Source organism: Chanos chanos, chromosome 2 (assembly GCF_902362185.1).
Source record: "Chanos chanos chromosome 2, fChaCha1.1, whole genome shotgun sequence".
In the NCBI taxonomy this organism is placed as follows: domain Eukaryota; kingdom Metazoa; phylum Chordata; class Actinopteri; order Gonorynchiformes; family Chanidae; genus Chanos; species Chanos chanos.
Window position 1 is genome coordinate 50700523 of NC_044496.1, and position 136310 is coordinate 50836832.

Below are 136310 nucleotides of genomic sequence, written 5' to 3' on the forward strand. Positions count from 1 at the left end.
GTCTTGAGTTTATGACCGTGCTTTCTTGCTTGTTAGAGAGGCTGGCGACAGTTACCTCTAAGGCAGGTGACTTTAACAGGGTTCAGAGGTCGTCTCTCTGGACCAGTATCTCCCGTATGGATGGAGCGTTTCCTCTTTCCAAGCCCGCATGAATACTTCAGCTCGTCCGTGGTGAAAACAAAACGAATAAGGTATCTTAGCAACCGTCTGCCGTCTTTCTTGGAGGAGTTGACCGCCTCATCCCACTGTTTGTTGGTGATAAACAGAGGGTAGTTCCCCAAAAGCTGCTTACTGCCCTACAGGAGTAGTAATGTAAAGTTGTGGACATACTGAACAAGCAATAAGTCTGTATGCCATCGCTTCAGCATAATCACCTGCTGTCAGTGTACTACTGATATGCTGTTCGAACCAGTGAAGTCAGCTGGTGTTAAAACATAATGCACCAAACAGGACATAAAAACAGTTTAGCAGAACTATGGGTTGTACAAAGTGCACCAAGGCTAAGTGTCTTCCATTCCACCTGCCACTTGTGTACTGACTGTTTGTGACAAACTACCAAGTCCCTTGGGAGCAAGTCACACTCCGTGGTTAAAATACTGAGGTAAACAAATGGTTAACATACCATGATGACAAATAAAATCTACTAAATCTTTTCTTGTCCAAAGTTAGGGGAAATTGGTTGTTTTAGGAGTTTTATGTAACTATGACTCAAAATGACATTTTCATGTTCTTAATTTAGTTGTAAAGTTTCATATAATTTACATCTGAGTTTAAGTTTTGATGTAGCCCTGTTACCTTCTGGTTTTCAGCGTTTTGTTTGACACCAGTAAAAGAAAAACATCTAAACCTCTAAGTCCCTTCAGAGTTGGTGCTGTATCATCTCAAGTAAATATATGCAATTACATTTACTAATGATAAAGTATATTTCATATGTCAAATACAAAAGCGAATCAAAAACACACCTCGTTGCTCTAAATAATTTCAGGCTCTTGAGTCTAACTCAGGTGGCTTTACATCTACTGTGAGCGTTAAGTTCACAAATAAAAACAGGTAAGAAAGTTAAGCACATTCCCAAATTATATTCCTGTTACCTGGTCAATTACATAGTGGTATAACTAGTGTATAATAGTCAATGAGGAGACTTTAATTAATATTTAGTTTACATATATACAAGTATAAAACGAGTGTAATTGTCAATTGTTTGATTTAATAACATATTTAAACAAAAAACAGAGCATAATCAATGTAATCCGTGTAATTCTGAAATAAATAAGCAGATACAAATAAGACAACTTTACATGAAGTTCATACAAAATTCAAGAGTAGTTTTGTCATTAAATACCAAAAGTACCTCACCTCTGTAAGCTGGTCTTCAGATGTAGGTTGGACAAACTGGTTGTGATGCTGGAGGACAGTCTTGAAGAAGTCAAGGACATTCTGATTGGGAGCTGCAGGAGACAGCACATTTGATTACCACTTCAAAACACAAACTTGAATATAGTTTTATTGTGATCAGGGTTTACTTTGTCTCATTCACTTCAAATGTATCCATTATGTGGTGCATTGACCTTGTGAGACAACCCTGAAGTGTTCTCAGAAGATGTAGTCTATTTTCCATGTTAAAGTCTTGTATAAAGCAGTGATGTGTACAGGCACTGTATGTGAGCCCCTTAAACTCAGAATGACTTTTATGGTAGATATTACTCAAATCCAAACCCCCAAAAATGTAAAAGGACACACATCAGGCCACACATGAAGTTTCTAAACCAGATCAAAATGACGATTAGTAAATCTGTTACCTGGTACAGTCTCCAGTTTATGTCTCAACTCTTCATTTTCCTGTTGCAGGGACAATACCTCCTGTTCCAACTCAATACACCGTGGGCAACACCCTTCCTCCTCATCGTCTTCCTCAGGCAGAGTGGACGAGGGGTGGCCGTAGGACTCGGAGGGAGCCGGGGAAGCCCATCCGCCCAGGTTGTGTGTCGGCGACGTAGACGGCACTGGTTCAGGATCCGCCTGGCGGCTGCGCTCACCTTCGGAGCTCTGCTGTCCGACCATCAGGTAATTCTGGAGCGAGTCAGTGAAGATGCGCAGGAAAGCAGAGGTCTGCTGCTGGTTCCACTGGCCACGCTGAGCACTGTCCTTGTCCTCCCGGGCCTGGTCCGAAGACTCGTCCAGCCTTGGTTTATGTCCACCTCCTCCTAGCCCTGGTCTGTCTCCTTCTGCTGCACATCCCTCCTCCTGTTTGATGTGAGAGGTGAGGGAAGAGGTTGGAGGGCCCAGCGTGGGCTGCATGTCCATCAACCTCCCATTGCTATTGAGCAAACTGAGGACACGACTGCACTGCTGAGCAAACGCATCCAGAATGAGACGATTTTCTACAAAGAGAAAGGACACGGACAACCATTATGGATGAAGGCTTTTATACCTGCAGGCTCCTGTGTTTGTTGTTCTACTACAGCTCAGAATCAACAATTAGAATCCTTCAAGTGGTTTCTTTTTCAGAATTCCAAGAATGTAAAATGCCTCGAACAGCATTCCTGTTTCACTAAGGCTTCTACCTTAAATTTCAACGGCATTGAAATATATTTGATGCTTCTTTCAATGACACATGTAATCAGTGCCCTGTTAATCACACAGGATATCTTAGGCTTTGTTCCGTTCCTGTGCTGAACCACTTGAGAATTGCTATTGCAACAATCTCTCACGGTTTTCAATCATCGGTGTAATTGGTTCATTTACTTCATAGATGATAGCTACAAAAGAGAAAAAAAAAAACATTTGGTGCTCTTTATATGCCTACACACAGTTGTTAATTAAAGAGATTTTTGTGCCAGTTACACTTTGTATGGTGTAAGCATACATAAACATTAAGAGCAGCAGTACAATCAGTCAGGAAATAAGACTTTGGCTGCCTCTCTGAAAGTAGTTTTTATTCCATTTAGTTTCCGGTTGTAGAACAGTTATGTCAACGATTTGTTATTTGCTGTACTGTGGTCTCTCTGCAGCATGACTGTGGTTTCCTTTGAGCACCTACTTCTATCTATCTTTAGATTTTTCTTCCTCTTTCTATTCTATCATCCATTGCAACGCTCTCGGGGAGGGGTGGGGGGCAGGGGGGGGGGGGGGGGCGGGTGGGTGTCTCAGGTCTCTTCAGTCAACAAACCTTACATCAAGTCAAAAGATCAACCAGGAGCCTAGGCTCTAACAAACATCCCCCACTGGCCGCCATTCCTCTAACCCTAATGCGAACACAGAAAGACATTACAGTGACACGCAGGCTTGTAATAACGTTACTCCGACCAAAATCCCACCACTGAGAGTGATCTTCTCTCCAAGTCCCCACCCAGATGAGCTGATCTTGCTTGTGCCTCTCACTGGCTGATTATGAATTTGTCACCCTCACACAAAGAGACAAGGCAGGTAATTATCAGCTCATGCTGTTGCCACGGCACCCATGTGACAGGACGGGCTCGTGTCTCGGTAGTCGCTGAGACGTGTCTATCGGGCTGGCGCAGATGTGGCGATTTATTAATATGCGTGCCGTCTCTGTTTACCCCGCCAAGATGTATCTGATATCATTTTCTTTTCTCTCCAACACAGCACACAGAGAGAGAGAGAGAGAGAGAGAGAGAGAAAGAGAGAGAGAGAGAGAGAGAGAGAGAGAGAGAGAGAGAGAATGAGGAGCTTCATGAAATTTCATTAAACACAACATGTGCTGCAGAGAAAATTTTATGAGTCCCATTTATTTTAATCACAATCTCTCTGGAAAAGCTTTTAAATGCAATTTGCTTTATTGTTATGATTTCAACACTATGTCCTTGGGTGTCTGCCCCTGCCTCTGTCTCTAGTTTGTAGGATCACTTGGACAAAGCTGTGGCCACTGCTTGTCTTCCATTAAAAAAATGCTGTCCTATATTCCTGCTGGCAAATACAATTAATTTGTAAAACATATTACAGAATAATAGTTGCACAAATACGTTGTGCACATCTGCATTATTTGATTGGAAACCTTTTACTGTTCACGAGGTGCTTGAATTTGGAAAGAATGAGGTTGATTTGTGAGAGTGTAACAGACATTACAGTCAAAGGAAATTTGTCCTTTTTGACTTTGACAAATAGACCGACAGTGAGATACCACACAGCAACAGAAATGTGCTCGTTTAGACAATCGAAAAAAAAAAAAAACCCAGATCAAATTCAAATCCAGTGCATGAATTCTAACCATGAACCTATGAATACGTCAATCTACAGATCCTTTGTTTTAGAACACATACAGTGCCATTTGTTTACATGGTTTTGACTGGTCTTGATGGTAGGCTTAAGCTAAGCGCATGAATCCACTCCTTTCAAATCAAACTGAGATCTCCTCTATTGCCTCACAGGCTCTTTAGTGACACATCAGCAGATTTTCTTTGTTTCGTGGATTTTGTATATCATGACAAATTTAAAATCTTTTCTATTCTTGTTAAAAATAGTGAGACAACAGCTGCAAGACAGCGATGCTCCAACTCTGACCCTGGCCCTAACTCTGAGACATACACAAACCCACACACATATACATCTCACAATTGTATCTTACACACACACACACACACACACACAAACAGGTACACACATACACACACACATACACAAAACATGAACAGGGGTATATTTTACACTGTCATTGTTGCTGAATTACACTGATAATTTGAAGTGAGATTAGCACAATCGATGAAAGACTATATCCATTCAATAAACCATCTACTAATCCTGTCAACCCAAGGACAGAATGAGAGTTAAGACCCTTCTCAATTATTTTTATGACATCACCTCATCTCAAAGAAAAGAATCATTCTAACATTATAACAAGCTTTAATTAACATAAGGACGTTGCTGATCCCACATTAATAAAGTCTGCAGTGGAAATAAATATGGTCGACAATAGTCTGATAACAGGACTGAGTGGGCGTTGGACTCAAAGCAATTAAAAATTTAGGTTTAATGAGGAACAATCTGTGAAGCGTATTTCAAGTTCTATTCAAGTCTGTTTCACACATGAAACTGTCAAAAGACCCAGTTTTCCACATCATGTCGACCACGTGCATTCAAGTACTAAAGCTGTTTCCAAACGAGTAGTGCAGTTTAGAGAATTGTATCACTTATCTCTAAAAGTTTTTACAATTTAAGTTGCTTTGATACCTGCGCTTATTCCATATGTGCAGTCTGGGGACTCGTGGCAGAGTTCGTTCCGTCCAGCTGAGTACCTGGATTCGTGGCGCAACGGTACACCGCTGCCGACACGTCGCTGGCCAAACGATGCTGCTGCCGCTGTGCTTCCCGCTGATGCTGAGGTGGATGTCGCGACTCCGCTACTGGGCCTGTTTTCGCAAGGGAAACGATGATGCGGCGGCTGGTGGTGGTGCTGAGTGCTGCTGATAGTGACTGAGGTCTGTTGAAGCTGCAGGCGCTGCTGCTGATGTGAATATTGATGATGCTGACTGAGATGATGGTGTTGATGCCCTCCGACGTCTCCTAGCTGCGGGATATCCACCATTGTGGGTCTGTCGTATCTCGTTTTCCCCGCTGTCCGCTTGCTCGGGAAGGTCTTGAGAGTGTGGTAGGGACCTCGCTTCTGTCTGCAGATTTTGGGTGCAGACAGACCCTCGTCCGCTGGTAGCATCTCCTCCTCCATCGCTCTAAGTTTTGTGTCACTCAATTTCTGGATCTTTTCCAGTCGCTTCAGGTGTCCCTCTTCCTCGTTCTCAGTGTGGGTTAGTTTTTCCCCTGTACGTCTCGGTTGCTTGCTCAATGTCTCAACACTTCCAACAGAGTCTCACATACTCAAGGGGTGGGCGAGTTTACTGACAAGTCGACGCTCCAATCCCCTAGCGGAAGCGTCGCGTTTTTGGGTTCACTCTACCAACAGGGGAATACAGCCGAAACTAACACGCGCTGTCTGCGCGCTGTAGGCTACGTGTGTGAGTGTGTGGCATCTACACAGGAGAGGGAGTGTCACACATCTGAGGTACAATATGGTATGGAAACGATGAAATCATGTGTTCATGTGTTCACGAGTCCATTAAACTTAAGTTTTGTCTAACAAAATAACATATTGTTGGTGTTCAAAAGACCAGAGGCGCCGTAAATTTTCAACCGGGGTTACAGGTCGTACCTTGAACTGCACTTTTCAAACAATGCCTGAGAGCAGTATGTGACCTCAATTATCTTCCAGCAGACGGTCAGCAAATAGATTGCCGTCCATTTAACCATGTACAGACTCCGGCCATACAGCTCAAAACGTTACTCAAATAATAAATGTAACGTTGTGACAATGTTGTTTGACTTTATTGGAACCTTTGTTGCGTGGAGAGAGAATTTCAAGGTTTATTTTCTTAAATGGTAAATTCAGGCAAATAGGCCTGAAATATATTTTGGACAAAGAGGTGCAAGTATGAGAGTCAAATTTATTTAACGTATAGATTCTCAGTGACAATATGTAAAACAAAACGTTCTCCTCCTATTGTCATTGAGATGAATTGTCTTTGTTTTTCTCCAATAAGGTAATGTTGTAGATATGTGTACATAAATTTAAGCTTAAATTTAATTTAGACTAAATGCGAGAATTTCTTTTATGTTATTTCTTGAGGACATGAACTGTATGCAAAAATAACGGGTTACTCTTGCGCCGATTATATTTCAGTCTTGCAATAACAATGAGTACCGCAAGAGGGCAATCAGTCAACGCAAAGTCTGCAAGTTGTTCTCGGGTGGTACATGTAGGCTACTACTTATCCAAACTTAAAGGTGATATCATATTTAAGACTCTGGGTTACTCATCATTGTTGTACAATGAAAATTTCCCACACAAAAACGGGCAACAAATAGTTTATTTAAATGAGTTCATGGCCAATTAAGCAAATTGAATGCAACAGCGTAGCCTATACATTTAGTACATGTGAACCAAGTGAATTTTTGAATTTTTTGTTTTTACGGCACATGAACTTCTCAGACGACAGAACACTTTTAAAAATTAGAGAAATAAAACTGCAATAATATAACCTAGATGTTAACTACAGATCTCTAAGTATTGTTTATAATGAATGGCCTGTGTTAAAATAGATTTAAGAAAGCGCTACCACAACACCGTTGCTGTGCTAACTGTTTGAATGATCAAGAATAGGACGCGACAGAAAGAGTGACATGAATGCGCACGTCTGCGCTACCAGCTGCGTGCGCGTCTACGGGCGAACTCACAAAAAGCAACAGATTTGAAATGAGGTAGGAGAGCTGACGAGTGGAGCCACTGGCAGAACAGTGTTCATTTGCTACTAATGTAGGCTGCTATCACGTCTTTGGGCTGGAACAAGACACCGAGGGAGAATACATCGCTTGCTCCCTGGAAACTATAACTTTTAAAAAACTTTTGGGCTTGCGAATATTTTGCGTAGGCATATAGTTTTGAAGGTGATTATAACTGTCACTGTATTTTAACAACTTTTAACTGGGGATAAACCATGGCGTCTTATGGAGTTGATTATCTTCATAACAGTTAGATACTTGCTTTATTACACAGTTCCATAGGTTCTGGATAACCGATGTTGATTTCTGCTCTCAGTCTGTGCACTTTGCGCTTTTTCATTCCAGTAAACTGGAGCTGGATCAAAATAGGACCCAATATGAAAACAAAATCGGTTACGGTTGAATGTTAGCGTGAAGAGTTTCTTCAGAATGTTTGATAAACCAGACATCGTCGTGGACAATTTCATGAAACTACTCAAAGATTTCCATCCCAAAACTTTGTAAACTCGCCTGAGATACTGCAACAGTCTTTGGGTACTTTCTCTTGGGGTGGTCTTGGCAAGTAACGGCATCTCGCCGGCATGGTGCGCCTGCTGAATTGCCTCTTGCTGGGGTACTTTACATGGAATCTTCGGATATCAGATGCCCAGGGAGAGTACTGCCACGGGTGGTTGGACAGCAGCGGAAATTACCACGAAGGTTTTCAGTGTCCCGAGGACTTTGACACCCTGGACGCAACCGTGTGTTGTGGGACCTGTTCGTTGCGGTACTGCTGCGCTGCTGTTGACGCGAGGCTGGACCAAGGAAGCTGCACTAATGACAGGGAACTCGAGAACACCGAATTTGCAGCCCGTAAGATATATTCGGCTTTCCCAGATAAAGCCCAACTATGTGTTCAGTATTATAAAATGTGTCACCCTCATGGCATGTTATTTCTAGTCATTGAATTTAGTAGACTACAAACAATATCTTGCCAGATAGCAGGATTCATTATCCAAGCTTTAGAAAGTCATAATATGTGCTAATCAGCAGAATTTCGCTCAGTATTTCATCGAAGACATTACAGTAACAAATACAGAAACAATAAAAGAAAAGGTGTAAGCCATGTATAATATTCAGATTATTATTTTTGGACTGGCGTTTTGAAATGGTAGCTTTCACCTTCTGAATGCAAAGGTACAGCTGTATTTTTAGACTTATTAGCAATTGTACAAACTTGTGCAAACAAATCACGAGAAACATTATGACAAAATATTAGACTTTCAATTTTATGGTTTAATACGTTGAGTTAAATCAAAGAAAGGAAACAAGGCGCACATGGTTTTTATTTATTTATTTATTTCTGTTTTTACCGACTACAGGACTTTGTAATGGTCATAGCCTTATTCCACAAATATAAAAATCGAAAATTTTATTAATCTGTCATTGCTGTATAACAGTGACTTCTGGCGTTAGTTTTGCCAAGGCAGTTTGTCGTGGTGAAAATAATGTTTAGATGGATAGGAATATCTGCATTACACCTGACATGATATAAACACAACAGGAGGTTCAACAAGCTCAAATTCCCTGCTCACAGACCACCTGCCTTTGTGTTCTAGATTTATCTGAGGTGATGGGAGTCTAATTTTCAGAGAGAGAGAGAGAGAGAGGGAGAGAGAGATCGCACCCACCCGTAACAGGGGTGAACATACAACACACCTGGAGAGTGTCACCAGACACAGAAATTCCTTAGGTGATATGATACGCGCAATAAAAATGAATAAGACACCGAAACTGTAGGGTTACAGATAGCTTATATTGCCGATGACAGCATACCCCGATATTAATTACAGCAATTTAAAGTTTTACTTTTACTTATGTGACTCCTTGAGTGTGTATAATAACTAAAATGTTAAGTACAGTCTTAAAATGAATAATTCTGGTCAATTTGCGTTAATAAGATTTATTCGTATAGTTGGCAAGACCAACAACTCCTAACCTGGTATATTTCCTTTACTTCAAGGTGCCGCTGGCAAAATTGTGACACAGAAACGGTGAAATAGTGATTTTTTTTTCTCCGTCCATTCATATTGATCAAATTATACTACTGGCCTATAACACATAAGCATTCGACTTTTCATTATCAAATAGCTTACCCCAGGTCATTTTAACATTAAATATATTTAACTGCAACCACCTCCCGCTTGTGGGCCTAAATTGCACCTTTGTGGTGAAATTGAACTCGTTACTCTTAATTTTGGATATTTTTCTTTGGACCTCCCGCTTTCGTCCTTAAACACCCGACGATTTGTCAAATTGTGCTGGGCGCTTTGGTGTCGATTGATTAGTTTAAATTATTTTCAGCTTTTCAGCTCCATTGGCACTTTTGTCAAAACTGGACACGAAAATAGAATTGTCAATTAAATGACAAAATCTTGTACTGTGTGGAGTTTTTTGCCCAACTTTCGAAAGAAAAAAACGTGCCATATTGTTTCCATGCTGTGAGGCCATGACAGTGCAATTCCCTGCGCAATCCGATTCTTTACCATAAACAAGCCACGGGGCAAAGACGGAAAATATTTTGCTTGCACTAATCTTTCATGAGTAACACAACACCAAGTGGAGGTCTCACGTCTAAAGCAGCACATTCCTTTAGAACTTAGATGAACAAACAATCAATTCAGACCACTTCCAAATGAGTAATTTAATTTATTAGATCCGTCCAAAATAAATGCACGGACAAATATTACCCAAATGACATTAGAGGGAGTCTCTTAATTGACGAAAAAACGACCCCGTTAAGCCTTCTGTAAGTATATAAATATGTGAGAGTAAAAGAATAATATTGAAGCATTGTAGGTGACCTGATGGAATTGATACTTTTCTTGGCAAATTAATATTTAGATGCTTTGTCTTATGCGGTGTCTGAAACACATTCTTATAGGCCTGTTATAGACCAGCGAAGTAACATTTCAGACACATTATCTTGGGTACAGTGTACATATTGATATGTAAATAAATAATCAAAAAGATGAATGAATCAAATTTAAAACAGAAGTAGTCTATTTCATACAGAAAATATTCTAAATAAGTATTCCTTATTCATTTTCATAATCCTATGAACCCTTTCGTGTGATTTTACAAGACATTCAAGGTAACTGGAGACAAAATGGAGGTGAATAAAAAGGAATTTTTGCAGTGTGTGTGATTTTTACAGATAGTTAAGGAGGCATATAATCATTTCACTGATGATCTTTTCATCTCACACAGTTCCAGTTCTGACTGACACCATTACCTTTTCATCTCCCTTCACAGAACCTATCTACGTACCCTTCCTCATGGTGGGTTCCATCTTCGTGGCTTTTGTGGTGGTGGGTTCTCTGGTGGCTGTTTACTGCTGCACCTGTCTCAGGCCCAAGCAACCAACCCAGCAGCCAATCCGCTTCTCCTTACGCAGCTGCCAGGGTGAGACCATTCCCATGATCCTCACCACGGCTCCGCCCAGCCTCCGCACGCCCTCGCGCCAGTCCAGCACGGCCACCACCAGCTCCAGCTCAGCCGGGGGGAGCAGCTCTGTCCGTCGCTTCTCTCTGGGACGCGCCGACGCCATGCCGGGGCCCCCGTCGTCTGCGGCGACGCCCTCCTCCACACCCGTTTCCCTCGCTCCATCCCAACCGGCGTTGCCGCTGCCGCCGCCGCCCCCTCCTCCCCCTTACACCTCCCCGGCCTGTTTGCAGAGCGCAATCGCCCAGTCGCACCCTCATCCACACCCACATTCCCACACTCAACTTCAGCTCCACCAAGCTCTGCACTCCAACCAGAGTTCCAGTTTCCTCCTGCCTCAGCAGTACTTCTTCCCCCTACAGCCAGAACCCTTCCCTGGAAACAAGGGCTTCGCAGACTTTGGGCAGAGCTGACTGTCTGGGGCCAGATTCCCCCCCCCCCCCCCCCCCCCCCCAAAATCATGACTGCCAAACAATTACTCAAGTACTCACAGCGTAACACGGCAGCAAATGGCCATAATAACTCTGCGGCGAAGGACAGCTCTTCTTATTAATAATCTATTGCTATAGTAACCTTGAAGCAGGAAGAGGACATACAATGATCAGTTTGTCACTGGAGAGCTGCTGAGGAAACATGGGGCCATTATTTTGCTCCGTGTACGCTGGAGGAAAATGAGCTTCGGTACTCTCTGTTTTGAACTCGTGTCGTCACCCGGGAACTTGCTTCGGGAATGAAAAGCGGAGATACTGCTTTGCGGACAGCTGCGGTATGATTCGCGGGTGGGGGGGGGGGGGGGGGGTGTTTCCGCTCAAGCAAAAGCAAAGCCAGCGGAGGCATGGGAAGGATGTTGAAAATGAGCTGGAAGAGAGGATTGTTGTTACAAGCTGTGGATGTTTCTGACCGACACTCAGGTGCAGTGACCCTGGGATCAAAGACGTGCGGCCTGTTGCTGTTTTTTTTTTTTTTTTTCTTCTTCTCTCAGAGTTATGCACTTCTCATACATTTATAATGTAATCAAAACATTACTCTTTGCCTTTGAACTATTGAGCTGGTGTTGCGTTACACAAACGAAATATCATTGTGGGGACACTCTCAAGGAAATGATGAATAGTGAAAGAAAGAAAATGCGTTTTTTTTTTTTTTGTATTTTTACAATATTACTCTGAACATGGAAAAGGACACGAAAACCAGGGATTAAAACAAAACGGAAAGCAAACAAACAAACAAACAAAAAAAGAAACTTTTTTTTTTGACAATCTTGGTCTCTCTAAAAGAGGGACACAATGAATCATGCCATGAGTTCCTTTTGGTAATATGGGGTTTTGGGTAGTACCCTGTAGGGCAGGAGGAGTATCTAAATATTTCTTTTTCCTAGATGGATCAACACAAACAGACCCCCCGCCCCATACAATGTAAACAGACTCCCGCATTTTGCTTAAGTGCGCCACCTACAGTACGTTTAATTTAATCCTCTGCTTGTTTTATTAAAGAATAGCTACTAATACAGTGCAACAACAGTGCCAATCTTCCTTTTGGCTCAACAGTGTCTGTATATCATTTGAATGAAACACAACACTACCTCTGGGGCCTTCCAAGTCTTTTGAAGTTTAGAGCATCTGTCATGTCACGGAGAGAGCTCGTGTTTCCTTTATATACAGATTCATAGTGAACTAAATGGCATCACCTCCCAAACTAAGGTCATATTAATAACCCATTAATACTATTCTATCTGTGAAGCATACTTAACTGTTCATTAAGATTTTTTTAAAAGTCACTGACCAACCATTTTGAAAGTGTGGACACAAGTTGAATCATGCGCAAACACATTGTATGTCATGATTAGGTTTTACCCTGTCCTACAGTGTTTTAAATTAAATTAAACTTTCCTCTTTCAAGTGCCAGATTCTTCTGAATTGGCAATGTTCATTTGTTAAATTTTCTAAACATTTCCCTGTTCTTTTGATTGTTTCAGACAAGCAGAACATAGACTAAAGTATTGCCCTTTGGCAAAATACAGTCACATGTTTTGATAAAGGAAATATGATGATGCAGAAATCACAACGAGATTTGCAGTTTTGGATCCAGAGATGAACTTTCTCAGGAAAGTAAGCCTATTAGAAATGGGACATGTTTATTTATTTGTTCTGTGTTTCATATTGAGGTACAATTTATAATACTGGACATATTTAAAATAATAATAATAATAATAACAATATTAATAAACAAATTCTCGCTGTTGCAAAGACAAGAATTGAAAACAATGGCGGACCGCAGCCGACCAGAGCTTGACCTCAACAAGGGACATCAGCCAAATGACAGCAGAATGAGAAATGGTCATAATAAGGCTGGAATTTGTTTTGTCATGTGTAGACTGAGATGATGGTTTTTAGAGTCTCTTCCCTTCCCTTTCCTGTTTAGATTCCCACTGCTCTGCATGACCACAAGTGTTTCACAGGAAAACAACAACAGCAAAAACAACTACAAAACACCAACACTGGTTGTCCTCTCTTGGGAATTAAATGTACCGCATGTTATTTATTTATGTATTTATTTATCGTTTCACAGAGCCTTTTAGTTCGAAATGGACAGCTACAGTCAGAGAGCATCACGCAAATGAGCAGTCGATTACTGGCTATAACTTAGAACAAAGGGCACATTGTGAAAGTGGAAACGGAGTCCCTGATTCGGACACCTTTATTTCCAATCATTATGGTTAACTTGGACCTGAGATTCAGCCACAAATATCCCAGTTTGCATTTTCAGGTGTTGTGAGGAGCGGTTCTGATAAATGACCAAAAAAAAAAGTTTGATATGCAACACATCACAGGAGCTCAGGAGAATTATCCATCAGTTCTGTATCAGTGATTCAAAACAAGCCCAGAGTGAATGAAATTTTTTTTTATAGATGGGCTTTCAGTAATGTATTAATGAAACACACACCTCTATGTATTATCTGTCCTTATAAAAGATTAATGTGAGTAACCATGGGTAAAGATGAAATCACCAGGAGCTTGAAGGTTATATTGCTTTAGTGGTTTTGCGCATAAGACGAATAGTGAGTAAACAGTGGTCTAGACAGGAAATGAAAATCCTTGAGCCACTCTGCAATAGAAACAGCAAGGGGTCATGTTAAAATATAGATTTGTGCTTGTATCACCATAAAGGTATCAGTGGTTTGATTTGTGGAATTTTAAGGTTTAATTTTCTAATGTGTCCTCAAGGGCTTCTTTTAGCAGGTCTCATGTCACAGAGGATGATATACTGAGTATAGACTTAAATATACACAACACAGATATTTAAAATATACCAGTCTACAGTGGTTCAACATAAAAGAGCTTAAACACTGGAGGAATCAAGAAAGAAAGAGAGAGAGAAAGAAAGAAAGAAAGAAAGAAAGAAAGAAAGAACAAGGAAGGTGTTTTCTTTCTCTGCTTGTTCAAGGACGTAATACTCTGATTTATTTTTAATAAACAAGCAACAACTGAACCCATTGAAACTTCAGGAAATATCAAATATCAGACCATTTCCAGTGGTGTAACAACAAGGACAAAAACAAGGAGAAATTATACTTCCATGTTCAAGTTGTAAAGTTTATTTCAGTAGTCCTTCATGGCAGTAAAAGACAGAACATTTATAATTTTGCAGTCCCAACATGCTAAACAATCATTGAACAAAAAGACATTAAAAAAAAAAAAAAAAAAAAAGTTTAAACAAATTGAAAAAAGTGCATTTTCTGCTTTAAAGTGACCAACACTAGTAGGAGGGGAATCAGTATACAACAAACATTTAAAACTGCGGAACAATTTTATCCACTCATGCAGTCAATCACTTTCACAGATGACAGTATGATAAAGCAACAGTCCAAGTCTTTCACTACAGACACGTCAGAAGACCAATATCCAGTGTTTGAATGTTGTCACTGAGGGTGACAAAACCAACAACGATAACAACAACAACAGCAAAAAAAAAAAAGAAAAACCTCAAACCTTTCAAAAGCGTAGAGCTAGAAAACAACATAGAGTGTTGTACATCCTCACTAAAGCCAGAAGTAAACAGTGTGGATTCCTTATAAAGAAGAGAGAGCAACACTGCCTGAGAGAAACTGAAAGAAAGGAGATCTGAATAGGTACGACCAGATAAATAATACCAGAACCAATAAACAGATAACACCGAAGTCCCACTATTGGAAAGGTAAAGAGGAGTGTATTGCGTAAGATCTCCTGTCAAGCGAGCTCAGTGTTGCAGATGGGACTGCCTCATCCCGCCCGGATCGGATCGGACCGGACCGGACCGCAGTCGCGCTCAGAGAGACAAGCTGGCCACACACACACTTAACGCCATGCAACAGCACACACACCATCATTATACCTGGAGTCGTGCAGACAGAGGAGCGAGCGACACCCTCACGCGCGCGCGTGCGCGTGCACACACACACACACACACACACACACACACATACACGTCTATAATCTCATATGATCTCGCATGCGCACACACGCACACGCACACGCGCGCACATGCACGCTTACACACACAGACACACACACATAACAGGAATATTACTGCATGTGCATACTCATATACTTACACACACTTTCATTCATTTTTACTCATTCTCACGCTTACACCCTCACATGCACTCAGACATAAGATACACACACGCACACACATTTCAACGTTAGGAAACACCGATCAAAATCCTCCTGGCAAAATATCAGCGTTGAACAGACCACTGTCAAGGATTCCATTGTTTGAACTGACCACAGACATGCTAACATACAAAAAACTCGACACACATTATACACCCTCTCACAGTCACTCATGCACACACACATACATACACGCACACACACACGTGTGCACACGCACGCACTTACATGCACATGCAGACAACAAACAATGTGCATACACACAGTTCGAAACCTGGTCTCCCACAGGGAGACTTAAGCAAATGTACACTGTCAACCATAAATTAAAAAAAGCATTAATATTAATTATAAGAACAAGACATTTTAGCTACAAGGAAGTATAAGCTCATTCTCAACTATCATTTCCTGAAAACAAACAAACAAAAAAAAGGGACAACATTTCAATACAAAGCAGGTCAATCCAAAATTCATACATATCCAATATAAAAATACAAATTCACAAAATAACTATAGAGACAAAGTAGTTTCGATATAGTTTGGATTTCCTGGCTAATCTCCATTTTTTTTTTCCCCTTAAGCTAATGGCACTTATGTTTGAGGGATTAACTTTCCATTCTAAGGGAAAGACCATAGTAGAGTAAAAGTTGCCACCATAAGCTTACACAATATACAGCTGAATTTCTTCATTCAGACCCACGCGAGAGAGAGCGGCCCATGTGCACACGACGGAGCCAAGATTCAACATGCATATCATAGCTCTTTACATCTCTGGTCACACTGTAGCTGCACAGTTTACGGAGGAAAAAAACAACGTCATCCTGAAACACGGACTAGCGAGAGAATCTGTGATACTTTCAGACAAGGAGACAAATTCCTGTTAGGCACCTTTGTGATTGTTGCAGCCGTGTAACGCGTGGAATGCAATAAATCGTTAAGAGCCGTCGAAAAAGCGATACAGAATGTCAAAAAAAAAAAAAAAATCGAAAGTTTGAGGGGAATTTTTTTTTTTTTTTTGTTAACAGACGTAATAGTCAGGCACGGTTACCACCGCTCGAGAAAAGAAGAAATGAATGACCGAAGGCAAGAGCAAATGTAAGGCCTTAATACAGTTGAGTGCAAAAAAAAAAAAAAAAGGGAAAAGAAAAAAGATAAAGAAAACACAATTTTGTCAGGTCTGAAGTGGTCAAATCAGCGCAGGGAGATTTAGGAGCATAAATGGAGATGGGATGGGAGAAAAAAAACGGAAAAAAAAAGTCGTAATTTTTCAAATACAGAATTCATGACTGTGTTCTTTGGCGCTCTAAAAATTCAACAGGATTTGGGGGAAGTATGCGAAAATAGCTGTTAGAGACAGACTTTTATTTAGTAAAATCAAAAAGAGGATTATTGTGACCGATGGGGTTCTTTCATGTGCCGTCACCAATTTAGGATTTGCAGTCAAACGCGATCAGACAAAGGTGTCACGTCGACGTCATGTCTTCTTGGCTTTAACACTCGTTTCCATTAAGATGTATGAGGAGAGAGAGACACGCATTGGCACTGATCACCATTCCACAGAGCTGTGACAGAGAGACTTCAGACCACAGGACTGAACAACACACACACACACACACAAAAAAAAACAAATAGGAAAAAAAACAACAAACAAAAACAAAGTACACAAGCAAAGTGTTCATGCCTGCTGAACAAACAACTAGAGCATGGAGAACACTTCAAACAAATTTTTTTTTTTTTTGATCCTTGTTTTTTTTTTCCCTTTTGAAGAACAGAAATCTCTCTTTCCCTCTCCTTCTCTCTCTCTCTCTCTCTCTCTCCCTTTACCCCTCTTTTTCACTCTCTCTTTTAGTCCTCTGGGCTCAGGGCGAAAGTCTCACTGACTGATCTCCCATCAGCCTCAAAATCTTGATTGACAGCTGCGGCTCCTATGGGCCGGACCGAGAGAGCTGGGTCTCACCACTCATTGGTCCGCTGCTTGGTGGTGTCATAGGCCCGGATGACCTCAGACTGGGACAGCACTCCATTCTCATCCTGGGAGAAAGCGTAACCATCTGGAGGCAGAGGACACAGGGCACGGTGATTAGAAAACCATCGGTTTACATGGGTAAGATGTTTGCACACAGCTATGTGGGGGAATCCCAAATGAAATTAAATTGAAAAATCATAACTAAAACAGAATTAAAAAAAAAATGTCCAAAGTGACATTTGAACACAACTAACAAGGCAACTTCTTCTGCCTCTCATTTAAGCTTAAACCACTAATGATCAATTCAACTCATTAAGAGACGGGGAAAAAATGATAAATAAATCAAATAATCCTAAAACCATCAGAATCTCTCATGTTTAAGTGGCTCTACAAAATAAAAAAATAATTTCTATGCACAACTAATGATATTTCTGTCGATTAAAATGGGAGGAGACTATTGTTCAGTCTTAAGTATAGTTAGATAAATATAACTTGATTACCTTCATTCAGAACAAGATGACTAAATAAATGACTAATACTCACATTAAAAAGCCTCTTCACCAGGACAGTGAGGACATGTCTTTTTTTTTTTTTGGTCAGCTATTCAACTAAACTCTATTTACTAATCGCACATTGATCACATACCACCTCATACTGCTACAGTTGCTACTGTACGCCACACTCTGTCTGACCTTCCCTTCCTAACTCACCTTACGTCTGTACTGATTGGCCCTCTACCTGCTGGCCTGGGAAGGCGTGCAAGAGGCCGACGAGAGAGGTGCATTGTGGGAATGACAGTGGAAGATTCAGTGATTAAACAGTGCTCTGTGCACTACTCACTACACAACACAAGCATGAGAGCACACACGCGGGCAGGTGGGAACGGGGGCGGGGGGTCACTCAGGGGACTGGAGTTTTGGATAGAGGGTCATTTTTGAGGAGAGGGTTTTAACGAGGAAAGGCGTGTACTTTTGGTGTAAAAGGGGTGCGAGATATCAGATTATTAACGCCCGTCGCCCATCCCCACCTAAAAACAGACAGAAACAAAAACGAAACAAAAAGAAAAAACAAAAAAAAAAACCAAAAACAAACAATAAAAAATGAAAAGAGTAAGTAAAATGAGTAAAATAAGGAAAAAACAAGTATAAAATATGAACGTAAATATTCCCCCAAACAGAGAAGAAAACAAACCAAAAAAACATGCATCACAGGGTACCCCTGGAGAAGACACGCACTTACGGTCAGACACGGCTTATAAGCCCGTCTGTAGGCTGTCAGGCTCTACATGTAGAATAGGTGCATTAGTGTAGAGGTGTGCATCTAACCACCAGAGACCTGTTTTTTTGGCTATGGGTATTAGGGCAATCAATGGTCGGTTATAAACCGTCACTTTCATTTGGAGGTCATATCTCCATGTGGGTTTGAGCTGTCATACATTACTGTGTCACACTGGCCCAAGGACATCTGTGAGATTTTTACGTTCTGTATGTGTCTTCCAACATGTGTTAATGTACAGGCCTCTGTGTGTGTGTGTGTGTGTGTGTGTGTGTGTGTGTGTGGGCGGGGTGAGGAGCCGGGAGTGTATTACTGCGTGGGAGTGTACGTGTGAGTGTGTGTGTGGTGGAGCAGATGTGAGACGCTGACATACGGAGTAGGTTCTGCTGCATGGAGTCGGAGCGGTACAGGCTGACTGTGCTCTTCTTGAAGACGTTCTTCAGGAGCTGAGCCCTCTCCGTCAAACTGTGGGAGAAACGACAGGCGGTCAGAGCAGGACCCAGCTCATTTGAGACGTTTTTTTTTCCTGAGTCGCTTAACGTCTGAAAAACGACTCAGTGTAAATGTAGAGTGTTTAAGGCAGGTCACATCCAAAAACACCGGCTGCCCAAAAACAACACGAGCGAATGTTTCGCCGCAAGAAAGACGAGACAACAAAGATGCTCTGTATCACTCTGATGTTTTTGGGCTTCATATGAAAAAAATGAAAAGAAATGTTTTTCTTTAGAATAAAGTTTTAGGGGGAAAATTTTATGTAGCTGCTTGTGTATTACCTCTTTCCATGAACCACAGCGCCTGGGTCTTTGGACAAGGCTTCCAGCTCCTGAACCTCATCCACCAAAGTCTTAAAGCAGACCTTCCTCATCCTGACCGACCCAGAGACATGACAGCAGAGTCAGAACATGCCAGAATTTTCCCCAGGCGTGGAGGATTTCCCTCCCCACATTACAAAGAATAAAGGAGGAATTACAGGACACAGTGAGAAATACGGAAAATCTGTCACTATTAACCCAACCCATCTGTTCTTTCACAGATATGTATACGAAAAAAAAAAATCTGCAGCAGTTTTTAACCACAGAGGAATAATACAAATAATACAAAAAAATCCCTGAACATGGGAATGTGGACACACAGTTTAAAGTCAGTGTGTTAGGCGTTGAGACTTCAGACAAGGGCATGAGCAAAGACGAGAAGAAAATGGAACTCACACTTTATAGGCCACGTCGAAGACCAGAGATGTGACAGGGATAAAGAAAAGACCCATCCAGAACACTCCAGAGCTGAACATCATATCCGCCTGAAAATGAACAACAACAACAGCAACAATACTCAACTGAGACTTTGTGAAATTAGGTGCAATAAGAAGAATTTTACAAGAGTAGATAATATTCTAAACAACTGAAAGGTAACAGCAAAAAATACAATAGGAACTGAATCAGCAGCTGGTAATAGCAACTGAAATGCAATTAATGACATAATATTTTCAGTGCTTGAATGCCCCTGTTCGGAAATGAAAACAAACAAACAAACAAAGCAGCTTTTCCCTGAATCTAGGCGATGCCCGTCAGTGCACGCGGGGCGGGAGGGGTTGGGGGGAGGGGGGGTCGTCTGGTTCTGTCAGTCAGAGGACTGTGCTCCAGGAGGCTGTTCTCTAAGTAAGGCAGACAGGTGAGGGGAAACCAGAGCCAGCTGATCTGAGTGTGGCTAATGCTTACGGCAGACAGGCAGGTCCTGGAGGTCGGGTAGAGGGACCGAGCGAACGGGAACCCCTCGAACCCGCCGCCGCCCCCGAGCCTGACACCGGCTAACCTGTGAACTGCCAATTCAAATACGCCTTTAAGGTATTCATCTGATCCGTGTAACCGTGATCCGTGAGAGGGGAAGGGAGATGGTCTGGTGCTGCTGGGGGAAAGCAGGACCAGAAAGAAGAAAAACATGCTTGACGGAAGAGAAATGTTTAAACTGCGCAATCATTTCGACAATTTATCAACTTAATCAGGAGTTGGTCAGGTTGCTTTGGAGACTCGTGAGAAATAATACATGCATGTACACCTCTCTGAGTCAGGCTTTTACGTTTGCCAATCTGTGAGGTGTCTGCAGTAAGCATTATAAGTTAAGGACAACCTTGGCCCCATCATTATTTTTCATCAGAGCATAATAATTATACCAATAACAATGTAATTTAGGTTCACTTACTGAAAATGTTTTAAGTGGATTATCTTAGTATAATGAATGTCTTGTTGAGTCACTGCTGGCAAAGAACAACTTCGCAAATTGGAAATGATAAAGAATTTCAAAAAGATAGCAAGGGTTTCAAGGAAAACAAATTACAGCAGTGATTTCAAAAGCCGGTCCAAAAAACCGACAGTCAATCAGAATATCCGTAAGCCAAAACAAACCTCCGAATAAAATAAACATGGCCTGAAAAGACACTCATATGTTTGGATAAACGCAGACAAAAGATCTGGGAAAAACAGTAATGAAGCTATCAGTCTCACTACCATAAAAGCCCATATTCTTCAGAATTCATCAACCTGAAGTTCATTTTTTTTTTTTTTCTCTCTTCCACTTTCCTGCCTCAATGGCCATACACGGGGAGTAGTCCTGTTCAGGGGAGACTGCAGAAAAACCTGGGTTAAGTGTGTGTGTGTGTGTGTTGGTGTGTAAGGACAGAGAGCTGCGGTTCTTCCAGGGCTGGGTGAGGAGTCAGGCATCCTTTGGCACGTAGTGTCCGACGCAGACGCCTGCGTCGGGCTGTGTTTGCTTTGGCACGGCCGCGTTCAAACGATCTGTCGTTAGCTGTCAAGAAACACAAATCTGCCCCCTTCTCGCGTCGCAATTTGCTCCACACGCTTATGCCACTTGTCCAAACTCGGGGCTCTAGACGACGTCCTTCCTGTAATCCGAACCTGGTCGGACCGGGGCGCGCTGCCTAAAGACACACCCGCACAAACCAATCAGTGTCCAAAATATCAAAGGTTTCAGGTATTCTTCAAAAAAAAAAAAAAAAAAAAGAAAAGAAAAATTGGGTAATGTGTTCGTCATTATGAGCAAACAGACTTTGATGTCTGTCAAAACATGAGGGAAAAGGAAACCCCAAATGACTGGAAATCAAAATGGCTTTCCTCCCTAATGCTTCAAATAAGCCTGAGCGAACTGACGGTTTTCTACGTTGTCAGCGACATCGGGGAAAATTACACCGCAGACGCAACGCGTTTCCACGTCGATGAAATTGCACAGTCCCCGAGGAAACATATAGTTTCTCGCTAATAATGACAGTTTAAATCATTTTCATTTCGGAGTCATTTATCATGTAATCATTGGAGACTATCTGAGGAGAGACTTAAGTTACTTTAAAAACACAGAGTATATGATGGAAGCATGAGATCTTTGTCAGTAAATACTAAAATAAACTCTTGTCTTTGTTTTCAAACAATAAAACTCATAATTTCTCATGCTATTTAAGAAACAAATACTCCCAAAAAGCAAAGTGAAAATGGAAAAAAAAAATTCTTACAGTGATTAATCTTAAAAGAAATGGGCAAAGCCTGAGTCCTTCAATAACTGGACTTTCAAGGCCTCACTTCTTACTAGCAGATTTAACTACTATTTATCTATGGACAGAGTTAAATCCACATTCAGTAAATCTCAGAGCAGGCTGTAGCTTACGGACACTAACGGTGTGTAAATCCTGCAGGTCTGTGGGAGAGTGTCCAGGGTGTGGGGTGTATTTTTAGGACAAACTAATAAACTCGTCTAGGCAGGCAGACAAGGGTGTCCGCAGCGACAGGGCAGACTGTTTTGACAGGACATCAGCTCCCTCAGTGGCCGCTGGAGACACATTCTCAACAAACACACACACACACACACACACACACACACACACACATAAACAGAAGTGCACAATTTCAACAGAGACACATAGATGCGTGCAAACACACACACACACACACACACACAGAACCCCTCACTGTGAGCTAAATAAAGGTAGAGTATATGAAGTAGACCTAAGGAAAAAGAGCATATATGTTGGAATTCAAACCACTATAAGCTCCTGGTGCATTGCTCTTCCCCTGTGTGTACTGAGTGCCAATGAAAACAGAGGCAAACCAGATTAGAGCGGTTTAGTTTGTGCAGCTCAGCAGCTGTAGAGCCTGCCTCTAACCCCTCTTTAATTCACAGCTGAGAGCATTTAGACAGTCAAATTACACAATTGGAGTTGACATCATTATGAGTTCAAGTTGGACAAAAGCTATCTGTTAAAAGAACTGTATCATAACCGAATTCACAAAATATTCCATGATGGATAAATAGAATCCAATGTTCTTTTTATTATTAAATAAAGCTTCTGCCAATTGTACTAAATTTCATTTCCATTATTTATCATTTACTGTGGTCTGTTTGCAGACTATAAGACTGTAAGTGAGTTTATTGGGATGATGAACAGGACAAATGCCCTATGTTTCCCTCCTAAGTCAGTCACGGCTACCATTGTGTGTGTGTGTTTGTTGCAGAGTTCACTGAAGTGACTTTCTCTGTGACTGGAGGCGGTGGATTAATTATGCCTGGATGTACTAATCGGTGGTGCTGTAAGATAGTGGTATTTGATTGCTCATGTCTGGCTGCCCACAGTGATAATGTAAGGCCATGAATGTTAATGCCTCCCATTGTGATGGTAAATGTGAGGGGGGAATAAGACTGGCTATTCACCCCATGCTGAGATGTTAACAAAGCCAATTTCAACTGACAACACACACACACACACACACACACACACACACACACACACAAACATTACTGATGCCATTTGTATGGGATTAGGTTGACATTTATCTCCAATGAAAATACACAAGTCACCTTAAATTGTGAACCAAGTACAGTGACTACTAAGAATGAGGAGAAAAGAGAAAAACAAGCAAAATCCCTGAGGGTCAGATGGTAGTTTCTGTTAGGAAAGAAAGAAAGAAAGAAAGAAAGAAAGAAAGAAAGAAAGAAAGAAACAAAGAAAGAAAAAAAAAGAAAGAAAGAAAGACAGAAGGAAAAAAAAAAGTTCTCGCTCCTTCAGGCTTTGAAAGTCCAACAATTCCCTAATGCAGTCAGTGGGACATGAAAATGAGGAATTCACAAAGTCTGTGACCCTCTCATAGCTTTCCCCGCTGGAAAACAAACAGCCGTTTTCTTTCTCCACTCCATCATCCGCTCCCTGCCCGCAGCATGCAGCCACATCATAAGCCCAGACAAACGAAGGAGAAGAAAAAAAAAAAAGAAACATTATGCAAAAACACGAATAACTCAATAAACTAACTACGCTATATGCTCTGGAAGTAATTACTAACTCTCTCAGTGAAAAAAAATAACCAAATCTTACAGCAGTTGTCATATGGACACAAGATCATACACAAGAACTCTTCAGTATTTAACTTTAGGGCCGACGCACGTTACCGGCCGTTCACGGGCAGACGCAGGGTCCTGCTGTTACAGGCAGAAAAATTCCTTTGTCACTGTAGTAGCTAAGAACCAAAAATGAGTCGACATCTCTAATCATCGCACGTGAAGCGTCACAGCGCGAATGGTGCCCTGGTTTCAGACGGGAAATCGCCAAATCCGCAGAGGCTAAAACCTCCTGACCGGGGAGTTTAACGACTGCCCCGAGACGCCTGACACAGGGCACACGAGAGACGATTAAAGTGGGATTTAAGTATTTCAGAAACATTAAGAGGGAACATAAACATCGAAGGAAAGAAAAAGAAAATATGTAACCGTTAACACGGAGGCTTCCGCAACATAAGGGTTAAACTCCTCGCTCTCTTTAATGGGATGACAGATGTACAAACTGGTCCCCATACAGCACTGGAGTTTCAGGGAGTTTCCCTGAGTACTGACTGAGCTATCTGCCTTGGTGAGAGACCACACTGAGGAAGAGTAATCAGTCCACAGTAACTTGTCATTGACCTTAACATAAATGGGGCTCTGCTCCTTACAATAGCAGAGTGCTTCCAGTGGACTTTATGGGGCAGTTCATATGAGCTAGTTTGACTGACAGACAAAAGCCATTCACGTGTACCATCGCACATACTGTATATCCAAAGATATTCCATACACACACACAGGCAAACACATGGTGTTGAGTGTGTGCAGGCGGCAGAGTGTGGTTGTGTTGAGTTGCTGGGTGACGGTAAAGAGGCTGATTTATCTGGGAACAGATATAGGGGCTCAGTAAAAGACTGCTCTAATGGAAATGCTTCCAGATCAAAGACAGTGAGGCTTGATGGGCTGACTTACACACACACACACACACACACACACAGGTGTGTCCGAATGAATTAACCTTACAGAAAATCACGTCTGGTTAAACTGCAGAAAGGTACACAGCAGTTGTTCAGAGTTAACAGAAAGCCAATGATATTCAAAACCATTACCCATTTCTAATCTATTTCCACATCTTCTCTCTCTTTTTCTCTCTGTCACTCTCGATTGTCTGATCTGTATCTTGTTTTCCTGTCACTCAGTAATCCCTGAATGATGGGGTTTTTTTGAGGTGGGACTTGATGCATGCCTGGTGAATATATGTGCTGATGACAAGATCCACTGTATGCATGTGTGTGTGTGAGTGTGCAGAGTTCAGGTGTGGGAGAAGGAAGCAGTATTTCTGGTGACAACAGTGCTGACGGCATACTAAAAACTAAAAAAACATAATTCAGCACAATTATTTATGGAACGATCTCTCATGTTTCTCCTGATGTCCACTCATAAACTGGTCAGATAGCTGACGTACTTTAACCCGACCCGGAAGCACGACTCCCGCCTAATTCAACCAGGAGTTACAGCAAATCTCTTTGAATTTCTCCACAGCCATCTGGGCGTTAGTCATCGGACATAAAAGTCGAATCATTCAACATCAGACCAAAACTGCCAAACACAGTCCACACCTCCTCTGACAGAGGAACACAAAGCAGGCCACGGACACACAGGGATGAAGTAACGGGAGGAGAAGCCCAGATAACTCTGTCCCTCAGGCAGGAGCAGGCACCGCTGCACAGACCTTAGCCTGTAAGGGTTTGCAGCACTCTCTGATGCCCTCTCAGGTATCAGGCTCTCTACCTGACTGATGTACGGGCGTGAAACGCTGGGGACCAGGGTTAGGTTACCGGGCGCCCGGAGAAAGTCATTTATTTCACCTCTCTACAAGCTAACGGAGAGACGGGATGAAAGGGAGCACTTGATTTGGCACAAAGGCAGGGCGTGTACGGTACACGTGAGCAAGGCTCGGGCGATGCCGCAACATCGCAAACTCTCGCCCCGATCCCGAGGGAACGTTTCTATCGCAAACTAACCGGGAAAAAAAAAAGGAAGGCGGTATCGGAAATCTCAAAACGTACAACGGGAAAGACGTTCGGAATTGCGACACCTCTGGTGCTTGCGAGGTAGAATCAGCCGCTGAAATACTGTCCGCGGATCCGATAATACAAACCATGGATTCAGGAATGATCTAATATGACCAAACTATTCAAAATGTTGGCCAGTCCTGCAACATTAACAAAACACTGTCAATATTGCTCTTACTGTTATAAATAACTGCTATGGTTATATCTGACACAGGAGGAAATATTTATTCCAAATATTCTGATAAATGATTACAAACGCTGTTGTGGTATGAAGAGTAAGAGAGCATTTCTGGATTTGTAACATGAGTGTATGAAACATAGATTTTGAGCTGTGGCCAAAAACTTTAAATTCCCACTTTATCAAGTTGTGCAATTTAAAATTCAAGCAGACTGAATGTCTTCACCCTTAATTCAGTAGTGAATGTGGCCATGTCATATTGCAATGTAAAGGGAGTACACAGTCAAAGATAACACAACCCCCCCGAAATGCAACTATATCTTTTTTTTTTTTTTTTTTAATTTTGGCTCCTGTTTATTACAGCTCCCACCTGTCTACACAGAGAGACAAGATTACCTGCCTTAATCCATGTGGAATGTGGAGACGTTACAGATGCGTCTCAAAGTGTACACACTCACAGGTGATACTAATGGAGTCTAATTAGCTCCATTAAATGATTACTGAGGCGAGATTGAACAGAAAGATTCCTGCAGTCACCCCCCAGGCCTTCCAGTTTGTAACAGTGGTGTAAGGTTGCCAAAAAGACCTCCTGTTAACCCAAAAAGGTATGAGAAATATCTATAACGATGAGATTTTGGCAAAGATAGTGTAGTGCCAAGGGGGGAGAGAGCTGGTAATCTGGATGAATGTTTGTTTACGTGTGTATGGGTCTTACCTCTCCTGACATGTCTGGAGCCAGTGGAACAAGGGGCCAGAGTGAGGAATAGATGCCGAAGAACACTACCCATAATCCAATGCTGCCCCAGATGGCGATGTGACTAAACTATGAGCAGAGATGGAAAAAAAAAAAAAAAAAACCCAACAACTTAACACAACTTAATACCTCTTCAGCATAAAGTAAAGAAAACAGAAATTTCATTGTCTACACAGTGTGGGAATTTGCCTTAGGCTTCAACCCCTCCATGATACCGCTCTGTTTCATGTTACTGAGCTACACTATATTACAATCACATGAAGAAGTTATCAAGATGACCTTCACTTGCTTCTTATGCCATATACCTGGATTTGTCATGCACTTAAAACACTGCATTAAAGAGTTGGGAAAATTATTGGACCCCACGATGAATGCTTCTTCTGGAAACTAATTTTGAATTGCACCATCTTTTGACAGAGCATGACGTCATCATCTCTCAAACATACAGAGGACAGAGGGAGCAGGAGAAGGACAGGAGAGAGTGTTTACAGGGACAGAAGGACAATGAGGAGAAAAGAAATGGGTGGACGGTGACATTGGAGACAATGAGAAAAGAGGCCAATCCCAAGCCTACCATGGTCCACGATGAGGTCTCCAGCCCAGCCTTCAGGCACACGGTGATTACCACAAACTGGAACACAAAACAAATAAACGCCATCAAAAGTCTTCCCATCACACTCCCACGACGTAAAGAGATCAGCTAACAATCACACAAACTTCAAGACTACAGAAAAAAAACAGACTTTATCAGGTTAACCTCTCCCCTCACATTAATTTAGGGCATCTGATACATTCTCTTCAGAGAAAATAAAGATGACTTTGCCATTTCTTAAGCATTCACTGAGCACAAAAAAATCAATGGAAAGCACAAAAAAACAACAAAAAAAACCCCCAAAACCCAAAACGCTTCAGTAAAGGGAACATTTCACAGCAAGAAGCTGAGAACATTGATAAGACGTAAAGTGGACAGAGAAATGCTTTGTGCTCTGGGACCCAGGCTTCTCCATGCAAAGCAAACACAAAGACAATGAAGAATCTGAGGGCCTTACACATCCCAAACCACTTACTGTATAAACCATGTTCCCTAGGAGCAGATAGTCTGGAGTCTTTCCGTTCCCAAAGACCGTATCTGCGAAAAGAGTCAACATGAAAGCTTTTAGGGTGAGATAGCGCACACTTTTTCTGTTAAGATCAGAAAGACAGTTGAACACAAGGCTCCATTAAGACACTAAGTTAAAAAGGGTTGACTTCAGTTCTGGTGTAAACAGCCCAAAGAACAGGGCTGTACTATAGGCTGCAATGCCCCATTAGCAAAGCAGTGAGATGTAACACTACTCACTGAGTAAAACACTTTGGCCTGAACGAGAGAGAGAGAGAGAGAGAGAGAGAGAGAGAGAGAGAGGAGGGGGGGGGACAGTCATTTACTTCCATTACTGTCATTTCATTGGCACCATAGTGCAATTCTGTCTAAAAAGTGATTAAGGAAGGAGGTTGGCTGAACCTTGTTTGCAGTTCATTGATAAAGAAACAAAGAGCTCGGTTTGATCTGAGACAGAGAATATTCATTCATTACGAATAATGAGCCAAGATGTTTCTAGAAAAAAAAAAACAACCCCTCTAGACTTGTTTTAATGGAGGGATGACTGCATGAGAGTTAAGAAAGGAAAAACACCCCTCCGTAGATCTCCTACCCCTTCTTTCTGGATGGTCACATGCATGTGTGTGTGTGTGTGTGTGTGTGTGTGTGTGGTTGACAGGCTGTCAGTCAGAAAGAGGGCTTTCTCTGCTTTGTTTAGAGTGCATGCCTGTGCCTGTGTGGTCCTTCAGTCATCCAGCCAAACTTCCAACTCAAGAGCTCCATTCCTGAACACCACAGCTTGGACTTAGCACTGAGCATGGTATGTCTGCTTTTTCAATGTTTGTGTGTGTGTGTGTGTGTGTGCGCGCATGTGTGTACGTGTATGTGTGTGTGTGCAAGGGAGAGAGAGAGGGAGGGAGAGAGAGAGAGACAGAGAGAGAGAGAGAGGGAGGGAGAGAGAGAGAGAGAGAGAAAGAGAGAGAGAGAGAGAGTACAGGTTCACTGGTGTGTGTCTGAATATGTATGCATGAGCAAATGTTTGCGGTGGCAGTGTGTGTACACACTTACGTACTGATATTACCGAAGTCTGCGGTAAATGAAAAAGAAATTAAACTACGCAAAGTGCACTGCCGCTGCTTTTCATTTTGAACAGTGTTTTTCCCCCATAAACAAACAGCAGTTGGGGAGGCTGGTTAACACCCAGAGAGCGCAGAGGCTTACCGTGCTGGAAGGCTTTGAGAGGGAACCAGAAGAGGATGACGGAGTGAAACAGGCCATTCAGACAATGGGCCCAGAAGACCTGCGTGATAGAGAGATGGAGAAAAGGGAGGGGCGGGCAGAGAGAGGGAGAGAAAGAGAGAGTGGAAGAGAGGAGAGAAGCATGAGAAACCTGGTGGCCACCCTAACCCTCCCAGCGACCCCTGACCCCGGGCCTTTGTCTAAGCTCCGAACAGGGCTAAGTGGCGGTTTTGTCGGGCCCCTGCACTGAATAGCCACCCCGTTGACAGACACTTTGTAAATCCCGCGTGCAGAGCAGGGGAGAGCAGGCTCTCCATGAGTAAAAGGAGCAAAGGACATAAGGGAGTGGTGTGCAGTGAGTTAGAGCCATTTCTCTCTCTCTCTCTCTCTCTTCTCATCTCGCTCTGGTTCTCCTTTCTCTTCTGTCTTTTCTCTGATCAAATGCCATCAGTTTTTCTTCAACAAATTTAAAAGTTTGTGGAAACAAACAAACAAACCCCCAAAAAAAATACAGTCATATTTTTTAAAAAAAGCTGAGACCAGCTTAAATAAACAGCTAACCTTTAGGAAAAAAGGACAGATTAACTTGACAGCGCACTGCAATTTTAACAGGGGAGAGAGACAGATACATTCACGAGTTAGTTCACAAAGTGTGAAGGTGTCTGTGTGTGTCTGTAAGTGCGGACTTTAAATAAATATTCCAGCTCCAAAACCACCTTGTTTCGAATGTAACATTATGCACGGACGCGGCCAAACAAAACACTAATGAGCGATGTACCATGAAACACCCGTGAAATCAACTCTTCCAAAAAGTCCCCTTTCCAACCAACCCTCCCCTCTTTTCCGAAGCCTGCCCCTCTTCACCCCTGAGCTATTCCTTAAATTATTTAAAATTACAACGCTATAACATTTATCACTATCAACTGGTATGAACATGCACTGTTTGAAAAGAAGCAGTGTCTGTATTCTTTCTTTCTTTGTAGTTCTACAGGGTGCAGTCTGACTGTTTGCAGGCACTTAGACTTTGGTTTATATTAATGTAGTCTTTCTTAGTGAGAGGGATGCTTGGTTAATGTAGGAAAATAACTAATAGTATGATAATAATATTAAATCTGCTCATGACAGGTTTACATAAAATGGAGTAATGTTTTACAGCTCTGAGGTGTGTTTGGGCACATGATATGACCAACTGTGCTTTCATATTGTGACCGCACAGTGGCTGTTGAACCCTTGTGGGGGCAGGGGACAGAGAGAGAGAGAGAGAGAGAGAGAGAGAGAGAGTTAGAGAAAGGAGCATGGAGAGATTGTCTTATTCCGTGTTGTTTCACGGAGTCTCTCTGTGTTACCTTGCCCTTTTCGGCCTGACCCTCTCACCTTTGCTATCGCCTTAACAAAACAGAACTCAGTGCTCTGGGTCAGAGGCACCACTTTGTCCCACACCCACCCAGTCAGGGCAGTGGCCCCCACACTGGGCTAACACAACCCTCTGCTGCCCCCTCCCTATGCCTCATGTGTGATAAATTATCAGCAATGCTACAATTACACATTCAATCCAATTAGCCTCCCACTGAGTAGAACAACTCCTCCATGCCTACAACACACTCCCTTACACAATCTCTCTCTCTCTCTCGCTCTCTCTCTCACACAAATACTTGATGTAGAACAACAACAGCCCCCCCACCACACACACACACACACACACACACACACACACACACACACACACTAGTACTATGCTGAGCTTTAAATGAATGTTTTTATGAGGTAGAGACAATACAACATGTGGAGACAGACATTGCTGAATGAAAATCAAGGATTTTAAAAGAATTTGTCCGGCATCCGCATTCCATTTTAAAGGACAACACAAGTATTTCTTCTAGGTGTTTGCTACTGTTGTAGCACAAAAAGGCAAATTCTTAGTTAACTCTGACTTGCACTTACTGAATGAATGGAGGACGACGCATGTAACATCACAGGTTTTTCTGGCCCATTTCCCCCTTGTTACAATGGCATTTTCAAAAAAATGTGTGATATTTCAAGAAAAATCTAAAATGCAAGATTTTTGAGAATACTGTTGTAATATTTTAGAAAGCTGTAACATTGCGAGAATAAGGTAGTAACATTTTGAAGAAAAAAGTCATAATATTTTAATAATATAGCTGTAATATTACAAGAAAAAACTATGAGAAAATGGTCTTAATTATGGGTATACGTTAGCGCTGCGCAGATGGCAATTAAAGCCAGGGTGACTACCAGGGTCACCCACAACACAGTGCCGAGAGAGAGAGAGAGAGAGAGAGAGAGAGAGAGAGAGAGAGAGAGAGAGAGAGATGAACATAAAGAGAAAGGGGTAGAGGGAATAGGAGAACTATATGGATAGGATGACATTTAGCCATGGAAAATTTGTTTAAGCTAGGCCTGTTTACTCAACACAAGCTGATAATACTACAACTTCATTCTTGCAATATTACAACTTCTTATCTCAAAATCTCCTTCTTTTTTTTTTTTTAAAGCACTATCCCAAATACACCATCGTACCTTTTTGCCCCAATTTAGCACTGCCCAATTTCACTATGTCCTCTGTTCCCCTTTCCTCGCACAACCCCCCACGTGTCCCCTCCGTTACATGTTGAGTACTCGGCCACGGAGAACTTCTCCAGGAAGCCGTAACGCCCGTGAAGGTTGACGCCATGCTCCCTAGATCCGTCCAGTAAAACCCTGGCTCCTCTCACCAATCGGTGGAAGTTGCTGTGGTAACGTAGGGATGAGGCAGTGCTGGTTTCACACGAGCTAACATAGCTATCGCGTTCGCAAATAGAGTATTCGTGTGGACGCTTGACCAAGCCGGGAATCAAACCCAGATCTCTGTGATGGGTAGCTCAGCGTGTTTTCTGCTGCGCATACATAGCTCTACTCAATGCAATGCTCTTGTCTAACGGCACAGGACAAAACATTTTGTCATATTCTGTCACAAAAATAGGCTGGTGAATTACTGCAATTAACTAAGGTTAAGGACTTTCAAGCAGTTTTCCACAAAAGAGGCTGATTTTCCAGGTAATCCAGTATTGAAATTTCAGTTCTCAGGTACTTAAAGCACTTCAGGGCCTTGATTTGAGAACCTTGATACAGTACCTAAAATTCTTGTCACAATTTGTCTTGTTATTTTTTTTTTCTTTCACCCGAGGATACATCTTTTACAAATAAGACAGAATGAAGCCTGTGCTCTACATAGGTGTCCTCCAATTCGCTGATCATGAATGAAATGAATGCACTTCCTTTTTTACCTTTCTTAATTTTTCTCTCTGCATTTTCTGAGTTTAAAGTAGCCAATTTTCAAACGTATCAACTGTTAAGATGATCCATTCTAAGATTCTGCTTTCATCTCTCCCAGCATGTCACAGATTTTATTCACCAGTCACTGTTGTTAACCATATTACATTCAGTCACATTAAAAACATTTTAATGTGTGTATGTTACTATGACACAAATACATTCACTGAGTATTTTTAATTATTCAAAAATTGCACAGAGCCATGCATGGCTCACACACACACACACAAACACACTAACACACACACACACACACACACCTCAATAACGAATGCTAATGAAATCAATAAATGTTCATCATCATTTGTCACAGCAACCCCTCCCTTTCTGTCTCTGACAGGTTGCTAGGCCTCTGAGCTTGAATGCGTATCTGTCCGAGCCCAGGCTAAAGATCTGGTCTTTTGTACGATGGCTAAATTGCTTAAAAAAGCATGAAAGGATGTACTTTATATTGGACTGCATATTTCTCCCCCTAGTAGTTCTTCCTCGACCTCCCTCTTCAGTCATGTCCAACCAAACAATACAAAGACAGAGAGAGAGAGCGGGAAAGAGAGAGAGAGAGAGAGAGAGAGAGAGAGAGAGAGAGAGAGAGAGAGAGAGAGGGGCAGGAGAGTGGAGGGGAAGTCACAGGGCTGAATGGTGAAGACCGTGTGTAATAACTGACACTTAGGGGCCAGTATGAGGGGCTGGGGTTTATTAGAGCCATGTAAGTGTCAGCAGTACGTCATTACAATCGAAACAGAGACACAGTAGGCAAAACCCTAAACATTTCACCCTCTCCCTCAGCGTACAGTGCAAAAAAAAGGCAGTTTTAGAGAATTTCAGTTGAATGTTTAATGCTAAATCTCAACTGAAGCAGCAAACAAAACATAACAGGACAAAAGGAACAGGAGAAATGACCTTAATACAGAAAAAAAAAAAATCAATATCGATGTCTTTAGAGAGTCAAAAAAAAAAGTAACAAAGAAGGCAAAGACTTTACACTTTCAATTTTGCTGAGGCAAGTTTTAACTCCGAGACTGAAAGAGCATCACCTAAAAAAAAAAAAAAAAGACAGAAAAAAAAAAAAAAAAAAAAAAAAGAAACCACCCCCCAAAATTCTCAGGAGAGTAATTTAATCCTTGCCCATATTAAACCCCCTCCAGCACATACACAAATAAAAGAGAGGAGAGGACAAGCCCTCTTGGTGTATCACTCCACCCTGATGTCAGAGGGGCGCCCAGGCAAAGCCCCTCCAGGCTCAGGCCAGTCAACACTGCACTCCTATTAACACCAGTCAGGGCTGGGAAGGCTTGTGTTGAGTAAACAGGCCTAGCTTAAACAAATTTTCCATGGTAAATGGAAAATGATTTTCCACGGTAAATGCCATCGTATCCATATAGCTTTCCTATCCCCTCCACCCCTTTCTTCCCTTTCTCTTTATGTTCATCTTTCCCTCTCTCCCTCTCTCTCTCTCACTCTCATGGCCTCGTGTTGCAGATGACCCTGTTGGTCACACTGGCTTTAAAGGGCGTCTGTGGAGTGCTAACTGGGTCTCCACGCCTGTGAAGCAGGTCCACAGGGTGACAGGGCCCCGAAAGAAGACATCTTTATTAACAGCAGGGCCAAACTAACGCTAATAGACAGCTCACAGACACCCAGAGAGAGAGAGAGAGAGAGAGAGAGAGAGAGAGAGAGAGAGACATAGAGAGATGCCTCAATGCTTAAATGCTCACAGCTACATTACTCATGTCTCACGTGACAGACACATGGCGTTGAAAGATAAAAAGCTACAAGTTATTGCGAAAAATGAATGAAGATACAGCTGTAGAATACAATATGTACTAATATAAATTGATGGGTTTGAAGCATGTTGGTTCAGAATGAAAGAAAAAAACATCAAGAAGTCACAATGTTTTCCAACTATTTTCTCAAAGTTTTCCAAACTTTGTGCAGGCCAGATCTGAGTAATTCTGAATGGGTTACCAGTCCTCTAATACTCACAGCAGATAGGCCCACAGATATTACATGTTTTCCCAGAGAATGGAACCCAACAATGATGTGGATATTATCCATAAATTGATATTAGAAGGTCCCCGTAATTTAAATTAGACATATAAATTAAGATGGCAAAATATATCTCAATGTTGTCAAATCAGAACTAGGTTTATTGACTGACAGCTCCCTTTTGTGCTTACCTTGGTGTTGAAACCCATTGCATTCTGGGATGTCTTATAGAGTTCAGGGTACTTCAGCATATTTTCTTTCCTGCAAGACCGCTCAAAAATTCCCAGAGTCAAAGGGGGCAGAGCTGTGAAGATCTAATAAACAAACAAATAAACAAACAACATTACAACATTACCACAATATACAAACCTGAGAGTGAAGATGGACTGATTTCCACAAGAAGAACAATGACTATATTTGGGAAAGGAAAAAGATTGTTTAAGTCCTACTGATGCATTTAAAATCGGTATCACAGTGTTTCTACACTGTTCTGTTTATAGGAATCGGTGGAGCGTGTTGTTTGGAACTAGCCGTTATTAGCCTTCCCACCTTTATTACAAATCTAAAGCTCCCTCCTTCTCTCATTGGCTGGTCTCAGAGCACATAGACTGTGTGGGCATTAACCCTCCCCTGTTTGTCACAGCCGACTGAGCATGTAACTTTCTGGCATTCAACTTATTTTGATACAGTCAGTCCATATGCAAAAGTTAACAGAACATCTGCCATGCCCCTCAGCTTGTTAGCAGATACTCGGTAGGGTTTAATTTTTAGCTGGTGCTGTAATGTTTCTCTCCGCAGCAGCTGCTGAGAGAGAGAAAAGTTATTATGGTCCAATGGGGCGTAGGGTCAGGCGTGTGAGTTTCACACTAGCCCATCTGGAGCTTTTGCTGGCTTTGGCCGGTGGGCCAGAGGACATGCTCCACTGGGCTCCATTCTCTGAGAGAGAGGGGGACCACCATTCATTGGGTGGTTTCGGCCCAGTGCATCCAACAGACCCCCACAGAGGCTGTGGAATTCCTTCTCTTCAGATAAAGAGAAAACGCGCCGCTCACACCATCGTTACTTCACAACACATTACGAGAGACAAACGTTCAAATTTCTTTGGTTTGGACACGAAAATACTCACGCTGGGGGCATGGAATGGTGAAACAGCATCTTAAATTAATTTTTAAAAAGTGTAGATGGGCGGTGCTTGTCAATTTTCAAATTTCATATGGCAAACAAGAAACATTAATTACATTTAACAAGTCCCTAGCACTTACCCTTGAGGAACGCTGGTCAGTGTAAGTGTATCTAAACCATTCTCTTTGTCTCTGGATTCAACCCGTTCTTTTATCATCCACCACTGGCTGTTTTAACGGATCTCTTTTGGGCAGGCACCGCTGTTGCTCTAACACATTCAGGACATAGCTCTGAGCACAAGGGGAATATGGACTTGACAACAGGCCATAAATAAAAGTGAGATTTTTCAGGATGTTGATGACACGGCCCCGCAAAATCGGAGGCGTCTGGGGGTTCCGCGGCTAATGAGTTTCTTGACTAAGGACGACAAGGGAGACTTTTTAATGCATTCTGCACCCCCTCCCCCTCCCCTCCCATCCCGTCCCGAGTAATGGAGAGAGTCGAGTAAATCACAGACATACTCACCACATTGTAAAGACCGATGCACCAACGCTCAAACAGAATCTGGCCAGAAAAGCCGTTCACAAAAGCAAACCAAATCTGCCAGACAAGAGAGAGGCAAAGAGAAAGAAAAAAAAAAATAAAGACAGGCACACCAAATTTCTTAAGAACCACTGAATAGAAAGTTTTAAAGCAACAAATATCATCACAATGAACATGAAATACATGAGTTACATCTCACAGAATATCTCACAGAATAATGATTCAAATAAACAGTTTTGTGATTTTTAGAGATATCAAACTCAAAGCATCTGAGTGAGGGTAGAATTCTGTCTGCGTGAGAATGAGGGATCTGTGGCGTAAGCTGAAGGAGCAAAAGATGAAATGACCTCTCCTCCTCCTCTGCCTCCTTACTTAGCCTCATGCTTTCCATCACTGATACTGGGAGACAGTGGCTTAGCGTCAGATTAGCATCAAAGAGTTAGGCGCTGCATCTGATGTGTCTCACCACATGGCTCCTATAAGGCCCACACTGTTACACTGTGTGGTTGCCCCCCCCACCCCAGTTACACTTCACTACACCACACCCCAACACCTCAAATTTCCAATAAATACAGAAATATTTCAAGATGGCATTTTGAATTAGCATTATTATCAATATCATTTTCATTTTCATGATAGCTGAGTGAACAGTACTTAGAAACTAGTTCATAGTCGTTTTTTACTGCAGTTCATGAAATACAAAGCAAATATTCAAAAAAATAAAATGAAAAGATGCGTCTCCGTATCTGCAGCTGTTTGAAGCTCTGACCTGTGATCAACACATCATTGTTTTTTGATGGCAGGCTTTTTCAGGATCAGGTGGGGGGGTAATGGCAGGGGAGGCAGGGTGTAGTACGGGCCAAATGAAGGCAAGAAAGTGGGAGTGGGAGCTCCGGGGAAGACTGCAGACTCTTCGTCCATAGCATATTTCTTATGACTCAGGGTGAGGATTAGACCAGTACATATTTCAGAGCTGTCCTTTCCCGCCTTGATCCGCCCAACAACATCCTTGAGTACGCTTATGACAGCCGAGCACGGACTTCTGACGGGCCAGAGCAAAGTCGGGAGACAGAAGAATGAGGTGGCAGATCAAGAGGGCCTTGGATATGCTCCGGGGGGAGTGGAGCAAGAGAAAGATAAGGGATATTTAAACCATATGCCATGAAGATGGGGGCTTATCACCTCATATCTCGATTAGTTTGACTGGTCTTACCATAGATTTGCCTGTCAGCCAAACTAGAAACAGCCCTTTCTCGTGAAGAGATTCAGCTGGATTTAACGCTCCTAATGAGTTTTTTTAAACAACAACTTACGTTATCTATATGCATCATATATTATGTGCATTTATGAATGCTGTAGAGGAACTATGCAATGTAATATTTATTAGAGTTTAGCTCGAGTGATTTATGTACTTTTATGTAAGACTTCATCCAGCTGTGCCCGGTTATACAGTTTTCAGTTATTTTTCGTGTTTAGTATGAAACAGCGTTAACTTTCAGTCTACAGGGTGTCCTGTTGTTGAGGAATAGACAGGACAGGCAAACTGTTGATAAGACAAGGCTGTTGAAGAGACAGCAGGGTGCTGTGCAGTACCATGGCCAGGCGAACATATTCTCGCTTCATTTAACTTCATTATGAAAGCGTGAATTGCTACAAATTCTTCGTTTTGACAAAACCCCTGACCGAGGCCCCACCAGCCACCAGCTTCTCTCTTCACCCTCTGCACATCCACACTAGTCTCTCTCATTCAATCGTGCGAGCGAGTGCGTTAAAGTGTTCCCAAAACAAATGTCCGTAGCCCCTCCTTTCTGCTCCCTCGGGCAAGGGAAAGACGGAGCAAGCAACCCCCCCCCCCCAAACCCCCCCCCCGCCACCCGGCCCCCGTCACCGCCCACCCATTCCAACTCCCACTTTCCACAACATCAGGTGCATTCTACCGTGATATTGTTTTTAAGGGGAGCTGCTGCTTCTCAATCCCTATTTCATGAACACACACACACACACACACACACACAAAAAAACAGACACATGTGACTCAGGGAATCACTGCGCTCCCTCCACACGGTAATCACATGGTAGGCATATATATATATAAATTCAGCTTCTGAAAATAAGGGTGTTTCAGTCAGACCTGCGTCCTCGTTAAAACACACACACACACACACACACACACGCACGCACGCACACACATGGCCCTGTTGCTAATAGTTACAACACAACCCAAAGCCACGGGGAAGGTTAAATCGGCGCCATCAGTGGCGTGTTTGTAGCGAGTGGCTGGCAGGCGGGTCAAAGTGCTGAATTAATTACAGACCTTCTCACTGACAGTCTCCAGGCTGCTATATTGTTGTGCTAAGTAAAAAAAATCCTATTCATAGAGACCAGTAAATGCATATGCGTGAGTACTTTGCCCTAGTCCTTGGGGTCCTGCAAGAACCTCTCTCTCTCTCTCTCTTTCCTGAAACAGATGCATTGATTTGCTCATTAGGACAAGGGCAGGGGCTGGGAGGTTTTTCTTCTGTCTGTCTTTCTTTTTTTTTTCTGCTTTTCTTTCTTTCTTTCTCTTCTCATTGAGCGGTGCTCAGCAGAGGGGTGTGGCCGGTGTCTTCCCCCACTGCACATTCTGAAAAAGTGCAGGGCACGAGGGGGAAGGGGTGAGGCCCACACATAAGACCCAACCAGAGAGACTCTCTGCATATTCATCCCCAAATCAAAAATCAATGATTGGCCATCTCACGGCTTCACAAAAATCTGCATGGGAGGGAGACGGAAGACAGAGAGCGAGTGAGAGAGAGAGAGAGCGAAAGAGGAAAGAAGAGGGGGAGTGACATTCACCCACAACCACTGACAGCCCCCTTTGCTGTGTCTTCAAAATGCAAGTAGGGTCCTTATGCCCCCACCCCTCATGGAAAAAGATGAAAAAAGAGACAGAGACAGAGAGAGAGAGAGAGAGAGAGAGAAAGAGAGAGAGAGAGCAGGACAAGGGGTCTAGCAAACAGAAAAGACTGGTAAATATGCTAGAGTCAGAGAAGAAGGCCAGAGACTTATATTGATAGTAGCAGCAGGCTGTTGTTCCCTTGGCCTCCTCTGGCATTCTGAGTGTGCCTCAATGAGCTTCTTATAATTACCTCATAAATGCCACTTGTCCATCAGGCTCCCTGGAGCCTGGTGACGACACGTCAATCAAGCGCTTAAGTGCAAAGCTGGACCATTGAGCTGAGGTAAAGAGCTACAACTCAACAATTGTGAAAAGTCTGTTTTGTTTAAATGCAGTTAATCCGGCCAATTTAGGGCAAGCGTTTTTGTTCGTGGTTGTAACCTTCAAGAGGCGGTGAGATATGGTAATAAGTAAAATACATTAGTCCAGCTTCAAGAATAGAGGTGAAACGTTTTTAGCTGTGAATAAAACAAACTATAAAAATCACACATCAGCAATATTACACTGATGAATTAAGGTGAACTCCCAAGTCAAGTGTCATGTCATTTCCCCAGACAGGCAGTACATGGGTTTAAAGTTAAAAAAGAAAAAAGGGGGGGAAAAAAAAAAAACCAAACAGTTGGAGTTTAAATCTGTAGACTTGTGACTGGAAAGCAGTGCAAACAATTAGAGTCCAATTTCTAAAAATCCCATCTTACTCTCAAAAGCTGCTTTATTCCACACAGCAACGCAGTGTTGGAGAGGGCTTCGAAAATTCCTCTCAGACATCGCTGCCCGCCAAACTAAGGCTAAAGAAAACAGCGCAGCGAATGAAAACAAACTACGCGCTGAGCCTGAGTCCGCGGCCACAGTAGCCATGGTGTCGGCTTTACCGGCTAAAGCTATGGGACACACACACACTGTAACACAATGCTCCTGCAGCAGAGCTAAGGTTAAAAATTCACATTAACATCCTCATTTCATGTCTTCCAGGTTACAGCCTGGGAAATAAGAGGGAGAGAGAAAAAAAAAAAAAATCCCAAATGCGCTGAAAAGTAAACCTATTAGCGAAACAAATGTATCTCTTTAGCCACCCTCTGGGAAGCAAGTGTCTTGCATGTCACGCTCTTACAAAACAGAGGTGTTTGATACTTAGTGAGCCAAGGAAACAGTGAAGCAATGCCCTATTATGCACTGAAACCCCTGAAGGGGTGGAGGTAGAGGGTTTGTGTGTGTGTGTGTGTGTGTGTGTGTGTGGGGTGGGGGTACATTTTCAGAGTAACAAAAGGTGTGTTGAGGAGGGGATCGCCTTGCGCAGGGAGCTGCGAGGCACTAGACACTTTTCAGTGTGTCTGATATTCAAAGAAAGTTTGAGGTTATTGTTGCAAAGAGAGGGAAAAAAAATAGTCAAAGGCAGTTGGGTAGGAACGAACATTTCAGATAGTTACTGCTGTTTCATTATTCACTTCCACAACATTTTTTTTTTTCAAAACCTGGTGGATTACAACCTGAAACTGATCATGTTGCACCGTTTGTGTTTAGAGAATAACATTCACGGCAATAAACAAAAATGTCTCAAGGCAAAAACGCTGACAATATGAAAGATATCCTACAACCACAAGTTGTTAAAATATCAGATTTTCTGGGTGATATAACCTAAAGCAGTTCAGTTCTTGTAAGTTATTATTATTATCGCCTCTGTAACAAAATTCCCAGAATGTTTTCCACTGCAAAACTTTGTCTTTGTCTAATATTTAATACAGCTTCATAAATGAAAAAGGAGAGTTCTTGGAAAAAAAAAAAAAACAAAACAAAAAAAAAACTATTTTGTACGCATTAGAAAGATAAAAATCATCTTTATGACATAGGCAGAGTGAACTCACAGAGTTTCATTTCAACAGAGCAACGTTACAGATCAAGCCGCTTGGTCATTTCATGATTCATTTTTGAACTTTATTTTCACAGTCTGGGCCAGTCAGGGTCTGCAGACAGCCTGAAATCTATGGAGCTTTTCAGAGATTTATCACTGCACATAAACCAAGATCAGGATGGGGAAAAAAAAAAGAGAGAGAGTTCAAAGTTCAAGTGGCACAGAAGAGCAAGAGGGAGAGAAAAAATGAATTTCTGAAGAGCTCATGTTTCCCTCTGGGTCGCGCAGCCATCGAAATGCCGCCCTTCGTCTGACAAAAGCGTCGGGGCGTTTGTCAGAGGAGATGCTCTCAGGACATCTGGCGGAACCTTCTAGGCCTTAGATCCTCGGTGCTGGAGCCTCCTAAAGCAACTCAGTGCTCCAGAAGGAGGACAACAGTGTGACGTCTCACTCCGGGAAAGAAAACTAGCGTGTAATTCACTGTGTCTGTACTTCTCACTCCCATGAGTAGATGCTTTCAAACTCAGGAATGCCACGGGAGGCCTGACATGGACAACCCTTCTGCCTCAGTGCTTTTGAAAGGGGCCGATTCATATGGCCCTCGTGAGCGGCCATATGAATCATCATTTATCACAATTATAATTATAGATGGAAACATGAGAACTATATACCACTGAGATGAAGACTTTAGCTCTTTTGTAGTGGCCCTGTTTTCAAATAATCTGCAGACTTGTGAGGTTACTTTTTTTTTTTTTTTCCTGTGTCAGTCTTCCAAAGAGTTTTTTGGGATCATTTCCCTCTTTCTGCTGTCACGGGGTAAAAACGTTACACCCTTCCGAGGTGCAACCTCCCTTGACCAAGTGTGTTCCGTAGCAGATCAAAACGCCCAGCCACGCCATGATAAAGCTGGTGCTGATAGCAGCCCTTTAAACATGTCAGGTCACTCTTGGTCAAGCCTGTGAACCCGCTATCACCGCACTGCTCTGGCTTCTGTCAAATGCCATTACAGACAGATGGCCTCTGGGCTCCAAACCTGAATGGATGGCATTTCGACTGCTATGCTTACCATTCAAACGGTCAGGCATGTACTTACCATCAAAGAGAGAAGTTACATAATACAATATCCTTTAACACTGACATTTATGGTTAACGTAATAAGTAGAATTCATAAAATATTATTGTATTATTGCCTGTAATCAGGGGAGGACAGAAAACATACTGACCCTTTACGCTACTTACTTCTGGTACCCTGCACAAAAGATCTTCACTATTATCTTGAACGTCAGTTAAATAATTCATTATTAAGCACAAACATGTTTAAAGTTCAGTTTCTGAAAATACTGTACCTCTGACTCCACACCCTATTGAGTCACAACGAGGAAGTAATGAGTTTTTTGGTGGGGGAGTTTAAAGTGTTTTGGGAACAAGAGATCAATATTTTAAAACCGTTTACTTTAAGTAGGAGTATAAGAACTAAAAAAAAAAAAAAGATAAAATACGAGTAGCACAAAAATACACTTAATTAAAAAATACTGTTTTTTATTTTAATGATGTCCAGCCTAGTTTGTGTCCAGGCTATTACACTGTGGAGGTTAGTGCTTGAATGGGGGTTGTCTTACCTCTATGATATACAGGACAATGTTCTTATAGAAACAGTAGAGAATGCACTTGGCAACACGGTTGTAATTCCATGCACCGTGGACCAGTAACAGATTCTTCAAGTACTTGAACTGTGTGGGAAAGAAAAGAAAGGAGAAGAGAAAGAGATAAGTGAATGATGATGGGGGCTAACAGCACAGTTCAGCACATAGCAAACAAAACAAGTGATACCGCACTACTGCTACACTGCCAACATGAACTACACGTTTCAGATTTAAAGGAAAAAAAAAGAAGAAGAAGAAGAAGAAGAAGAAGAAGAGGGCCGAACAATCTTATCACCACTTGACAGCAGGAAGCCGAAATCTGCGGGAGGAGGAGAGGACTAGGCCTTTCCGGAAACATTCTTGGCATTTTCTGTCACACTCAGATTTTGCAAGGCTTCATCTGGGGTTTGAGTTGTTGAAAAGTAATGCAATACTAGAAAGATTTTATTACCCTCCTCAGGGTAAACAGGACAGTAAAACGGGTATTTTTTTATGGGCGTGATGATCCTGGTGTTTGTGGAAAGCAACACATTGTATCTTTTAGTTTACGATATGCTGATAGCTGTGAGGGGCCAGTACAGGTGCAGCGGGTTTAGCGGCGATTAGCAAGACAAGTGACCCCGGCTTCACATTCAAAAACAAATGCAGAGCATGTGACAAAACAGTCGTCCGGTCAAACGTAAGCAGGAACAAAGACATCAGTCATTCGCCTTCAGCGAGAGGGACAAAGATTCTTCTTTTTTTTTTTCCCTCGTTTTTATCAATCGCAACTTAAATGTCACTCTCTCGTAAACATCCGTCACGCTAAGCAAAGAGAAGGTCAGTTGCACAGGGGCCGCAGTCAGAGGGAGAGGATGTGCAGAGGAGAAATAAAAACCGTTTTGGGAGCTCGCGGCTGGTTGACCTGTGGAACTCTGGGAGACAGAGTCGTTGACAGACAGACAGCAGTGGTGCCTCAGCGTGGAGGCACCCGTGCTTCAAATTCTGCTGATCTAAGAAAACGTCTCTGTAGGGCCCAATCACAACACTCCTCACATACAGAACTCACATACCTTCACTTCAGACCCCAGAATTCTCTGAGTCCTTATAGCCTTTCATCTGAAGCCTTCATCTTCACGAAACCCACGGGCGGAGGGTGTTAAAAACGGCAACGCGGCTTGATTTAAGCAAGAACAAGAAGCAGACCCAAACACTCACCGAACAACAGAAAGCAGCCCCCCCCCCCCCCCCCCCCCCCCCCCCCCGAAACGACAATCTTTCCGGGGTATCTGGACTAAGGTGTTCAGATAACTACAAGAGGAAAAAAAAAATCGGGGAAAAATCCAAGAGCGAGACATGCCAGCATGACTTCAATATGAGATAAGGGATGAGAGACCATTAAAAGGTATGTTATGGGGTGTATTATACAGTGTTGCTAGGTTTCACCCTGCACATTTCATGCCTTGTGATCCAGTAGCTCAGGGGGCAGGTTAGATGAGTTTTATGATCCTGTCTCTTTTCACTAGAGCCCAGATTTACCTCTGCAATACCATGTGGGCTGCAGTGGCACTTTGGAAAAGACAGGATCCTTGTTCAGGTAATCCGATGCATCAGGCCTTAGAACAGAAGGCTCTGTTTAGCCTGTGGCAGTGTGAGCAGAGTGTGAAAGGGGAAAATGTGAACAAAAAAAAAAAAAGACAAAAGAAAAGCCTGAGTGATGGAGAACGGTGTTGACGGAGATTCGTCCATGATATGATAGACCCTTGACTTTTGTTCCAAGCACAATGCTGCTTATGTAGTGTCAAACTGCGACAAGAATTAGAAAAACCTCCGCTTAATTAAGTTTACATAAGAATGTGGGGATCAGTTTCACCTCCTGTGGAAATTTAGATAATAGGGAAATGATTGCGTAAACTAACCCAGCTGACCTTAACAACGTCCCAGATTCAACAGACTCACTCACCTGTTGGTTTCTGGTTCACCAACTACGCCTTTCATGACTCCCCCGTCAATCATACAGGTGACCTTTCACCCTGGCTTACCTGCGCGATGGAGTAGTCCGAGGAGTTAGCAGCCTGGAGACCCTCGTTGCCGGAGATGCCGACGCCCACGTGTGCCGTCTGGATCATGCCCACGTCGTTGGCACCATCCCCGATGGCCAGCGTTATCACTCGCACCTGCTTCTTCACCATTTCCACCACTTCTGACTTCTGCAGCGGGGAAACCCTTGGGGAGAACACAAATTATGACGGTCGTGAAACCGAGGTCGTGAAACGGAGGAAATGTAGTAATACACTCCCAGATTTGTGAGGGCGACTCAAACAGAGACGGAGCTGAACTCTCCACACTCCGGCGAAGACAGAGACTAGACCGTACATCACTTTAAGATCGGAAGCAATTTTTCTTGTTGCTAGGATAAGTCCATGATGACAGCCATTTTCCTTTCCCCCCCCCCCCCCCCCCCCCTCGTTGCTGTTCTCCAGAGAGCTGGCTGACCTCTGCAACTGAGGTTATGTGTGACCTAATGTGTTTGTCACATCCTGTTGAAGGCCTTTAAGAGTTCACTAACTTTTCCACAACTCTAATGACTGTGATGACAATTCTACCTAAGACTCTCACAACATACTCTTAACTGGACTGACGTAATTTACAGTGACTTTGATGAGGAGCGTTTTTTTTTTGTAGTGAATGGGATGTTGTTGCTGTTTTGGTTAAGACCTCAGATCGGAGTCAATCCATCTTCCAGGACGGCTGACGTTCTACGGTAACGTGAGGACTGGGCTCAGGCAGATGAGAGAGATTACGTCATGCGCTCTGAGAGCTTAATGACACCTGTGGTTTGCTGTCTTTGCTGGAAAATGAAGCCAATTTCTGTTGTCAAGGATACCATCAAGGTCATTTAGGCACCTGCGAACCTCCCTTTTGTACTGGTGTGTCTTAGCTAATACCTATCTACACAAACAGCCATAAAACTCCATCTGCATCTGATGGTTACTGTGACCACACTAACTTACTATTGTTTAGAAAAGAAAAAGAGGAAGAAGAAGAAGAAGAAGAAAAAAAAAAAAAAACTCATTGCCAAATTACTACTTTGAGAGTTAGCGTAATTATGTTTATTGTAAGGGTTCTGACCTACAGCAAAAGTAATTTGTTCTTTAAATACTGGGCCAACGTTTCTCTCAAATTGTCTGCCAGTCACTCGCTGTTTTTTCAGTCTGGAGTAATAAGTAGAAATGCTGTCAGCTCTCCGGCTCTCCGCGGACCAATAAAGCTTATGACAACACACAGTTCTGTTTAGCCTCACCTGTGGCTCATTAGCCTTAAAGCTGTCATGGGTAATTTTGTCAGAAAATCTGATTCTGCTGTTTAGATTGACTGTCTATTAACAAAAAATCCCAGTGCAATGGATACAGTCTCAGAGGTCATCAAAGTATCACAAAATATGTACAGAGTTCATTTAGAGGAAAGAAAGGGGGTGGGGGGGGGGGGGGGGGGTGGGGGGGGGTGGGAGAAAAAAAAAAACACAACACTTAGAGCCAGAATCTCCCACGATAGCTTTAACAAACACTTCCTTTTCAAATGTTACTCCGACTCTTGAAATGAGAATGATTTAGATGACAAAGTCCACAGCATTAAATAAACAAATGCAGATACACGCACAGATTGGCTGTCAAATCATATTTCGTTATGATTTCAGATTTCACCATACCTGCAGCAAATCACAGCCTTGCAGGACAGAGCCAGGTCCAGAAAGTACTGCCGTGCCCCAAAGGTGAGAGCGTATTTAAGCGTCTTTCCATCAATTATGAGGGCAAAGTCATTCTCCTTATGAAGAGCATCTCCCAGCATGCCACAGTGGTGGCTTAGAGTCTCCCTGGTGCCCTGTCAAAGGACACACAATCATGGTGCTTCTGTGAGAAATGCAGGCATATTTTTTTATACGCAGCCCAATGTAATTACACGTCAGGATTACACGTTGTCATACGATACATTGTGGAGATACAACAAAGTGCTCTTGTAACACTGTAATATTGTTCTAAGCCAATTTACTCACAAGACAAAAAAAAAAACAAAAACAAACTAATGAGGCAGGAGGCAGAAATGACATTTACTTTTTTTCCCTGGTAAATTGTAATGCAGTCAAATCGCAAAAATAATCAAATAAAAGAGCTATAAAATACATTTAAAATCAAATAAAAGAGAAACCTTTTCCATCCTTCATCATGTTATCCCATTATGTTTACAATCTTCCTTCTGTCACAAGACTGATCTGACAATGACTGACTTAATGTCTGTTGCATTTCTTACAGCGCAAGAGAGCAACAATAGCATTGTGTCTCCAGTTTGATTAGACATGAATTGAGAGGGGGTGGGGGGGGGTGGTGTTTACTGTCACTGGCAAACCTCACCTTTAAAGTAGCCACAAAGAAACTTTACAGGGGATTAACTTTAGTGTGTTTTTTCCAGACAAACATAACCATATCAAAGGAAATCATTACTGTAAAATTGTTTCCAATGTCGCTAAACCATATCTACTCTTACTTCAGATTTATTTCCGATGATTGTTGCCACAATTATCATCAAAGCATGTGCCTGTTGCAGAATTCATCCAAACATACATATGATGCGCTTCATTACTAAAAGCGCAGTTCTGGGCTCTGGTGTGATGGCTCATTTGAAAGGGAAGTGTTTAGCATGGCGAGGACCAGAAATAACAATAGCATGGGAATTTACTCTCATCTATTGCATAGCTGAACATCCCCCCCCCCAATTCACATTATCCTCGAGCCTGTGCATCTGGATATACGGCTTATTTTTCTGGAATGTCCTCAGACAGCTGAAATGGCTCAAAAGCGAGAGCCAGGAATATTTCCGTGCACTGATTAAACCTGGAAGATTTTAATCAACACTGACGTGCTGAAGAAAAATACGAATACTCAACTTGACCTGTGTTGCTTTTTTTTTTTTTTTTTTTTTTTATAATATGGAAAATGATTCCTTCAGCTGAAAGTACGTCTTGTGGTGGGTTGTGTTATTGAAGGGGCTGAGGCGTGGAGCGGGAAGATGGCTCGTGTTTGGGTTGGGGAATGCACTGCACTCCATATAATTCCCCATAAAAAAAAAAAAGTCATGTGACTCCTCACCTCATGTGCTGGAAGGGCGGACTGCTTGTAAAAAAACACACGGTTCCCGTGAGGAAGGGGGACACGCTAGAGAAATTACCACGTACTGTACCCTCAGTGTTTCAGAGAGAGAGAGAGAGAGGGCGAGAGAGAGAGAGAGAGAGAGAGAGAGAGAGAGCGAGAGAGAAGTGACCGGGTCATTGAGAGGATTCCTCAGTTTAGCGTTTCAGCAGGTCTGGGACAGCATTACAGCGCTCCAGATCACATTCAAACCTGTGTGAGAATTATGAACGACTCAGCAGAGGGGCTACAAATCCATCCATACCCCAGGAAGGTACAGATGCACATACACACCACAGTCTCCCTCTCTCTCTCTCTGCTTCTCGATTATACACATCTCTCATATCACTTTCTCATTCAAACTGTAAACCTCTCAGAAGGAGCAGCTATCCCGTGTGACAACAGGTACTGCTATGAGGACCCACTCCATGTTGTCACACCAAGAAACTTTTTTCATATGCTTGAATATTCTTGTCATTGTCATAAGAGTATAGGATAAGAGTACCTGTCGGTGTGTAACTTCATTGTCCTTTCCTCGACTTCAAAGAGAAGGTGAAAATTCCCAACAATCGCAGTACTGGAAACTAGCTGTTGCTGGTCACGTTTTCCATTAAAATGTAATGGAAGGAGACTCGACAGACACAACATTCCACAACACGCAGTTCGATCATAACAGAGCAGTCACTCAGTAAAGTGAAGGACTGACAAACGCTTGGGACTGTTCTAATTTCCAACAGGGCTCTAAGACAACAATGCACTTGTCTCATAAGGACAGAAAAAGAGATGGAATATCTGTTGTGTGAACATTCTATTTATTTTCATACCAGTAGGTTACATTACAGGCCATACCATATAGCCACCATGCAGTTGAAGCTACACCCTTAACTAATATTGATGGTTGTTTTCGATGAGGAGGCATTTTTGCGTGGCGTGTTTTGTCTCTGTGGATGTTCATTAATCAAACCAGAGAGGCTCACACTACAGTAACCTCTCTGGAGTACAGAGACAGGCTGGATCCTCTGCGACTAAAGCCGTTGGGAACCTACTGAGTAAATCACTAGCGCAAACCCTGGAGAGACCCTTTAGCAGACGCTCAACCAGAGGCGAGCAGAGAGGGTGAAACAGAAGGGTAATATCCCACACAGGTTAAGGAGGATGTGGGTTTGGGAGAAGGTGTGTACACATGTGTGATAATGCATCCCGTGAGTTTTTTTTTTTTTAGGTCTAGCTGGGCCTATAAAAGCCCCCACCACTGCCAGGAACAACACAGCTCCTGACGGTTTCAGCAGACGTCTTCTGCTCCAGGCGTGACCAACGACCCTGCAGCCGTGAATAAGACTAGAGGGAGATGGTGGGGAGGGGCTGGGTGTTCGGGACAGATGCCGAAGGGTAGTGAGATTGCACCTATGGGACCCTCTAATACTCCCCTGGCATAACAAAGCTCTGTAACCCAACCTCAAAGGAAATATTTGGGCAGAGGGGCCTCAGGTTTCACTGAGAGAGAAGACAGAGAGAGAGAGAGAGAGAGAGCAATTGAAAGAGAGACAGAGAGAGAGAGAGAGAGAGAGCGAGAGCGAGAGAGACAGAGATGATTGAGTAAAAACGGTTTCAGTGAGAAGTGCAGCTGTGAAGACTTCTCCACATGAGAGTGGCAATCCCTGATGAGGGCAATAAAAAAGCTTGCGGGCTAAAGAGAGCAAAGCGTGTGTCAGTGTGTGTCAGTGTGTGTGTGTGTGTGTGCGCGCGTGCGAGAGTGAATACCCAAGTGCAAATTTTATCAACAAAGTCTGAGAATTTTGGATACAGTACAAGATGAAGGAAGATAAGGTCTCACTGATGAGAGATTAATGAAGAGATTGTAGAATAAATCCATTTTCGTGAGAGCTGTCTCTACTTTTTTCTCCCCTTCCATATACCCACTTAAGACTATCAGTGTTAATACATGTCCTCGCCCCGCAAGGCATTAATATTATGGCTATGTTTGCCAGTTAGGTCAATGCAACTCAACAGTGTTTAGTTTATGAATGGGCAGAAGGCGTCTGTTAGATTATACAGTGGTGATTACATCCGTTAGGCATTATACATTATAGAGGTCACTGTCCATCAGATAACTGCTGGCACAGATCACCAGGGTAATACATCATCAGAAGCCACCCCGCTATTGGACATGAGTACTTGACGGCCATGCCCGGTTTCAAGAGTAAGAAATATGTCAGCGTAAACACTAGGGCTAAAGACAGCCAAACATATGACTAAAGTAGATATGCCCACACACAGTCACTGAAAGAGAAAGAGAGAGAGAGAGAGCAGGAAGACGCAAGTATATCTCACACAGGTGCACACACTCACGGAACCCTACACACACACACACACGCACGCACACACACACACGCACGCACGCACATGTACACAGACACACGTACACAAGCACATACGCACACACAGACACAAAGAGACAGAGAGAGAGAGAGAGAGACAGAGAGAAAGAGAGAGAGAGAGACAGAAAGTCAGAAATAAAGTGCTGACAGTGTGTAGCTAGGACAGTGTGTGTGTCTTTCCTCATGATCAGCGCTTCTGCATGACAGCCTTAAATGTCACATTGCATTACACAAAAAGAATCAGGATTTCTACAGGAGATAACAACAACCTGTGAGGAAGAAAAACCAAAAAACCAAAGGATTGCTTCTCAGTGTTATCCACTTCCCTTCATTCTGTCAGACCTCCGCAAGGCTAAAACCTACCACAATCCTTTTCTTACCAGTCCTTTAAACCAGACAGTTAGCAATGACTGAACAACACATTTAGAACGAGATCTCCTGTAGCTAATTTAATTTCTCTGTAACCGCGTGATGACACTTCACACAGATCTGATTCACACATATTTAATAATTAGCATAATGAACCTTGCTGCGTGCTAGTGGGAACAGGGAAGGCTTGAACTCATTTCTGAAGGTGAATGAGTGTCGTTTTGATACCGTTTAAATTTGTCATCCATTTCTTAGCTGACATTAATCACAGGGGATAGAAAAACGAGTGCTAGCCGTAGTTCGATTGTTTGCTCATGCAACGTGAGATTTCTCTAATTCCCAGAACCGCTGGACTTTCATTCGCTGAACGTCGTGGAGAGAATTCCTCTGTGTTTTTACAAACACGGTTATATAAGCATCTACATATGCACTGGAGAATGCCAGACGACATTTCAAAGCTGCCTGGACATTTTATGGGCCAGGCCACAGTTTTCCCTCCACTTCATTTATCATCCTAAATGGCTGTTTGACAGGCTAAGAGCGGTCCGTCATCACCTTAGCCCCGCCTCCCTGGTGATGCGACGCACTCCTCGCGGTAAGGAGTTCCACCATATGTGTGCGAGCATTCGTGTGTTTGATATGGTTACCTCCCTTAGAGCAGTGGACTCTCTCTTGACACAGACAACAGACAAGAACCTCTCTGCAGGAGATGTTTGACCTGTGGTTTGTGGTGTTGGTGCTGGTTAAGTCAAGCTACCAAGCACCCCCCCCCCCACCCACCCCCCGGTTCCCTGAACATGGCTAGCCACTCCATCTTACACAGCACCATGCTGAGCTGGCTATGTAGCCATATCCCCTTCCTATCCCACATGCCTTATCTGTCGGACTTAACTCAGGACACCCCTACTGAGAGGACGATAGTTCTCATTTTCTGTCTCTTTCTTTTTCCCGCTCTTTCTCTCTCAGCACATCTCAATATGGCAATATACAGTAACTGTATGTTTTTAATGGAAACCGCACAATAGTGGACATGACAGACTGGTTAGTGAGGGAAGAAAGAGAGAGAGAGAGAGAGAGAGAAACAATAGAACACATGCTTCGGGAAGAAAACCAACAGAACAGAGCAGCTCACTGTCTTGAAATTGGCTTGCAAATAAAGTCATACCACCCGGATCTGCAGGATCCTTAATAACATCTCTGTCAAAATATGATGCTTAGTAAACGTCCTGGCTTTACATACTTACATCAAGACTTTCTTCATTGATTACCAGCAGGCCCATGTTCTTTGTAAGCAATTTACAGGAATGTCCTAGAGAAAGAAGAGTAAAGCATATTTTAGCCATTACCAGGGTGTTCCTAAACTCTGACAGATGTAGTCGACATGATGATTGGCTTTGTGACAATGAGCGAATAACTCAAGTCTTGCCGCAATTATGAGATTTTGAAATGAAAGATATGCGGGTTAGCATTTTGTCATAATGACAACACCGTGGAAAAAAAAATTTAATTAATTTGTCCGTCTTGCTTTAGCACATGTGCTCTTGGGTGATGTCCAAAGCAGGGGGAAGGTAACAGAGGGATTAACACACAGCAGGTCTGACTTTGGGAGAGATTGTATGTCCTCCTCTCATTTCTCTACGGCCAATTCCTACTTTTGTCTTAACTCTTCCCGTTGCTTGGATGAGAATAACAGATCACCATGAGAAGGTGAAAAACAAGAGCTATTCTTTGGTTCATCTAGGCCTGAGCATCCATCAGGATCTGGATTAGAAGATGAATGAGATTGGTTACACGTCCGTTTCCTGTTTTCTAGGGGCATTCACACCTTTGTTTGTGGAGTGACAGGTCCCAGGGGAGGTTGCAGAGTGACACAAACAACAAAGGTCATCAAATGGCCCGAGACAGGCTCCTTAAACTATTCAAACAAGAAATGGGATACCCCATACCCCCCTAAAAAAACCCTCTCCTTCTGTGTATACTGTGTACTATCTCAGTAAAAACGATCAAATTTCAAACACATACATACAATTTGAATGATTAATATAGATTAGCAATTCGGTTATTACTCATATAAAAAATATGTAGATATGCAAATGATAAACTGTATGTGCACGTCATGCCAATATTCCACTGCAAAGTTATTCAGGAGACTTAATACGATGTAGGTACACCATTTCAGATATTGCAGGTCAAAAACACTTCGACTACATATTAGGATAAACACCTCCACAAGTAAAGACGCAAACCGTTAATTGTTTTGTGTAATCCTCCATTTCAGTAAACAAATGTGAGCTTTTGGATGGTGTTTGTACGTGTTTGAGACAGCGAAACACAGAGAGAGGGTTTGTGTGAGTGAGGAGGAAAGATATTTTATTATTTGCAGCTCAGATTAACACCAAGCGGCGTTGTTTTTCTGTGCCAACTCACAAATTGACCAAAATTAGCTAATGTGTAGCAAACACAAGCTCTCCTGTCCTCGTGGCGACCCCAGAACCACTTAAATTCTAAACGTGTTTATCCACTAGCGTGAGCTAACTCACCCTCCTCCTTATTTTACCTCAGAAAGTCAATCTTTCCCTCTCTCTTTTTTTTTTCCTCACTTGGTGAGGAACTGAACTGAACATTGCCCTTGAAAGAACCGGGGAAATTTATATAGTAGCACGAGCATGACACAGCACATACCCTTGAGATACCGTAAGCCCGAGAAGGGAAACAGGAGCTGTAATTAGGGTTACACACATAACAGCGGTCACATTACCCACTCGGGGTGGGCACGGTAACAGAGGGCACCACTCAGGGTAATGGTTGTGGGTGGGAGTGGCAGAGAACCTCTGTTTGCGTTGGCACATTAGGGTTTGTTTGCCCTTTCATGTCCCTGTCTCAGGGAATATCACGGCATCCAAGCCAAGACCAACAGAGCACCGTTTGCTTCCCCATCCACACACTAATGCTCTGCTGAGGACTACATAAAGGAGCAGTCAGTGGGTGTTTATTGAGGCCTTCAAAAGTGCTATCCTCTTTAGTAGTCTGGCTCTGGTCATATCCAGCCAGGCCATTGTTCTCAGTAATTACAATGAGTCGGCCCAAATCTCCTCTTTTCTTTGGTCACGTCGAATCAACACAGTGGACTGGAAAAAAACAAGAAATGCGTTTCCTTTAAGTTGCAGACCATTTGAAGCGAACTGAGCGCAAACCGCATTGTTTTTCAGTCCTGGGTCTCGGTGCTGGGAGCCTGAGGGGTCAAACCAAAACCCGAGTCTTTTGTGTGAAATGGACCTTGACTGGAACAGATATATTCTGTAACTTTGTCACATCGGAATTTTTCATGCCGAAAAGTTCAGGCAGGAGTAAAGGATTTTGGGTAACCGAGCCAGAAGACCTACCGTCTCCACGCGCTCAAAAGGTGCACCGACGACCTTGGCACGCAGGGTTTTTTTTTTTTTTTTTTCAGAGAGGAAAACGGTAAAAAACAAAATAAATATTCAAACTCCCTTTTTTCCTTAAAGACCAACTGAGTGAAGCGGAGGTCCTGTAAAAACATCTCCCACTGGAGCGTGTACGTTTTCAAGCTCAGCACAGCTGGGTGTGAGACACAAAGACCTGATTCAGGACTGGGTGGTAGGTGGCCACATACGCAGGTCTGTTAATATCTATTTTTCCGGTCTGTCTTTAATGTGAGCTCTGTTTGAAACAGACACGTTTTAACAGCTCAGTGTTTAGGCTAATGTGAATAGCCACATCAGAAGCCTGAGGGACCTGCTGCACTCTGAGGATAACTGAGGCCCAACAGAGGCCTCGTGCATTGCGTCAGCTCTCTAGAGATCTGACAGCACTGGCAATATTACACCTCATTCCTGAGTGCAGAATGTGTGTGTGTGTGTGTGTGTGTGTGTGTATTATGTGTCCCTGCTAGAGAGTATGCGTGCAGTTGTTTGGTAGTGTCTGGGTATGTGCGTGTATGAGAAAGAGAAAGACACAGAAGGAATGTGTGTGTGTGTGTGTGTGTGTGTGTGTGTCTATCAGAGAAAGAGAGGGAGGGAGAGAGGGAATGAGCAGAAGGAAGGGCTGGATAGTGAGGGAAAGAGAGAGCTCTCACCTATGTTAATAGCTGTCTCCTGTTTGTCTCCCGTGAGGATCCAGATCTTGATGTCGGCCTTCATTAGTGTTTCTATGGTCTCTGGCACCTTGTCCTGGAGCTTGTCTTCAATAGCTGTGGCTCCAAGCAGCTGCAAGTTCTACATGAGAAAACACAGGCAATGTCATCAGATGTGAAACAGTAAACAATATATAGCCAAGCATCATATGACAGACTGTAAGCACAGAATTAATGGCCATCTCTCAGGGCACCATACACTTATATCTCTTTGAATAACACTCTTCCAATAAGGCATGGCTGAAAAAAAAACAACAGCATATTTCAGTCAAGCGGAATAAAGAGAAATACAGTAACAGTGGGGGTTTTATTACGTCTGTCTTCGGGATGGCGATGAGCGTGGAATATTATTAAGTATTACAGCACTGGTCCTGTCTCAGTCAGCTGCCCCTGTTTACTCCTTAAAGAGAAGAGTGGATGTGGTTTTAGACATGCCTGTTTAAGAGAACGATATTCGTGTTTAGCCACAAAGGCATGGTTGTGTGTGTGTGTGTGCGCGCGTGTGTGTGTTTGTCTGTGGGTGGGTCGGATTGGTCACAAGCGAGGAGGCGCGTGCTCTCTTAATGTGTTTTTCCTCAGGAAGGCTAGCCCCCGTCCTCCAGTTTTTAACCTGGCCTGATTTCATGTGGAGCTGCCAGGATCCTGACAGCACGGTCAGTCCACAGGCTACAGGTGAGACGGGGCTTTATAAAAGATCTCCACTGATGGTGCCATGACCTGGACCTTGGAATTCATGTCTGTCACACAGAACTAAATCATTTTGTACCTATGTGATCAGTACCTGTGATCACTGAACACTTTTGTAATGTCGATATAAAATGATCTATATTTTCAGTAGACAACAGACAGGCTACTCAAAACAATCATTAAAGTTCATTTGTGCTCTAATTTAAAACCTCTAGATTCCTACACGCTCTACAAATTTATTTGACCTTGTAAGTGCAGCTCTGTCTTATTTAGACAGTCAGATGTAATTACAGCACTTCCTCTGAGCTGTGATGCTCTTTTGCTTAGAAAAAGACACAGTGTGAACACATTAGCGCTGCCACCTGGTGGCTTGAGTTATATAACTTTTTTTTCTTTTTTTTTGTTTTTTCCAGTGGGAAGGTTTTCTGCTTTTGATTGATTGAGCCCATTTGGTTTGGGCAGCTCGGAGATGCTGGCAGCCAAAGCTCAGAGGATGATTAATGTACTTGGTCAGCCATGTTTGCCCTGCACTTCCACCGGCCAGTTTTCCACAGGGTTCAGACCGTTCCTTCCGATTCCGAATCGTTCCCGAATCCCCTCCCTTAAGATGCCAGGTTCACGTACGGGCTCCAGCTCACATTAATCAGGCCGGAGAAGTAAATGCCTCCAGTGCCGAGTCAAAACCCGGTGAACTCGGTGACCCTGAACCGATGAGAGGAAGGTTTTAGACCGTGCTGCATAATGTAGCGTCTGTCCTCAGGTCTCCCTCGTACACACAGGTACATAAAAAAAAGCCACCGGGGTCACGCAGGGCGGAAGACCCTCTCTGCACATTCCGGTCATATTCTCTGACTGATGCACGGGCATAAACTCATAAACAGACAGACACCTGGGGGCTGCGGACAAATGGGGAAGTAGAGATAACGGTTTCAGACAAAACCAGTTTGAGAACATTTTGTTTTTCCACATCAGAGTTACGTTTTCAGAGTTTCTTTTTAAAGCGTTACAATCACCTGCCAGAGGGGTGCTGTTCTCTATTTTTTTTTTTTTTGCCGTGGCCGCATTCACTCTCATGTGTTGATTTACGTTAACGCTGAGGACGCGTTCCTATAATTCACACTCACAGGAGTGGATGATACTCTGAACTCTTGTAGGCCTGGTGAGTGTGCTGTGTATCACTGTCTGTCCAGGAAGCACTGCGTCGCCAGACCCGTCTACGGCACCGTCAGAGTCAGACCATGCACAGTCATCGCACTACATGACTCACTTCTGCTTCCTGTCGCTACAGCTGTTGCAACACCAGGGGGTATATTCAGCATGTCAGAATCCATGTAGTAGTATTTGTTTGGATTAAGAGGCGAAAAAAAACCAATCGTGTTTACTCTCATATTTGATAAACAGAGCACATTTTAGTCAAACAGATGAACGATTAACTCACTGTGATGCGCTGCAGGCAGAATAATTCTTGTGGATTTTAAACTGTTTCCCCGAGTCTCTGGCTTTATAACTGAGTTGTAATGAATCCAGGGGGATGAGTGTGAGATTCACTGACCTTTTCAATAAGCTCATAGCTCTCTTCCAGTTTCAGAGCTCTGTTCTGCAGAGAGGTGGACGCACGCTGGTACACTTCCTGCCACTGCTGGTACAAGGACTCTGAGATGTCTGCTACTGCAAAACACAGAGTACGCAGCCCTGCAGAAGCACACACAAATCCACATTGTGTTTAATCATAATCACTCAAGCACTTCATGTTAGATTACAGAGGAAGAGAGCAGATAAATATTAGTTTAGTAAATTTTAGATTTACCCCATAAAGGGCTTGATTAGGTTTATGAAATTCAGTCAGATAACACCTTAAGTCTTACAGGTAGGTACACAACTTAAAAGCGAATGAAAATGAGGAATAAACTATTCATTTAAACTTAGCTCCCACAAAAGATACACAGAGCAGAAACCCTCATGTGTAGGGCTACATCCTTATGGAAGTTTTACAATAACGCAATGGTTCAGGTGTCCTGCAATAGCATCACTACTCCACCAGGGGGCAGACAACTCACAGAAACTGAAGAAAAGAGGGCATCTCACAAACGACTGCAACTCTGCAGTTTATTCAATCACTTGCTGAAATGAGAGCCCACTATTGGGATTCACCAACTGTTCCTTGTGGCTAAACGCTCATTTAATACACTACCTCTCCCTGGGAGCAAATTCCGCCAATATCCATCTCAACTTCTAACGCTCTCCACAAACAGCTTCCCTCTCAACTCTGAGGTTCCGAGGGACATTTTGGCTCTAGCCAAGACAATGAGACCTAATTACACAGTCAGTCATTACTGATTATAAGAATTACAAGTGGGTTATGAATGGTTTAATTTTGTAGCTTAATAGAACACAGCGTTCCCCAGGGTCTGAGCGTAAGAGTTGCAGCGGAGTCAAATCGAGTATGTTTCTATGGAAGTTACTGAGGTGTACAGCTTTATTTACGCAGCACTTTAAAAATTCAGAAACGATACTTCACGCGGTGATACACCAGCCTTTGTCATTAGTGAGTGTTTAGCCTCACGACCCCACGCCTTCACTTACCCTCTGTAGCAAACTGTTCCAAATGCTTCAGCGTGATCTCCTTATATCTGGAGCTGTCTGCCAGACGCTCGTAGATGACTGTGTCCTGGCGGAGGAAAAAAAAAATAATAATGTTTTTTTAATCAGCCTAAATGCATCAAGATCTTATTATGATGTCTTGCTGTCATGTCAAGTTAAGAACTCTTCAATCACTGCTAAATTATTAGTGCAATATTGAGTAGCTTGTAAAACAACCCTGTTATGATTGTTTTGAATAAACAACAACGCATAATGAGTGTCTAAAGTCATTTGTGTTATCAAAAGGGACTCTTATCAAAAGGGACAGTTGTGTAAGTGAGACTTTCTACCAATGGATGGGGTGGGGGGGGGCTCATTTACCTTTAATGTTTGGGTTTTAAACGTACAGTCATAGTGAAGTACGGCGCATTTTCACTAAGCGTTAAAAAAAATCATCTTGCCGTCAGCACTTGGTAAATGACAACCTGTACACTTGACCAGTGGTTAACCTACACACGTTCTACGTGGAATTTCCAATTCAATGTTTCAAACGTCACCAGACTGGCACCTCAGGACAGCCACAGGGTAAACACAGGGTGTCAGTCCAGGGCCAGAGAGAGATTCTCTGCTCATCATAGTCTGTGCTTTACAGAGACACTGCAGAGTTTCTCTCTGCTTCAACGTGTGCTACTCTGCTGCGCTATAATCAAGCTGTGACTGCAGCCGCTGCATTAAGGATGGTCCGTTCGCCCCCCCGCCCCCCCCCCCCCCCCCCCCCCCCCCCCCGAGACCAGAAACATTTCCTGTGCTCATTTAAAACACCAGACAGGAGAGAAACTATGCGCATCCTCCACTTATAAGTTGGACTATTTTCGTCCAATTTCATTCAGCCTTAAACAAAAAAAAAGGTCCACAGGAAGAGCAAAGGCCAAGGGAGAGGGCTTTGGGGCTGGTGGAGTCTATGGTGTTGACAGATTGGCTTCAGCGCATCTGAGTAAAGGTGACACAGACTAGAGAGAGAGAAAGCACTCGAGACTAGCACAAGCGTCTGTCAGTGGTTGCCATGGAGACAGACACTTACAGCTCCTTTGCAATAGAGGCGGATCCTGCCGGATGGCGTGCGCATGATGACTGACATCCGCTTTCTGGTGCTGAAAGAAAAAAAAAAAAAGAAGAAAGAAATGATCATCAACCTCAAGCCCAAACATCATCATCATCATCATCATCAGCAGCAGCAGCAGCAGCAGCAGCAGCATCAGCATCATCATCAGCATCATTATCAGCATCATCATTATCAGCATCATCAGCATCATCTCAAATGGTAGCTCCATAAATAAAAATAAATGAATAAAAGATGTCCTTGTAAGGCATGTGCTGCTCTGTTCTATGTAATTTTCTCCAATAAAAAGAAAGAAAGAAAGAAAGAAAAAGTGTTGCACAACAACTACACAAGAGGGCTCTTAATTGAGAGGGTACCGCTGAAATTAAATTCAATTAAGTTTAATTTCATTAGGCATAAAATTGAGGTTAATGTACCTTGTGAACTCCAACACATGAAGCAGTTCATACTTCTCCTCCTGTCCAAGCTGAGTGATATAAAAGGGAAAGAGAGAGAGAGAGAGAGAGAAAGAGAGAGAGAGTGAGAGAGAGAGAGAGAGAGAGAGAGAGAGAGAGAGAGTGAGAGAGAGAGTGAGGACAACCTGAGAATCCTCTTGTGAGGGACAGCAGTAAGAAGCCACTGTTTAAAGTCACTAATGAAAGGTCACTTCATTCTTCATTCACTTATCTCATTTAGAACACTTAAATGAGAGCCTTAGTGAACGGACCTGAAGAGTATTGACACATTGAATGAGACGCTCAAGTTTTAATTAGTTTTTCTGCTTGACAAATCACCAGAGTCAAAGCGTTCCACGGGGCCAGGCTTCTTTAAAGTTTGATAAAGGTGAAGGCATTCGATGGATGTTTTTTTTGTGTGTGAAAAAATGACTAAAATTAGAAAGCTGTCTGGACTCCTCCCATCGCTGACATCGGGTTAACCAATTACAGACGCACTGTGTGTCCGTGTGTGTGTGTTAGTGCGTGTGTATGTGTGTATGCACCAATATCTGCAGCCCAGAGAACACAGATGCTGTTCTGTCCCAGTAATTCAATTGAGCAGAATGTGAAGGTGGTTATTTTCCACTGTGAGGGTCTGCATGGGACATTGTCTGCAGCATATTGGTTTGATCTTTCCCTCCCTCACTCACAGACATTTAATTACCATGTTTAACTTTGCTGAAGACTCCTCTATATTGCTTTGCAATAATCACATGAAGCATATAACCCCTTAATTGAAACAGTGGATACTGAAACCACAGGTTTTGGATGCTACTGGGGTCTTTGCACAGAATGGAATTACTGTGTGTCCACAGTATCTCATAATTAAATTATTACTATAGCATCTGCACTATTAAGCAGTATTGACGTGTTGAAAAAGGACTCAAAATAAAAGAACTGGCTGAGGTGAAATTGCGCTGAGACAAACATCTCAAGCCATACAAGGCCTTTTATTTTCCATAGGAAATAAAACTACATATACAGGAACACATAGGATGCTAAGGTTTGGGGCGTGTACTCACTGACTCCACGATGACACAGTCTGGTGTCCTCCCCGAAAACACGAAGCCTAGATTTCGCGCCGCTCTCACCAGTGCACCTTCATCTGTGGGACAAGGAGAGGTCAGTCATGAATCCAAAATTCTTAACTCACTAACTAATGGCACCACCAGTCCAGCATTATCACTGCACATGTAATTCAAGGTTTAGGAGAGTTGACTGCGGAAGGGACTGTTTGATCCCCAATACTTCAAGGGTCGCACCTCCCTAGTGACGCCGCTCATGGATTATAACTCTACATAGATGCCAAAATAACTGGGTTTGGGTATTTCCCGGAGTGAGAAAATGCCATGCATAAGCCATTAATTAATGAATATGCAATTCAAGTGAAAAAAAAAAAAGCACATAGTTTATATTTTTCCTCGTCTCAAGTGTTAATTAACATCTGTGAGTATTTGTCTCATTCATAACGAGTTTAGAAGTTCCGCTGTTTCTCAGCTGTAATGAGTTTTTCTATTTGTTGAGGGGATATGACCCAACATCCAGTCTTATTCTGTATCTCAGCGCTGTGCTGATGTCTGGGAAAGATACCGGTATGTCTGGCTAGGGAACCAGCCATTTGATACGTGCAGGAAATGAAAGCACCAATTCAAAAATCAAAAAGAGAATACAAAAGATTACACCTTTCATTCCATCCCAAAAAAAAAAAAAAAAAGCCAAAGTTTACCAGAACTTTCTGCTGAGACTGTCTGACATGATGTCTTTTGATGGTAGCTTTCCAAATTATTTGACTTAATTTGTTGATTAGCTGATTGAGTGTTCAGTCGATTTGCCGGTTTGACAGAACGTTAAATGAATTAGCCTTCAGGCTGACTGACTGATTTTATGAGAAGTACATTGGCCTGAGAGGATGAAGACATGGCTGGTGAGACGTCATGGAGAAGGGCACTGACCGGGTGAGGCAGCTTGGTATATGATCTTGTCGTCGGTTCGTTCAGGGACAGCAGTGTGACATATGGCCATCATGGTCATGAATTCCATAATGACCGGAGCAGTGGGCTGCACGGGAGAGAGAGACAGAGAGAGAGAGAGAGAGAGAGAGAGAGAGAGCAGGTCATTCAGAGGATTCATTCAGTATTTCAGTAAGTCTGGGATAACATTACAGAAGTTTGGGAACCACCAACACTGGTTCTAAGAACCATATTTATACCAGTGAACAAAGTGGAACAAATTGGATGTGATGTCCGCATGAAAAAGAGAGAGTAATGCTCAATACATAGCTTTTTATTCCTCTGACTGCTATTAAACTGGCATTGACGACTACTATTTCACATAAGTACTATTTCAGATCAAAGTAAGCTGCTGACTTATCACTTCAGAAAGGGAAAATCAAAGTTATGTGTAGGCTGTACAGAACAGGACAAATCAATATCACAGAAAAAAAACACTCTCTTTGTGTCTTGTCTGGGACAATTCTGCAACAACGTAGTTCTTTATTCTTTCATAGACCTGAAAAAACAATGGCTGGTCTTCATTCATATTCAAAGGAAGCGTCTCGTTTGAATGTATGAAAACCAAAGTGTTCAATATCAATTAGGTTGGAAACCGTCTTGTGCGAGGCTCTTAATGAAGGGCCCGAGATTTCGTTTTGAACCTTTCCGAATCTGATTACAGTCTCTTTCATCAGTACCGTTCTCGTGCTGCCTCGTTGATGAGGTCTCCCGTAGAAGAACAAAGGCACTGAGAGATGGCGAAATCACAGTCTCTCTGAGGGAGAGAACGCAGAGCCTGTATCAGCCAGGTTATGGTCGACACTCACGCACACAAACACATACTGGGCCCACTTTGAACCACAGGATGGAGGCAAAGGGGCCCTGGTCACCCTAAACGCCCAGAGGAGACCACAGCCCTCCTGATTACACTGATTCACAGTGACAGCTCATAGGAAGACCCCCAAACTATATCTATCTGGCAACCGTTCCTTCTGTTGGACATGTTACGGCTCTGTGACTGACACTTGTGATTTAAGGCGTGGGCAGGGTGATGTGTTTAAGGACCCCCCCCCCCCCCCCCCCCCCCTACCACCACCACCTACACGCAAAAACAGCTGCAGACACACACAAAACGTGTTCCACTGACAAGCACATCGCAGTTGACTTGGAAAAACGCGAAAAACTCACAAGATCCACAGCAAAAAGCACTGAGAGCCTCTACCCACACGGCTATCATCCGGAGTCAACCAAACGCAATCATTAATTCATGAAAAATAGACATACCCTAACCCTTAAATCTCTTTTAGACTTCAGCGAAGTGAGAGAAATCACAAACTATTATTACAAGGTTGACTTGTCCCCTCGCTGAGAGAGAAGAATACAGACATAGGCTAAACATGGTGACTGTAATTAAACAGATCTGGCCCAACTGGAGTCTGCGCTGACAGTGACGCTGTCATAACAGGGAATCCATCTCAGTGGGACGAATTCAGCCCCTCAAAGCTTCAGAGCTGCACAGACTGTAATTAAAGATGACGTGCCAGAGCCGAAACGCTGCACGGCCACCCTCTTCTTCCACTGTGCAATCAATCAAGCTAACGCTCCATTCCCCTCCCCCCCAACCCCCCCAACCCTTCCACAATGCACCAGGTGGCCGCCCTCCACGGCGGCCTTTTACACCTGACCAAAACACGATACGCTCCGCGCCGGCAGGGAGCCGCGGGAGAAGAACACTAAAAGGCCCTGAAGCAAAGTGATTAAAAAAAAAAAAAAAAGGGGCAAATGCGTGTGAGATCAACGCCGCTTGGCGAATACCAAGCTGTACGTGGAAGAATTACGTTTGTCGCGTCATCAAACACAAAGTGTAAGCGTTTCACGCCGCGATATTAAAATGCGCAGCCGATTACGTGCGACCGTAAAGCTTTTCCTGGACCGCCAGTCGACCCTTTTAATATTCCATACACATCAATAAAAACCGTACGATTATCTTTCTTCAAAGTTAGCAGGGAAGAAGAAGACACAGTGTCAAGACATTAGGCCTGGACTCCCGTGAGCAGGCTTAAACGCTGGGTTTTTGGCAGGACGTGTAAACTTCAGACTCACTGGGCATGCTTAAGTAGCCGTGCTGTTCTTTACAGTACTTACGTGATTACTTTGGAGGTTTTCCAGTAAACTTGGGTCATTAAATCCTGCCTCCTCTGACGACTGAGAACTGTGCCTGCAGAGAGCCAAGAGAATAGGTTTTTAAAAAGATAAAACCACATTAACAGGTTTTCAAGGTAAAACCACATTAAAGAATACAGGAAATGAGAAAAAAAACAACCCCAATTGTGGTAAACATTCTTACAAAGCATCTTCAAGTCCAAAACTATAATGGAAATGCGTATTATCTGATGAGTGCATGTCGGTTGTAAAGTTATCCTGTACTGTGGGGATTTTTCCCTTTCAGAGTTTTCTGTTCTGTGACATTTTCAAAAGTTTTTACTACTTGTGACAGAAATGTCGATTAGTTTCTCAGCAGATGGGTTTCTCTGCTTTCATTGTACCATGGCAATAAAAGATTCTAAAAGGAAATACATAACCTAGTATACATCTAAATACAAAATACAATCTAACTTCTACAAGTGAGCAGAGTCATTTTTACAAGCAACAACTGAGGACTCAATTGAGCCATTTTTAATGTATACTTCACCAGTAACGACAGTCCTGGAAAGAATCGATCACTGGTTCAGTGATAAACATCAAACCGTATATCAGATCTGTAGAACAGTTAACTGTTGCCCAGTGCTGAACAAGACGTTTTAGGGTGCCATATAAGTACTCGATATATATCTCTTTCCATTACGTCTATGGGAAATGATTTTTGTCTAATAAAAAGAACTTGCTGATATCCACTGGAAATAAGCGCTGCGACAGACAGGACAATGTGAACATCTCCCAGATGCAGTGGCTGTCGGAAACCGCGAAGGACAAGGACACGGGTGTGAAAACCAAATCTATCACACTCAGGGGGTGACAATATGCTACAGCACATGGCCACCAGAATCCAGTCTCATGCCAGCATACATTCCTCTTAACAGACACACACACACACACACACACACACGCACGCACACGCACACACGCACACACACACACACACGCACACGCACATCGAGACACGTGTGTGCTCACATATGCACACGCACATACACACACACACTCACTCACATACACATGCACGCACACAGACACGCACACGCACACACACACACAGATGCATGCACGCGCACATCCAGACACGTGTGTGCTCACATATGCACACGCGCACACACACACACACGCACACACATGCACACGCAGGCACACGATTCTCAAATTCACCTTGTCCAGCATCCTGAAAACCAATAATATCTGTTGGTTTTCTGGTTTCAATCATGTAGTCATGTTAGTCATGTATTAGTTATCTGTGACACTAATATTAATTTCAAAGCTTTAACATACAGAGAGCAACAGATCATGCATTCACAGTACATTCACTTTTCGGCCGTGCAGATTAAGCACATCCAGCTCATATTGCACGTTCAACCATGAGCGCAGAAACTCAAAATCAACAGCAGATCACACAAGATTCAAGCAGGAAACCACACGTTAATCTCAGAAAATGCTCTGGCAGCAACCTCCCGCATTAGAAACCGGATCTCTTCCATACTCCTTTTGGAGGGCTCTCCGTATCTTTGACATTTGAGAGCTATGAGCCATTACTTGACCACCGTGTGACCCCTTTATTGATGATCCGCAACAACCCGTGTTGGGCAACCATCGCCATAGCAACGGAACTCGCTCGTTATTGTTACACAACCTTGATGGCCTTGCCTGCGACAACCGCACGACAAAGTTCTGTCTCCGTAGCCAAATCCAAAGCAACAGCCCTCTACACAGCAGTCATACTCTTTAGACATAAACCACATAAGCCCAAAGTGAATGACAAGACAGTGTGTTCCATTGTATTTCATTGAGGGTATAGTGTTTCCCATGCGGTTGAAATGCATTGTTCGAGTTTTCTATGTTTGACAAGGATAAGTGGATGAAAAGCTGTAAAACCGTGACCCGAGCGCAACTGCAGGTCCCCGAGGGGTGCGTTTTTCCACCGCGGAATGGAGTTCCACATTTACAACTCAAATGAATAAGTAACAATTGTCAGCTTCGTGACTCCACAATAGACAGAGAACAAAGACGTCTACGGCACTCTCTGAATTATTTAACGTTCTAATAAAACGATACCTCTGCGCTCTGTGCCTTTAAGCCAGACCACTCTTTTTCGTAATAATGTGAATAATGAGCACTGGTTTAAGGTAAGTTGGTGGCACTGCGGGAGATTTTCAGGAGGGCTGAGGCAGCCACAGAACCGAAGGCGTCTCCAGAGGAAACACGGCCCTTTAGGAACAACCAGGAAAAAGAACACGCGTAACTTGTGCCCTTCTTTTATCACACTCCATACAAATCTTTTTACGTAACGCACGTACAAAGGAGGTTTCAAAGCTTTCTCGGTTATTTGAATGAGGTTAATGCCGCACGTCATTCATAAAATCTCTTTGAAAATATCACACAGGACCAAAGTGTTTATGAATGAATTTTTTAACTGCAGAGCTGTGACGTTAGTTCGCCAACTCGAAGCAGCCAAATGCGTAAGACCGAACATCTCTCAGGGACTGAGTCTGCTTAAAGATAGCTTACAAATGACGCTTCTGGATAGTATGACGGGAACAAAGTCAGAGTTTGAAATTTTAGGGTGCAAAATCAAAGGCAATACAAATCTCTGCTTCTCCGGCAGACATGAGAGAGCTTCGTTTGGGAAGTTTAGGGAGATTTTAAAGAGAGTTTGTGAACTGGTAGGAGAAAGGCAAAGTTTTTTTTTTGTTTTTTTTTTTTCTTTTTCTGGGTTGCTGATATTCATTATGCATGAATGCCGTCTGGAGGGGGAACAACTTGCAATAAAATATAACTCTGTGTTTAGTTACTGCTCTTGTGACTCTGTGTGTGTGTGTGTGTGCGTGTGTATATGTGTGTGTGTGTGTGCGCGTGTGTGTATATGTGTGTGTGTGTATGTGTGTGTGTGTGTGTGTGTGTGTGTGTGCGTGTTGCTTCAATGAACCATATTAACAATGTCAGGCTGCGTGAACAGAGTGTCTACACTGAAACTTTCCCTCACAGTCTGTAAGCTAAAAAATAATAAAATGAGTCTGTGACAGCCAGGGGGAAACTCATTCTTTTATCTCCACAGCTAAAACCCCCTCGCCTGGCAGTAACAAACAACTCTCTCCAATCCTTCCATACACACTCCATGTACAGGCTTCCCTAGACCTTCAGCTTACGACGCCGATATAGTTCAGAAACACGAAAGGGAAGAGAATGTGAGGTTCGCTGTCTGGATGCAAATCCCAAAGCTTAAAGTAAGTGGCAGACCAAAAAAAGCGCTGTGATGTTAAGTGTTCGTTTGACGCTGCACAGATGGACACAAGAGAGAACGCAGCATCGAAAGTCTTTTCGTTTAGCGCAACACAACATCGCTTGTGATGTGACGACCAAAGTATTTATTGAGTGACCTATAAAAGAGGACCAAAGGGGAGGAAAAATGATCTTTCATCATTTTTAGATGCTTCACATTGCTGTCAGACTTTTTCCACGTTACCCTTTGATGAAGCTTTTTGGAAAATAAAATTCTCGGTCGATTTTTGAGCAGCGTCTTTGTATGAAACCATGCTGACACAAGTTCACTGAACAGAGTTACGACACAAGCACTGGGTCTTTGGACGGTTCCCACAATGCATCACGGCAATACACACCACAGAAGCGAAAGCACACGACTATGGCGGTCTTACCAGTCCTCCTCTGCAAAACTACCATCCTCAGGTTCAGGAGTATGACTGTTGAGTGAAGTGAAAAGAGTCACAAGCAAAAAATAAACAAACAAACAAACAAACAAGCAAAAACCCCAACAACAACAACAAAAAAGATTAGTTAACACCTTATATAGTCATTTACATGGAAAACATACAGAAGAAACATGGTTTCCCAAATTTCTTGACTCAAGGTTTCAGAGGGATAATACTGAATAATGTCGGGAATCTCTGGACCTCTATAAAGGGGGTTGGAGGGAGGGTATTAGTGTGGGAGGATAATTAGCCTTCAGCGACTGCACACAGAGAGAGGCAATGAAGGTATTGTGGCCTGTTCCTGGAGTCATCTCAGGTCGAGGCAAATGAACGGGGCAGCGGATTCCAGTCATTCGCTTTTTTTTCTCTCCCACATTCTTTTCCCATCCAGCAGATTAAAGATGCGGTCATCTTCTAAGGAACCGACAGTAACCAAATTACCTTCACATCGTCATTCTCATCTCTTTTTAGACTGCGTGTTGGACTGAACCTGTAGTGGTAGAATTCACCATAAGGCAAACTGCTGGTCTCATGCATGTGTCAGTATTCAGAGTTACAACACTATTGTACTGAGCTGAACATCTTCCCTCAGCTCTGTAGTCTTTCTTGAAAAGTAAGTGAGTTTGTTTATCTTTTGAAGAATTCTACTTACAGGAATCTGTACGTAAATTGTGCTAACATCACTGACCAAAACATACACTCTAATTTGGGCTAAAGAGAACAAGCAGGTGGGTTTTATCTCTGTGGGATGAAACACGATGTCTTTTAAGGGGGGGGGGGGGGGATCTGAGAAAAAAAAAAGAAAAGTGGTTTAAACTCTGTGATCTGTGAAGCTGATATAATGTAAACACATGAACTGTGCGGAGAGTATTTGTTTAGATTCGACGTGGAGCGAAAAGTGAGAGAGTTCATTCCGTGCGAGCAAACTGAAGGCGAGAATCAATCCAAACACAACGTCTCGACAGCGAAGAGAATAAATACCGGGTCGCACATTAGGAAGACTGAGAACAACAGCGAGAAGCACGATGCCTTTCACTCTCTCGTCCTCAGGATACCCCTTACCATTTAGATTTGAAAATGAGGCACAATGCTTTGTTCACTAAATTATGAAAAGTGTTTTTCTGTTTCTGCAAATTCTTCCGTGATAATATAGGGCAACACGAGTCCTACAGGCATGAGTCAGATACATCTTGTTTCTTCACAAAAAAAAAAAATATGTTTGGGAGGTGTATTCTGGCTTTTAAAACAGAAAGAGAACCCTGATCTCGGATTCAAGAGAACCCCGCGCGTATCCGTCAAAGACGACACGCGAAAACACAGAAATCTGAGGCAAAAGAAAGAAGGAAGACAAACAAAAAGATGAGGGGGGTGGGTCGTTACGTAAGGTACGTAGGTGCAGAACTAAAAATGAAAATTACAGAAGTTCACCGAGGAACAGACACACACACACACACACACACACACACACACACACACTCATACGTACGAATTAGGACTCTGAATATGAAAACACACAGGTGTACAGATGAAACCGACGAAAACTAAACACACAGAATTATACAATAAGTTACAAGCGAATATCCGCTAAAAAGGGAAAACGTGAGAAGGACGGGAAAAGGGTATAACATCAGGTTGTTTCCTTCCCTTTCGACATGTGTCTAGTATGTGTGCTGCCACCCCTGGAAAAACATGGGAGGGGCACACCCCGGCTGTGCTTTCAGAAACAGCCGAGCCGAGACCAGGGACATGAGAGCCCAGAACAACGCTTGGACAGTGATGACGGAGTGATCTGCTCTCTTCTCTCTTTTCTGTCGACGGCCAATCCACTCACCTCTGTCGTTCAGTTTACCCCGCGTCTTCCTTCTTTCATTAATCAGACGCTAGAATTTTCTCTCTCTGAGCTGTCGTGTTCCTTTGGGTATTGGCACACAACCAAAGGTTCTCTCTCTCTGTCTCTCTTTCTCTGTCTCTCTCTCTCACACACACACACACACACCGGAGTTTGACGGGGCGAATTAAGTGGGACACAGGGTACAAATGATAGAGTATTCGGGATCATGTGCCAAGTTAGGGCAAGACCATACGTACTAATGTGTTTCCAATTAGTAAAAACCTAATGGACCAAGGAAGAGGTCATGTTTCATAGCCAATAAAAAAAAGCTTTATGATATATCAGTATTTGGCACAAAGAAGACTCCTGACAACCATCCAAAACGAAAAAGCGTATGTCCACCTTTTGTTTGCAGCTTAAACATAATGACATACACACTCATTCAATAAAATAATGTATTCATGGCATCGCACGGGGAAAAGAATATGATCCTACAAAAATATGTGGATAGATTAACAATGAAACCTATGAGGTGAAAACTCATTAAAGCTGATATCCATATGATTACACTGAAAAATGGAAATGATCTTCTCAGATGCATAATCACTCTACAGCTTCATATGGAAAGGCGTTCTCAGCTCAGGTCATTTCTCAAGCCTGCCAGCTGAAACACACACACACACACACACACACACACACACACACACATACACACTAGGTCATAAGGCCTCAACCTCCGACGTCTCTGGGAGAGCGCCCATGTCACATCCAGTCCAATTAATTAACATTTTCACCCAGAGGGATTTTACATTAATTACTGCTCCACTTAATTAGCTTTATGTGGTAAGACAGAGAGAGAAATCGGGGGATGGGGGGGGGATGCATCACGTCACTTCCTTTCGTCACATAGCACTTGGCATCTCGACCCTGTTGAGTGGGGCGCTCCGGAGGTTAACACGCGACGCTCACTGTTAATCTCTCGAGCTGGGCGGAGGAGTGGAGGACAGATTGTGGATAAGGACAGAGCGCCGAGAAAAACCAAAGCTAGTACTTTACCCCATCCTAAAATCAGAATGGTGCTCAGTTTGCTTAGTTTTTGTTTTTTTTTTTATTTTGTTTTTTTTTATGACGACTGATGATGTCACGATTAGTTTTGTGTTTAACTTTAATTACCGTGGATGTTACGCTACAGCTGGAGAAGTCTGTGGAGGCAAAATAACATTTTTATTTTATTTTATGTTGAGTACTGCATGCTTGCGTCAACGGAAAGAAGAATGCTCTGAAAAATAAACGAGTTAAGACACTTAACAACAGAAAACAAGCAGACAAAAGTGACAAAAACCTAGCTATTAAAATAAAGCAACATCCAGTGAAAATGTAATGTTTTAATTGTGTTTCCTCCGCATTTTACACACCCCTCTTTCTTTTTTTTTTTTTCCATTTCATTCTTAAAAAAAAAACTGTTCATCAAAGGGATAACTGCCGTTAACCCGCCTCTCCTCTAAGAGACGGACGAAACCTAGAGGAAGCGGGAAGTCGAGGGAGCGGAGACTTGGGATTCCAGCATCAAAAGAGACTACGTTCATTTGAAGCCCATAAAAAGTGCCATCCATATTTATGAGCGGCGGCAGAGGCGGCGTGTGTCCTGGTTCTGACGGCTTGCAGGAAATACATTTGTGAGGGATTAAAGAAGGGCGTCTGACCAAGCTCTGCTTTGACATCTGTAAGATCCCCCCCCCCCCCGCGTGCGTGTGGACACGGAGAGGGAAGATGCGATTGCCATCGCGCTCACGAAAAGCAAATGCGACCTTACTATTCAGCCTGGCGTAAAGGTCACGGCCTAAGATTATGGAGCTGTTGCTGGGGGGAGATTATGAGTGGCACACGGCAAAATGAAGAAACTGTTTAGAGAGAATGTGTGCGCACGCACAAACACTTGCACACGCACACGCACGCACGCACACGCACACACATACACACACACATACACACACACATACACACACACATACACACACCGTCACACACACACAATCTTCCTTTCATCATCTACTCCAGCCTGAAACATTTCCCTGCCTGTAAAAATGTGTATAAAAAATTTATATTGCACAAGGACATTACCTCTTAATCAGATTTCAGGCCCATCATTTAAATATCTACACACAAGGTGAAGGACACGGGAGTGGAACGTGTTCCTTTCATTTCCATTTATTGTGGGTATTCAAATAAAGTTTCATCCCAATCGCTCGTCATTGGACTCCGCTGAAATGTCCGCAGGTCACAGTCGTGTGGCAGTAACGCTCAGGTTAGTTAGAGCTGGATCATTGTTCTGTACTGTTCTGCACACAGACAGTAACATACACAGCCAGGCTACAGAGAGACTGTGCCTCCCAGCAGTTCTCAAACTATAAAGCAATGTCTCCTCAAAGCAGCAGCAGCAACAGCATGACAGAACACCATTAATCCCATTATGTGTTAATTAGAACAGCAGCGATATGAAGAGCTGAGTTGAAAACTTCTGTAGCATCCACTCTGAAGCATCAGAGTCAGCGTAGCTATGCGCTGTTAAAATCTATGGATGGCTGTAGGCTGAATAGATAAACTTAGCCATATGACATGGACATTGTGTGTGTGTTTATCTACCATTTCACTCAGTTATATATTCCATTAGCGTTTATCCAGACACAAAGTTATGGCAGGCAACACATATAACACACACACACTCACACATGCGTGCACGGGCACACACACACACACACACACGCATAAGCATGCATTCACACGCACACACAGAGAGACACACGGCTAGGTCATAACCTTTTATCAACACACTGCACTGAGTGTCTTTGTAGCGTATCGCGCGATGCTCTGTAGAGACAGTGGCATCCACAAAAGGAGAGGAGAAAAAAAGGCTGACGGTTTCTCGAAGAAAACACACTGCTTTCAAAAACCCGTTAAAAACCAAAATAAAATAAAAATAATAAAAAAGGAAACTGCCTCTGTGTGCAGGAACCGAGTGTCTTCGTTATTTATAGCACAGTGCGGGGGAACGCACTGATGCAGCTGCTAACAAGCGGAGGTGGGGGTGGGGGTGGGGGGGGGGTAAAGGGAGCGCCAGATGTACACTCGTCCTTTAATGAGGGTGCGGAGAGGTGGAGTAAATAAACACACAAACTCACCCATAGGCCACGCCAGCGATGGTGCATTTCTTAAACTGCATGACGTTACAGGTCAAAGTCCCCGTTTTGTCCGAGAAGATGTACTTCACCTTTGTTTTGTCGCCAAGAAACGCAAGAAACACAAGACAGCCAATCAGTAAAGAAATATCCATTTAAAGAATGCTCTGGAAAATAACTGTTATTTCTATTACTCTTATGAGGTCAATCCAGTAACAGAAATAAATGGGATGAATGGTATATTAAGATGTAATTACAATCAGCGTCAGGATCTACTTTTAAAGTCCACCCACTAATATTGCACCATTAGTTACAATATGGTGTATTTCTGCATGCGCACTGGGAAGCTGCTTTTTTTTTATTACCTGACCGAGCTCTTCGTTCAGGTTGGAGGTTCGAGCCATAGCTGGTGTGTTGGTGGCCTCATACAGCATATCAGTGTCCTAATGGGGTACACAGTCTCTTAAGCATTAAAAAAAAAAAAAACAGCAGCATAGCTTTTGAATGCAATCCAATCTTTTTGGAATCCTGGCCAGAAAAAAAAAAAAAGTTAATGGCTGAGCCCGCTGTCTGGTCTGCTCTTATCCCTCACTGATTAAAGCACAGGAACATTTTAATAAAAAAAAAAAAAAAAAAACCCAAAAAAACAACTGAAGTTCCAATATTCCTCGCCTCCTAAAAACGGCTAAAAACGTGACACTCGGAATAAAACTCGAGCGCAAACACACTGCGTGTGAGTACTCTGTGTGCCGACGGGGCTTTGCCCCAAATCCAATTTTGTCATCTTCAAATGGGTTATTTTGATAAAGCTTCCCTTTTATTTCTGACCTGAAGCTTCTCTCTGCCTGGTTCTCTCAAGCTCCTCTAAGGCTTTTATAAGAACTCTCACACTGGCCACCGATTCATCTTTGTGGCAGACGCCGAACACTCTGCAGGTCTCCTGACTCCACTCACCCAGTTGATGAAGAATGCCTGGACGAACTTGATGACCTCAAGAGTCACCAGTAGACTGATGGGAATCAAATTGTTGAAGAGGATGATGAAGGTGAGGAAGTTCAAGCCAAAGTTGGCTGCTCCGCCATCTGAGCAACAAAACAAAGGGGAGATTTTGGACAAAAGAGGGGGAGTAAGGGAGAAGGGACAGTCAGTTTGAGTAGTTAAATAGGTTTTTTTTTGGGGGGGGGGGAGGAAAGGAAAAGAAAAAGCAACAATGCCAAAAAAGCTGATCTCATCTAATGTGAACAACGTTTTCACAACGTTTTCACAACGCTTCAGTTGCGCTGCGGCAATGCTGTGCAAACGCCATTAGCTGAGATTACACATCTCTTCCACCCCACCTCTCTCATCAGCCTCCAACCACTGAATTTAGATTCACTTCAATTAATGCACCCATAATTCATTTCACCGAACTGGGGCAGACTTCCAAAGAGAGTCATTATCGTCATAGCAGCAGCCTTGGCAACGAGCATCATTCAAGCAATGAGCTCCACAAAGCACTGTGTGAACAACCACGACTTCCCCAAGTCCAAATGAAAAGAGAGAAAACAGAAAAAAAAAAGAAAAATAGAAAACCATTATCACCAAACATTATCTTACCAAAAAAAACCCACGAGGAATGCATATTACCTGTCCTCAGTTTGCTGCGGTTCACGACCCAAAGTGACCTACTACAGCAGTAAGGAGAGGAAATCCTTTCCCAGTGTAAAAGCAAGAGGGGTAATGAGGGCAAAATGGAGACTACTGCTATTGACAAGACTCAGACCACACAGAGGAGAGAGGGATTTCTAGTGGTGGGAGGGAAGATCATCGGTTTGAATGTTTTAATGCAAAGGAGGGGGAATCAGTCCAAAGCACATTCCCAACCATATCTAAAAGAGAGTGGCATCATTTTTCCTCAAATAAACAGTGACGTTTAATCTCTGTCTTTTCAGCACGGGAGATCTAGTGAATGCAATCTCACCTAAAGTGATAAAAATGGATGCTACTCCCAGGAGTCATCTGCTAACTACACCATTAATATTTGGTAGGACCCATGTCTAACTACACCAATAAGGAACAATATCATCGAGGAGAGTGAAGGCGTGTATAACTAACTGACTAATTGAATGCCCAAAGTCAACGTCTAACACATTTTCTAACGTATTGGCGAGTGTGAAAAGAATAGCTGGCACAGGACATGCACACACATGTTAACGTAGCATCCGGCTCCATTTAGCCAAAATACCGCACTCTAAAGTGAAAGACACGGCCAACTGTCGTAAGGCCAGTGAAACACTCAGCACAATGCGAAACGCTGGGTCAGCATTTTCTTTAAGAAATCAGTCAGCAGAAAAGCCTGGACTACCTGTTACTCAGTGGTCCTAACGTTCACTTACAGGGTAGCTGGAGGTGGAGATGAATGTATAACAAATGACTGCTTCTCCATCTCTAACCTCATCTGCATAAATGTCATGTTGTTAGCATACGGACCAGGATCAAAGCCAGTAAAGAATAATGACAATATAAAAAAAAAAAAAAAAAAAAAGCAGAGGTCAAAGTCAAATGAATTATGTATGATGCATAATTGCTTACCTCACTAACTTGTGGGGAACTCGCTGATATTTGACACAGGTCTGCTTTTTTTTTTTTTTGTGTCATGTTCATAAATTATTCTGAAAAAGTCTACTGGCTTAAATCTAGCTTTAGCTCTTAAGTCTTAATGGGCCAAATTGTAGTATGACTCCTGTCCTAATATACTCAGTGGCATCACGGGATGCCACTGGACAGCTATATGCTAACACAACAAATCTGTGTTAGGTGTTAGCAACAGCTATAAACACATAAAAGGAATAAAACAAACAACTGCTGTATTACGATAACTACCAGTAATCTTACTCTAAAACGTAGACTTGGACCTCGCAGATTCCTTTACAATAGGGACTTCCCTGTTTACACTCCTGAGCAAGATAAAGAGATCAGTGCTGAACAACCTCATAACTCACAAAGACCTGCAAAAGTTTATGCAACCAAAAATGGTATATGACAGTCATTAAGCTTGACCAGATAAATCAGTGCCATTGCTCTCTTTTTGGTAAGGTTTAGGAAAACAATCTGCAGTAGACTGAGTCTCACCCCCTTATAATTCAACAGTCAATCTCCAGATGAATAGCTGCTGTATGACTCCACTGTTCCCTTAGATATTGTCTACATCTCCATGTCCTTTCTGGACCTTTCTGTCTAATGTACACTACGCTTGAGCGCTGAGATAGATCGCAGCACCCTACTGAGTGACAATCTGAAATTGTGTGCAACACACACAGACACACACAAACAGACACAGACACACACACGCACGCGCACACACACACATACACACACAGACTAAAAGTCTATTGAGAGGGAACAGTGTGGGCCATAAAACAAGCTTGAATCGATTTTGACACAAACAACTTTTCCTATACAAGCCTATTTAAATAAAGAGTAATGGCCATGGTGACACATTAATCTAATTGCAAGGGACTGTCAGCCCGGATCCAAAGAGTTCTTGCTATTCCAATCAGAATGCATGTTGCATTGTAAGTGAGTATGGATGTCTTATGTGGGTTCTTTTGTCACTAACATAGCCTCTAACAGCGTTTAGAATTGTTGATTTGTTCAAACATTGTTTTAAAGTTAACGTCAATCCACAATCTTATTTCTGCATCGTAGCAAAACTCCATTAGCATAGATTAGCTTATCTAGCGCTTAGCCAAGCCAGTGCTGCCATGTCTGTCTACACCAGTAAACTAAACACACGCACAACAAAACGAGGCAGAGGATGCATTTAGAAAATGTCACTGGTTGCCCTCAGGGCTATTCTGTTTCTATGTAAAGCAGCAAACGTGTATCAGGCCTCTGTTCTGAAAGGGTCCGCGAGTGGCATCTCATCTCTCTTTCCCCAGCACGGAGGAGAGAGAGAGAGTGATGTGTCGTGCCTCATTTGCAGTGAAAAGGCAAAAGGGCCAAGTCAGAGGCTGGCTCTTGCAAAAAGGCTTAATGAGTCACCCAAAATGGAGGAAGGGGAGAGATTTAAAAAGAAAAAAAAAAAGCATTGTTCAGATCGGGCACTAAGAAGGTTCTAGACAGTGTAAGGGGGAAAAACTGGAAGGGGGAATAGGGGGAAACCCATCGTTACATCCCGGGTGTTTGCAGATGTTGGCAGTTTACCCTTGACAAACTAGGAAAATCACAAAAAGGGGAGGGGCTTCATTTGCTTAGCAAAGGCAGGGCTTCGATTAGGGATTAGAAAGGAAGAGTCATTCACAGATGGCCAAGGCTTTTAAATGGTTGTTACCTGGAGCTGTTAAAAGAACGACAACGAAAACAAAGGGAAAAAAAAAGAACACAAAACAAACATCAAACAGAAAGTTAGAAGGAAACCCAAAAAAAAAGAAATAAATAAAATACAGCAGCGTTGTGATATTCAACCATTTCATTCACATCACATGTCTATGCATGTCAACGACTTCTTTTACAGGGAAGAGCAATCTTTTCCCTTGTGTCAAGTAATCATTTCTGTTGCAATGCATATTTCTTATACAGAGGGAGCACAACAAACACTGACTTCAACAGAGATAAATAAACAAATAAATAAAATCCAACCAACCAACCAACCAATCAAACGAACAAACAAAATGAATAAGCACGTCATGGATGAGTGAGCGACGTAAAGGATCTCATACAATGGCTCTTACAGTTCAGGTCCATGTACCAGGCGTCATTGCCGTACTGGTATTTCCAGATGCTCTGACCGACGGAGCAGAATAAAGATATGGCCAGCAGGCAGCCAAACAGCACCAGGATCTGAAAGTTGGTGATGCGCTCGACGTTAGACAGCTTCAGAGGGGGCCTGGTAGAGTTCTGCGAAGGAATTAAAAAAGTAAATTTGGGTGGTTAGCTTAGGAAGGCCCGGACAAGATTAAATTAACAAAAAAAAAAAAAAAACAAAAAACCCTGTAGACATGTAGGCTAGACAGCTAAGATATCTATATCAAAGAAATTACCACAACATATTCTTACTGAATAACTGACATTGAAATCATCTAAACACGGAAACTAGATAGATAGATAGATAGATAGATAGATAGATAGATAGATAGATAGATAGATAGATACTTTTGCAAGGAAATTTGTTTTCACAGTTTGTACAGAGCCTAACACATGATGACATAAACATGACACACCCCACAAAAACATGATATACACCCAACATAAACGTAACATGAATTAATTTACATGAATATACAATGTACGATATACAATATTTTCACATACAAAATATCTCAGAATTAAAAACAAAGTCCCAAAAAGCTCAGCTCACGGTTTGTGAAGCGGGAGATTAGTGAGAGAGTAGAGAGCTCACCTGCATTAGTTTGGTATCATGTCCCGTGTAGACCACAATGCCATGCACCCACTGTGTGTTTCTCAGCTGGGCCCCTCTAAGCAAGATCTGGTCTGGTCCCAGAGGAACCGTACTGGTGAAGGAACACTGAGGGTTTTTACAGTGTCTCAATCCTTCAATATTATAACAATACTCATTAACACTATTTAAATAAATCATCTGATACGGAGGTGTCTTCGTTCAGGTCAGAACAGGATTAAATACAGAGCCACAACTCGGTCTATTTTGACTTACATGCTCAAATTAACTCGCACAAATGATACAAAGAGATTTTTCATTACGCATTTTGAGGTCTGAACAGAGTGCTGGAAATGGTCCCTGTGGCAACTTGGAGTAATTACAGAGGGAAAAAATCTGAGGACTGAGGCCAGTGGTTTGTATGATGGGAGGGGACACTTGTTGTTATTGTACCCCTGGGCCGGAGTCCCAACTTCATTGCATAGGCACGCGGTCACACAAGCCAGAGTTTCGCATTATGTCAGCGCAGGCATGCTTGTTATGAACGTCACAACCGCATGTGGTATTTTAAGCACACACAACAGGGGTTGCTTCTGTTTACTGGGACAGTAAATCATAATTTATGTAACTACATTAAGAGACTGGTTTCCAATTCGCAGCAGGCATCCGACAGGGAATACGGAGCGATAGTAGTGCCAGAAAAAAAGCTCTACAGCCACATGGGCAGGGACAATCCATGGCGGATTCCTGGAATTCCTCATTCCAAACAAGCGCGTATGCATACAGAAAACAGGTGTAATCGGGAAGAGAAACTGAACTGAGGGACATGTGAAAGGCAGTGTTAAGTCTCTAAATTTGAACCGCGCTGTTGCCTTTAAAAGAGACTGTCTTGTCCTCATCAATATTTCAGAGCCTTGAAATACTCAGCTGATCTTCAGTCAGTCATTGCTCATCACCAGAAAAGGGGATCACAGCTGCTTGTCCAATTCTCTCACCTGTGTCCGTCCAGACGAATGTTCCCCACAAACTCATACAAATGCCTGTTAGGGTTTTCACATTCCATACGCCCAGAAAGACGCATGAGACTGTCAATGTCCTTTATTTCTGATGTGGTCTGGAGTGCCTGCATAAAAGAAAACACATTCATCTGAATTTAATCGGAGTGATGTGACATACTGTTAGGGATCACGCCACTGCCGTACGGTGATGTATGTTCGAAGTGAGGAATAAACACACTCACCTGTCTGATTTTAAGGTTTGTTTCTCCGTCAAGATTGGACGTCTCGATGTAACACATCCCTTGAGGTTCACTGATGTAAAGGAGAAGGTACATTTATGGAGGAAATGGTGTGAGCTACAGTCTATGCTTCTGAAGGGATATATATATATAAAATCCTAGTCAAACTTAGCTTTAAGCATATGGGTATAGTATTATGCAATATGTCATTTGTAGCAGTCCAGCTTTACGCTGAGAGGACTTTAGCCAGTATCTTAACATGCAAAATAACTTGCACAAGTAAACTTTACACTGTGATACTTCTGAAGTATATTAAGAGAACACCTATGACCTAATGTATGTATTATGTTAGTGTCAGCCATGGTGTAAATTCACAGGGGTTATCCAAATATTAATAGAAACATGACAGCATTACAGCATAAACAGCAGTGTATCTGCCCTCTACACAGTTATGGGGGTAATTTTTAAAGCAATCATGATGGAAAAGTGGGTTAGACAGACAACTAAACCCAGGCTTCACAACCAAAAAAAAAAAAAAGTCAAATTTTCTCTCTAGACTTCTCTTAATATAAACATAATGTAAATCAAAATTAAACTCCATAATGCATTTAACAATTGTACATTAATCATAACTTCCCTGTGCAAATATTTTAAATTTGCTTTTCATCCAAAACTCATTTTATTTGTTTCTCATTAAAAAAAAAGTCCTCTAAAATTCACTTATAGTCATCAGTAGTGACATGTCTTTTTGTGTGAAAAGCCTGGAGTTCAGTTGTCTTCAGAGCACAGTTACAGCACATGCAACAGAGGTGGAATGCAGCACACCAACTCAGACAAATGGACACTGTGACAATCAATGGCATCTTCTACAGTGGGAGGGATCTTGCGGAAACGCCAGCCAATAGCCTTTAATTCAAAGCCGTTACATGATGTGTCTTGCCTTCCATTACAAAAGAAGACACATAAATGGTATTCTCCAAGGTGATTACACTCACTTCTCTTTGGATCAACTTTTCTGAGTCACCAGAGTCACCCTGACTAAAGAACAACAACAACAACCGCACTAAAACTGTGTGTGGATTTGTGGGATTAGAAGAGCAGATTGGTCAGCGTAAACAGTTATTTATTCAACAAGACAGACAAGCCTCTTTGTAGCGCTTGTGGAGTATCTATGTTTCTGAGTATGTCACAACAACAACAACAACAAAAGAGATTAAAAAAAAAAAAAAACTCCAGAGATACAATGTGAGCATTGTTGACCTCAGCACAGTAGTTTACATTGTGATCAGCCAAGGATGTGAGCTCATGCAATACGTCACATCAGAAACGCTGCTGCGGTTAAGGCCATGCATTGTCTATGCGGCATGAAAACACCATCTGAACCCCAGTCTGTGGGGCTGTTCTCTGTCGGTAACAGAGAAGTGTTTTGTTTCAAAGAAGCTTCAATACAAACACACACAAACAAGACCCCCGTTAGCATCCTACTGTACACTCCATTTCATTTTCAATTATGAAAACCGTGAAATGGAACTGACTGGTTGAAACATGACTTGATAGCACAATATTTTAATTAAAACAACAAAAAAAAAAACCAACAACCCTCCTTAAAGTTAAATTTAGAGCCTTATATTCAGGATGTCATATGATTTGCCAAGTGACAAAAATTTCCATCTCAAACGGAACGCGGAATGACAGCAGGGGTATCTGCGAAATTGCAGGAAATTCTCGTATTCATGGACCCTGTTTGACGGTCTGAATCAGAGGGGAGACAGAGCACAGCTAGCTCAAAACAAAAACATAATCGGCTGTGACGTCAGCGGCAGACAACTACGAGAAGCGCCCTGTCCTGCAAAAAGCATGTGTCCACCTATAACCCTCCACACACTCGCATGCACACATCACTGCTGGTCCTGACCTGGACGACAGAATGACGAGGTCGGCCGGGAGGTGATCCCCGTTGGCGGCTCTGACTACCTCCCCTACTGCCACCTTAAATTACCCAGGATGCACCAGCAGAGGTGAGACAGAGCGTGGTAGTGTTGATCGCACACAGAAGGAGGGGGAGAAGGGTGATGGGTGGAGATGAGAAGAGGAGGAGGAGGAGGAGGAGGAGGAGGAAAGAGGAAAAAAAGAAGGAGCACACAGAATGAGACAGAAGAGAGAGACAAATGCTTTAGTTCTACTGAGAGGAGAAAGAGACGGAGCACAATGTCGTCCCTCCTGAATCAGTTCTCAAAAGCCATTTGCACCATGTCAGACAAAAAAAAAACCCAGCCAATTATAATGTATAACAGCTGTTACGAGTGACTCTGATAAGATGAATCACTAACGCTAATGAGCTAGCACTTAGACTTGCTGAGAGATTGTGAGAGTCCAGAGGAGAATCGAGACCCATAACCGCTACAACCATTAGCAAACAAACAGCTTATTTTTAGACCTGGCAGGCAAATGGAATGTGAGAATGAAAGGATAAACGCATAACACAAACTAGTTTTGTCAGGGCTAATCAATGAGAGAAATTTCCCCTCAGAAGGAAGTGATGATTCAAATAATACCGTACGTGTCCTTGTTTATCTCAATTATATACATAAATAGAACACAAAGGTAATTTAATTAAATAACATGAGGAAATCAAAACATTTTTTGCTCTAACTGCTCAGACGTGGAACAATTTTTAAGCGTTTTATTTCTCTTTTCGTGCACGAGTCATCACTTCCTTGGAGGAGCTGAGTGAGAGAGAGATCGGGAGAGTTTGTGGAGGGGGTTTCCTTGTAGACTCTGGTTGGAAGATGAACTCCTCTACCTGGATGACAGCAGTATAGCATCTGCAGGTATGTAATCTTTGCCATTTACTCTAACTATATCCCCAACCACTACCTGTAAGAAACAAACTAGTTATTATTCCACCGCACTGGAGACCAGAGTATGAAATAAATATGACAGGTCATGTCAATTCACCAAGAAAGAAAGAACAAAACAACAATATCATTAAATTAGTAAGAAATAAAGAAACGACATACATTTTTTATCTGCATTTTAGAGTTACTATATGCAAGGACTAATATGCATATGCACACACATCATTTGATCTGAGACTACAATTTAGATGAGACAGTTTCATAAGACCACATGCCACAGCTGAGTAAAACTGTTTTTTTTGTAAGCATTTGCATTATTAATCATTCTATTTAACCTAGTTTAGAAAAGAAAAACAGCATGTAGTGGAAAGGACTACACAGTAACATTAGAGTAGATCAAAAAGAGAACCTTTCAGTTACATGTGAGGTGACATAAAAAAAAAAACATGCATTATTTACACATTACAATACCATGAGCTTTACTATGCGTTGTAATGGGTGAACGCATAATGAGGTTTTCTCCGTGACATGCAGGATATTAACACTGCAGTTGAAATATTAATAAACCTGGGGTAAAAGTGAAGACAGATACAAGATGGGTAAATAAAGTTGCTCCTTTCCTATCTCTGGTCTTCGGTTATGAAAGACAGTAGAACGGGCTATAGGCTGTGTAGTGACTACACTGCTATCTAGTCTCTCTGCGCATCATTAGCTAACAATGGCTCCGGTCTTTTTCTTTTGCACCTTATTATTACAAGCACACATTTCTGACACAGTAATTAGCTCAGTGCTTCATTAACACAGATAAAAAGCTGCTCTCTGTCCAGCTACATTAGCGTCTCACCATCCACGCAGTAGTGGACTCATTACAGGCCAGCGCCTACTTCACCGGTTCAGGATGAGTGGACATGTCACGGGGGGTGGGGGGGGGGTTCCCCTCTTAATGTAAAATCGCCTAAAGGATGCATTCGCACATCTAAAGGCATAACCGCGGCGAGCAAGCGCATCCTTGGACAGCAATGCACTGTGAGCCAAAGCCTTACACTGAGTTTGAAGAACTAGAACATTCCTTTTGGCGCTTCTGTCTAGCTGTACTATGTCTTTAATCTATGACGTTTTTGTGCAGTTTCTCATTCTATTCTCCCTCTGTTCCTGGTGCACTAATCCTTCTAAGTAAAGAATTTCTGGTTTTTCATCTCTGGCCAGCAGTTTTCTTTCCCTCATCGCAATACATGGAGTAGCGGCAGCTAGTTGACTGACACCATCTGGTAATGTACCTTCTCCCAGTGCACAATCTCCCAGGCACCATTTCTCAGAACTGTGAAGAAAAAAAAAAGACAGAAATAGAGGGAGGAAGGGAGGGAGGGGGAGAGAGAGGGAGAGAGAGAGTGAGGGAGAGAGAACAAGAGAGAGAGAGGAAAAGAAAAGAGAGAGAGAACTTTAACATGGTTGATGTATCACCACTGTCAGTTTGCTTCATGGTCTCATTTATTTAAAACTTTACTCCAAACACACTCTATGCCCTTGTGATGGACAACCAGAAGACTGTTCGTGAAGTATTTTGCTGCTGCCCACTCTCTCCACATATGCCTTTAAGCTCGGAGAGAATGAATGAGTTTAAACGGAGCAGCTTTACAACTAACAGAAGAAATGATTGTTTAAAAAAAAAAAAAAAACATAAACCGATCCAAAGCCTCTACCTTGGGTTTCTTTCTTGTTGACAACGCTGTCAGCATTATGACGTTTCTGGAAAAATAAACAGAAGTCATGCATTATAACAACACCACGGTTAGATAGAGCAAAGTGACATGATCGATGAAGCCAGGCTTAAGCGTGAGGATGCAGAAGCGTGTCGGACACAGACACACGTTTCTGTCCTGGATTACAGTGTTTCCTTTGATCTTTCTTGAACGGGAAAAGCGTCTGAGACGGAACAGACCATACGTTAGTGGCGAGCAGAGCGGGGTGACTGCAGCCTCTAGACGCTAAGGAAACGCCGCGTGTACATTTAAAGGCCCGTGGACTGCTCCCTGATTAGCCTGTTGCGCTCCTGGCAAAACTGGGCAAATGTTAGTGCCTCTTTTCACCTCAGATAGAATAAGGTCTGTTTGTCGGAGACAAATGAGAAGAAAAGAAAAAAAAAAAAGAGAGAGACTGACTGAAACAGACAGCTTAGGATTATGTCCTGACAGCACTGAAGGCGGTAGTGCATAGATAACGGAAGATAATATCAGTGCTTTGGAGCTATTCATTTGATCACTTCTCCCTGTCAAATGCTGTTGATGGTTGATTTAATTAAGTTGATTCAGTTTATGGTAATCTAGAGTGAACAGGGTGCTAGCCGGCAGGTTTCAAGCTATTGGGGAATTTTTTATGGATGATTCTGCCAGGAGACTGTTCCGTTTGGCTTTTCTGATTTCACCTCAAAGAACCCTCTTATTCTAACGGGCAATTTAGAAGAAGTTAGACTTTTAGAAGAATTAAAATCAGAAGTTTATTGTTCCTTATTGCAAAACCAGAAATTTAAACTAAAGCAGATATTAGAGTTTGATATTATCTAGGCCCTCTGCACTACACGGTGCACGCAGGCATTGCATTGCACTTTTTCAAGGTCTGAAGGTTTTCTAAAATCATAACTGGTTGCCATGGGAGACATTCAGAAACTAATCTTACCCCGGGTGCAATCCTCTAAAAACTCTTCAGTAATATTTTTGACACGACCACTACGCTTACATCTCACAGCAGCGCACGATGAACTGGCCACATATCACACGGCACACTCACTGACTACACCGCACCAGGAAAAAAAACAAACAAAAAAAAGTTCATGTCTTCAAACGTCCGTTTATTTTCATATCACTGTGCAGCGTAGGGTACTTCATTCTCTTTTCCTTTCACTTCACTCCCCCAACCCCCTTCTGCAAACGTCTGTCCTCTTCCTTTTGAGGTGAGGTGATTATTAGATTATGTGTTTAATCACTGTGCCTGAGGCAGGAGAGAGAGAGAGCGAGCGAGTGAGCGAGTGAGTGAGAGAGACGGAGAGTGAGTAGATGACAGGGGAGAGAGAGCGTTAGACTGCAGAGCGCTACTGTGCCGCTCTGGGTATCGCACTGGGGATGAAAATAGAAAAAAAAAAAAAGAGAGAGAGAGAGAGAGAGAGAGAGAGGGAGAGGGGGATGGACTGTGTGATTTATCAGGCTGGTGGGTTTTGGCGCCAACTCTCTGTTAGAGGATTACAGCAGCGTGGGCCACAGATAAAGAGACTATGGTAAAAGGTAGAACGTCATCTCTTTATTAGAGGTGAGCGGCGGGATTGTGACAACCAGACTGAACCCTGGAAGATTTTGATCAGTTACGAAACTGAGGGCACAGACATAGAGTTATATCTCTGACTGACACCCACCTTAAAATTCAGAGAATACAGACCGAGAGAGGAGTCAACACGTAAATATTTTTCACCACGAAGCTAAAGACAGAGGGACGTCGATGAGAACTGAGTAGCAAGTAGCAAGTAAAGAGAGGTCAATGACCTCATAGCATGACTTCATAGTGTGGGGCATCTTGAGTGGTAGCTATGGAGACGACCTTCACTCGCAGAGTCAACATTCTTTCCTCAGACCCTTAAAGATCACAGGGGGCCGCTATAAAACGCTGCGCTAGCCCATTTTCAACGCAGGATGTCGAGGAGCGTGATCGGGTAGCCGTCCGCAGAGACCCAGAGAGAGGATCTTATTTCAGGGCCGCAGCACTACAGCGAATCAACCTGGTTGGCATTTTTCAAATGGCCTCTCTTGACCATGTAAATTTCATGAGGGCTTTGAATGAATGCGCGGTCCAAAAAAAAAAAAAAGAAAAGAAAAAAAAAAAAAAAAAGGCTTGTCAGAAGCGACCTCACTGAATGTCCTTGGTTGATAATGTCCCTGATATAAACTTCAGGTGCAGCATGTGAAACACATGCTGTAACTGGACACTCTTCAAACTTTACCCATAACCAGACAATACCTCTCGATAGAGAGGCAGAAAACGGTACGGTGTCCATCAGCGGCTAAACATTGTGAATACAGTCTTTAATCTGCATCGACAATAGGGAATTGTCTCCAGATGGCACAACGTTCTATAAACACATACGCGCTTAACGTGCTTTTCATCTCATTGGCTTTCATTAATGAAACAGTTCACAAACAACAGCACATGAAAGAACCGAAGGCTGACAAAGGCTAAAGTGAATTTTGCTGCAAACTCAGAAGCTTACTGATGTACCTAAAGCTGAAGTAGTTATTTCAGCTTGCTCCAGAATTATGTATTTACTTTCACAGCTGTACATTATGTTGGTTTTAAATTGTTTATGAAATGGACTCATACGTGCATTTTCTACTATTACCAAGAATAATCAGCTGTATAAAGATCTAAAGTTTAGGACCAACCAATGTGAGATGTGAGATTTCGTGAGACATTTTTTTGGTTTAGACGGCAAAAATTGCAATCTCACCAAATCTTCAATGATCTCCTTCACCGCTGCAACAACCAGGATGAAGAGCAAGGGCACCAGAGTGGTCCATCTGCCAGTGGGAGAAACATCTGGAATTTGCTAGAAAAAAAAAGAAGAGAGAGAGAAGAAAAACGAGCTCTAAGGAAAAATGTTTTTATTTCCATTTAAAAACCAAGGGCAAAAACAAAGATAGCTCTAACCACTAATAAATCAAGCTTGTATGGATGATCTCCAGAAATATGGCTGTCCCTTGTGCTCTTCTCCTGTCTCCCCCAGGGAATTATGAGGCACTCTGGACGTAGCCAAGGGTGTCACCCCCGCCCCCCCCCTTGGTTCTCCTTGAGTAATGTCATGTGCCATTTGTCAAGAAGAGGTCAGAGGAGTGACCCCTTGGGGGGTCCATAACAATAACACTGACAGCAGGAGGGGTCATGTGTGCCGAAGTCCACTCACAGGTGCACTTGGCATTGGTTAGGATTACGCTGCTTTTACGGCAACGGTGGAGAATATATCCAAGAACAGTGACGTGGACCTGATGCAACCTGACCGCATATTGACAGTCGGTAATGAGTATACCTTCGGAAAATTAAACTCACGCCTTAATATTCTACACACATGTAACAAATCCTCTGTTTATCTTGTGACTTATTCAAATATTCCTTCATCGGTGACAGTGTTGCACTTCATCTAAGTCATCAAACTAGTCAACACTCGCGTGGAAAAAGTTAAACATTACGCCAATTCAACGGTATCCATCTTGTGTGCTTACGCACCTTCAAATTTTTGCAAAAACAATATTAGCACCTTGTCTTGCTTAATTTGTAAGTTTGTAAACCTCTGTTGACTATAACCCACCCAGGTGTGGCAAACAAACTGTTAACACCAGTCGAGAGCTGAGCCGGCAGCGCCGCGTGTGTCACGGATATGATATGCGGCAGGAGTAAAAGGAATAAAATCCCTTGTGGCTACGCGGTGCTTCCATTATCTTCCTTAATTCCTCATACCGCGTGGATCTGGGCACCACACTAAACCTGTTCCTTGCAAATTTTCTCTCCTTCCTCCCGTTTTCTCATCAGCATAGTGGTGGCTGTTTACTCAAGGTCAATGCATTGACAGCTGGGGAATGAAGCTTCAGACCACCTGCGCTTCAAAAGCCTGTTCTGCAAGGTCACTGGCTCAGACCAGCACGCAGTCAAAGCTCTCATTAGGCACGTGTTTATTCAGCAAAACCTGAACGCTACCTGAATCTTTTACCACCTGAATCCAGTAACGACTCTGTTCAATACAACTTCATACATTTCAGGTCTAAGTGTTGTCCCAGAAAGACTTAAAATGTTAAAAAAAAAAAAAAAAAAAGCTTGTGACAATGGTGTTATGTTCATGTAGATTTATACTAATGGCATAACATCAAAAGGACAAAGGCAAGTTTGCGGGGGGGGATGGCTTGACTTTTTAGATGAGTAGAATATTATACACATTGAAAAACTCATTGACACCAGTTGCCATAACAAAAGTCATGGACTTGGTTTGCTATTTTCTTCTCCAAAAAGGAAAGACTAGGTTCTCACGCACCGCTGAGTCTGGCAGTAAAAGTCACCAAACCAGTCAAACCAATAATGATAACGTCAGCAAACTTTTTCTTTTTTTTCAAATATGCAGGGGACATAAAGTCTTCAGCTGCTATGCCAAAAATGTGGCACTATTTCCATTTGTGTGCCGTTATGAGTGCTTCTTGGTTTTGCGTTAGAAGCATGTGAATTAGACACAGCTGCATTAGTTTTATCTTCCCCTGGTAGTGCGTCTCAAGGCAATGAGAGTGGAGACTTACCTGCAGCAGAGCGATGAAGAGAAAGAAGGAGTTGGCGGCTCTCCTGAACTGAGAATAGAGGAATCTCGGCAGGAACGTGAGCACATTGTACTTTGCAGTGCTGGAGGGCAACAGACAAAAAAAAATAGAAGCATGAATAACGAGAGAGAGAGAGAGAGAGAGAGAGTGAGAGAGAGAGAGAGAGAGAGAGAGAGAGAGTGAGAGTGAGATGGAGAGAGAGTACGGAGGAAAGAAAAGGGATAAGTTATTGATTAACAAATGAACTTGCAGGACCGCTGTCTTCTGAATGTTAACGATGTTATCAATGAACAGTCCCCCAAGCCAGACGATATTCTTCCATCTGCCATAAAATCCTCTTTGGATCCACACAGCTAAGGATCCTCTGTGCACAATCAAGAAAATGGCCAGCAAAAACCACCACCACTACCATACATCAACCCTTTCTCCCGAGCTCACCATCTCCTGCCGTGTTAGTGGCTGTTGGTGTGTGTGTGTGTGTGTGTGTGTGTGTGTGCGTGCGTGCGTGTGCATAGCATGGCACACAGGTACTGAAACAAACAGTGAGTGATGTATGGGAGAAGAGTGGAGTAAATGACCATAAACCATAATTAGGGGGGTGCGGGAGTACTGGCAAGGGGGTCGTAAAGTGCCTGGGGCAGACGTGAGCTATGGCAGCAAGCTGGCATTGCTTCCAGGCCTGGGTCTCTCACTCTGATTTACAGATACATTAGGAAGCACGCAACCACACTACTTTGGAATGAGATATATGTTCCGATCTACAGCCACTCCCCCAACCAACAGGCCTGTTTGTTCACACTCACTACCTGAGCGAGAAAACCCATCCAAGCATCAGACAGCATTATCTCAATCACAGCTATCATGAGCAGGGTTTAAGTGGTAAATACCAAAGTCGCCGTTCGCATAGAGCTAAGCCCTAAAAATACAGCACTTATCTTAACAACAGCCCTACGCTCTGTGTACTACGGCAATGCGCCGATTACCACTGCATTCGTATTTATGCGCAGCACAGAGTCATTAATCTGTATATTGTTCCAGACACACATGTTTCTCTGTGGTATTGTCATAACTGGTAGTAATATCATTAAACACAAGAGAAGATAATACTCATTGTGGTAAAAATGCATGCTTCATAAGGCACACAGGCACACAGTGAGATGGAGGGGGGGGGGGGGGGGGGGAGAGTGAGTGTAAGAGAGGACAGAAACACTCAGCAGTGCAGAGGCTGGCACACAGACAGTGAAAGGCAATAGTGCTTCATTCATTGTCTCTGTGGCTCACTGATACTGCCTATCACACAGATCGCTATCAGACAGTAACGCACCATTCACCCCACACCGGGCTACAATACCAGACAAATTAGCAGGACGACAGAGACAGAGAGTTGTGACGGGACCTGCCTTGCCTTAGTGTTTTTCCCCGTAATGTTCTGCCTCTGAACAAAACGCTTAGGCTGTTTTACATGCTGTTCCAGTATTGCTACAGCTCTCTGTCGCTTTCTTTTGCTTTCTCACTCGCTCACTCACTCACTCTCTCCCTTTTTCGCTTTCTCTCATACACACACTCACACTCTCCCTCTTTCTTTTTCCCTCTCTCCCTCTCTCATACACATACACATTCTCTCTCTCTCTCTGTCTCTCTCTCTCTCATACACGATTACTTTCTCTCTCTCTCTCTCTCTGTCTCTCTCTCATAAACACACACTCTCTCTCTCTCTCTCTCTCCCTCTAAAACTGCAAAGCACATTCTTGATTTTTCCTTCCTTCCCACACACGATTAAATTTCATCAAGCAGGGCCTCCAGATAGGAAGGAGCTTTCACAGTGCCGTTAATGGTGATTACAGACCCGCCTCTTCTTTCATTTCCTGTCGGCGGCCTGGCCACCGTAACCAGATGAGCTGGCTACACTGCAACGGAGTCACAACCTCAGTCCACCTGTGAAAACTGAGAGGCCGAAGGAGGACACTCTTAATCAGAATTCTCGTCGCTTTCATAATGCATTGAATCTCAGAGTACAATATCATAGCACGGTGGGGGGGGGGGGCATTAATACTGATGATGTCATAGCACTGGGAGACATTAATACTGATGATGTCATAGCACTGGGAGACATTAATACTGATGATGTCATAGCACAGGGAGACATTAATACTAATGATGTCATGTCAGGGCAACATGGTTAAAACACGTGAAAGACTACGCGTGTGTATTTTGATCATGTTAAAGCCGTTTCAAAAAGCATCCTTACTCATCCACGCCCATCCCTGTTTTGGAGAGCAGCTGTTCTACCCTGTAGAGTCTTTACTCCAGAGCGTTTACTCTTGGCTGTGGCCGAAAACTACTTTGTAACGTTATAATTCATTTGACTCCATTTCCATTTAAAGGCCAGTGGCCGCGACTGTCCTCGTTACTGATCAATATACATCGACTTTGTTTACTTACAAGCTTTAAATTATTTAAGACCAAAAAGGTTGCGGCTGGATTAGGCTTTTGGACTGTTTTTCACACACATACATTTATATTCACACACATACACTGCATCTTCTTTCTTATTCTTTCTCCATCCCCGTGTAAAAGTTTGCTGTGTATTTTGGGGTGGGGGGTGGGGGGCACAGACATGTCCTTATCTACAGCAGGTCTGGCTGAAACCTCATAAAGGGAAGACCAGCTTGGCTTGTCTGGTCAGTGATTTTATTAAAAGGTACAGGTCCTGAATGGCTCACCACCTCCCCTCGTCACATTACAAGTTCAACATGATCTGTTCTGACATCTGCAGCTGACCACACAGAACACAGCATGCAATCAGAGGATGGGGTTGCCATACACAACCAATAACAGCCTCATTCTTTAAATTACAGCTATAAAAGCACGGTATCACCATGGATATATATTTTACAAGCGCAAGCAACCCTGCGAAGGAGACAAATTTTCATATTTACATAGTGCATGTTGACATTAAAAAATGACAAGCATGTAGTTCAGGTTGATCTTGCTTATTAAAACGGTCAACATGTGCACTATTTGAACATGAAAATGATTAGACGGTTTCACTTCTACTTGTTTTTCATTCTGCTTCCAAACCCTCTTAAAAATAAACATCAGTTTACTTCTTTATTTTATTCACTGTGGATCATTTAAAAGGATCTGAAACCTAAGCAGCTTGGCTGACGGCTTTCGTATGATGTCTCTAAACTAGCACATCGCCTAAAGCGAGAAAAAATAAATAAATAAATAAATAAATAAATGAGATGACAGAGCATAGGTCAGCTCGTTCTGTGTAACTCCATCTATTTTGACGACAGATCTTGCAATAAGAAAACAAACAACAGAAAAATAAATAAATAAATAAATAAATAAATAAATAAACTCGCAGTCCTCCCCGGCCTCTCATGCAGCAGGAATGCTAACGCTGACATCCCCTGACACGGGACGCCTACCCAGACCCAACCTTTTAATTCAGTTTCTTCATCTCTAACGAGGGCAAAAAAAACAAAAACAAAAAAAACCACACTGGCCAGCTTAAAACCACCATGAGCAACATCCCAGCTAACAATGTGGCACAACACAGCAAGCACCGCTACCAAAGTGGGCCAAAGGGACCAGAGCAGAGTAGAGGACAGTGATGTCACAGAGGAACAAACTGAGCTTCACAAAGAACCCAAAAAGAACATTCCATTTCACTGAAATCAGTATTCACCTCCCAAATCTACGTCTACATTCTAAGGAACTTTGGAACTTCCTGATCTCTAGATGCCTTGTTCTTATGTACGGATGTCTATTGTTCTCAAGCAAATCTCATCATCTCTTTTCTCTAAATTTTTGACATTGGTGCTGTGAGAAAACCTAAAAGTGAGAGTTCAGACAATACCACTGATCAAGCAGAGCACTCCCAGGGTGCACGGTTTAGTCAAAGCGAAAATGAAAACAGATCTAAGGTACGCGGGGTGTGTGCTGACACCAGAGCTCAAAAGGCTGACTACACATCATTAACACTCTGATAATCCAAACATCTGCACCTGCGACTTCGATAACCCAATCAAATTAAGGTCACAAGGGAGTGTTTTATTCCCTCTTGACTACATTTTGATTTTATAGTACTAAGCAACACATCTCAATGCACCCAAATCACCCCTATGCACCACCGCTGCCTCTAATCATCAGTACCCTAAAATAAACGCGCTCAATCAACTGCACTTGACTGCTGCATTCAGGATAGTGTGTCATTTATTTGAGCATAACTGGACACCCTCTGAAGGGGGCAGTGATGCAGTCCTATGGATGAGGTGCGAGGCTCTGGTGCTTTCTGCTGTCAAAGGCTAGGTCCTCCCCTCTCCTTGTCATTCATCACTATAAGCCAATATTTGACTTGGACACATTGATGTTCTGCAGTGGCTTGAACTTAGCTGCCATCTCAGCAGCAATTCCTCTGCTGTGTCAAGCGGCAACTCGGTTGTCATAGAACGTCTTGCTTCTTCTCTTTTCACACCCCACCCCCGCCTAACACCCCCAACCCCCACCCCCATCCCCCCATCCCACCTCCCCCACCCCTTTCTATGTCTCTCTCTCTCTCTCTCTCTCTCTGTTTTTCTCTGTGTGTAACAGGCCAGGTGGAGGGGGATCTGCACTGCGACTGTATATTCATCTTCAGATGGTGTTTGGTGGTGAAGACACAGAATGACTGTCCTAGAGGCTATTTCACACTTTTGAGTTGACACACAATGCAACCAGACAAGCAGATGAAATCTCAAAATGACTCCCACATGTAACTGTGTTTAGACTCACCTAACGCGATTGGTGCAAAACTTGGTGAATTGTGGCTGATTGATGAATATTAGTCGAGCATCCTCTTGGTCAGCTAAAGAGGTCTTCTCTGAGGTGTCCTCTGTCTTCTCGTAACCTGAACGGAAAGACAAAAACGACAGTTTTACAGTCTGAGTAAAATAAAGAATGAGAATGGAAAGACATAAAAAGATATACGCAGGATCATTTATGATCCGGTCATATAAACCACTGCATCGTTTCAAAAAATGTCTTTTACCTTACACTGTAGTTATTTGTAAATTGTACAGTAAGTAATCATTTGTGCACATACAGTGTAATGTATGAAGTTAGGTTCTCGTTACTGAGTGTAACCACATCCTAATTAGGTATTGTTTTGACACAAACTCAGATGTCTTTCAGAAGCAAAGGAAAAAAAAAAAGTCCCTGAGATGAAGGTCTTTATCAGACGTACTTTGACTACGTGCTTTGTGTCCCTCACAATGGCCTTAATGATATCACGTTTCCTATTGTACATTATCTGAATAGCGTACTTGCATCACGAAGGCCTACTTGGAAAAACAAACATGCCGGAACAACCCTTCAGGTCTATAAAAGTTAATCCCAAAACAGGCTCTCCTCTCAAAACGCTTCATAACTTCTCCAGTAAGTCAACATCGCTGTCAGAACTACGGGAGAAAGTGGAAGGTCACCGGGACAGAGGGATTATGGTGGCAAACAGAATCCCTGCAGACAACCAGTCCCAGAGGGAGGATCACTCCATACACCTCCACAACACGGCTCAGATAATACCGGCTCCTGCTATTATAGGCTACACTTTAAACAGGCTTGAGCTAATACTTCAGACTTCAGCTAATTTTGGCCCAACTTAAGCTAAAGAGAAGTCCTGCATGCTCCTTAAACCAAGAGGATCACATTCGTCCGCTCTTGATACAGGAGTTTAGTGCATACGAACGTTAAGTTCTGTAAATATTGTGATGGGCGCAACTTTTTCTCCTTAAGCTTTTCACTGTGCTGAAACAGACAGTATGGAAAATAAATCAAATCCAAAGTAAACAAAACCCAGGTAAAAAAAAAAAAAAAAAAAAAAAAGTTCATTTCTAAGCTCATGGAGGATGGACAAATTATAAATGGAAGGAAATATCAACAGATATTATTATGATCTCTGATGAGAATGATATGCGGGATATTAAGAAATGCTCACTTTTCACCTAAATCTAATAGCTGCTTGAAAGGCTTACGCTCCGGCACGCAGGGTTTGTAGGATTCACTTCCCTTCGTGGAGTCTCATTACATTTAAAGTGTGTCATTTCCTGGCAGGACCCGGCAACCTCTGCTGGGAATGGCATGTAAACCGCACTGATACACAAACTCATCTTTATATCAGATAGGCTACAAAGAGGAGTCGATCTGGGGTGTGACTGTGTCTGAGGCCAGTGTGACAAACTAGGCTCAGACACAGTTTGACTTCATCGTAGGTGAGCAACCTGTGTGTTTCAGTGAAAGGCCATCTCTCTAAGAAGACAATAGATCTTTTGCAGGATAACGGCGGCTAAATAATAGATGGAAGGATCAATAAATAATGTGGCCCGACTGATTCAACGGTAGGCAGAGAATGAACAGACTTCTTCTCAATACTGTAGTTCCTGCATCCGTAACCAGGCCAGTGGAGGTGACAACCCCATCAGTAACAAGAGCCAGGCCGAAATGTCACATGCTGACATATAACAGCCAGACTCTCACTGCCTTTCTCAACCTCATTTAATCTCACCCAACCACAGCCATGTTGCCGGTCATTTTACGGTTGGAAAACTGAGGCAGAGGCCCTCAGACTCGACGTGTTAGATAACTTAAGTAAAAGCACATGACACTGAGTCTTAAAGTTTAGATCGGTGCTTTCAAATGAGGGATAATTAGCCCCTAATTTAATTTACAAGCTTGTTTTCAAACACTGAGGGATGAGATGTGATGAGCACGTGCCAGGCAGCTGAGAGCAATTGAAGACAGAGTTCAGTTGTTCTTATTGGCATCCTTCTACAGAGAGACTTACTGGTGGTCATTTGCAAAGCATTATAAAACAACAAATCTTATCCACAATTTCACATGACTCATTAAAATTTATCTTCGCCAAAGAGTTCGACAGTAAAATGGACTTTGTATTCATATGGTGCCCTAAATAAGGAAAAGGCTTTGTTAACCTTTAGGAGAAAAAAAAAACTATGCAGGTAATAAAGGTTAATAATCTGTAATTTCCGGATTTGAGTTTTAGTTTAAGGTCAAAGGCTTAAAGGAGAAAAAAAAACTCTGAATGTATTCCATCAATCTTTGCAATTTGAGCTGCTTGTTTTTGTAACACCACACACATATACACACACACACACACACACACACACACACACACACACACACACACACACTTTTTCAGAGATTACAGCCAAACAGTTGAGAGGCAGAGACAATGACTTGTTGCAGAAGGTAGGAGCAAACCAACATGCAGTGCAAATGAAGAGACTATCCCTACAGATGATCAGTCTGGAGCCAGACCGCAGAGAGGCCAAAAAAAAAAAAGGGCTCTCTCTAGCACTACAATATTTTGAATAGTTCAAATAACAAGTTACATATTGAACCACCCTCTTCAGACCTGTGAATGTGGTAGTCAATGTCTAAAGCAATTAAAGTCATAATTGGATGTTGTCATCACCTGATCCCGGATGGGGAACCCTACAGTTGTCTCCTTGACCTCTAAAGTTTCGGACAGACAGTCCCATCTAAAAGTGAAATCCAGGGCCTTAAACTACATGGAGGAATAACGTATCACTGTTAATATAGGACTGGGACAAACCACCTGCATTGATCTGAAAAAACCCCGGCTCCCTCGGCCAGACTCCAAATTTGGAGCAGCATTGATTGATCGCAAGATCATTAAGACTGGCGCCATCTCTAGAGTTACAAAGGCACTTAATCAAGCTTTTGGACCGGAGCATTCTCCATAAACGACACCAGTGGTTCGGAACTAAAACAGGCCTGCGACGCACGCTTCCACTCAGAACCGCTGATAAAACACAACGGTGCAGATTGGGAATACGTACACGAGCATCGTTACGGCGTAGTGAGACGTGTTGATTATTTGCTCGTTTCTAATCCAAACAAGCACAGATGGGCGAGTAGGAGCGTGTTGAGAGAAACATGGCCCGTGCTCTGAGTCCATCTGACAGGCTGGCTGATCTGATCAAATCTTTAAACCCTGTGGTCTGCCGTCGCAGATCTCCGCTTACACCCCGCTGTCCTTGGTGTAAGAGCCTTTAATGCTGACTAAAGCTGAGGCTGTCCATCGAAGAACAGTTAACGCAACAGGGTACAGAGCTTGGGGAAAACGAGGCAAACGGGTCTCACCTGTAAAAAGAACGTGCAAGGGAACTCTGCGTGTTCAGTGATGGTCCTCGATGTCATCTTATAAGACCATTCAAATTCGCTCTAAAACCTCTCCATCCCCAGATTACTGACATTAGCAATGACAGAAAACCCATCAGCAATAACAGAAAAACAAAATATTAATGATGTCCCGGAGAGCTGTAATTCCAAATATGTCTAATGGTGTGTCTCGACTGATGAAGTCGTGAGGGAAGGTTTTAGTGCCAAAGCTTGTCCAAAAAAAGTATCCATTTAATTATGCTTTAGGGATTACCAGCTTTCTAAAAAAACATTTTGAATTGAAAGACTAGTCCAGTGAACAGCGGGGGAGGGGGGGGGCATGAGAGGGGTTCCCCGGCGAGAGGGCTTCCCAGTCGGACAGCGGGCAGTGAGGTGGAAGGGACAAAAAGTAGGGGAGACGGCCAAACTACCGCATGACAAAGTGGAACACTATGAGAAAGAACGATCCGGAATTGCAATGGCATAAGTGTGCTCCAGTGGGTCGCAAAACAGCCTGGGGACTGGAGGCTCTGAACACCCCTATCTCAGGTGGAAAGACAGCAGTGATAGTGCCCGTCAGAAAACTCTCACCTAAGTCGCATCAGATAGCACCCTCTCATTGACTGCACATGCCTGTGTTAAAGTCTTCATCTATACAGTTCTCCTGAAATTATCAGACATTTTTACGCCTTAAATTCACCTGAGACTAGCCACATTTCTGAATAAGTGATTAGTTACTTGAAAACAAAAGGTCATCGATAATTTGAAAGCTTACAGTTAAGAGGAAGAGGACGGACAAGGGCGTGAACTTGTGTAATGATTGGGCAGCACTGGTAAGATCAGATTGATTGTAACATGTGGGATTAGCTGTTGCAAGATCCTATGTCAAAGCCAAAAAAAGGACCTGCTTAACTCATAAATTCTAGCATTTGATATAGCTTAAGAGTACAATATCTGTGTCAGCTGGGAGATGTACTGCATCTTGCCAACAGTCGAAAGGCCTAATAACACATTCCATATTCCGTTGCTCTCATGTTGCAGAGTTTTTTGGTACTAAGCATCCTAGATCATCTTCCAAATCTGTTTGCTAAAGGAAGACACAGCCCGCACCAGCAAGCAAAGTTATGAATGGAATTACGGAGATTAAAATGAACAAAAGGATGTGCCTCTCTAAAACGGGACATAAATCTGGCCAGAAAATTAAAGTACAACATGATATGAAATGTAAAAACAACAGCGACAACAACATCAACAAAATGCATCGTCACGAAAGGAAACTGGAGCTCTTTATAGAAATACTCCGGCTTACCCACCTCCTCCCCTCCCTTTTCTTGGCTGTGTCACCAAAGAGGAAAGCCTGACACAGATCTAAAAACTATCTGCCCCCTCTCTTCTTTCCCACCCACTCACTACAAAGTAGAGTGGTGGTAACTCCCACCCAACAACAACAACCTCCCCCCCCCCAAGCCCGCCAACTGGGCCTGATTTATGTCATGCAAAGCCACGTACATTTTTGTCTTTCTTTTTTTTTTTTTGACTTCCTGTTTGTATGCGCCTTTCTCAGTATTTGCAAATAGGAAAAGCTAATGCTTGACACCCCTCTCTCTCTCTCTCTCTCTCTCTAAATATAGATGACCCCTGGCAGTGCTATAATCATCGAGTTAGTACAGGCTAGGGTGCATTCCATGCCTTGGCCTCCCCAGGCTGGTTATGCAATGAGAAGGCTGGATGAGAAGCTTATTGGATTCCCTCAGAGACAGGAGGAAAATTCCCGTGGCTCAGGGCTTATAGGTGGCCCAGCTGGGACACTGTCACAACAACTTCATCTGCCACGATACCGGTGATAATCCACCGGGAAGTTTGGGCGGAGCCGGTTTCATTGCTTGATTGGACACCAGACAGCGGCAGGTCCAAATGTCAACACTGTTGAATAAGTGTATGAGTTGTACTAGAGGAGTGAAACGATCTTACTGATATTTAAAGCTCACTGCAAAAATAGACACTATGATGATTACAGCGTTGGTCACTGATGTAGTCAAACTGCCAGTTAATTTAAAATGACATTCCATTTCTGGCATTTCAAATTGATATGTTATATCAGTGTCTCCTTAGAGAGAGACCACAGCAAATCTCTTGGACTCCAGCACTGAGATGATCACCATTAAGAGCACCATTAAGCAAGTTTAAATTCAACAACAAAATGCAAATGGAGGTGCCTTTGCATCATTCAGTGGTCATTTGTTACTGTAACAGAGTGGTTTTTCATCAGCTGAAGTGAAACATGTTTGTTTTAAATCATTCATTTCTTGCTATAGTTATGGACTGCCAGAACCTACAGAGAGACCCCCAGCCAGCACAGAGTGGCATTAGGAGAAACGTCACCGGTCCACATCCAAAATCAGACCACGCTGTCCTTTTAGCACTCAAATGGGAGTAGACACATGAAATGGTAAAACGAAGTCCATGCTAAGTACAAGAGACTGATCAAGAAAGGAAATACAGCCACATACCTACGTCAAGTCGATTCACATGTTCATCAGAACCGGTCTGCATCTTTCCAAGATCAGTGTACCGTTACCCGTTACTGTACGACAGACCAGCATGGTGGCTTTTAAGGGATAAGATGCTTAAATAACTGGCTTCGCTATGGCTGGACAGAACACATGGAATAGGTTCTTAGCCAATAGGATTTAAAAGAGCACAGTGAAAAAGCCAGGATCCTAGAAGTCCCACCACTCTGAGAATGGAACATGCCACAGAACCAAGACTCTAAAAAGGCAAGGGAATCAACAGCTGGGCCCATTTGATTTATACAATTAGAAGAATGTCAGTTGGATCACTAAGCTTTCTTCACCCGGTCTATCTAATCCACTGCTCCCTGACACATTAGGGAGAGGAACTTGCATAATTAATTACTGCAGCAGGAGCTCCATACATCTCTCTATGGTGAGTGGCCCTACAGAGCATGTGCGGTGTACAAGCTTGGTGGTGCGCGGGCCACTGTAAGCGACAGAAGGTTTTGAAGTAGAGCATGCAGGAAATTGCGATACAGTGCCACAATAACTGGAAAGTACTGTATTTCAGGATAAAGCAATCACATTGCATACTGTGCTTCCCTTAAAAGAAAAGTTTCAAGAACATTTTGACAAGGTAAAAAGAGATACAGTGAGTCTGCCAGACTTTCAATTCACCCTGAGAATATGACATTTTCCTTCACGATGAAATCAACTTTGAAATTAACTGACATGTAGTTGCCCCGCTCAGCTAGCCGTTTAAGTCCCCGAACAGTCCGGAGGGAGTTTTCCATTATCGAAAAACTGCCCTTGCCCACCTACCCGGAGAGAGGCTTTTAGTGAATTCTGCTCTTCGGATATCCATTTCACATCCTTCCATCCTTCCACAGACACAGAGTGGGAGATAAAGGGCTCAGAGGCTGACACACATTTCTCAGCGTGAGCTGCTCTTAGTATTCCCCCATGGACTCGTTGCTTCCGCTCTGCACTAATTTCATTAACCGCAGGCTAGTCACGCCTCAACTATCCAGACGCCAATAAACACAGAACCAGAAACAGGCTCTCAGCTGCCTGCCTGTTTCAAAACTGCAGCCTTACTTGTCTGCGTCCTCAACATCCAGGTCAGCTGAGGAAGCTGAGCCTATGGATTCACTGAATATAACTGGAGGGGGATGAATGAGCACAACTCATGGTACTCCAAAGGGGAGAGAGATGGAAAAAGAGGGAGAGCACTTGCGAGAGAGAGGGAGAGAGAGAGAGAGAGAGAGAGAGAGAGAGAGAGGAGCAGAGCAATACCAAAAGGGAAGCCTCAGGAGGTGGGATCAATAGCGTCAAGTGGCGTAATGAGTTTGGACCCGGGCCAGATGTCAGGATTATTGCTTGTGCCAGCCAACAGACGAGCAGGCAGAACAATGGCGCAAGGGGGCACGGATTCCGTAGGGGTGCCCACCAGAGAGAGAGAATGAGTTGCGTTGGCCTAGCTGGCACAAATAAACATTCCCCCTTTCTCTCGCTGAGAGCGAACACGGAGTACACTCTCTTATTCAAGTGCTCTGACTCAGGATGGTAGCAAACAACAATACCCCTGATACTGCCTTCCAGGACAAAAACAAGCAGTGCTACCTGTACTTTTGTAAATATATTGCAAAAATCAATTTGGGACATCTGCAAATTAAAGAACAGTGAATCATCAAGCGGACAAAAAAAAAAAATCATTTCGTTCAACACTGCTAGCAGGTGTTTCTATATAGCATTTCACATACAGTTATAGTCTGGGTTAATATCAACGTTCCCTCCCTTTTTTGTGATTTATGGGAGGAGCCGCAAAAGGGCAGTCATGCCCCGGCCTCTCTACAGCATGAGAGAGGGGTCGAGTTCGGAGATTGGTGCTGCGTGGCTGTCAACACCAGCAAGATTAAATGGAATCGGTGGCAGCATGACAGGAACAATAGAAGTGATACCAAAAGACATTACCATACAAGCCCAGCCCTGATATCGGTATCACTCAATGGGCTAAAAGAAATATCATGTCATACCAGAGAGCTGACAGGCTGGAAAAGAGATCTGTGCAACTGAATAACATGAGCCAATCTTGACTCTACCCATAAACACATTGTCACAAGAGGGGAGGGAAAAAAAACATAATAAGATATCGCCTCTGATAGTTTCATCAGGAAGCCTGTCCATATTGATGCCAGTCCTCTAGGCACAGACGTCGAAATCACTGCTTTCCATCAGACAGAGGTTTCAATGCTCTGCTCTTCAAATTGAGCCATTGCAAACATTCCCGGGAGACTGCATTTAATAGCCTTTCCCGTAGATGACCACAATACCTATGATTGTAGTCACCTGATACTTGAACCATCAAAATGACAACAGGGATATATGAAACCACAAGGGAACAGGAACCATAATCAACTTGGCTGAAAAGCTTTAACCAGCGTAAGTGTTGTGACTCTTTGCACACGCCTGGGGGATCGAATGAGAATGAGGGGTAATGAAGCCACAAGGCTCGTTGGCAAGTCGATGGTGCCGTCCGAAAGAGGTAGCCTTTGAGGTTATAGTGGAGTCAAAGCCTGACTGGCCAATCAACAGGCAAAAACAGCTCCAAGGCGAATGTCATCGATCTCAAAATGACCGGCTTGGGCAATGATTACACAAATATAACCCATCTAAAGTGCAGTTCAATAACAGACACACCGGCGTAAATGCAAAACTCCAATTAAATATGTTCTTGGCAAAAGCTCTGTTAAACATCAAATGCCAGCGTAAATCTTCGACTCCACTTAAACTTGTGTCTGTCTAATACTCAACTTAATGGAAGGCACTAGCATGAATGCTAAACTTCATTTAGCCTCAAGTCTTTATGTGGCATTTTATTGGGATAAAGTAAGAAAAAAAAAAACGGCAGCATAATGAATGATTTTAGCCTCTCAGTGTTCGACCAATGATATGGACGGTGAGCATAAGGATCTAATTTACTCAGATCTGTTAAGTCTGTCAGGGGAGTTGATGGGAGTATCCTATATGACCATCAATAAATCTGTTTGTCCTGATTCTATAAAGCTTATCACAACCAAGCTATGATATGAATGATTCATTTATGGTGGATTAATATTTCAACAGGCAGAATCTAATATGTATTCATGAGGTCCTAGGCCCTCTGAGGGGGTTTAACTCTTTCACAGACCACGTGAAGGTGCCCGACAGCAGAGAGTGATTACCGATTACCAATACCATGCATTCTGTTTAACCCGAGACAACATGATCCATGGATGAAAACATAAATATTCAACCTTTGACCATGGCCCACGCCAACAACGACGTCAGGGAATTCAGATCCAAATGCCCACCCCCACTGGAAACAAAACTGGACTAAACAGAGATTCTAAGCAGCCTGGGGTTGGCAGTTACATGCAGTGGGTGGAGACATCAGAGGATTAATTCCGGCATCAGCACACAGAGAGATAAATAGATAAACAGAGTGTGTGCGTGTGTGTGTGTGTACATGCACACGTGTGTGTGTGTTTGCGTTAGTGTTGATGTGGGTTGAGGGGGGGTGGGGGGGTCATGAATGATGGAGAGAACATATGGCACGTGCCTAACTCTTTCATAAAGAAGAGACAATAGAAACAGACCAGTACCAACGCATCCGCAAGACACAGCCGCTCTCTGATTCACAAATAATCCTGAACGCTGTGTTGTCTTTTCATTCAGTCATCTCTTCAAAAGGAAAATCTGTGTTTCCTTCCATCCTTGTTCATTTTAAGCAACATCGCAAAAACAAACACTTGATTTAAAAAAATAATTTAAAAAAAAAACCCAGTATTATAATGTACATCAAAGGACATATTGTCATCATGTTCTATTTTTTTTTTTTTTTTTGCAAATTGGGAAATTTAGCAGTTTTGTGTTTTAGATATCATCATTCCTCTTCCTCCTCCTCTTATCATTATTATGATTTTTTCTTCATGCCAATACTGACTTGTACGTGCGAGTGAGCTCTCTTTCAAATATTATTTTAAGGTCTACACCTGGCAACTTGTTGTCAGGTTCTGGCTGTCAGATCTGATGTCTCAGTCTTCACACATCTGAATGTCAAAAGGGGCCGTCTGCGACAGACAAATTGTCTGCCACGAAACTACAACATAACCTGCTGCATCAAATGGCCTCGCTCTTACAGGCTGCTGGAGAGAGGAAGAGCTAGAGAAATAAATATATCTTTTAGGCTTGGATCCAAAAGCCCATTTGCAGACAAATACACATTTCAAGAGCTTTTAAAATACTCATAGACATCTTGAGACTGCTAAGAGAGATGATGTATTCTCTCAGTATCGACATACTGATGAGATGTAGGTGTCAGACAAATAAACACCTTCAATTAAAGGCAAGGAGTCTACACACCGCACCGCTACAGCGGCTCAGCTGCAATAAGGTCGACAGTCGCACAAGCCTCAAGGCCAAGGGTAACATTCGTTTTCGGCTTCTTTTCCACTGATGTTGTCGCTTTTTGCTCAAGTGCCGGCCGTCGCCTTTCATCCTGACCTTGCAGTCCGGCTGCGATTCGATGGCATCGACAGGCTGCGAGCACGTGTGTGCTCTGCGGCCAGCTGTCAGGTCTAGGAAATCATTGGAGCCAGTCATTTCCCTAAAACACCGCAGTGAACAGGATTTTAAGGAAAACAAAAAAATCCTTCCCAGGATTACAACTTTTTTGAAAATAAACCCGCCGTTGTCGCACCGCCAATATGGATCCCTGGGGTTAAGATCATCGGTGACTGTGGGATCGAGATGAGTTGATTGAAATGGGGATGATATATTTGAGGTCAGTTACAGGATCCTGACCAAGTGACCTAAGACAGCTTGGTTATAAATGTTTGGATTTTTTTTTTTTAACCAAAAAATTAACTTGCAAAAGAGGCTTTGGAACTTAGATGTCAGCCTCTGCAGTTCCTCACATAGCACGCATGTCCGGGCAGACCAAGAGAACAACAAGACATACTCAATAATCATGACTACAAGAGCAATCAATGAATCGATTCCCTTCCACATGTATAGTCTAAATGGGGTGTGTCTGTGTCAGAGAGAGAGAGATTAAGCAAGTGAGAGGGAGGATGGGTGTGTGTGAGAGAGAGAAATAGAGAGAGAGAGAGAGAGAGAGAGAGAGCATGTAATCCTGTGTGCAGAGGTTACTTGATTGTAAAGATGCTACACTCAGTCGGGCTTTACTGACAGGGAGAGTGAGAGAGGAGGACAGAGACAGCAGACATCAGCTGGAGGGCAGTGTGGATACTGAGAGCTGTGGAGTGTAAAAGCAGATATCCTGTGGAGACCTGGGAGGCTTCAGGGAAACCAGCAGGACGACGAGACACGCTCCCGGTCCTGGCCAAGGGATTTACTAGTGAGCTCGGCTTTTGCACAGCAATGACATCAACTAAGCACGAGGGCTGCCCTCGTATCTGCCAGCGGGAACAACCTGTTACGCCCAGCCCACGCCCACAGAGCATGCAGCTTAATCCGGTGGTTTCAAAAAAAAAAAAAAAAAAAAAAAAAAAAAAGGAAAAGTCAAAAAGAAAACATTTGGCATGAGGGACTGAAACTATGACTCAACACAACAGCCGACTTGTTGACTAAAGAGCGCTGAACCAAGATTAATATCTCTCTTCAAACATGGACATGTATGCGTGATTACAATTTAAGTTTTCACGCCTTAAACATGCCATCTTTAGCATTAAGCCAGTATAGTAAATGTTCGTCAATATTTGATTGTTTGAAAGGAAACGGTGTTCGAATAATGGTTCAAAAAGAGCTTAATCAGAATGATCGTTCGTGTTATTATGCATGCAAAGAAGGCCTAACTCATGTAGGATGGAACAGTTATAGTTATTCATGTTTTGCAAATATGGATATTGAGGATGTGCGGTCAAATTGTAAAACCAGGTGGTACAGTACTACATGCTCAGACCAGACAGGCGTCGCAAATAGAGCAATGACTCTAAGAAAAGTTCTGCCTGCATCAAACAGGCCACTGCTTGCATTTACATATTTACTTGATCCATGAGTTATTTCTTGCTGCATCTGATCCACCCTTTTAAACGCTTAAAAGAACAGCTGATTTAAACTGTTGAATCTCAGCTGTAAAACAGCTTTACCGCCTTTCTCAAGAGAGAGTCACGACTGCAGTGCGGATACTGAGGGGGCCAGACCATAAAAAAAAAAAAAAAATCTCCGAGACCTTCTTGTATTTTGCGAAACAGCTTGGGTGGCACATAAAAACCCAATCTCCTCCTCTTGCCTCCGCAGCCTTGTCATCATCTCGGTGGACTTTCCACCGAGCGCTCGATGATATCCTTCACAAAGACCGAAATCCCACGCCACCTACACTGAGAGTTACCGAGATAAGGCTGTTTTGGCAACAATCCCTGGCTGGGTCTCATTAGAGAGCCAATGTTTCCTAAGCAGAGAGGAAAGCACGTGGTAACGGGGAAAGAGATGGGTGGGTGAGGAGGAGAGGGGAAAGGTGATGGACAGAGCACAGGCTGGATTAGGCTGTAAGCCTGCCAGGGTCCTGTCCTCCTCCGATGAACGTGCGCCCGATGTGCTGCAGTGATTAATAAACACTCAGGCAAGGGGGGTTTATCGAGAGATTCGGTTAAAAGAGCCAGACGAGCACTAAATAATGTAAAAAAAAAAAAGAAAGCACCCTCTAATGGGGCGAGGTAGGTCACAGTTTTGTCCGACATGTGAGGGTTATCGATTCTTATGTTCTGAAAAGTGCTTGCACAGGCAAACAGGATACTTTTCAGAAACAGCAGGGGTTGAGCCTGCAGTCTCCTATGCGGGCTGAGAATGAATTGTTTGCTCTTTAGGATGGAGTGTAGAGTAGGGTCGTATATGGGGACTGGGATGATAGCACACACACCAATGAATTATTGATACCTGTGAACTTCTGACTGCAGCGGTCAACATTTCTTCTTATGAGACTATGCTTTCATGAATTATTCAGATATAAGTTACAGTCATCCAATTCTTTATATCAAGGCTATCAAAAACATTCCGATACCAGTCTGGGGGATTAATCACTGTTCTACCAAATAATATTAATATTTTTCCTCTATGATAATTCATAAAACTGGCCAATGAGCAGTGATTCATAAATAAAAACAAACTCATTCTAAAGATTGTGCCATAAACGGAAATGTACTTTATTTACAGAGCATTTGGATGTTCAGAGGAGAATGGATAGGTCGGTCATCTCGAGCATGGTATTTCATCTGGGGTGCAGGCAAATGGAGAGAACTGTATCGATCGATCGATCGATCGATACAAATCAAACCGACTGCTTGTCGTCCTGAGCAGATGTTTAAACTTTCAACGCTGCATCATCCTCCTATCAAATGATCTCATGACACGCCACGAGCCTTCTCGTTAATGAAACAAAGTAAATTAACGAGGGAGACAACACCATTCACAAACGTCGGTTATGTATGGATGAATGTTGACATAAGCAAACTGCGGAGTTCCTCGATTGGAGAAAGAGAACAGCTGTTTGGTAATTCAAATGACTTCATCTTGGATGTAGCAAAAATGATGCATGTTTCCAATTCAACAAATCGATCTGAGGCACTGAGGTATAGGAAACGACCTTAAGGGGTTCTCACAAACACAAGCATACAATTTTCGCTTTTCAAAATGAAACCAAGAATCTGAATTTTTCAGCATGAGCAGTTTAAAAGAACGTAGACCAGTAGTAAATACTGTTTCATATACTGACTTCTTCAATCGAGTTAAATCAACATTTATGATATGTTTATAATGTTTATGAACAACAAAGAATGACTTAATAGCTAGCTGACATTAATTAGTTTTGAGATGACAGCCACTGCCCACTCTAGCACAGGTAATTACAGTGTCATGTGAGGGGTCCAGTGATGATGCCTATCTGACAGTTATACTGTTACCAAGTTAAAGAAATCTCTGCACTTTCTTCGTTGACTAATAAGGCCTGTTTGGACAGTGATCAGAAGATTACTGTCGCATTTTCATAATATAATGGTACCATTTAACCATAAACCTTGGAAGCAGTCTTACTGAACTCTTTTCTCTTCCTGGAAACCTGTCGCAAGCCAGAAATAATCACGTCACGAGTATGATCTACGAACTTAGATTTTAAATAGATCTCACTTATAAATTCAAAAACGCTCTGTTGACAAATGTTACTATTTAAAAGCGTTAGATATATTTTTCCTCAGGTAAAAGTGACAAATATCTACACGCTAGCTATCTGCACTATAATAACGGTACTGCTTTTATTTAGCCTGTGTTCCGACAAGCAAATGTAATATTATGTGTAACAACCAGAATCCACATCTAGCAAGTCTATCAACAATTTATTGCACATGGAGCTTCAGGCAACAAGACCTTGTACGACACAAACCATGTTAGTCCGCGGCTTCTCGCAACAGTTAGTAAAGCAGTAGAGCGCTGATGACACATGTGGTTTAAACAGTTGCCATTTACAAATAATTGGAAGTCGTCAGAATTGCAGCAAGTGAACACCCAAGCGAGCCTCTTACCTTCGGCGCGTGAGCGAAGATCTGAAACAGTTCTTTGAACAGGCGGCATTTCTCCCTATTTGAACTGAGCCGGGCAACAGCACCTGTCAAATGCAGCTTGTGCTCCCTACGTTTCTCCTCACCCTCACCAGTCTTGGAATTTCAGAGCCAGGCGTCGTCAACAAAGTAGCGTCACTCATGCGGTCCGTGATCATTTATTTTTGGTGACTGTTCATTGTTTGCTAGCGGCTGGAGTTATTCCTCCTTTTTCAACTGATTCCAACATTTGTGACCAATATTCACAGCGAATCTGTTCACACGTACGTAAGAATTGATAAAGACTCTGCAAACTGTATAGTGAGAGAGCTATACCCCTTCACAAGTTGGAACATACCATATTACACGCTGAGGGGGGGACAAATGAAATAGGGACTTCGGATTGACCACTTTGACTTTGAAATCGCTATTTATCCATTAGCAAACCAATCTAAATTTTAAATATCATATCCTTAAAATTTTCGCCCAAAAAATGTTTGAAATGCCGATCGGCAAGAAGTGTGCGGCATCAATTATCACCTAACACTGGAAATGTGTTTACAGTTCCTCAGGAGATTCCCCGCCGCAGTTACTCATTGTTGCGAGAGGGGGTTTGCAGAGAGACAATGACTGACCGTTATTTCTTGATTTCAAGGCCCCGGGGCCGTCACGACTGTGCCATTTTATTTCTTGATTGCTCTTTAGATAGATAATGTTGAGGTTACTTTAATATTCTCGTGGTTGAATGAAATAAGGGATGTTTGGGATTGGTGGTTTAGACGTTTGAAAATATTTGTCACAGTGGCAGTGACTGGACTTGTTCACAAAGAGGAAGTGATCGACTCTTTCTCAGTTTCTCAGTCTGGTTTAGAGGCTTATTTGAGGGGGGGAAAAAAACACCTTCATACGTTATCAAAGGGAATTCAAACGCTTACTGTTTGACTTTCCAGCGCCTACAACATTTGAGAAAAAAATAAACTGGCAACATCTAGAGACCATCTGACATGAAATATTATTGCATTGTTTGTCTTTCTTCTTCTTCTTCTTCCTCTTCTTTTTTTCTTAAATTTCCAATAAATCATGTAAATCTCTCAGTGTTGTCTTTGAACACAGAATGAATGAACATTAGTACAATGACTCAAGTAAACATGAAAAGATCTTAGAGGTGATATCCTCTAATAACTACTGTCTTTAATCATAGTGTATGTCAATATTTAGATTAGATTTCGTTTTTGCTGTTATTTCAGCCTGAAGGTGTATGCTGCTGTATTATAACAGAGCAGGCATGAAATGTGTGATTCCCTTCACTGATTAACACTCTCCAGACAAATTGTATATGTTCTATGACACTTGCACTAGATTAATTTTTATTAGAAATGTAATTTTAAGGGCTTTTCGCATAAATTGCTTTAACATTATCTCTTAGCTCATTTCTGAGAGTACGAAGTACACAGAGAATATTACCACCAGTAAATCAACACAAGCATTCCGTGCAATATTAATGTATTTGATTATACCTCTCAAGGAGTCCAGCATGGATGGATAATTTTCAATGATTTCTCTTCTCTTTCTCCTGCCTAAGTACGGAAGCACAGGGATTTGGGTCTATGGCTCCTGAGGTTGCTTAGCAACAGTGGCAAGAAGCCTGCCTCTTTGATTATGTGTGTGGTGGTTTTATGTTTGGGCTTGTATTAGTCTAAATAATGACTCACCCTTTAAAGCCCCCCCCCCCCCCCCCCCCCCCAAAAAGAAATGAAAACACAGCATGGATGTACACAAACACCACCAGATACTTTCACCCTCACACTTAAAGTATAGTCATGGGATAATAAGAGACGTATAAAAAACACAGTGTTTCATTTTGCTGTCCAAGGTAGGTAATGGTTAAGTAACATTTAATAAAATCGCCTGTCAGATCATGCCTTTTTCAGGGGAGCTTTGAAGCTAAAGCTAACCAAAATACTCCTTAACCTGTAACATGTTTCACCATAAATGACCCTTTTTATGTAAAATCAGAAATGACTGAATTCCAAAAATATTTGTGAAATTACTGAGAATCGTGCATCATTACATGAATATACGTAAATGTAAGACAGCGCTGTGATGGCTTCACCTTAGGAGATCCATTGCATTTGAATAGACAAGAGCTTCTAGGGTTTGCACAGTGAATCATTGATTTTACACTTCAGTAGCCACAAGGCTGCTTAGAGAAGGTTAGTATTGGCAGTTTGAGGGCTTCTTTCCAGAGACAAAATTGTGAGTGACAGCTCAACAAACCATAGATTAGTGGTGTTGCATCGCTGAATTCATTAGTCTCATTAATTTGTAATATTGTGAGTGATTGTTGTGAGTGAGAGTCTGTATATATGTAATGTTTCTTTGTTGTTCTGTTTGTTTTTGCAATAACTACAAGTTTGTTCATTGGCTTATGTTCTGTTGTTGTCCTGTTCACTGGCTTATGCTCTGTTGTTATCCACTTGAGTGTACTACCACACTCTCCGTCAGGAAAGTTCCCTGTCCCTTTCATAAAAGCTGAGTTCTTCTCCACTCAGAGAAATTATCAGGGATCATCAGTTTGATAAATCAGCAGGCCAGCTCTTGACCTCAGGCTAACAGAGCCCTGACTCCACTGATGATACAGGAAATGATCAACCTGCAAGACAGAATCCTATTTCCTTGATACAAGACCAACTATGGTTGATGTGTTTTATTAGATTTAGGTGACTCTGTGTTTGTGTGTGTGTGTGTGTGTGTGTGTGTGTGTGTACATGTATGTGATGTTCTTACATATTTCTGGATCACAGGGACTGTCAGTGTTTTATTTTATTGATAGCTTAGTAAATGTGTGTCTGTAACACTGTTTTCAATCACCAAAAGATGAAAATATGAGGTGAGGGATATCCTGATGAATGTACAATGTTACAGAATAAAAAGAGGTCTATTTCTCTGCTCTTTTCAAAATTCTGGCTGATTTCAAACATCCTATTGAGAATTCAGCGTAAAATGCACACCTGTCTGCAAACAGTCTTGGTTTGCAAGCTGTTTTTGTCAATAATGAGAACCCTTCAGACAGTAGAATCAGCGGAGCCTATAGCAATTTAAAAAGCAGCTATATATTTACAATGAATTCAAACAGGGAGTGTTAGAGAGCCACTGTGCTTTATTGTTACTGATCCATGAATTTAATGAAAAAACAGACGGTCTGTTAGTCAACCAATTTTTCCCTGTGGTCATCAACAACAACAACAAAAACAACAACAAGGCATCTGGGGGGTATTTCAGAAAGCAGGTTTAGTGAAAACTCAGAATTAGTTAACTTAGAGTGAGTTGTAAACCTCCTAATAGAAGAGTCCTGTGGCTTCATTTTCCTAGCACAACAAAGCTATAGGGCTCTTCTATTAGGAGGTTTACTACTTTCTCTAAGTTAACTAACTCTGAGTTTTCACTAAACCTGCTTTCTGAAACACCCCCCTGCTTTGAGTTTTTGAGAGGACAGGAAGTTGTCAGTGTTTACACTGATGATATCTAATATAAGCTCTGCCCACTTCACCCTGTAGAGATGACGGCTGATTTCAACTACCAGTGAAATTAAAGTCTGCCCTCTGGTGGACTAAACTCTCCTGTTAGTTTTCTAAAGTCTTTTGGACCTGCTGAGTGCTTGAATTCTAATCAAAACAATCCAGGTTTCATGCAGACTGTCTGCACATGTATTGTTCATGTGGCAAACTTAAAGTGGTCCCTGACATCTGTGAGGTATGTCATTTAGCCATAGCTGACACTTTAATGAAGGTGTAGTGTCACCCATTATATTCTTATGAAATCATTGACTGTGAAACTCAACATAATATTGCATTGACATCTGAATAAATCAATATTGCTTTAAAAATGTTTGTTTATGAACTTAAATATATTGGGGAAAGGGGTATGTTTATCTTATTAAATGTCTCTTATGTAAATGCCATTTTAAATAGAAAACACAGTCTTGAAAGCATATTTGATTAAACTTCCTCATTATTTATCTAATAATGCATCAGATAATTAATGCTTTAGACTTAAAGGATTTAAGGAAATTAATCTTTTTATATTAATTTAGATTCCGTACTATAATTCTTTTAATTATATCCTTCTATAATTATTTATTGTAAACGTATAACACTCTTATGCCTTTATTGAAACTGAGCATAGTATCAACTATCTGCCAGTCATTTTTATAACATGTGACACTGTGAATAAATCACCAGTCAATCATTTAGTGCCCTCCAAAGATTTGCCTGCACAATCACGTCCCAAAATGACACGTGCCTTAAAATACATAACAGCATGAAAAAATTGGAGTGGACATAAGTTGCATGACTACGTATTATAATGATGATCATAATGAAGCAAATGAATGGAGCAATGACACTGACATTATAGGGACGGAACATGCCAGAAAATTCTGAAATGAGGGTGAGGGGGATTCTTGTTCTGATTCTCCATGGTGAAGTGAAATGGTTTCAGATAGTGGATTTGCTTCTCGATACATTTTCATGGGATGAAACTGTTGAGAAGGGAGTCAGCAAGTGGTACTGTCTGAATTTTAGGCCATGCTCCTGAGAGTTCCCAACTCAGCTCAGGGCATGTCTCTGATTCAAATGCACGATAAGTTTAACTTGTGCTTCATTCACAGGCTGTTTGGGCCATTCAGGGTATGTCAGGAAATAGCTCAGTGTTGTGGTTGACTCAGATAAGTCTATGAAGAGTCTTTAAGTACAGATACTCCCCTCTGAATGAGATAGATATATGTGTGCACTGAGGCAGCTGGAGTTTGTCAAAACATGTCCCATCCACATGGTTTAGAGGCCATTTTGTGCAGCAGAGACAGTATAAACTTTCCACAGAAAGCTCTGTTTGATGACTACTACTCACTAGACCTCCTGTTCCTCTTGTCCTTGTCCTTGCGACTAAAGTTAGTGCATAATTGAAATTGTCTTCCTTGTTCTTTTTTCTTTTTTTCTTTTTTTAAACTGTCTGTCCTTCTGAGTGAATCATCCTCAGTTCTCATAATGTGAGACGAATATGCAAATAAGTTATGCAAAAATATTCTGGAACACACTGTCTTCCCTTCTATCTCTTTTGAACACACATGCATAAACAGAGAAAGAGAGAGAGAGAGAGGGGTGGGGGGAGTGAGACAGAGCAAGAGAGACAGAGCACAGACAGGGAGTTTAACAGTCAATGATTTTCTCCAAAAAAAACAGCTTGACTAAGCAACATGTGTGTGTGTCAGCGTAACAGCCAATGTATCACATAACCTCAGGGCCATTTCATCACCTCTCAAAAAAAAAAAAAAAAAAAAAAGAAGAAGTGTACGTATTAAATGGCCTGTATACACAATATGGTGTAGTCCACTTCTGCCTGGGTGGGCTAGACAGTGAACATCTGCAGCCTTATCCTGTGCTGCCGCAGCAGTTCTTTTGCAATGCAAAAGGAGGGAAATACCAGCCAATAGGAAGACGCCTCTTCCTCCCCATATGTCATTCATTCATTCATCTATGGCAGGTGTGTGCATGTTGGCACCCCATAATACACTACCCACAACATCCTGCTCTAGTGCGACAGGTAAGGTATAAATATACAAATCTTTCCCTGGGTATGGCTTGCAGTTAAACTTTTTGATGGAGAAATAAAAAATAAACTCACGACCTCTTGAACTCAGACTGGATCAGCACTTCTGAAGTATGTTTGTCATAAATCAATATTTCCAATCACTTTTTTTTCCCATATATTACTCTAAACATACAATGCTTCAGAAAAAAGTGAAAGATGTAGAAGCTCCTTGATTCACTTTCATGTAAAAAATAGAGTAGTTTTGTGAATTTCAAAGCTGCTGAATAAAAAACACTAAAGAATGATACATAATTGAAGAGGACTATCCTGTTTCTTCATGGCTGGTCTTCTCAGTAACCATGGCGCAGGGACATGTATTATTCACCAGTTCAGTAACACTGGCAGTGAGGCTGATAATGTCCTTCAATCTTTCTCAGAAGTCCATCTCACTCTGGGGCACATACACGCTACGTTGACAGTTTTTCTGGGAATCAGATGAACCTGTGATGGAGGATACTGCTCACTCACCGATGAAACCAAGGGATTAAAGCAGTACAAACAGTGGACCATGTAATCTGTCCGTTGTGTTTGCCATGGAGGGGAGGATGTTGAAACCAGAGGGTGAAAAACCCCAGAAGAGGGTGAGGTTCCGTGTGGCGTCGGGGAACAGCGGCAGGGTTATCAAGGAGATGTTTAAAGATGAAGGCCCGTCAGACTCCCTGGATTCAGACTGCACCAGCAGTTCAGAAGCGGACCGGGCCAGCACTCCATCGACCAGCGGAGACCTCAATGGACACCTTTGCGGATATCTCGGCTCTGAGCTTGACGACAGTGAGAGTGAGCCCGATGACCTCCTCGTGTTTGCCGGCGGCGCCGGGGACAGAACCTTCAGCACCAAACGAGTGAACATTCTCAGTAAAAACGGGACCGTCCGTGGAGTAAAGCACAAAGTCAGTGCGGGCCAAGTGCTTTTTGACAACCTCTCTAAAGTCAATATGGTGAGTAATCAGAGAAAGTGCTTTTTGACAGTCTCTCTAAAGTCAGTATGGTGAGTAATCAGAGAAAGTGATTAGAGGAAAGATACTAGCAGATGTTTTACTGGCAGTTACCAGCCTCATTTTTCCTAATGATTATTTCCATTGCTAGATGAGTCATATGACTCATTTCAAAACTAGAGTTGAGACAGTGCAGCACACGTGACCCAAATGTATGTTCTATATTTAACATCCCTGATGGATGAATGTGTTTGAGAGCTTTCCGTCCGTTAGAACAATTCTGTCAGAAGCGAGGGAGGGTATTCCGATTGGATGCTGGCATTCTTTCTCTTTTCTCCCAGGCTCGTGTCTGAGAAGTGAGCTCACTAAGAGGACAAGGTCACCGTGTAATTAATGATTAATGATGCATTTCTTTAAGTGTTTTGGAGAAGCTAATCAGGTTAATGAATTCTCGAGACTTCCACTTTCTAAACATTCAGTACACACAGACCCCACCTGTTGTTTGATGAAAAACTGTGGTCTATAGTGTTTTTGTTTTTTTTTCAACAGCTTAAAAAATTTAAGGGCACACTGAGTCACTGTTGCTACCCCACAGTACAATTTTAAGACTGATGAGTCAAGTACATTCTTTCATTTGTTTATATAATGTATGCAATGTTATATCAGACATGTAAAATAAATTTACAGTTTCCTGAAAACATATCTTGAACTATGAAAGTCTAACGTAAGCTAATCTGCTTATAATTACTACAGCCAATCACCCAGTGAGGGGTAGCATACCAAATGGGTCACATTTGCCTCTGTGTGTAGTTTGTTAGACATCACATGCTAGAAAAACAATTTGGTCTCTAAGAGTTTCAGCCTTGCGAGAGACTTGAAGAAAAGTGCTTGACAAGAACTGTTAACATAAATTTCATATCAGAAACACTTTCATTACCCTGCCTGACTAAAGCTGTCATCACAAAGTATTAAATGTATTTTGACTATAGGTGTTTAAGACAGTTCACGTTTATGTGAACATGCATACAGTGTGAACCACTTTAATTAATGAGGCATGACACAAAATATTCTAGGAATAAGTACAAATTCTTCCAAATTTTACTTCATGATATGGAGTAGTGAATTGCTATAACTGACCTCTACACCAAATATGAGAATATTAAGATTAGAAATTTGTGATAATTAAATCATTGATTGTTAACTTAGATTATTGTTAACTATAATTGCCAAGATCACCATTGCAGATTTTAATTATTGTATGTATGATAGGTGCCCTTTAAACTGGTTTTCAAAACCTACTACTCAGTGGGCAGTGTGTTATATATACCACCATGAAAATGGATCAATCCTACAGTCCTACAGACATGGCTCATGGCTGTAGATCACCATCTAAAGCATGTATATAAACATCGAGGCATCAGGTTCCAGTTCGACTGAATGTTTGTATGGCCAGAACAGGTGATTTAAGAGAGTGTGATACAACTGTTGGTCACAGGTACACTGTGCACTGGTTCCAGTATCTAAAGCCCACCCTCCTGGGTTTTTCATGTGGACCAATATGTAGAGTTTACAGAGAGAAAGTAGCTCCAGTGAGCAGATGATTGCCAGCACTGGACAGCTGCCAGGTGGTTCCACAAATCCTGGTTCCTGCTGTTTTGCGCTAATGGCAGAATCAAGATTTGATGAAAGCGTGAGATAGACCATTGGCCCATCCTGCCTGGCAGAAGCGGCACGTACGACTGGTGTTAGCGGTGTAATGTTTTCCCCCTATGCCCACCTGAGCAAGCTCTATCTGAACAGCCTATCTGAACACTGCTGCTGCTGCTGTTCAGGTGTGTCCCTTTGTGGCTACAGTTTACCCTCTATCACATGAACACCTCCACCAGGATGCTGCACCATGTCTCATAGCATGCTCAAAATGGTTTCAGGAATATAACACTTAATTTGAGGGGCTTGTGCAGCAACTGCATGAAACCACAGCATTAGCATGAACCAACATCCCACCAGGGATGCAATGAGGGGTCTGACTTGGTGCTACACAGCTCTGTCTAATACACTGGCCACTGAGTGTATGTTAGGTGCATCACAATCTAAACATGAAAAGGGTTTACGATGGATGGGTACACTTAAAATAAATCTCTTACATTTCAATTTTGGCTTTAAGAATAGATAAATAAAAATAGATGAAAGTGTCAACTCACTGTTAAGGAAAAAAAAAAAAAGCTTGAAAGTATAAATAATCTGCACTTACGTCTTGTAGCAGGTGCATTTCTGATATATATTTCACACTTTTGCAGAAATGTGATAAGAATATACTTCTGCTTCCTAGCCTCATATTCACAGTTTCACAGCCTTCCTGTCACTGAGGTGACAAGTTGCTGAATGCAATCAAATGAAACCAGCACAGGGTCATTCTCCAAATGTGTCTCGCAGCCTCTTGGTTACGGCATGAATCTAAATGATGTTACTTTTTCAGTGAAACTGTAATATGTTGAACTGGTTGGAATGAATGAGTCCTTTTTAATACTTTAATAGCGTTGTTTCATGTGCCATGACAGAATTAAAACATATATGTTTTGCAGTCCACATAGTCCTCTGGTAAGTAATAAATTACAACAGAACATACCATACGAGCAAATCTTTTGAAACACTAGCAGGTAAATTAGAAAGTGCAAAAGGTGTCTGATGACATCATCACCGATTGTAAGAGAAATCATTACATCACTGACCATCTCCCTCATTGTCCCTGTTTCCCATAGCCAGAGTTCGCGCTGGAGTTTGGACGGATCGTGATCTATACTACCAGTTTCCGGGTAGTACGGACAACGTTCGAACGGTGCGAGCTGGTGCGGAAGATTTTCCAGAACCACAGGGTAAAGTTTGTGGAGAAGAACATTGCCTTGGACAGTGAATATGGCAAAGAACTGGAAGGACGATGTAAACGAGTGGGAGAACCTCCGTCACTCCCTGTGGTCTTCATTGATGGACACTACCTTGGGGTCAGTGCAGTCCATCATTATCTTCTGTCTATTCATATATCTGTATGTAGCCCGAGTAATACTAATCAGTTTTACAATTGGGAATCTAGTCACGTCAACGAAATGGGAGCTCAATTTACAATTGTTAGAGGAACCAGGCGTTTAGTAGAAGCATTCACTACAAACCCTGGATTTTCTGATGACTAACCTATTTATTACTGCCAAAGCATCCTTGACGGCTACTGGATCACCATTAAAAGCCTTTGGCATAACTTAAACATCAGTGAAACTATGTTTTTTCCTGTTAATAATGAGTAACATAAGGTCTTATATTCACTGTGTAGGGCGCAGAGAAAATACTGAGTATGAATGAATCAGGGGAACTTCAGGATCTCCTCACCAAAATAGAGGTATTCAGAAGTTTACACACACTCAATGATCATATGGTCATACTGAGCGACCGACAAAAATCCAATACAGCCAAAGAACATTTTACATCCAATTTATTTTGTCTCGTTCCAGAATGAAACATTTCATTTTTTGTTATTTCATTCTTTTCATTGTAAATCTTTAAATATATATCAGAATACTACCTTATTTGCTGTCTAAAATGAGAGCCATGCTGTGGAGGATAACTTTGACCAAGAATGCATATTGAACAAACGCTTTGTAACATTCACTCAAACTGACATTCAAAGTTTGACTGTGTAATATCCAACACACACTTGAAAACTACAACACATTTATGTTTAGATTAGCCATATTTTTATTTGCCCTTAACATATCTTTGAAAAGATAACCTTGTGGCATGTTGACAGAAAAATTAGCATTATGTTTTGTTTTGGCATAAGAAGACAACATAAGTTTCCTTAGGTGCCCTTGATATCTTTCAGAGACTGCATTCACCTCATTCAGTGTTTCTAATGATAGAAATGAAAGGTCAGGTTTGTCATGCCCTGATCCAACAGTATCCTGACTGGAAAGTGTAAATGCTGAGATGTGGTACTAATACAGTATGAATTATACATCAGTAAACCTCCATCAATAATAGATACACATCAATAAATGCCCATGAATAATAAATGATAGCAACATTGTTTCTGTGTATGAACAAATTTGCCCACACACATTAGTGAAAAAAACATTTCACAACAGTGACCTGAAATTGAGACTTCTTCCTCACAGAGCAGGTTTTTTACTCAAGGTTTGGACTTTCTGTTACCAAATCAAACTCTCTTTTCTGTAAAACTGTGCCAACGCACACAAAAATGATTCTCAAGTGAAAATACCAAGTATGGTGCCAATGTACTATTTGTTCTTAAAGCTAATACCGACAGGTCAGATACTTTATTTATGAGTTCAGTCAATCGAGACCTGTCTCACTTCAAATACTTTCTCTTGTCTTTGGATTTGCAGAGGGTTCAGCACCCCCAAACGTGCCAGACTTGTGGGGGGTTTGCCTTCATCCCATGCCCAATGTGCCATGGCAGTAAGATGTCCGTGTTCCGGAACTGCTTCACAGACTCTTTCAAAGCCCTAAAGTGCACCGCCTGCAATGAGAACGGCTTGCAGCCCTGCTCCAGCTGCTCTCCGTGAGGTCCTCTCCTAGTGCCAGCACCCAGAACAAGCCTCTCTTCCTCCCCCTCCCCCTCCTCTTCCATCCCTGCTGGCCATGCAAGGGGCTGAATTAGAAATAAAAGGACTTGGGTTTTTTTTTTTTTCCCCCCCATGAGAATTGTCAATAAATTGTTTTTGAGAAAACAATGTGATTGGTCAATGACTAAATTTTTTTTTTACTGACATTTGTTAGAGTAAGTAAAGTATAACTGGTGCCAGAATTGTGTGTGTGTGTGTGTGTGTGTGTGTGTGTAACTGCCCATTTTCCACATTTCCCACAACAACATATACCATCTTATATGTATTTTGTGATTTTCATGGTCTATATTTTATGAATTACTTTAAATACTTGTGTGATTCCAAGTTATTTTAAATACCTGAACATCTCTTCACTCTCTCCTTTCAACCCTGTTATGATTTAAAACATGTTAAGTAGACTGTTCAACAGACTGTATTTTGAATAAGTAACTTATTATATTGTCACAAAATAGTTCAAACATGCAAACTGGAAACAGTTTTCTCTGCTGTGCAATACATCAAACCTCACTGTTAAGACTTACATTTCTGGACCCCATTATCAGTGGCTAATTGTCTCAATATTTGTTCTGATCATGTTTCACAGTAGCTACCTACAAATAATCAAATCGTTAAATCCAGGAACTCAAGTACTGAAAATTGTTATTAGTACCAGCACTGTAGCTAGGAGTCAAGATTAAACAAAAGACTTTCCTGTTTCATAAGTCTGCTGTGGATCAGTGCCACTAGGATTTAGGTAAATTATTCAAACCATGTAAACGGTTTAAACTGATCATTTACAAGGAGGACCAGAGTTATATTTAGCCCTGTAATTTCCCTTTCTAACCACGACAATACTCAAGTGCTCTATTTCCACAGCTCCCTTGATGCCTTTGAAAGACAAACCAGAAAAGGTGCTAAACATATAATAAGTCCAGATACACAACGGTTTGCTACTGTCAAAAGTCGCTCACTCCCTGTTACTCATGTTGCCCAGTGCGTCTCACATCGTGCGTCTGTATGGGTGATGTCAACTGCCTGTTGAGGAATTGCATTGAGGAAAGTCTCTACGCTGTCATAGCCCTGTACAATGCTGCTTGATACTGATTCCACAAGGCAGCATTGTAAAGAGGCTAAAAGCAAAGAGCATAACACAAAAGATATTTTCTTGTCCATGTTTAGAACATTTATAGCTTACACGAGGGAAAGTACACGATTACAGTGAACTATATGTAACTGACTACCTTGCGTGTTGGTATTCCTTGGAATTCACACCCTACACGGTGATTAATGATGAGGGATACGGCCATCAAGTGATGGACAATTGCGCCCCCTTGGTATAAAGGCTTGGAATTAAATAGCAGTGATACGCACAATGAGAACAAATACATTCAGAAGATATGAGTATCATACCTGCTGTCGATACAGTTATTCAAACATTACAGAATAAATGAACAATGGCTGATAGTATAAACAGTTTTAATGTAATCGGTTATACCGTAACTGCTCACTGTACTTCACACTTTCCTCGCCGAGGTAGCCAACCGATGATTACTGAGATAAGGTTTCACGCTGCCTGTTAAGTAACAATCTACTATATGTAGGCAAAGAATATTTCCACAGTCCATAGCGAACACCTGCGTAAACCCGAGCGACATTATGGGGAACGACATGCGACCGCGACTCGCGCTTCAGTCACAAGACGTCCCCGATGCCTCCACATAACTGAACGTGTTGGTAGGAAACATTTTATTGCGTATTGCATTACACCTACAGTGCCGAATGTCCCCTCGTTAACCATGGCAGGAAAAACGCTGTATCGTCGCACTGGCTCCATCCGTGGCGCTTCCTTTCATGGTGACCAGCACTGCGTTGGAGCTTAAGATGCGCGACACATTTCCGACGTCTCTTCTGCCCGAATCTTTTGAAATTGACTATTCCCCCTGGTAACTGATTAAACGCTCGTGAAAATGCACCTTGCATGAAGCACAGGTCCTTTTCAGCCTTGCTGTTTCGGAATTTCAAAATATCTTTAGCTAACAATGCAATCCACATGGAATCTTACCATTCGGAGAGCGTGAATTCTAGCTCTAGGTTGGAGCATCTCCGATGATGTTTTTATGGAGAGCTATCTGAGCCAATCCCAATGTAAGTCAGGTCTATTGATGATTCAGCTGACCAATGGTTTTAATGCCTTTGGAGGGAGGCATGTAGGCACTGTATGTCAGATCGGTTGATTTCACCAATATTATGCTCAAAATCATACATTCATCCTGTGTCTAAGCATTGTTCTTCTTTTCACTCACAAAACTTGTTAAAATTCAAATTTCAAACAGTATTTGCTCAGGTCTGAAAAGGCTTTCGGTAAGTGGCATGCCTGCATCTTCATTAGGACTCAGCAATGAACAGAGAGAAGAAAAAGGAATTCAAAATACACTTTAATAAATTAATTGCAATTTATTAAATCACCTTCCAAAGACCTTACTAACCAAAGAGCAATCATACATCGTCAATAAACATATTTTAAAAATATATATAGCCTATAATATCCCCTCTCAAAAAGAAACAACGCTCACCCATCAGACAGCAGACTCCACTCTCCAGCTAAGCTTGCAGATACCCACCCAACCAGCATTGTTTATGGAGGATCATGTGACATATAGTGTTTGTCTGACCATTGGTGCACACATACGGTAATTAAGCTATGGTTTAAAGTCCAGTCAGGACTACAATTAACTGTATACCAGATCCTTCCTAACAGATGATACTGGGATAGTCTGTTGGACTTCAACACAAGACATCACAATCAACTATGAGTTGTCTGAGCATGTCTACACCACAGATCATTAATGACCAGGGAAAAGCACAGTATGCTTTGGGATGTTTTAACTGCGTTTACAGATTTATACCTGTTTGGTGTTAATCTACATTTTTACATCTAAGCCAACTGAGAATCTGCCATTGAGTCTCTCCCATGAATTCTATGGTTATTTACAATGGTGCGAGGGACATTTGCTCCGTCTTTGGATTCAGGTGGTCATATACAATCTCGCTGTCTATTCAGGACTTGCCTCAATAGCCAACACTTGAACAGTTTCAATTACATCCTATGGCATCTTCATATCAGCATGTCAAGTACTGTATTAGTATAATTAGTGGAGGAGCCTGAAGTGGTGAAATCCTCACCATTCAGCTTAATGAAAAGTTTTATACACTGTTGTACAACAGTGTAAAATGGATTGTGGGAAATTGTACATCTGGCTTCATATTTATTGAACTAGCAGGGGTAAGTAAATGCAATCTTTGGCATTTTATCAATTTCCAAATGCTAATTTTGCCAACTGAATTGGGAAGAATTGGGAGGAAAGCCATTTTGGAAAGAGAGGAATGCGATCGATTTTTTGTTGAAGGTTTCAAATATGGCTTTGATTTTCTATAAGTGCTTCAGATGAACGGTTAACATCATTTTTTTTTTCTGGTCAACATACTCATCAAATTTTACACCTGTCAGCATTCAGAAATGTACTGTCATTACTGAAATACACTATTATTATCACATGACATCCTCATTGTTATAAACCCTAATTATCATCACTAATGAACCTATTAATTTACTTCATTCTATAAACTGGTGCGTGTGGAACACACCATCAAATCTTTACATCACTTATTTCCACCGTAAGAAGGAACATTTATAATTTCTCATATACTTTTAAATGAGTGCTTTTGGAAAGCAAGTTGCCTTCAAACGTCACAGTTTTGTACTGTCATGAATCCTTGTATGTTGTATTATAACGTGAGTGCTTGAGGAATAAGAGTGTTTTCACTGAAGAATGTTTAACTGGTAACCTTTAAATGACACTGGTCCTTTCAACAGAGCAGCCTATTGGACATCGTTTTAAAATCACCCATCATGCATTGTGTCAGCTAATCAAAAGCCAAAGATTGAATCAGCGTTGATGGTTCACTGATGGGGCTGAATGGTGATGACAAGGTGCAAAGCACCATCAGTTCAGACATGCAAGAGCTCTGGATAGACAGACTGCGGTTTCAGCAGAATTCCTGAATCAAATCTGACTGGTGTTCTTCTGACCTTTGTAACACTGATTGCGGGAAAGGTAGTTTTCAAGACTAACCAAAAAAAAAAAAAAAAAAAAAAAAGAAAAAGAAACTAGCAATAACCTAGAGCTCAAATGCTGAGGGACTGTTGAAAAGTAAGACTTCATCAGATGAGTTGGTTTTGGAGAGAACAGACCGAAACGAGGCTTGGCTTGTTTTCCCTCTACTTCCCTCCTGTTTGCCGCTGTTAAAATGACTTTGCTCCTGTTCTTCACCGCGTTATAGGATCTCCAGATCCACATGCCGTACCTCTGGATTACGTTGCTGTGTATGAAAGAGAGAGGGAGTTACTTTGTGGGGGAAAAAAAAGTAAGAATACCAGAAATATGCAAATTGTGTAATTAAAAGCCATAATATGCGATTTAAAAAAAAGATGAGAAATGGGTCTCATGAAATGCCAAAGAACCTCATTACAGATTCCACTAAAATGCAGTAAAACATCTGTAGGCAAGTAGGCTCTGTGTTAAATCAAGCCTTGTTTCCTTTCAAAATACAGCATGGATAGAACAAGTTTAATTCGAGTTTATTTGGAGAGATTAAATGACACGACCAAATCAGCTCCTTTTGGTATGCGCTCCATACGTGAGTTTGGTATCTGTTTAATGTAAAGTTTAATTTGCTCTGACAGCACAGGTTAATCCAACGTTCAGGGAGGGAATGCATGACTCACGTCCAACAGCGGGAGGAAAGAGGAAAGACCGTGAGGGGGGGGGGGGGGGGGGGGGTGGAGAGAGATTAAAAAAAATCTTGGGGGTGGGGGGGTGGAGAGAGATCTACCTTAAGCTCTTTCTCCAAGCGGTCCACCTCAGCTCCCAGGGTGTCTATGATGTTCTCACCATGTTTCAGCATAAAGTTCTCCAGCTCCTCTGGGGTCTTCACCTGCTGAATGTCCTGCACGCAAAAGCACAAAAAAAAAACATACAGAAAAACTTGAGGCTATTCACAGCCTTCAGTACAAATAAAGCAGGGAAGAAAAAAAAAAGGATGAATCAGGTGGTCAGAACGAAATATTTGTTGAAGGGCAATACAGCAGAATCATCTCCCGCTGGGATTAGAATCAGCAGAGTTCTATTTCTGAACCTCTTAACATCTGCTTCTAACACCAGGAACTGCAAGTAATGCCCACCCTAACAAAGTTCTTGATCCTAATAAAACCCCTCTGTTCAATGACTAAGGATTTTAGCAGATCACAGAGTATTTCTGTGGAGTATACTGTTGTCTTCCTGAAAGAGGCTGAGCAGAAAATAGACAGTGGTTCCAAATGCAGAGTAAACCACACAAATTCAAGTTTAATTACATTCTTCTGCACATACATTGAGGATCTGTTCTATGTCCTGTTTCTCCAGGTATGAACGAGTGACCACTCTCCCGTCAAAGTCCACCTCAGCTTTGAAGCGCACTTTACTCAGTCCCATGTCTGTGGCCTTCACATCGTGGATGGCCCTGGAGAAAAAAAACAAAAACAGAGAAGATTCAGGGTTACCAATGATGTTAATGCTGCTCAACTGCTCTATGTCCTCTCACAGGACATGTAACAACACCATTTGAAAACTATGAAAAAAATACATATTTACATTCATATATGCACAACTAGGTCACAGGCGAATAAAACGTGTTAACCTATGGACATGTACAAGTCTACATGAGACAACAGCAGTGGACGTGAGATATCCAGAGCTATTTTAAGCAGGGTAGTGGCCCTCTCGCCCAAATGTATAGAATAACATCACGTAAATGGATGCCATATACGGCCAGGCTGTGTTGGTAAGGACACTGGGGAGGGAGAGAGAGGGAGAACAGGCGTGTGTGTGTATATACGTGGTGTGTGTCTGACCTGACGGCAGGGTCACTTTCCAGGAACTCGGTGAGTTTCTGTACGTGCTCGGCCTGGATGGATCGACCCAGCAGAGCCTCTGTGTTTGTGTAGATGAGGAAGGCAGAAACCGTGCCCAACAAAGTGCCCACGCCCAGAGAACCCAAACTGTCATAATATGGGTTACCTGAAGCAGAGACAATGTCCAGTTTAGTCTTTGCTTCTGTGACAATATGTTGTACCAGAATGACCTCTAGTGGTGATCACAAATACAGTCCATCTCAAATGCGTCTTAACAGCACATCATATTGTTTATATGCTATAACTACAGCAAAACCTTCTCGACAAACGTTAACAAAGACTTACAAAGATTCATTAATCGCAAACAAACACATAAACAAGGTAATCAAAACCATCATAAAAACAGACTGCAGGGATTTGACAACACCACCTGTTAATGAGACAGTAATAGTGTCACACCTGAAAAGGGGATTAATCAGTAAGTATCCCTGGGTCTCCAAGTAACAATGTGTGCACAATGCCTGTTTGTTTGTTTGTGTGTGTGTGTGTGTGTGTACCTGTGAGAGAAGTGAGCCCCATACACCCAGCAGCCAACACAACACCCAGTACAGCAGCAGCGTCCTCCAGGAGGACCACGTTAGTGCTGGGATCACGACTCTGCATGACTGAAAGAGATCCAATTTTGAGGAACGCACTCACACAAAACCTTTCACAACCGCAGTGCCGTTTTATGATCGAGGAGAATCAACAATTATCTCAATCCCGGAGGTGTCACCTACCATACTCATAGAAGGAGATTCCCTGCTGGTGTGCACTCTTTTTAATTTCATTAATGGCCACGAGCAGTGTGGCTGAAAGGAGAATGAAATATGAAGACTATCAGAAAAACGTATAATCCTCTTTATCTTTGATTTTGCTTTATGTTTTTCATTGACCGCACCTAGTGAAAGATAATGGTTCATAAACCATTTATTGAAAATACTCCTTGCGCCTACTACTGGTAATCAACAGGAACTGCAGTATATTTACACTTCTGTCTTTCCATTTTCTACATATTGCTGGAGAGGATGGACTACATCTTACCTCCTTCAGACACTAGAGATCCTGCCAGGATACAGTAAGCCTAAGAGCAAAACACACATCATTCAGTAAACAATGTAATGCCAATGGCTGTCTCTCATTACTCCAACTGTCGTCCTCTAGATGTATGGCCACTGACCCAGAGAAGAGATTCGATTGGCTGAGGATGCAGCAATCCCATAATGCCATGATACCAAGACAGGCCAGCACCCATCATGAAGATGCCCACTCCACTGATGAGGGAGGCGATGTAACGCATATTAGTGAAACCGTACCTTTAAAAAACAGGAACAAGAAAGAGGTATGAAGGCAGTACGACGAAGGTTACGGCTTTAAAGCAAATACCTGGCTAAGGCAAAACATTTCAGCTTCTTAAGCGAAACCTCAAGCTAAAATGCCAAATCACTTTCAGAGAAACAGAGTGGGATAAATGAACTCTTACGGGTGAACGGCATCAGGATTCCGTACAGACTGACTGATGCCTAGAGCAAGAAGAGCCTACAAGAGAGATACAGACAGAGAAAGAGACAGAGAAGGAGAGAGGGAGAGAAGAAGGGGAACAGAGAGGAGGAAACAGGAAACACCCAGTGATGAACTTGGTGAAAGTACTGTAGTGGGTCTCACTACCTGTATGTAAGAAGTGAAACTGCCTTAGTACTGATCGGTTGTAACAGTGGTAGAGAAACATAAAGGTGAACAGGCGGTGATCTAACCTGGTTGCAGGTGTCAGCAAGAGAGTGGATGGCCTCTGAGAACATACTAGCAGATCCAGTGTAAACCCAAGCTAAGAGCTTGAAGAAGAAATTCAGTCCGTTTCTGAGGATTGATAAAGGAAATCAATCATGTCATGACCATCACTCTGATTATGTAAATTCTGAAGCACTGAAATTTCTCATTGAAACTTTACTGATCCAACTGATTTGAAGATAACGTACTGGGCTGTGTCAGTTGCATGTTTAGATTGTTTTACTGCTATTTCCAGTGAGAGTATGCTTCCAGTTTTCCAAGACAGGCTTGTGAGCACAGACTCACATGACACTGTTTCTAGCATCTCACATGAATGCACGTGTCCAATAACCAAATCTCTTTAATCTAATGGTCAAACAAGTCACAAAATACACTGTCACCTCATCTTTTTCTACAATTCTCCATGAGGACTGATGTGGTCTTTGACTGAAAAATGCCCCACTCCATAATTCAAGATAACTCAAAGATTGTGTCATAAATGCAATTTAAAAAACTATAAATGGCCACATGGTCATCACTATTAAATTAGAGCATGTACTAAGAGATACTGGATCAAATTTGGAGACTTACATGCATATAGCTACCATCACCACCTTTCCTGGCCCTAGCAGAAATGTTGTCCTTTTGCCTGACCGAGGCTGCGGATAAATACGTTTTACAGAGTAGTGATTAGACAAGCAACACCCAGAAAACACAGAATTAAAAAAAAACAAACAAACAGACATAAAACAGCTTATGTGTATGAACTATGAGTGTGAGTGGAGTTAATAGCAAATGCAATGCTAATGTAGACCGAATGACTGCGCTCTGTAAGAACAGGGCTCATATAAAGAACAGTGGCATAACTCCATTCACACAGAGAGAAAATGGAACTATTTTTCTCTCTTTTTTTTTAATACTTACTGTTTAACTTGCTCTGTAGAACACAAGGTATAGAAAACATTCTGTCTGACCTCGTTTCAGACTGTAGGTAACATTTGACCACAACACAAAGAGGAAAACATCATTAAACATTTCATATTCACCTTTGTGTTACCCCAAAAGTCTTTGTATTCTTTCAGCAACTGCTGATTCCGGAATATATCTGAGACAAGAATACAAGAGAAATAATGGACACATTGACCTTCCTACAAAGCTTTTACATAATAAAAAAAAGAGGACATAATTTAGATATCAATGTCCAAAATGCACTTTGGCGAAATATTGATCTTTGAAATAATTAGGTCACCGAGGCGAAACATACTCTCTTGGTATTCTCTCTCCACCTCCTTCCTGAGTTTTCGCTCTCGAGCCAGCGCTTCTTGACTCCCCCACACATCCAGAGCCCTGTGAAAATGCATCAGAACCACATTCAGTGAATACAGAAACTCAAAACATTGTGATGGTATTTTACCCCCTGGATTTCACAGAACACAGGGTCTTAATTTTATAGGCGGGAAATCTACCAAGATCTACACTTCAGCGCTAATACTGCAGTATTAAGCAAAGCAAAGTTCCAACTTTTTTTAGTCTAAAAAAAGTAAAAAGCTACATATTTTTATGAGAACACAAACAGAAAGTGACTATGGGTAAATGCAAGTCAGAGAACTAATGATGCGCAAACGTATGCAAAAGAGAAGATTAAAAAAGATAACAGAGGTGTATGTAGGAAGTGAGCGCTCACTTGGCCTCCACGTCTGAGCGGAGGAAAACAGTGAAAGCCTCTGTGTCATCATGGGGGCTGCGCCGGCGAATTTTCCTAAGCTGCTCCAGGTCACTGTTAACACACACACACACACACACACACAGACACACACACACACAGACACACACACAGACACACACACACACACACACACACAGACACACACACAGACAGACACACACACAGACAGACAATGAAAGTAGGTGAACTGTGAAAGAATAACTGACATGCGTCGTTTCAAAATCGGCCTTAAGTCAGCAACTGATCTTTTACTTAAGTCACTGTTTGTTTGTTTTCCTGATGGTGCATTACCTGGGTTTGAGGCAGAATTCATTCATAGCTCTGACTGCAGTAATGAAGTTATTCTGAGTGTACTTGGTACCATATTCCCTCTTCTTCAGGACAGCCCGTACTGAGGACAAAGGCCAATGTCAAAAAATTAAAAACTACAAATACCACATACACATATCTGAATGAGAATTGTATTACCAGATACAACTGTAGATTGTACTACCTTTCACTTGAATAGTCTCTGCTTTTGTCAGACCTTGGGGTTTGGAATCTTGTACAAAGAAAAGAAGGGTGGATTAACGTCAAGTCTGCATTTCTTTAACAAACATTAACATTCAAGATTCACTTGGTCATACTTCACTAACAACCTCTATCTCTTGAAGCTGCACGGGAAGTAAGACAGAAAAGGTAATGACCATGACAACCGATATTTAAAAAAAAAACAAAAAACAAATATTCAAGACCTGTAACTTCCTGCCAGCTAAAAGATGACAAAAATGACAGTGTGTCAACAAACAAAACAGAAGGCAAAGAGGAATCATTACCAGAAGCTTCCGGTGAGGGCTGGGCAGCAGCCACTTTGTCTGTAGGCTTTGTGCCATCGGCCTCTACTGGAGGCTCATCTTTCCCACTGCCAGTGGTAGAGTAGTACTGGACCTGTCCACACGCTAATGATGCCACCCTGGAGTCAGGCAGGCTAAACCACAGATTGTGTATTCCTCCCCCACTTTGCCATCCTACACACAGAGAATGAAACACTCTCTACTGAAGCCTGAACACAAAATAATTCATTTGACAATACAGTGGAGTGACATATCAGGGGCTGCTATCTCACCATAACATGGTCGTAACAACCTGGTGGGCCGCTGTGATAAGGGGGCACGTTGTTGCAGGTACACCCTGCAAAAGATTTGCCATGGTCTATGAGCCAGGCTGGGGAACATCCTCACTGGGGAAAGGCTGTGAGAGCAACGCTGGAACCTGCTGACCGTTCAAAGCACATTTTTCACACATCTACGTGATGACACTCAAATGTGGAGATATGATTCAAATATCGTAATTGAAACACATTTGTATATCTTATCCAAAATAGATTTACATTCAAGCGACTGAACGAAGGGATGAAAAGCGTAACGTGGCCAGTTAGTAAATGGTAGAACCATCACGTATGTCATGCCTTTGATACATGTCATGTGCCCATCCTTAGTGCAAGAATGCTCCTCTGTCGCTGTTCCCTTGTGGTTAGTAAGCTAAAGGCTATTGTACAGTTTGACCACATATTTAGGGTCGACCAATCACTTTCATTTACCTAGGTACATTTTATACATTGACATTAATATATATGTAGATTAGCTGTCCGCCTGCTAAGCGTTGGTTCGCCAGAGGGTCAGCGTCAAATCTTGTCAAAATTTGCTTTCTGTCTGAATGGCAGCTAGCAAGTATGACAATAGCTAAAACCCTTTAATAATAAAATATCGAAGCATGAAACGATCAACAAAAAGGAAAGTCAGTTTTTGAAACACACACACACACATATATAAAGGTAGAATTTACCGTTGTGTTATGATATGATGAAACATATCTATTCAGCTTAGCTAACTCACATGAAATAAACTGTCAATAACAACACTGCATTACTTGATGTCTCTACCTAGCATCGATCTTGCAGATGGTTAAACTGTGTTACGTTAACTATCTGGTAACTGTAAATGACAACTGAGTGTTAAACCATGGCGCTTGGATGTGCAATAGGATGTGTTTGGGGGAAACTCTAAACTAAGCTATCGGAGCCCCAAGAAGCAACATTGACTTACTATGACCAGAGGCTACCTTGCAAATGACAAGCATTGCTAAGCTAGTTAAGCAGCAAACTGTAGCCGGTGTACTTGACGGTAGGGTATGAGAGCTGAACAAGCTAGCGCCAGCTAGTAGCCAGCTACCTTAACAATCAAGCTACATCAGAAAGAGTACTCACGTAATGGGTACGTTTCACATATTACGAATACGGACAAGCCAAGACATTGTGCCTACCTTTATGCAGCAGCTTTGTATCCGCATTTCAGTCCATCATTACTTTTCACTAGAACATAGCCAGCTAAGCATTGCGCCTTCAACGTACCACACAAACATTCAGGGTGAAAGTGACGTTGTTCTCGCGATACAGCGTGAGTAGGCGAAGAACTTATTTCACCCATTTGATTACAGTCTTGCGACAATCGGCACCACTGACAGCGCCCAAGGTCATTTGTAAATTCTTGATTTTTTTAGCAATGGTACATTACATGTTTTTTTTCACCACACAAAGCGCGTTTTCAGTGTGCTTCAGTGCTGATGTGATTAACTTCATTAAGTTTGATTTCAGTTAAAACTGTGGATAAACTTCACAGATGCTTCATGTCCAGAGTGGGAAATACATACAATAGCGTTAGAATAAAATGATAAATTAAATAACGAGGATTGAAAATAAAAACGTCCTTGAGACAGACATTCCTCTTGCAAATGTTTATTTCAAGTCTTTCCATGTATTAACACAAACGACTCTATCAGGGATGCTTGACTAAGGTCTATGTAAAGTTCGCCCTGGCGAACGACAGAGATTCTCCAGCCCTCGTGTGGACATCATGGGAACAGCACGGTTTTGGAACAAAAACTTGTCAGTGGTTTGGAGACAAAACAAAAACAAAGATTACTGGATTTTAATATACACCAGTTGGAGACACAACATAGTCTCAACACAGATGTTCGTCTCAATACAAGATGTTGTCTTATCTCATTAGAGATACAAAAATGATACGAAAAAGGATGCAAAAAATGAATGAAGGAAACGATGATGGTGTATGTCATTCCTACAGAGGAAAGCATAAATATGAACAGCTTCAGTCCCACTCAGGTATATTTTCAATCTCCTGGAGCCACTCCTTCTCCACCTACAACGTGAGGAAGTGAAGAGTTAAGCGGATTAATACACCAAAAAAAACATGTTTTGTGAATACAGACAAGACAATGTGCATTTGATATTTATAATTAAGTTTTTTATTTTTAAACCTCACTTGTTCGTTTTCAAACTCGGAGGTGCCTGAGGATGAAGAGGAGGGAGTGGTATTGCCCAGGTGACTATGCTGACTCTGGGATGGCTGCATGAGAAAGATGGTCATCCTTGAGGTGCTAGGACAGTATGATGAGGGTGTCACATTGGTCTTCTCTGAACACTGTTTCTTAGAACCACAGGATGTCTGTCCTCTTTGATGAGCTCTCTTAAGAACCAGGTCTGGTTGACATGACCAACATGACATATTTATCACAGTGTCAATTTGAAACATGTTAATGACAAGGTCATGAAAATGGTGTACTGACATCGCCAAATTTTGTCATATTCTTAAAAACTAGGAGAAACTAAGAGCAGCTCACCTTCCCTGGTCCCAGATCCATTCTGGTGAAAGTTCACGCCCTCTTCAATCTAGTGAAAAAAGGAAAAACTTAGAGGAAAGCATTTAAAGTCAGTAAATAATATATATGTATAACACTTGAGAGATAAATTTGTTGTGATGATAAATCTGTGTTGGTAAATACAGTGCTTTCTCAGAGGCTACTCCAGACGTTACTATAAATAACGTAATAGAATGACGGAATAGGCACCTTTCCAGCACGACACCCACAACTAGGAACAAACCGACTGTCTGTTATACGCTGAAAAGACTGACGCAGAGAAGCTGATAATTCGTGGGTATCCTGTACCTGAAATAAAGAAACACACACAAATTTAATGTCAAATCTTTATTGAGAAGAGGTTAATAAATTTGGGGTTTCAAAATTAACAGTCTGTATCTCAAATGATAACAGTAAAGCACAGTCTAGGTTGATGGATATAGATGTTAGGAAGAGTTTGGAGAAGAGAAGTGTTTCTGAGCTCTCTCTGAGTGAATAAACTGTGACAGCGCTGTACCCTCATGTAATCCAGGCAGGCCGTCCTGAACCTTGCACTGCTGCTGCTGCTGACTACACTTGTCATGGAGTTTAGCATGACTGATAGAGCAGACTGCATTTTTCTCTTGGCCTGGTACACACACACACACACATACACACACACACACACACACACACATGCGCACACACACACATGCACACATGCGCACACGCGCGCGCGCACACCCACACACACACACACACAGACAGAGTAAAGCCAGCCAGTTAAAGCCAAAGTGTAACAAGATTTTCAATGTATGAAAAGATGTTAGGTATTTGAAATGAACGCGAGTGAATATAAATCAGCTTACCATTTGTCTTTTCTTATAGCTCATCAGTGTGTTTTGCAGAACTGACTGTAGTGAAGCCTGCACTTTCTCTCTGTTGAGCCAAAGTAGTCTGTCCAAATGCCTCTCCAAAACCTCTTCACTAGCTGATCCATTTAAGAAAAAAATTAAGCTGCAATTTAACTCAAATTTCAATCAGCAATTTCATTTCAACAGATTCAATGAGTAAATCTGATAGCCTTTCATTTTCTTTAATGCTAAGACAATCTGGTTGTTAAAAGGTTCAAATTAGACGTCATTATCATCATTTTTGTTTCATAAGCAGTCCAGTTTAAGAAAAAGTAAAATCACTCTTACTGATGAAGTCAGAGAGCTGGGACTGGAAAGGGTCATTGTGTTGGAGGAGGAAAAACAGAGTAATGCTTTGCTCTATGGCATGATTGCATTCTGGCTTTGGTTCCTGTCGGATGACAGTACTCCCCTCTGGCTCCCTTTCAGGATGAACATCAGTTTCTACTAAAAACTCAATGTCGGCATATGGGTAGTCTACAATGAGAAAACAATATTGCACACTACATAAAACATCTTATATCTAATTACCAAACGGCTATCTGTTACAATTCGGGGTATTTCAATTTTTTTTTTTGTAATACAGATCTAATTTATCAGAGACAGAAGTGGATCATTCATTCTGGTTAACTCCTGGAGTCTACCCTCATTTGGCTGTAATTCAGTATAATGGACTCCAGACAGGCCCAGCTCTGTCCAGGACAGTGAGGCAGCAAGTTTCCTCAGAAAGCTCATGGGTTCCTCTCCGGCTGCTCTCATCAGAGGCATCTTACAGGGGCCGTACACAAACACGTGTGATCAACGTTGAGGAAACGTTGACATATTTATGGATCTTCTTGTCCCAGCAATCAAGGACTGAATCAAGACAATAATAACACCTTGTGAAATCCGTCCTAACTTCCCTTCAGACTGAGGTAACATGTGGAAAAGTGTCGATGGACGTTCGTCCACGTCTAAAAAGGATATACGTATCCGCGACAGGCGAGTCGGCCAGTTGGGATACTGAGCCATGCATGGTCCGAGCGTTGCCATGGGAACGAAGCTAATCTCTCCACATAGCCCCGTCTCCACTGCCTCTGAGGAGAGCGAGAGCTCGACCCTCTCTCCTAAAACAGGGTGCAGCCTGCTGCAAGATGGCAGTGGTCCTCGAGAGAATGGGCACCTATAGGGGCAGCCACAGAAATGCAAGACAGATATTCTCTCATTGATTAATAGGAAGACGTTTTAGAAGTGAACTTAGCAGTAAAAAAAAAAAAAAAAGAAGACCAACAAAGACCAACAGTCCATATCTGGTGCTGTCCATGACAATAGCCTGATCCATTCCTGAGACTCTGGCTTCTGCCTTGCCCCTGATGGATAACAAAGAGAAGAGAAATAGGTTCTGGTGTATTTAAGAGTAAAATGCATCTATCATATCAAGGACATAGTAATAATTATGAAATGGAAAGAAACAGTACCAATGAACCTTATTAATTTACCTCTGAAGTCTGAGAACATAATGAAGCTAAAGTTTTAGGTACATATGACAGTACACATGCTAACAGCTTTTCGTATTAGACTGTTAACAGTTTTACATACCCAAATGTGTGATGGTATGTGTAGTCAATACTCTTAAACTTGAAGAGAATTTCCACCTACATGAACGAGAAACAGAATTAGATAAACATTATGAGGCAAAGTTACTATATCTTAGGAAATTAATGATGATTTCATACCCTTGAATGAACCAGGCTGAGTCTGTGTAGAAATCTCTGAATCTTTAAGAGATCAGCAGTAAGAGACTGTGTTTTCGCCTTATCTACATGAAAACAAGAAATAAATACTACGGTCAAGTTATGCAGTTTCACACTAAGACATATATCAATACTGTACTCAGCATCAGTAAGTTAAAGGTAGTTAAATGATGAATGAAATACATTGCTGGATATAAAATTACCCGAAAGCGATTTTTAGCCCAGGACTTTTAGCCCAGGACAGTTCAGCATATCGCTTCGTTTACTACATTTGTGTTCCTCTAAATGTTTTATGTCATGGATCAATTTGTAGTGAAATCTGACAAAATCCTTAGTCTAACATAAAAGCTAAGCTGTGGCCTTTTAGACTATAGGCTCTAGTAAGGAGGATGGATTAACCAGAGAGAGGCACCAGAGAGAGGCATTTACACACAAGTAATATAGATTGGGAGGGAGACGATGAAATGTGGGGACCCAAAAGACTCCATAAATGTGTGGATCTCCTCTTCGTCTGGACAAGTGCAGTGTGAGGCAGACATGGGAAGCTTCTCCATCAATACTGAAATATATGTAGGTTATAATTTAAAAACCAAATACCCAGCGTGATTCGTTACACTGCCAAAATGTAGCATACGTCAGAATGTTTATCTAGATCAGGGCTAACCTGCCACCTACCACTCTGAGTTTCGTCTTTTGAGACTGAGCGGCACCAGGGACCGGCGGCCGCGACTGCCCATGCCCAGAAAACATAATTGAGAGCAAAGCAAAAGCGACATTGCATTTCGTAAAAATAAATGTTATCAATGTGACAAAATGGGCAGAATGATAATGTATCAATATCATACTCGTGCAAATGGGTTGATCATATGTCATGACATATTTTGCCGAGATTAGAATTAACAGCCCTCCAGTCTCAGTGATACGCCTCGGCTGTTCATCCTGCCGATGAACCTCAGTGAGCAGCACCCTAATAACCTGACACAGATGGGAATAAAAATATAATTATAACCATGGTTAGGTTGCATGTTAGCTAGAGGTTAACTGACGCCTAGCTAAATGCGTAGCTAATCGACTTTAATATTTGAGGAAACCAGTCTCACAAATATATAACGAATTACATCGAATTTGAGTTTGAAGCATTTGTTGTTGTTCAGTTTGTTTACTTATGTCATGTTGAATTTTCTATCCTGAAAAATTTGAATTTCTTTATTTGTGAACCTACCGCCTGTATATCGTCTAGCATTTTTGCGTCTCAAGCTGCCTTTCTTTGGGGACCACGCGCCCAGATCTTTTTGGGGACCACGAGCTTTAGTAATTCAGTAAAATAGTTGAACTCATGGATGGTATATACAGCTGTTTTTATGTTGTGCCTAAAATTCTCTTTACAATTTTAAAGCCTTAAGTTTGCATTCGTACAACGCAATTTTTGCCAAGGAGAGATAAAGAAAAAAATATCACTATAACCTGAAGAACGATAGCGGGTACGCTGATTAAGTAATTTTTTTAAGCAATGAAGCGCTTGTAGCACAAATGCTTATTATTATTACAGTTAGTTAAAATTCGTCTCGGTTGGTCACGTCAGTCTAGCGGGAGCCAGCCGCAATATGAGTGCTTATTGACAATCCCCAGGCATACTCCATAGAGGTTTTATATTAACGAGCGGTTGCT

At 42.3% G+C, this 136310-nt stretch overlaps 6 protein-coding genes across 7 annotated transcripts in view; 2 read left to right on the forward strand and 4 right to left on the reverse strand.

Annotated features, from left to right (window-relative positions):
* The window catches only part of bend4 (BEN domain containing 4), a 6188-nt gene extending 508 nt beyond the window's left edge, over positions 1–5680 (reverse strand). The window contains exons 1-4 of the mRNA XM_030766708.1: positions 5188–5680; positions 1800–2381; positions 1357–1448; positions 56–296 (exon numbers count right to left, since the gene is read on the reverse strand). Of these exons, the coding sequence (XP_030622568.1) occupies positions 56–296; positions 1357–1448; positions 1800–2381; positions 5188–5680 (1408 nt within the window). The remainder of the gene's footprint in view (positions 1–55; positions 297–1356; positions 1449–1799; positions 2382–5187) is intronic.
* Positions 5681–7868: 2188 nt separating this feature from the next.
* On the forward strand, positions 7869–11183 carry shisa3 (shisa family member 3). Its single transcript, XM_030766897.1, has 2 exons — positions 7869–8139; positions 10582–11183. The coding sequence occupies exons 1-2, from the start codon at positions 7869–7871 to the stop codon at positions 11181–11183; spliced, it is 873 nt and encodes a 290-aa protein (XP_030622757.1).
* Positions 11184–17369: 6186 nt separating this feature from the next.
* Positions 17370–103694, reverse strand: atp8a1 (ATPase phospholipid transporting 8A1). Its single transcript, XM_030765507.1, has 37 exons — positions 103460–103694; positions 93130–93244; positions 88330–88429; positions 86502–86600; positions 83713–83758; positions 83290–83330; positions 81070–81143; positions 79158–79227; positions 78913–79040; positions 77921–78032; positions 77253–77418; positions 73495–73622; positions 72906–72983; positions 72544–72632; positions 67480–67524; positions 63764–63836; positions 61580–61685; positions 60650–60732; positions 59568–59617; positions 59113–59182; positions 58035–58119; positions 57004–57143; positions 54708–54846; positions 51856–51920; positions 46391–46563; positions 44724–44907; positions 42679–42789; positions 36255–36329; positions 34799–34921; positions 29274–29352; positions 28042–28103; positions 27549–27605; positions 26936–27043; positions 19866–19954; positions 19431–19523; positions 19031–19122; positions 17370–17467 (listed from the first exon to the last, which is right to left on the reverse strand). Exons 1-37 carry the CDS (start codon positions 103692–103694, stop codon positions 17370–17372), a joined length of 3681 nt encoding a protein of 1226 aa, XP_030621367.1.
* A 10129-nt stretch (positions 103695–113823) lies between these two features.
* grxcr1a (glutaredoxin and cysteine rich domain containing 1 a) lies at positions 113824–118799 on the forward strand. The gene is made up of 4 exons (XM_030765508.1): positions 113824–114228; positions 116985–117224; positions 117548–117613; positions 118620–118799. Exons 1-4 carry the CDS (start codon positions 113824–113826, stop codon positions 118797–118799), a joined length of 891 nt encoding a protein of 296 aa, XP_030621368.1.
* A 2509-nt stretch (positions 118800–121308) lies between these two features.
* slc30a9 (solute carrier family 30 member 9) lies at positions 121309–130709 on the reverse strand. 2 transcript variants are annotated; one of them, XM_030766644.1, is made up of 19 exons: positions 130622–130709; positions 129426–129571; positions 129136–129327; positions 128814–128861; positions 128612–128711; positions 128279–128371; positions 127859–127941; positions 127641–127699; positions 127186–127253; positions 126582–126684; positions 126311–126366; positions 126008–126143; positions 125872–125911; positions 125568–125639; positions 125346–125453; positions 124789–124954; positions 124268–124397; positions 123732–123845; positions 121309–123218 (listed from the first exon to the last, which is right to left on the reverse strand). In XM_030766644.1, exons 2-19 carry the CDS (start codon positions 129532–129534, stop codon positions 123174–123176), a joined length of 1722 nt encoding a protein of 573 aa, XP_030622504.1. In that variant the 5' UTR covers positions 129535–129571; positions 130622–130709; the 3' UTR covers positions 121309–123173. The 2 variants fall into 2 exon arrangements, with proteins under 2 accessions (XP_030622504.1, XP_030622503.1); XM_030766643.1 differs by having other exon boundaries at positions 129426–129574.
* Positions 130710–131466: 757 nt separating this feature from the next.
* top6bl (TOP6B like initiator of meiotic double strand breaks) lies at positions 131467–135885 on the reverse strand. Its single transcript, XM_030765509.1, has 14 exons — positions 135865–135885; positions 135318–135371; positions 134625–134666; positions 134488–134543; positions 134190–134258; positions 133876–134071; positions 133554–133701; positions 133198–133386; positions 132865–132986; positions 132534–132644; positions 132227–132325; positions 131999–132047; positions 131641–131858; positions 131467–131517 (listed from the first exon to the last, which is right to left on the reverse strand). The coding sequence occupies exons 1-14, from the start codon at positions 135883–135885 to the stop codon at positions 131467–131469; spliced, it is 1425 nt and encodes a 474-aa protein (XP_030621369.1).
* Positions 135886–136310: the final 425 nt, after the last annotated feature.

Coding starts and splice junctions, on each gene's coding strand:
- grxcr1a (XM_030765508.1), top strand. CDS start 113,824: ATGGAGGGGAGGATGTTGAAACCAGAGGGTGAAAAACCCCAGAAGAGG. Junction 114,229..116,984: donor ACCTCTCTAAAGTCAATATG/GTGAGTAATCAG, acceptor TGTTTCCCATAG/CCAGAGTTCGCGCTGGAGTT. Junction 117,225..117,547: donor TTGATGGACACTACCTTGGG/GTCAGTGCAGTC, acceptor TTCACTGTGTAG/GGCGCAGAGAAAATACTGAG.
- slc30a9 (XM_030766644.1), bottom strand. CDS start 129,534: ATGTTCCCCAGCCTGGCTCATAGACCATGGCAAATCTTTTGCAGGGTG. Junction 128,372..128,611: donor GAATTCTGCCTCAAACCCAG/GTAATGCACCAT, acceptor GTGTGTTAACAG/TGACCTGGAGCAGCTTAGGA. Junction 123,219..123,731: donor GCTTGGAGAAAGAGCTTAAG/GTAGATCTCTCT, acceptor TTTCATACACAG/CAACGTAATCCAGAGGTACG.
- atp8a1 (XM_030765507.1), bottom strand. CDS start 103,694: ATGACTGGCTCCAATGATTTCCTAGACCTGACAGCTGGCCGCAGAGCA. Junction 81,144..83,289: donor AGATTGTGCACTGGGAGAAG/GTACATTACCAG, acceptor GGGTAATTTAAG/GTGGCAGTAGGGGAGGTAGT. Junction 77,419..77,920: donor ATGATACCAAACTAATGCAG/GTGAGCTCTCTA, acceptor ATTCCTTCGCAG/AACTCTACCAGGCCCCCTCT.
- shisa3 (XM_030766897.1), top strand. CDS start 7,869: ATGGTGCGCCTGCTGAATTGCCTCTTGCTGGGGTACTTTACATGGAAT. Junction 8,140..10,581: donor GAACACCGAATTTGCAGCCC/GTAAGATATATT, acceptor CTCCCTTCACAG/AACCTATCTACGTACCCTTC.
- top6bl (XM_030765509.1), bottom strand. CDS start 135,885: ATGCTAGACGATATACAGGCG. Junction 134,667..135,317: donor AAAAGACGAAACTCAGAGTG/GTAGGTGGCAGG, acceptor GATCTCTTAAAG/ATTCAGAGATTTCTACACAG. Junction 132,987..133,197: donor CCAGCTCTCTGACTTCATCA/GTAAGAGTGATT, acceptor TAAATGGATCAG/CTAGTGAAGAGGTTTTGGAG.